This window comes from Stegodyphus dumicola, chromosome X1, assembly GCF_044657685.1.
Source record: "Stegodyphus dumicola isolate Sdum_Otavi_A_Nest chromosome X1, ASM4465768v1".
In the NCBI taxonomy this organism is placed as follows: Eukaryota; Metazoa; Arthropoda; class Arachnida; order Araneae; family Eresidae; genus Stegodyphus; species Stegodyphus dumicola.
Window position 1 is genome coordinate 58,616,759 of NC_140780.1, and position 144,179 is coordinate 58,760,937.

General features: G+C 31.7%; 1 protein-coding gene across 2 annotated transcripts; it reads left to right on the forward strand.

Moving 5' to 3' along the window:
- The first annotated feature begins 3,256 nt into the window (after positions 1 to 3,256).
- On the forward strand, positions 3,257 to 118,090 carry LOC118195124 (uncharacterized). Of its 2 annotated transcripts, none has more exons than XM_035366372.2 (4): positions 3,257 to 4,042; positions 63,306 to 64,881; positions 91,886 to 91,945; positions 113,629 to 118,090. In XM_035366372.2, exons 1-4 carry the CDS (start codon positions 3,908 to 3,910, stop codon positions 113,838 to 113,840), a joined length of 1,983 nt encoding a protein of 660 aa, XP_035222263.1. In that variant the 5' UTR covers positions 3,257 to 3,907; the 3' UTR covers positions 113,841 to 118,090. The 2 variants fall into 2 exon arrangements, with proteins under 2 accessions (XP_035222263.1, XP_085664856.1); XM_085808730.1 differs by lacking the exon at positions 3,257 to 4,042 and adding an exon at positions 31,477 to 31,680.
- The last annotated feature ends 26,089 nt before the right edge of the window (positions 118,091 to 144,179 follow it).

A 144,179-nucleotide genomic window follows, 5' to 3' on the forward strand; every position in this document is an offset into this window, starting at 1 on the left:
GGATCTTATTTGAAGTGTTCATGCTTGCATACACAAATTAATTCTTATAATGCCCATATATGAATAAAAGAAATTAGTCCCTCATTATAGATGAATCCGAATTAAGCCTTTTTTGAGATTGATTATACATATTTGTGTTTCTCCTTACGTGTGTTTAAAATGCCATTTCGGTTAGCCTTGAAATATCATAGGTAAATACTTATTTAATTAAGGCAAATTATAGATTTGGGTCTGAGTTTATTAACATTAAACAATTATTTTCCGGAACTAAATATTAAATGTTTCTTTTGAGCTACAATGTATCCGTTAGTAACTCGTCAAAAGCCCACCTTACCAGATACTATTTGATATTTTAGCTTTCACTGCAAATACTTGTTTTCTGGAAATACTGTATCAAGTTTTATCAGACTCAAAGAATTTGCCGAAAATTCCAGATTCATAACGTATCGACTAGTCAAGTTTACTGGTCATCGACTAGTCAAGTTTACTGTTCATCGACTAGTCAAGTGTACTGATCATCGACTAGTCAAGTTTACTGGTCATCGACTAGTCAAGTTCTTTCAATCTATGGCTTTTAAATTATAAAATGAAGGTGACAGTTACAGGTTACAAATAAAATTTTCTTTTGCGTACATTAAATTTTTCTATTACATATGCCGTTTCTTTCATCGTTGAGGAGGTGTATTGCGTTGGTAGAGTAATTTTACAAGCATTTGCTTTTAAGAAAATCATTCATCTTTAGTAAAGATGGAGAAAAAAGAAGTAAAAATTTTGAAGTTTTCACATTTAATTAAACTATATTAATAATAAGACACTCTGTATGACCAGGGGGAGGAAAATCTGTGAGCATTCGTACTAGTGTTTCAAATCAGTTTCAGTTCAGGACAAAACAGGCTGTCTGTACTCATAATTTCGTTGTACTGCGTTAAACAAAACGCAAACCAGTTTTTTTTTTTAGAAAGTCTTCCATGAAGTGAGCTGTTCTGAGGCATACAGTCTTTTAATAACTGGCCGTTAATTAATTAAGTCGATGTATCATTAATATTCATTAAAATTTATTTTATGCATTTTCCTCTGATGCATAAGCTTTGGATTGTCTTTCAAAAGTTTCAAAGTAAGATTAATAATGATTAGAAAATATACATACTATTAATGCTAAATATACATCGATTTTAAGTATTGTCTCAGATTTTGAAATTTAAGGATATGATAAAACTTTGAGACTTTTAACCAAATTGTAGGTAACTTCTATATCGTTTAATATATTTTTATGTTTTAAAGTCTTAATACTATAAGTAATTATTATAGCTCAGCCATATGTTTAGAAAGTCGTATACCCTTCAATAAAACAGTATAGATAATTCAGAAAAAATATTTATTTCTGTATCTATGAATATAACAATGAACTCGCCACTTTATGTATCTCAGCATCACCACGCTTGCAAATTTCAGAATCTGCTTTTTGGAGAATTATAAATAGCTTCTAAAATTGTTATTAAGAAATCAAAGCCATTATAGAATACAATCTCTTTTAGTTTCTTTTTTAAGACATGTTAGGAGAGAACTGTAGAGAGAAAAGAAAATGCCCAATATATGCAGTAATAATAAATTTAAAATAAAGAAGACAGTTATCTAAGAATTGTTCTGAAGTTACATCAACAAAAACTGCCGAAGAAATATTTGCTTTCATTCATCGTCTTTCGTAAAAACGTACCATAATAACTAAGTTCTACTTTCTGTTTGGTTTTATTTGAATTTCTAAACCAAGCATTTAGAAATTTTAATTTTAATCAATTGTGATTATGACTTAACATGATTTTTATTAACGTGATATTTTTAAAAGTGTACTCAAACGTAATCATACATACGTTGAATAAGTAGAGTGTAATAAAATTGTACGAAACTGCTCATTGCAGTTAGCAACTATCTTACTGCATGTTAAATAATATGCTTAGTAAAAGAGTATTTTATTGTAAAAGGGTAAAGTATTGATTATTTTAAACAAAATTTTTTGAAATGCTTGTAGAAGCATCCCAAAAATATGTACTTTTAAAATGTTTAAAACTAATTATCATACATATGATTTATAGGAAAATAACTTTAATTATTATATTATAGGTAAGATGTTATTAACCAACTCTGTTATAAATTAGTATGCAACTAACACATTTTTGCAGTCAGTATAAAATTGCATGGTAGTTTAAAACACAGACTTTCAGAGGAATTAAAAAGAAAATATTACATAAATTGACTTGTTATTTCCAGTGTTATTGGAAAGATATTAAAAATGGATTCGGTTTCTCTTGAACGACATTAGTACGCTCATTTACACATAATTTGCTATTAACTATTAGTTACAACTGATTTAAGTAGCAGATTGGTTGATTGATATCAGTCATTTTAATCTCTATATAGCAATTATTTTAAAGAACTGTCGACCACTTCCTTTATCTTTCATTTTCTTTTTGAAAGAACCAAATCCGGGAATTATGCTTTGCTGATACATTTATCATAGTTCAGTTTTTTCTGTTTAATTAGTGAATAAAAATAAGTCAATTCTTTTCTGAGAAATTCTAAATTTTTAGAGTAAGCCTCCATTTAATGTTATTGTAGAATGAAGATCTTCTAATTTGGTGTTTGTATGCTATATATTATTATCAATTCAGACTTTTTTATTACATTCACAAGCTTTTTTTTTTTTTTTTGAATAATGGTTTATTTTAGAATGCGAGTTTTGCGATTTTTCCAGTGTAAAAATATGTGTAATACAATAACTATTGCAATATAATATCATGTGAAATATATCGAAAGATGTATTAAAATTATTATTTCTCTTTTGTTGTTTTCTGCTCTTGAGTTCAAAACATAAATGGAAACTTTCAATGCACTTTAGAATTTTTTAAATTCTAAATTTCGAAACCCTCCAGTAGCCCGTTTTAAGCTATTAAAAGGAAATAAAAGGATGCATTGTTTCCGTACTCCAGAACATCACCCCCTACAAGAAACCGCTTATCGCTTTATCTTACCTTTAAAATGTGGTGACTACAAGTAGTAGGTCGCTCGAAATACATATGCCCAACATAATAGGAGACATCGAATGGCAATGATAGATCGCCAAGGCTAGCGAAACGCTGCCAACTGAAAATCCCCAGGCTAATTGTGCTAACCCCAAATCAAAACTTTCCGTATCTCATCCAATGACGAATAGTACGGAGGGAACGTCACTTTCTGCGTCACAAACTCCCCACCCATCCATACCACGATTCGATCCTCAAATCAGCCGCAGATGAACGCGCCTCTGAGGAAAGTTGTAAAACGATTTTTTTCTCTCCAAAAAATATCGTCTTCGATAGTCGCGATGCGCGCCATTAGAAAGTTTGAAAAGCCCCAAATAGCCTAGTTCAGTATATGTTCCCCGAGGGCGAACATACCATTCGCCCATGCCGTACCGCCGCGAAGCGCCGTCCGAAGCACTCATCTCGGCCTTCCGAAGTTGATTCCGGCTTAGGCTTAGGAGGAAGTTGACGGAGTTTTTGAACATTGCCGGCGAGCCGTCAGTGCTTACGCCGGTTGAAAATCAACCCACATTTTGCACGTAATTGTTTACGGGGTGAACAAGGAATTGTTGGCTGCAGTTTCTCAACAACTTTAGGCAAATAATACGTCTGCAGAAAAAAAGTTGGTAAATTGGATTGTATACATTGTGATATTAAAAAAAAAAAAGATTTATCAACAGTTCTGTAGAAGATTTAGAAAGTGCCGTCACGTGTTACTGGTGTCACGAAATTAAAGAAACAAAACTTTAACTTTTTTTTTTTTTGCAATTGTGACAAATGCAGTCGACTGGCAACGTTGATTTCGGCCCTGCTAGCGGGCCGCATTATTACTTACGGTAGGGCATCCAACAATGGATGCTAGTTTTTACTTTGTGCATCCAGATGACAGCAGTCAAGAATTAGGTGATCAAATTGTGCCAAGTTCAAAATTAACTTTATCCCGACAAGCTCAAGATGTGTCTCATCTTAGTGCCCCTGTGGTAAACGTAAGTATTCATATGCTTATTATAATTTTTATTTTTATAAGAAATTGATTTAGAGGAGTGGGACAAACTTAGTAAAGACCTGTACTTGTGTAACATTAAATTTTATTGCAAATCATCAGTGCTTTTGATGCCTATTTTCTGACCAATTCTTTTCTTTTTTACTGTATTAATGAAGTTTAAGCTTAATAATCTTTGTTTAAGTCTGGTTACTTTTACAAAATATGCATATATCCATGAACTATTTTAAATGCAAGAACACGCTTTAAAAAGAAATCTACAAGGCTTCTTTTCTGCTGTCACAGTTGCAGATAAAATCTTCTAATTCGGCGGATATCAAAACCTAATTAAAAAAAAATTTTTTTTTGGTGGGGTTTGTTTAATAACTTGTTATTTCAAATGACTGCATTTCAGAGTTTTCATCCCCCATGTGGACTGCTGAGAGTTATTTTTAGTGAGCTAGATTAAAAAATATTAACTTCTAGCACAGAATGGCATTGAAGAGGATGAGTGCATTTGCAGCTGCATAAAAATCTGCAAAATTTTAGAAATGAAGACCCAAAAATTCAAGAAAAAATAACCGAGTTCTTTTTTCTTTCATAAAGTTATATTCTGTTTATCTCTTTTCATTTTTCTATTTGGTAGTAAAGACCCAACAATTGAAATAAAAAAATGTATAGTTTATTTTTATCCATGAGTTCTTAAAAATATATTTAGTGGAAGGCACTGCATTTTTTAGATGATTAAAGACACATTTTTTATTGTTCTCTGAGATCGGATTATTTTTCGCATAATTAAGTTTCAAGGGGCAGAAGTAATTAAAAAATAAATAGCTAAATATATTTATGTGAAATTCTCATCAGAGAAAATATAATTGAGACAATCATTATTAAGTAATGCTTGTAATCCTTTTTAATGGTGCTTAGATTCTTGATAGAAACTTTTATATCTATAATATATAAAGTTTTTGTCTTTGATCATAACGTTCTTTGAAACACAAAACTATATTTTTAAAACTTCCTTACAGCAACTTCAATTCCAGCATATGCAATGAAACTTTCGTAAGACTTCACTTTGCTCATAAATTAGTACGTCATGAAAGTTTCCTGAAATTAAAAAATTCCATTTCTTAATGAATAATGAGATAAAACTGCCTGCATAAATTATGTTGGTACTTAAAAAAAAAAGCATTTACATACTCGAGCAACTGTAAATGTAGTGAGAAGAGAAATCATTTTCTTGAGAAGCAAGATTTCACGGCAGGTGTTCCCGAGTTAAATTTAAGAATCCGTTCCAGCTATTTAAATGTCGAACTTCCCTGAGGAGAAAGCCCCACTGAGGAAAAGTTAAATGCTTTTCGTTTAACATATAATAAAAATTAAATCCAAATTAGATACGGAATATAGTTTGTTATTTAGTTAAGAACTGAGAGTTTCGCATGACTGGTTTTTCTTCGAGAGATTCTTCTGTACCTCCAATTAATTCTTAAATGTACATTTTAGTACATTATTAAATTTCTTAAATGTCTCTTTATGAATGATCACTTTCCTATCAGAAAGCATACACATTATCTTTTCAATTGTGTAAAAAGTGCGCGTATTAAGAAAAGTTCGTCGTTTGAATGATGTGCGCATGAATCAAGATTTGTGGTTTCTGCGCAAATTCCCCCCCCCTCTCTGTTTTCTGCGTATTCTTTCCAGGAAATATTTTAAATACATTTTAAATACAAATGTCACTTACTTTGAAAGAATTGCCTTATATTTCATAGCTCTAAATCTTGGTAAATGCACGTATTAAAAAATATGTACTCAAACTTCATTCTCAAGATTAAATACTAAGCAATTTTAAAAAAATGAAATTTTTAATTTTTAATACTTAATGTTTGATCGAAGTTCTGTCATCTGATTTATGACAAGAATTTTTTTTTTTTCTTTTTTTAAGAAATGGAAAATTTTCATCTCAAATGCCCCTGTTTAACTTTTAGGTATGCTTTTAACTATCACCAGAAAATGCATTATGAGCCTCAGCCATCGTGTAACATTTTTTCAGGAGGAAAAAAAGAAGCACGTGAGCTCTTTTCTTTAAACTCCGCTCTATTGTATCTATGTTTCTACCCTCTATGCTCTAGGTGACGGATGGAACAAAGGTACAATTTATTGCCATTTGAAACTGACATTTGTTGTACGTAGTGTGAGTTTCTCTCTTTAGGCGAATGCCTTTCAGGTGAATCCAGTTTTGTCTGCTTATTTGGAAGTCCAGTTTGGCCCCTACTATACGAATCACCTTTTACTTGAATTTGCTTTAAAAAGGCTTGCAGAAATAAATTCACGATCCACTCCTTACTTTTGTGACCAGAAACAGTTATTTCAGTTCATTATTTTTAAGCCGCAGCTTTCCTTTTTATTTATGTATAAATGAAATCATATTATTAGGCTGTAAGTATAGACATAAGTCCTACGCGGTTTCAGGGCCGGATTTGCAAAATTGTACGCCCGGGGCAAAACCTGTTTACGAAGGCTCCTCCGCCCCTCTAGTTTTTTTGAGCGTAGTAGATGTCGCTGATGTAAGTTATATTTCTTGTGAAATATATTTAATATAAAATATTTAGTGTAATAATCTATGATTCAGTATTTTTCATTCAAAGCTATTGAAAAACTATACATTTCATCTTTTTGTGCGTTTTGTTTTCATGGTTTCAATTTAATATGTGCTGTATAAAATATAAACTTGCATCTTTTAACCCAGGATTTCGTTTTTCTAAAAGAAACTGGGAAGAAAAATGGGAGGGACAAAAGAAAACTGAATTGAAGCACTTAGATTCTTTATCATCTAGAATTAAAAAGATCAGTTTCTTTGAAACATGGAAAGATTATTACTTTTCATGTATATTACATGGCATTTATGCATTACCTTAAAAATAATTTTGAAATTGTTTAAAATATCATGTCATACCCGTTCATTATAAATCATACTTTAATAATCTCTAAACTGAAAGTGTAATTCTGTGTTTCTGTCAAAGTGTAATTAATATTGCATTTGTCAGTAATTTCAAAGACCTAGTTTGACTTTTTTAAAGAACGGAACAAAACATACGGTATGAAGTTTAGCGTTTTATTCTTACTCCCACTTTTATATTTTAAAAACTTAGGGTTAATAAAATAGTTGTTTCATATACTATAGGAGGATTTGGAGACTCGCTTAAAAATGGAGCCCCGGGGCTTGTGTCCCATTTACCTCTGTGAAAATAAAATAATCTCGACGTTTATTTTGCCACTCCACTTTTGCTTTCCTTTCCGCTTAAACTCTAGCGGACAAATTATTGTTTATTTATCTTACCAAAAATGCTAACTGCAATTGATTGAAAAATTTTTAAATATGTGGAACCTTTTCTTTGGCCCCAATATGGATGTCAGTTTGCAATTTATAGTGAAAACCATTGCGAATAAAGTTAAATCTTATTGACACGTGTGACGCTACTTTCTGCAGGACCTTGTGATGTAATAAAAAGTGAAAGCAATGTGTTTGAATCTGAAATATGCGTATTAAATACTCGTTTCATTAACGAAGCTCTTAATCTCCGCACTCCAAGAACATTAATATTTCCGCATATCTATTAGTTATTTACCATTTAACAGAGGTTTCCATATACTCTTCAGATTTCAACAAGATTATGGTTAAAGGGCCTAAACAGGGAGTTATTACTCTTAGTCGTCTTTGAATTGTAGACCGGAATCCTGATTAAAATTTTGTTTAGATAAGCATATCTGATTCAGCTTTCAGGTTATATTATAAATATTGCTATTTTTAATTTTTTTTTAGTTCTAGTGATAAACTCTGACAGAAAACCGTCAGAGATGATAAACTAAGAATTTAATTTGCAAAAGGTACCTTCAGATACACATCTCAACGACTTACCAACCCTACCATACTACATATTTCTACACAGTAGACATTTTATTGCAGACTACACATTTTAATGCGCAAATGCAACTAGCTATATCAAACTAAATAACTTATACCTGTAAGCTTCGACTTTTGCCCCCGTCAAGACATCAGGTATATATATATATGTCTTTCTGAATTCAAATTTCAATATAAATATTTTTAGCTAAGTGTGCATTATGTTATAATGAAGTGCATTTCTTACGTACTTCTGAAGATAAAATGTATATTTTCGAAGCTCTGAATAAAAGAAGAAACTTGAATATATTTCACTTTTCAGGTAATGATAACGCAATTTGAAAAGTGTAATATTTTACAGTTTTACTTATCATCCAAAACTCTACTCTGTAATATTTTGCAAAACAACAACTGCTTAGGATGAACAGTTAGAAAGAATGGATGTAAGAGCTTAGAAGAGGAAAATTGAAATACTTTATGCACGATTTTCAAGAAGCTTGCAACGCCTTTGTCCTCATTGCTACCTTCAGAAAACCAAATGTAATATCGAAGAATTTTCAAAGTATCTTTGTCTGGCTAAAGGAAGCTTTATATGGTCAGTAATAACTACAAGCGACCTCATGGAAAGTAGACCGATGTAGGTAGGTTAAACGCCATTCGAACTGATGAGTCTTCAAAATCTTTTGATAAAGGTAGTCATCAAAACAAGAAATGCAGTGTACGAGTTTCTTATCTTTATCAGAGAACTAACTTTGAAGCTTATGACAAGAGTATCTGCAAAGTTGATCATTGTGTTGTTGGAACTTTAAGATGAGTCAGCCGTATTTCTACTAATCTCATTTTTTATCACTCACACGCAGCTTTCTTTGAGCATCGTGAGGTTAATTTTAAAAGGAGCATTTTAGAATAATAGTATTAAATGCTTGCTCGGTTTCAAGACCATTTCAATTTTAATTAAAATTGACTGGCCGAATCTGCGGAACGCGTGTTTTGAAAAGATTAATAGCTCAAAATCTAGCTTCCAGTGTGTATTCAATATATTTCACTAAGCTTTAATAATGACTAGGGACGTATTTCTTAATAATAGAAATTTGAAAACTGTAGTATAGAGCTATAAAGGGTGAGCGGTAGCAATACTTACATGGAAAACATAAAACTATGTAACGTAATGGAAAATTTCTAGAAACTATAGTTGAGGGTTTAGATATTATTAAGCTTAGGAAAACGAATCGAAGAACATGTTAAATGTCTTTATTTATGGTAACTTAAAGAAAGAAAAAGAAAAATCACCTTCCTTAGATTAACAAAGACAAACGCTTTACGCGCAGAATTTGTTGTCTGTATTTTACATACAAAATTATTTTTCGAGACCACAGCTTTCAAAGTTGTATAGCTAATAAAAATAAGCCTCATTACCACTGTTTTATTCTGTGGTTACCCTAGTTTGTTAAGTTAGTAATCAAAATATTTTTGCTGAAAATTTGTTGCGAACTCTATCGTAATAATTTTAAAAGTGCTTTACCTATTTTGTCACAGAAATTTTCTTAATAATATAACGAACGGTTAAAGTGATAATTCGAGATAACTTTTCTGTAAATCTGTATATTAGCTCTAAAAGCAAAATTAAAAACATTTTAGCTCGAAGTCTGCCAGTTAAATAACATGTAAACGGTTCAAGGCAATGTATTTTGTTGATGGTGAATGTTATGTCTAAAAGTCGTACCGTGAGTCATTGGTCTCGGGCGTGTCGAAAACGGTTATCTGGTAATCATTTTATTTCGATTGATATACAAAAGATACTTTGTAACCCTGGGTGTGGTGTTCGAGAAATATTCATTGAATTAAAAAGACCACGAGGGTATTGAATTAGAACTTTCAACTTTAATGTTCAGCTGTCATTAGCATGCTTCATCTTTAATTTGATGAATGTCACAAGAATTTGTGTGGGATTGTAATTTTTTACGTTGTTGAAGTGAGATTTTTATATCGTGTGATATTGCAAATATACGCAGATTATAAAATGACGATTTTGGATAATCAAATTTCTATAGAGAATCTTTAGCAAAATAACTATCTTTGTTTGAGGAGATCTATAAAGCGCCTCCAACTTATCAGTGTCTGTCGATAAATTCAAGTATACTATAAATTTCTGTCAAAAAGTAGGCAATGTAAAGGTAATCTGTTGGATTTTCGATCATGTTTTTGATGAGCTATGAACAAATTACGCAGCCTCAAGGGAGTAATATAATGAAATTATACTTGTAATAGCAGGGTAAGAAGCAAGTAAGTTTTTACAGAGTAAGATTTGATAAGAGTATTTATTGCTACATAATTCTAACCATTTAATGCATCTCTAATTTTGTACTGCTAAGGTCTCAAGTAAAGCTGTTAGACCGGGGGTATCTATTATTTTGAGCCCAGATATTATGTTTTACGTTTTATTCATATATGTATATGTATTAAATTTATATTTGGTAGTGAACCTCAAAATTTAAATTATTTTTTAAGCTAAGTAAATTTTTTAACACATGAGTTCATAGTGGGTAAATTGTATAGTCATAGATTTTTATTTAAGATCATTATCTTTATTACTCGCAAAAAGCATTCATTTTTATTTTCGAAATAAATTATAATTTATAACTTTTACGGTAATAATGTTGTGACATGTCATCAGAATAAGGAAATACATATTTTTGTTTTAATTTTTTAGCGTTCTTTTTTTTCTTTTAAAGACTGAAAGCAAAAAATATAAATGTCTCATTATCATAAAATCTAAAAACCAGACCGTTATGAGGTATTTTAATTATATCATTTTGACATAAATTATGCGTGTAATATTTAAAAATTTGTATGATGTTACGACCCATAAGGAAATGAAAGCATATTAATTAGCTTTTTTACTTGTAAAATTTGATAATTACTTTTTTATTGGTGAATTAATGCGTCTTTCAAATCGAAAGTAAGCTGAAAATTATCGAAAAGTAACTTGTGAATTATTTACCATCTGAAACACATTCACTAATACTGCTATGTTATCTTATTATTACGCTAAAAGGATAAATTAATTTAAGTTTTTATTTCATTGTAATATCGAGAGGCCCCAGCTTGTCAGCAACTGTGGTAATGACCGCTACTAAGTGTGAATTTACACAGAAACGTAAGAAGGGTTTAAAGCCCTTTTTATTCAACTTTTAAAATAACAGATGCGTCCACTTGACGTTCACAAACTACGCCGACCCGGCAGTTTAACTGAAACAGAACGTAGAACTGAAAAATAATGACTGGATGAATAAATAGCGAGATCATTATCCACGAGGCTCTGAGATCTTAAACTAACCTAACCACGTTCTAAATTACCGCTGAGATTCAGCGAGCTTACTAATTAAGCAGTTGAGAGATCTAGCAAAATCTGCCGAGATAGGCACACAGGCCGACACGCGCGGTTCTAAATTTCTACCGAGCAACATTCACATTCGCGATTCAAGAAGCACACCTAGAATCTCGTTTCCTTCTATTTAAACTCAACTTACTTCTGCTAAAATTTGAATATACTGCACGCTCTACTACAATTTACATACTCTAGCATTGGCAATTCTAGGGCAAAGTAAAGGCTAGACAGGAAAGATAACTTAAATGCTAGTTAAAAAAATTTATAAACCCTACATCATTAAAAAAGTCATCATCAGTATAGCCTGTAACTTATCAATTTGCCAATGGCTTAATATGCAGACTTGAAGTTTTTAAATAAATGCAGAACAATCATGCCCAAAATTTGTATATATGCGCTCCTGTTTGAAACAAACGAGTAATAAAAATTTGGCGTCTTGTCTTTCTGCTGTTCGAAATAATAATATGCCAATCAGTCTTCAAGAGTTCAAACAGGAAACTTTCCCCCTGCCTGAAAATCTATGTTTTCTTTTACAGGATGAGATCATCGCTTTTTGCTTTTCTTATTATATTGTAAAGATGCTGAGTAATTTAATTCTTATTATATCTAAGAGTGATTGGAACTATTAGAACAGATAGTATTAATCAGAATTATTAAGTAATATAATGGATGATGATTTTGTTTTCTGTAGTGTAACACTTTATCGATGAAAGATTTTTGAAAGAAAATATGTGATATTTAGGAAATTCCGAATATAAATAAATAGTCTGAAATTAATGCTAAGCTAAAAGAGCACAGCTGCATCTTTCCTTCACCTTCCCTTCACATAATACTATTCAAGACTTGATCAAATTACAGTTTAAGGTTGGAGTAATTGAAGTTTGAAGCCATAATTAATTTTATCTTGAGAATTTGCTCAGTGATAACAAAGCATGGAAAGGAATTTCGAATAATTATTAATAAAAGTAAACTTGAATGAGCATTAATTCTGAAAAATCCTAATTTGTCATTGTGTTTTGGATGAATAAAAAGGTAATTTTAGTATGAAAGGTTATCATTTAGGTGAAGCGAGCAATTTTAAATGGAGAAAAATTGCAAATTCTTTTGTTGTAATTAAAATTTATTTTTCGTTTGTAGTGTCGCTATTTCTGGCGCTTAAACTTCGATTAATCTCTATTTCAATGGGATTCTATATCTCTAGAAAAAATAAAATGAAAAAGAAATTAAATTAAAATAAATAAATAAAAAAGCCTTGCTTTAACATATTATTTGGATATGCCTTTCGTTTTCATCTGAGGGTGGATACATTCTGTCCATTCTTCAGTTTGAGTTTTAGAAGGTTTCCTAGAGGTTTAATTCCCGACCAAAGTCTTTCTCCTTGTTTAAATTTTCCAAGTTTCCCAGATTTAGATTAGCTGCCACCAATTTCATTCTCAATTGAAATCGACGCCTTCCTTGTTACGGGGCGTTCTGCTCTGCAATTACTAAACCGCAGAAACAGTAATTTTCATTTCAGTTCACTATTTAAACACAAAACAGCCATAAACCTTGCTGTTAGATTTAGCATCTAGATCTAGAGCCATGCATATTACTTCAGTGTGATGGATATTTACGGCGATTAAACGGATCAAAATGATTTGTATGGTATGCTTATGCAAGTCCGTAAAACATGCGATGATTTTTTAATAAATTTTTATGATTATTTATTTGAGTGTTTAGAATTTGTGATCATTACTAAATTATTTAATGTCATGAAGAGTGAAAGGTGGTGGTGTATTTAATTACGGCAAAGCACACTAGGGCTATCTGCCAAAGGGGAGGGATGCCTTTCGTGGAGGACTTTCTAAGGGAAACTGGCTCGTATACACGTTACACATGGGGAAAACCACGAAAACACCCATGCAGCCAGCCCGTTCGCGGGATTCGAACCTCGGACCGAACTACCAGTGTTCAGCGACTTTACCGCTCGGCCGCTGGTGGGCCCTGAAGAGTGAAAGAGTGCGCTATTTAGAATTTTTTTTATTTTTTTTTTATTTATAAACAAAATTCATAAACGTTTTCGTAAGAAATATTAATGGAGCAGAAGTGCTCTTTGTAAAAAGCATTAAATGTAATTACTTATTTAATTTGAATACTTATTTAAGGGCTTATATGTTTTTGAGAAAGAAGTAGCAGATTTATAAATACGAAAGCTTGCTATTTGCACTCATCTTACAGAAATTTCACAATGCTTGTGGAGTAATGATGAAATTGCTGTTACTTTTGAATTCGCTTTACTTTAAATACGTTATTTGATTGTAACAAAATGTCCTGTTGCGTCTTTGTAATAGAGTTTTATCGTATGCGATATTTAAATCACAACAACAAGCTTTACAGCAAGTTTGATTTATATACAATTGCATAAACTAACAATGAATGTTTCTTAATATACTCTGTGTCAAATTTGAATAGTTCCCTAGAGCTATTCAACCTTATCTTGCATAATACAACATTCATTACACACACAACATTCATTACATTTTTATTCTGAATTATGATGACTATCATTTATACCTTATCTTAAATTTCCATAAGACCCCATTAAAGCCTCACGGAATGTAAGGTTAGCTAAAAATCATTATAATTCATAAAAAGTGCTGAAAAATCTAATAAAAGAATCGAAGAGCTAAAAATTTCCCTTACTAATTTATTTATTCTCAAGCAATTCATACAAAATCGCATGGATGAAATTAGAAACTAAAACTTTGGAATTCTGTACGCGTAAATTACGAATATGGTCCAGATGAAAGGAAAAAAATGTATCCTTTTTAACTCAATTTAGCAAAATTAAAAAAAAAAAAAAGTACTATATGAGCGTTCTTTTAAATAGTAAAAAAAAATAAAAATAAAGTCTCAATAGACGCGAAAAATTTACCCCGAAAATTTATAAATAAAAGCAAAATATCTAAGTATTTTTAGTAATTCATGTAGGAAAAGAAATTTCACCGAGCAGAATCATTCTTCTAGGAAAAATATGCAGAAATATTTAAAAGGAGGTTTTGATGTGCACGTGTCTTCTCAACATTCTAATTGGTGTCTAATTATAGCCATATAAATTCTCGCTGTATTTTTAAAGCTCGCTATATACTTCCAGAATTAACCAATATTTTACATTAATCTTCAAATCTGTTAAAGGAAGATTTTTAAAGTTATGTTATAATACACGTAACTTTTATTTGCACGAATCAATCGGATTTGTAATTATAAAAGTAAATATCCTACAACTTTACGCTCATTATTTTGTGAAGTGAAAATTAGTTTTTTTTATTTGTATGGATTAAATGATGCAATTTAATGCAAGTAATTGAATCTATTTTCACATTCATAAAATATGTTTATTAAATTTTGAGACAAATGACGCACTCGGTATCAAATGTGTTTTCTAACTGTTATCAAATATTTCGAATATAAAATTTTACAAAAATATAGAAGTTTTCAATAAGCCTGAGCATACCATTATGACCATTATTCAAGATTTTTATCTATGTGAGATATACAGGGAATGTAAATCTACACAACTGTATCCCAATTTGCATTGTGATTTCTGACAAATATTAAATTTTGGATAAAATTCTGAACCTAAATTATATAAATTTTTGTAAAGAATCTAATAATTTTTATGAAGTTTTATGTCTAAAATATAGTAGTATACGTACATGAAACTTTGTATTTCATATTACAACGTGATATGAAATTAAAGCACTGAATTTTTTTTTTTTTTCTTTTTTTTTTTTTTTACAAGTGAAATAAAAGAGTAGGAGAATCCAGTTTCATTTTACTTCATTGTTTGTTGAGCCTGAGCGTCTAACTCTATTTGTTTCGCTTTGCTTTTTTCACTTGTATGCATTCAAAGACACTTAATTTTAAAAAACTGCCAATCACAGGTACTAGAAGCATAGGAGAAAAAGCAGAGTGTCGGAAAATATGTTTTCAGTATCTTAGTACTGTTTCCCTACACAGCCACACGCACTAACTTGAGCAGCTGCAAATTTACTATACGATGCTGTTACGATTTTGTCTTTTCGTGATTGTTGAAGGTGGAATCAGCATGTCATCGTATGCTGTCATCATGAGCTTTTTGCAGTGCTACGTGCCATCAGATCCACAAAAATCCTATCACTGTTCTAGTATATTGAAATTCCTACAAACTGGGATCTAAACTCCGTTCGATAAACAACTCGAACACCGAGGTCAGCTCGAGCGGCTTTCAGGATTTTAATATTGTATTTTCTAATTCTTGTACCTTTGCTTCGGTTAAATATACATCGTTAGGATACTGTACTTTTGTACTTCATTTCAAAACTGTTTATAACATATATAATCAAAACACTGCATTTTAAAAATACATTATCGAAATATTATAAATACCAGTACAAGAGCATTATTGAAAAGACAGCAATTTTCATCATCAGGGCAAGAATTACGATAAATGACAGAGTATTTTCTGCTACGTTTTTGCTTAAGTTGCTCTTCTGGAGTTTCTGAACTCTCTCTAAGAAATCTGGACTCTCATTCATTCATATTTGTTTGATAAATGTTGAAATCTGCTAAACTGTCTTTTCAGAAATGTATTATGGTATAATAGCCAAAAGGTTAAAATAATGAAATCTGTCAGTTTCTTTCGCGGTTCAATTCGCAGTAGAACAGACTGATTGGAGGGAAGTTTTCAGGATTTTCACTATGTATATTATAAATGCGATCCAGCTTCTCTTATAAAAGTCATCTTTGATGGCGTGTGCCCGAAGGTAAGTAGTTCTCTTGTGGCTTACCATAATCATTTAACAGTATATATACTATATAAACGGAATCATTATCGGGTTAACGATTAATGGAATATACAGGGGTTCAAATAATGAAAAAGAAATGATAGCTTTCTCTGTATTTTTAAACTGAAAAAGAAAATTTCAGACAAGAAAACTGATTCTACCGTCCTGTATAATGTGAATACAAGTCTTTTTGCTCAAGAACAGCAAACCCCAAAACAAACAGTGAAAAAAACCATGAAATATGAGGGAAAAGAAAGCATTTTTTGGGGACATAATTGCAAAAAAATAAAATATTTTCATATTTTTAAAGTTGCTATTAGCCAGAATCAGTCCCTATTAATGAGATCAACTTGATTTTGATATTTTAACCTTTGATATTCTTCGTTTTCTGCTTTGCGAGGTAACTAGAAATTTGATACCACTAGTGGCCGAATGGAAAAGACTCCTGAAGCATAGTAGTTCCTTCTAGAATTTCTAATCCTTCTGAATGGGCTGCCTGTTTGGAGTATCGTGGATTTCTTAATGTAACGTAAATGTAATCTAACTCCATTTAGAAAGTCTTGCAGGACTCCGTGCCTCAGGACTTCCCTCCTGAGGCATGGAACCTTTGCCATAATCATTTCGCGAAACAACCAGTCGAAACGTGGTTGTCTTGAACTTAATCATTTTGAAATTTTCAGTATTCTGTTATTGTTCAAGATGTTAGTTGAGCTGAATATTTTACGAAGTTGCAATATTTATATTATCTATACGATTGTGTAAAGGAATAGACATAGTATTTGTATGGACATTTGCACTCTTTGCATACTCAAACTAGAAGCTTCATAATGCAAATGCATTAACTTTCGACACGTTTTTTGAGTTTTCAGAGTAATTCATTAAAATATTATTTTTACATCGAATAGTTTATTAATAAGACTATATTAGTATTTTTAAATTTTTGAGAAGAATTTTTTTATGTTAAAACTAAGAGAAAAACTTTTCTATTTTCATTTTATTTTTTAAGGAAATCTAAAAGTTATTAGTAGGAAAAAAATTTACCTCTGCTGACAACCGAATTTCCTACTAATTTTGAAATAAACTTTCTCTTAATAATAATAATGATAATAATAATAATAATAACAGCAATAACTGTAACAAAACAAGTGTAAAATTAAAAATCAAATTCAAATTTAGCCTTGGACTGTACAAATATCACTGACTGATTTATATTAAATAGTTAAACTTCTTCCTATAACTTCATTAAAAAACTAAAAGCTTGCTGAAAGTTTTTTAAAAGCATTTAAAATCACTAAAATTAAGGTAGGTCTTTGAATTTAATACTATTATTACCCTGAATAGTTCCAAAAATAATTTAGCATTACGACTATATAACTTGGCACACAAAGACTGCATTTAAGTATTATGAAGTTTTGGGTTATAATTTTAAAACTGATTTTATGCATTATTGTAGAAGAATATTTTTAAAAGGTAAATACGACAAAGGTTTTCAATTCAACCTTCCTGAGTTAAAATCTAAAACACTGATTATATTTTACCGCAAAAGAAGCCAATATTTAGGCAAAGTATACTGATTCTGTTTTCCATTTGCGAGGATTGCAAATACCAACATCACGTGTGTTTATTATTATGAATGAAGCAGAGAAAGCGTATTTGCGCAATACATTTTTTTTGATAAAAGATAAAATATGACCTGTCGGCAGATATGACTTGATATTCGTGAATGAATCGCCTTGTATTTTTCTTTTTTTTTGCTTACTTTTATCACTCAGCGATATCAACTTTATTCCTAGTTTTTTCTTAGTTTCGATACTACAAAGGGACCGGTCTATTGTTACTGCTCTATGATATTACGGGTATAAAGTTTAAGCATATTTATTCCATAGAAATGAAACCTTTTAACTTAAAAGATTATGAGCACTGTTAAGAGGCAGATTTAAATTTTGGAACACTTAACAGTGCTTACACTAAAATGCTGCAACAATGTTCGTATATCTCATGATAAGTATTGCATATCTGTTAAATATTTGATCTGATGTCCTAAGAAAACGTTCTTCGATTTTTCAAACGGTTTAGGGCCGCAAAAAGGTCAAGGCTGGTGAATATTGCATTACTTTAAGAAACTATTTTTTTTTTAATTGAAGAAATATTCTCCTGCTGGACTAAAATAGCTTCGAATAATTACAACATATACGTCTAAATTGCGTCTAAATTTGCACTTTTTCCATGTCTTATTATGTCTTGACATATTTGATTTAGCATTTTGAACTCTGATTTAAAAAAAGAAATCAATGTTTTTATTTACCTATATTAAAGTAAAACACTGAATTTACTGACAAGTAGTGAAACATCAAAAGCTTTAACTTACAAAAATTAGCTTCACGATAAAAAAATATACTAAAAGCATTTTTTACAAAAATTAATAAGCATGTATGCCTCATTTGCCTAATTTACGAGATCCCATCAACGTTTGAGCGGTAAGATCGCTGAATATTGGTAGTTTGACCGGGCCATAAATCCTGGCGAACGGATTGGCTAAAAGAGTCTTTTCTTGTTTTTTCCTATATTTCACGTGAATATGAGACAATTTTCCTTAAGAAGTCATTCACGAAAATCATTCTTTCCCTTAAGCAGATAATCTTCGTGAATGTTGCCATAATTCAAATAATAAATAATCCTTCTAATTCGCTGGAATTCATATTTTATGATTAAAAAACTAATATACTCCCACAAGCATATATTTCTTCTGCTATTAACGCAGTGAGCTCCGAATGTAATCCTCGAAACTGGAAGATCGCTGCACTAGCTTTGAAAAGAATTTTCTGTCTCCTTACAGTGCGCCTTCGTGCTGTAATTGGAAAGCTTGTCTGGCCTATCAACCCTAAGGCCATGAGTTCGAATCGCGGCAAAGGCATTGCAGATTTTTCATGTCTCCTGCTCTGGAATAAAATGCATGATGGTTTCTAAAGTGGGGTGATAATTCGTCACTTCCAATATATGGCGAGTGGTTTTCCTTTCCATTGCCTTTAAATGGCGAATAATGTAAGATTTCTCTCCCTCCTTACCTCTCGCCTCCGTGATGTAATTGGAAAGCACACCGGGCTAGCATTCGGAAAAATTTGGGATTCAAATTCCTTTCGAGAGGACTACACATTATTCACGTCTTCTGCTTCGAAATGCCTACTGAATGTTCAGCTTGCGTCTCTGATTCGATTCCTTACCATTTATCGATTTAGCTGAATGGGGGTTTCGTGGTTTTTCCTAGGGGTAACTTAAATACTAGCTACAGCCAGCTAATATTCTTAAATACTTCTCTAAGACTTGTTATAGGCTACCATTTTATTTCTAAGCTAATAAAAAGGACATTTTATAAGTAGTCTTCCAAATTTCTTTCTTACTTTTAACGTAAATATACATCAGATTTTAGCAACTTGATATGAGTTTGAATCCCGAACAAGACACTTTATGCGTTATCTTTGAGGTATAAGAATACAAAATATGCTTTTGTCGAAAGTTGGCAGGATGCTTAAGAAGGTAACTCTCGCTTTTTTGTTTACCTAAATTAAAAAATTCAATCTGTAACCAAGTCCTTCCACAGAAATGCTCATTTCTAGAATGCGTAATTAACCAGGATTTTGTAACTGCTGTAAGGAGATTTTGTAACTTTGTAAGAACATATTTATATGTTCTTCGTTTTAGATGATATTCACTAAAATTACAGATCTGCAGAATCCGTAAGAACGATTTTCTCGCTCGAAATGTTTTTCGTTTCAGCAGTGCTGCTGCCAGTTTTGTTCCTCTACTTCCTTTCATTTTGTAACGTTTTCAGTTGGGTATTAACTTATCACTGTCAAGTCACAAAATTTTTATATTACAGTTCTTATAATTAATTTTCTTTTATACTTCTAATACAAACTGGAAGTTCATGTGGTAAGTTTCCTAAAATCAAGTCACATTGTAAAACAAAAGTTATTGTTATTTGAAGTAAAGGAAATCAAAATTATATGAATCAATTGAATGTAAAATTTTGACCGAAAAAATGTAAATTATCTAAAGATGAATGTTCAGGCAATTTAGATGCAAAAATTGTCAAATTTTTCTAGGCATATAACAAGCATAAAAGCTTCATAAAGAAGTAATGGTTATCAAAGGCACTTTTCGTCTCTAAAAGCTATATATATTTTGATTATATTGAGGGGGATTTAGTTAAAAAAGGATAAGATCAAGTCAATAAATCAAGTATTCATTTACAATTTATGAGCAGTTTTTATATTCGTTTATTTTTTTAATGTATTTTTTGTATCATTCATTAGAAACACGTAAAATTCTTTATATAATTTAACTGTTTATATTATGTATTTCACATTTCATTCCAAACTCTTAGTAATGCATTATCATTTAACTGTTTATACTGTGTATTTCACATTTCATTCCAAACTCTTAGTAACACTTTTTTTAATTACGTGTTTTCTCGTTGTGAACTTCGATTCGCTTCATTATGACATAGTAACTTCAAAAATATATATATTTTATTTTTTAAATAAGCATTGCCCAATTACGCGTATAAATTTCTCTGCTTAATTTTAAACTCTGATTGTATGCTCTCTCTTCTTGTAAACTTCAGGCTTCTGTAGTTTCAGAATAGAGTTTTATGTGAATTTTCTTTTCTTTTCTTTTTCTGAAGGGAAAGCAAAATTTAGAAGACTCAAGAAAAGTTCGCAGATAATATGTATGTCCTTTGCTCGAATTTCGTTTTAATTAAAACATTCCTTTGGCTCACTGAAATAGAAACATGACATTTTCAGGAATAAAGACGATTTCTAGCTATTTTATAAGATTTATTCTTGAAAAAATGTACACTATCCTACATCATGCCTTGGGAGAATACCACAACGTTTCTTTTCACTGCTTATTTCCTTACGCCTTAGTGTATCAATTAAAAGTAGCGTTGCGACAATCGTAAACCTTTCCATGTCTTAGGAAAAAAAATTACATATAAAACCTACAGCTGAGTAGAAGCTGTTCATAATTCGAAAGTTTTTTTTACAACAAAGCGTACGAATTACATGTTCAATAGTTCTTGTAGTATTGCTTGGAAATTCATAATATAAAATAATCTATAGGGTTATATACATTTCAGAAGCGAACTCGTATTTCTGTCAAGACCACCATACGCAGAGGGCGCCATGTTTTATGTTTCATATGGACATTAAAGTCAGCACTGTAGGGGGCACCTTTGGCACTGCGGGGTACTTGTACTTCAAATGAAGGACTGCTATCCTACTGGGAGGAACTAGTTTTCGTGAAATATTAATAAGAAGAATATGGGGACCCTAAAAGGTTTTATTTTTATTTCTTTCAGTTATTCGTTCACACCACTTTTTGCTTCTTTTAAATATACTACTGTAAAGAATTTTGGAAGAAAAACTAATATTGTCAAGTATTAGCAAGTATGTTTCAAACGCTTTATGCTAATAATGGGTGTAATTTCTGAAGTTTCGTGCTTTTTGACTTCTTTTATAAATAATTTATTAAGCACTAAAATAGTGATGTTTACAAACGCAATTTTATTTCAAAATGAATTTTTCTTACTGCTAAGGCAGAGATTCACTTGAGAAGGCCTAGCTCTGTTAAACACGACTCGTTTGCTTTTGTGAATCTTTTTTTTAGGGGCAGAGGAATTGTTTTCAGTTAAAGACATTGCCAAAATTACATACTGCACATTACTATCATTGAATAAATAAACTATGTACTGAATTGTTTTAACCCCCCTCCCACTTTATGGTTCAAAATTGGTAAAAGAGAATGACATTTTTCGAAATCCTAGTTTTTGATTTTTATGGAAAATAAATCTACATAATTAATGAATGAAAATTTTAAAAAATATGTTTTGTTAATTATACAAACAGACCAGCAAAATTCATGAATCGATCTGTGATAGTATAAATAATCCGAGTTCCTCGAGTACATTTTGTATAAGATAAGAAATGTAGTGTTAATTTCCTTTATACTATCGTAAATTTCATATTTTTACTGTAAACTCTATGCAATTGTACTTGGGATTTTTTTTTTCTTATCTTTGAAGGGATTTATTTAGATAAGTAAATTCTAATCTAAAATAAGTTACCTTGTATTTGCGAAATTACTCAGATAAAGTACACTTTACTTCATATGTTCAGTTTTTACATTTATTCAAAAATTTCAGCTCCGTTAAAATCAACGAATTTGATTCCTCTATAGAGAAATCAAATTAGTTCATTTTAAACCAGTTAAGAGTAATCAATGGTCCAGACTCAAGTTCCGTTCAGTGTCTTTCCTTCAAATATAATGAATCTTTTTTGAACTCTAAAGCTTATTTCTTAATTTTTAAATGTAGAGTCGTAAACTTTCAAGTTTCTCGTTCGCTTCTCTTTCATTAGAACATTCTATAAGCGAGCTTTATTTTTGCGTTTACAATTTAATTTTTTAAACAATTTTTCTAGCTCTTGAAATTTCATTTTTCCATTCTCTGGCCTTGAGTGAAGTAAAGTCGAAATTACTATTGTTTTTATCAATGTGTAAAAGAAATGCGTCATATTTCGTATTTATAATGAATTTTATTTGCATTTAATATTTATCCTTAAAATAAAGTTAGCAGGGATCAGATTAGGAGCAATAAAATAAGCAAAATAACAAGTAAGCAAAAATAAATATATATTGAAAGAGTATTTTCTGTGCTTTTGTAAATTTCTTCCAAGAGTGCCTCAATAAATTTGCAACACAAGAAACAAGATGATTGCTTTGTATACGAAAAGCACAAAATGTATGTAATTCCGCATCCCATCGTCCTTATTTTTATGAAATATTCTAGTTAGTGCATTTAAATAAAAAGGGGTGGTAAAGTTTTAAAACGTAAATTCCCATACGTTTTAGTTCTGATGTCTCCCTTATGAGCTGAAACCTATAATCCGCCTAACCTTTTGATTTTTCTATTCATTAACCGCCTATTTTCTAGCTCTTTTATCTTAATTCTGTATATAGTACTTTTTTTCTTTCTATAATTAATTGGATGCTCCTTTTATTTCACATTTAATCCTCAACAACACCGCTCAGTTTGTTTTCCTATTTTTGATAACTTATATTTTACTATGATGTTATCATGAACCTATTTTTTTTATTTTTATTAATAATTATGGATAAAAGTATCTGAAATTGTTAACAAAATTCACTAATTAAATAAATGCTTTAAATTAAGAAGCTTTTATAGTAATTAGTTAATTCACCATGGTATCACAGGGCTTATGTCTTTACACTCAGTTTTCTTCCATAATAAATAAATTCAGTTATATAGGTGAATATTCCTATTAAATTAATTATATATATGAATTAAAAACTTTAAGTGTAAATAATTCTTCAGCTTTTTATGTCACCTATATTAACCTTAAAAATTTTTGCTCCGCTCTGATTGGTTAGGGACGCTGGTTGCTGTATCATTGGATACGAGTTCGAATTGCGGAAAAAGCTTGGATGTTTCTAATTAGGTTATCACATTTAACGACGCATGTCACTATGAGAAATTTTTCCAAGAAACGCTTTTCTCTTAGCACTAGTTTGAACGGGAGGTTTCTAATCGAAACAGTAGCTGTCGACGATCTGTTGGAAGTACGTACTCGGTACTTATGCGAGGCTGGGGAGAGCGCTTTGCTTACAGCTCTATCTCGCGTAGGTTTTCGAATAAGTCAACCAATCAGATATCCTAGAAGCGAAGATTCCTGGAAATGTTTCATTTGACGCTCAGTTGAGAGTAGCTAATAGGTTGATAGCACTTTAAATATTTAGTGTCTAAGCAGCATGGGGCACTTCAAATACACGGAGAGTCAAAAGATGTTTAGTGGCACGGAAAGAGTAGTGAAATAGCCTTAGGTCTTATGCGAGGCTATCCCGCACAGCTCACTGTAAGACAAACATGATAAGTCACAAAAGATTCTTGCGGGAGAATCACAAAATAATATCGTAAAATATATATTGAGAAGGATTATACTCTACAATGCATTTCCTTTCGTTTTGCAAAATTAAAGTGCTGCCATGAAACCTTTCATGAGCCGAAATGGCGTTAAGGCAAGGAAGCAATTACCATTAATTTAGATAGGAAAAATCTTTGAGCGTTCTCACGCTTTCAAAGAAGAGTACCAAATCACATCAAACAACTGTTAAAATCTAAATGTTAAAAGAAATAATGATGCAATAAAGACACGATCCATATAAATAGAAACAACATATGGCCAATATAGTTTCAACTTCCAAAACAGAAAAGAGAGTGAACGCTGGTAAACTTTAAGACGGAGGCAGTGGAGGATGAAACGTTAATTCGTCGAATAAACGGTACCGGATGATACAGTTGCAGAAACGAGAAGACGTAGGTTATCTATTAATATCTTTCTGACATTTTTGTCCATCAGGCCACAGTATCTTCAGTTAGTATTCCTAAAAACTAAAAAAACTAAACTAAACTAAACTCAGTGGCGCAACAGCCGTAGTGGGCCACGGCCTGCAGTGCCCTTTTTCTGCTTTCTTGACCTTTGGGCCCCGGAGTGCATCAGCATATGTTGTTGTCTTGTTCATATCACATGCCTACTCCGAAGAGAGGCTGGACTTCTATTTTCCACCCCCAATTTTGAGGGAGAGCACCCCGGGAGTCTCCCACCCCTCTCCACTCCTACCAATCCACGCGAGAGGGGTTTCGGCTCTCCGCATATTTAGAGTGCCTCCATGCCGCACCGACACTATGCATTTACAAACATCCATGTCTTCTCCGAGATTCGAACCCGGGTTCTTTGGTACCCCCTAACTACTATACCGTCTGGACGACGCATCAGCATATACCCTTGACAAGTGGTCAGCTTGTCGCAGGACCCTCGGTGTTTAGTCCCCCAAGCGAACTTTGTAATCATTTTATCCACCCGCTTAAGGGATGAAAGACTAAGTCAACCTTGCCCAGCCCGGGGATCGATCCCAGGACCTGTGGTGCACTTCACGACCGGGCGGTCAGTTGGTATTCCTACCTAGCTCAAAATCGAAAGTCGTGATCTTTGCTCTGGCTTAAGTGTCGAAAGTCGTGTCGCTTGTGCTGCCTTATACGAAAAATTGAAGTAAAAGATTATGCTTGACTTAATTGCCACGATTGACACATCCTCCGTTGTCGGATACAATTCTGGACAGGCAATTGTTAAAAGTGTTAACTATTTCATAAACAAAATCATACTCTTCTGAGATCAGGGCGTAAAGCAATTGTTGAGCAGTGTTTTCGCTTTTCTTTTAAAAGAGAAAATTTTGTTCAGATTTCTTTCGCTAATCGAAAGAATTATGAATTTAATTAATTCGTAAAAGTAAAATGACGTAAAGCAGAAGATGCTTCCTAGTGTTTATATGTATTTTAATCTTAAGAGAGTTCGTCTTTTATATGTGTTTGAATCTTTCCTGAATTTTGATGATATTTTCTTTCTGTCTTGACGAATTAAGGAAAGAATTTATCTGTAAATTTATATATACGTATATATATATAAAAATTCAATATGACCACAGAAATCTGTTTCATTTTAATATAGCTTATGAGACACAAATTGATTTACTGATTTACAGGATATCTTGAAACTTGTTTCAACGGAAAGTGAATGGTTCTCGCTTCGAATCACAATGACCGTTTCTATTTCTTCGCATTCAATTCAGGTATAGCCATTATTTCACTTCGTGTACAAAGTTGCGTTAGTTCTTAATCCATTGTTTAATGCAGAATCATTCAAACATTCCCCAATGTCAGTTGCCCTCGTAACTCCCTGATTTACAAGCTATTGAAAGCTTACCTTTCATTAATTTAATTCAGACGGTAGTTCATAAAATCCAGGGATTCGAAGTTAAACTAATCTTGTGTAATGTGTAAACCTTCTCTTTATAAGAAATTTTAAGCTAGGTTTCCTTGTGTTTTGCATGGGATTTGATTAAATATTTATTCATTGAAGGAAAAATCACATATTTTTCGCCTTTAGAATATATGACGATTTTCACACTGCTTTCTGTCAGGCAGATATCTCCCTAAAGCATTAGTTAACAACCTCTCATTTTTGTCTAGGGTAAGATTGATTGAAATTTTTGTCGTATCTGCAAAGTGTACTGGGGAGATCTTTAAAAATAAGCTAAAATACTGATTATTTCATCATACCGATGTTGATTTAAACGATGAAAAGCTTTTATTTTTGAAGAAATTTAATTAAAATCGCAATGCGATACAATTGTAATGTGGGTTAAATATATGGGAAGCTTAAAAAACACTTATTTAGTGTTCCCATGCCTAAAAAGAAACTTTTGTGAAACACATTTAAGAATATTAAGAATAAATTTTCAACACAAGTCTTGAAATGAAATCAACCAAGAAAATGTTTTGTATTGTTTCTCATTCTCAAAATTATATTAGAACGAATGAACTAAAATTAATTACGTCGAAGACCTAACAGATTATCTGCCTAACTGGAGAAATGCCTTCGTGGAGGACTTTTCTAGAGAAACTAGCTTATATTTACGTTACAATATGAGGAAAATCAAGCAGTTTGCTTTCAAAGTACACTAGATTAAATTAAGTACACTAGATTAGACTTAAATATTGAACAAATAAGGGCTATTTATTTCATAAGGGGTGCCTTTATATTAGTAAGAGGAAAATTTCTTAGGTGTTTCAGTTTGTCGCTCACTCGAATCAAAAATAAAAAAAAGTACCGTGAAAAAAAGGATATTTTAATATTATCCCTAAAAAAAGATGTTACAAAAATTTAATTGCTTCTCTATTTCATACTTTTCTTTGATACTTTTGTCACTCATTTTATTTTTATATATTAATGCTAAAAATTCACTTGAAACATTTTTGTTAAGTAATCTTACTCTTTCCTTATTTGCTTTGTTTTATTTCCGTGCTTGTTTTTGCTTGCGAAATTAGCAACCGTATCCTCAATAATAATAAGAGCGCATTACAGGCGCTATGACCGTTGGAACATCAAAGGTAAGTTAAGCATGATATTTTTGGTTATTCTTAGCAAACAAAAGTCGAAATTTCAACTCGGCATTCAAAACTAATTTTGCAATAGAAGGTAAGAATAATAAGACATTGGAAACATTAAGCCATCTAATTCGCATGCTCAACCATTATTAAATAATTTGTTCTTAGATTTTATAACTTTAAAATTTTTTTCACTTTTTTGTTTATTTGGAGTTTTTAAGGTGGTGGAATGTTTTTTTCTTTGGTTCATTGCATAGAATGAATTGAATATTTACTTCTCATTTCAAAATTTCTGTCGCAAAGCATTCCGTATAGCAACTTTGCATTTTTCTAAATGTTTATATATTTATTTGCTCATCAAAATTTTATTATACTCTTTAACAAATTCAGTTCTAGTTTTTCTTTTTGTTCAAGACAAATAACCTTTTAATACTATCACGGGATGAAGGAGCGAAAAAAATTATAATCTAATTACATCTGCAACTTTCGTCAACGGTTAAAACTAGAGTGTGGAAGACATTTGCGGTTGCATCACATAGAGCTGATCGACTTTTTTCTTCTAACCTCAAATATTCTGCACACAGCATTCTATACATCATCTTTTCTTTTACATAGCTGTAAACAAATTATCTGAGTATGACGATAATGATGCATAGGTCTTTTTAAAGAGTATGGGATAAACTAATTTTTTTTTTCTTTTTTTTACTGTTTTATTTTTCCCACCGAGATTTGTAAATTTTTGTTCACCTCTCGAACGGCTAACCAAGGTATATTACTAGAACCGTTCGAAAATTCTGAAACATGTAATGCGGGTAAACAAACTCATTAATTTACGGTTGCAATTTTTGTAAGCAAGTTGTATACCGCAAAAATTTTATATACTTAGATTCATTACATAATTTATATATATAGAAGATTACATTCTTGAAATATTGCTAAACACTTTTTTCTGCTTTGAACTCTGGTAATTTAGAAGGGATATTCTATAAGCTTTAAAAAATCACTCCTAGTAAAATAAAATTTATATATTCAACGCCATATCATACAACATATGTGTAAAAGAGGCTTTATAATATGGAAAACTCATTACAGAAAAGCAGTCAAAGGTTATCTTAGTTGGAGAAATAAATTCAAGTTCACGTTATATTACACGGGGGAAAAAAACAACGAAGTATCATGAAGCCTGCCCGGCGATTAGGGTGTGAGAATTGAATCCAGCCCCCCCCCATTTAACTGTATTATTCACTCGGCCGTTCGTGGCGTTTTATATTGTTATCCGAGTACGATATAATAAAAATTCATAATTTAATAAATTTTGCTGTTGTGTAAGTACTGAGTTTTCAAAATTTCAAAAGCTTAATATACAATAAAATTTTGCGCAACATTAATGAAAATTAGAATAATATAATTATGTTGTGTTAATGACGAACCTGAAAGTACAGGCTTTACAAAATTTGTAAGTTTTATCGATGCAGAAACGTGAAAAATATGTAGTGTTCTCGGGATTCGAACATCGGACCTCATGTTGCTAGTCGGACTCCTATCCAGTTACATCACCCCGAAGGTACGGGGAAGGGAGGGGAGAAAATACCTCATATATTCCCCACTTTGATTGGAAACCAATAATGAGGAAATTTAATAGCCAAATCTCGGTGATGACGAATTATCATCCACCATGAAAAATGTGAAATGCCGTCATCAGGATTCCAACAACGGACCTCCTTTTTGCTAGTCGGAAGTGCAATTACGTCATGAAGGCACGCGGAAAGAAGGGAGAAAATACCTGATATATATTTATGTTTTCAGAGAGATGCAAACAATTAGAGAGAAACAAAGAGAGGAGAATTCTATGAAACGTTCTCGTAACGATCATACTGAAACTTTAAAGAAAGAATCCGCTAAAATAATATCTTTGCGCTTGAAAGGTGACTTAAACGGTCAGCAGTCTATGTTTTCAACATTATTATGGGAGGGGTTATAAAGCCGTACCTTGCAATGACGGAAAAAGGTAGGAAAGAAGGGATTTCATACAGAACTGTACAATTCACGTTCGAAGATAGCTTCTCTTTGCTCCTATTTTCCTCCTTCGTTGTGTCAGTCCTCTTATCTGTTCGAGTGGCTTTATTTCCATATGCCTTCACTTTTGGAGAAAAGTAAAGTAAACATTAAGATCTCCCCCCACCTTCCCTGGGATGATACTTTTATCTGTCCTATCCGAAATTCTGTTAGCTTTTAAGGACCTCAAGAAGCCGAATAGAACTAGAAGATGCATTCGTCTCTAAATAACTGGAATCGTGTTCTGAAACAAGTAAGGACATAACTGTTTTTACTTTTTCATTTAGCTCTTTTGCAACACTTATTCTAATCATCATTGCCTTTATATCTGGGTAAACATTGTGCGTTAAGTAAGAATGTATTTAAGCTCATATCGCATAAACAGTTATTAATATAAATCATGTCTATGATTCAGTGTCTTGGGGAGAGAGCTAGGCAGTTGTTGTAGGAGAGAGCTAGGCAGTTTTAATGGTATTTTGAGTTATTAGTCGTTAAATGGAGGAAAATTAGAGGAACCTTTTTTTTACTTGGGTTTCTGAGATAAATTACTTTCGTCAAAAATGCCGAATATGACTCAAATGTAATAGTTGTTGTGGAGTAAATATTTTTTAAACACAGCATATTTTGAGCTTTGTTTCTGCGTCTGTGTATTGTAGTGGTTAAGATACAAGTGAATACGGATCGTACGTTTCCAACACTTAGAGTAGATAAAAGTTCAGCGACTAAAGCACGCTGATAGCCCCCCCCCAGGCTCTTTTCCCAGAGACTGAACGGGTTGGCTGCATGAGGTTTTCCTGATCTGTTACACAAATAAGGGTAATTTTCCTTTAAAAGTCCTCCGCGAAGGTAACCTTCCGCATAGCCATATACGTTTAGTGTGCTTTGTTTATAATCAAATGATCCAGAATACAGTAGCTAGTTTAGAAATATTAGATTACAGTAGCTAGTATTATTTGCATTTAATTATACACAAATTTTATAAATCAATACAATTTATACGTGTATTTGAGACAATCGTCTTAATAATAAATAATCTAAATAACTTTTCAGCATTTTCATGGATCACGTGCATCTTAATTTTAAATGTAGGTCTTAAGGGGGAAAAATGTTTGCATTTAAGTAAAGTTAATCATAGATTAATCTCTCATTCAAAATTAATTATAGCTGAATTTTTTCCTAGAAGTTTTAGCTTCTCTTCTCTAAAAATATCGTAAATAGTTAAGATACAATTGTGTATATTAAACTCAGTTTTCAAATCATGTAAACAAAACGCATAACATGTAAAAAGCTAAGTTGTTTTGACTTTTTACAATTTTTGCCTTTTTTTTTTTCTGTTTTATACATTTAAGCCCTGGCGAACAAATAAAAGTAAACAATGAAGTAAAATCGTTTTACAATGAAGTAAAATCGTAAAATCGTTTTACAATGAAGTAAAATCGTAAAAGCTTGTTTTTGAGTTCGTGCAAAGGAGTTCCTAGCAATGTTGTAGCGAAATTAACATTTTGTATATTTTAATGGTTGTGATAAATTACTATATTTTAGAGCGAAATAGACTTAAATAGAAAAAATAGTCTGAAGGAGGAAAGCAATTGGAGCTGATGATTAGAAAGGTATGTATTAGTTTCATTTATTTTCATTTAAATTTAACATTGCATGCTTGCTTGGGATATGGCAACTAACTTGATAAATAAATGAAACAAGTCTTGAGGTACAATAAATGTAAAGCTATGTTTTTTCATGATTATAATATTAGTGATCAAAGTAATACCCAGGAAAAAAATATTTTGTTTCTCTTTCTTCATATTTATCTAAATTAGTATGACAATGTAAGCTGTAAAAGCGAAAAAGTATATTGCATTCTTTTATAATTTTTCATAATATTTATTAAAACTTTGTGTTTTAAGATGATCATGCATGAGTTAATTTTCGTAATATCTCATTCTCTTATAAATTTTCATAATATTTGTTTAAACTTTGCGTTTTAAAGTAATCAAGCACGAGTTAGTTTTCGCAATCTGTAATTTATTTTCATTTATAAATTTGTCGTATATATTTAACTGTGTTAATTAAAGGAGAAAACAATAATTTCTTTGTTTTTTTCAGGCATTTTTTAAGAATAGAAATGAAGAAGAGAAGAATGAGTTCATTTTGTATTTTCTGTTATGCACAGTACTGCTGCAGCAGAACAGGAAGGAGCATGTCGTATTTTTATCGTACGTCCGAGAATGGTTGAAATGCAAATGCAGGAGAAAGCTCTGTTTTATTATTTAGCATCCAAAACAAAGAAATTAAGGAAAGCTGTAAAAATTTCTTATATTGCTTATATACCACGAAGGAGGACTACTTAAAAATTCCTCAAGGAAATAAAAGTAACCGTCTACAGTTCCTGCAGGGAAGATACAGAAGATACCAAGAAGGATAGAAGTATTACTATGGAAATATTAAATTTTCAGTGTGTTCCAAATAAATGGTAATTTGGTTGATAAAAGAAAAATACAGTAGAAATTAGTAAAAATACTTATAATCAATATTTTTAATTATATAATGCTTTTAAATCAAGTAATATGACTGGAATTGCAAGTAATATGACTGTTGTTGCTATTTTCGAAACAACTGTGGGAGAAAGAAGATAAGTAATTTATCAGGCATTATTTGAAGTTTTTGAATAAACTTAATTTTTTAAGAGAGTAAATCTCTAGATGGGTATTCTTGTATAATAGAGAAGGGAGCAACGCTAAAAAGGTTTTGGGAAGTGTATGCCAAAACTTTCAACGTTTATATTCAAGAAATTTTGAGGTCTTCCTGATTTTTAAGCTGAGGCTTAAAGCATATTATGTATGTACATTTCTAACTTGTCTATGTTGCTTACGCATATTATACATCCTCTAAATGCCGATCTTCTTAAATTATTATTTAAACAAAATTCAGACTTGATAACCGAGGTAACTGTCATAAAAGCATATAAAGGAAGTAGCTCAATGAAACATCGGAATGATAACCTCCTCAACCCTTCGAATGATACTATTAAATGCTTACTTAAAATTCAAAAAGCACGTTTTAAATTTAAATTTGCAATTTTGAGATTAAAATGTTAATAATCCGATTTGTGCATGATTAAAATGTTAATAATCAGATTTGTGCATGATTAAAAAATAACTACAACTCCAGCAAGAGATAAGATGCGTTGTTGGTCAAATTCAAACGATTATTCTGTACTGAGTTTCTTAAAAAAGTACCTTAAAAATCTTTTTATTAATTACATTAATGGTGCAAATATTTTAAAATCATCAATTATGCATATTATAAATAACAAAATTATAAATTAAATCAGTTAGATATTATTAAAGCAAGGATATAAATTGTTAAGAAGTATGTATATTTCTTTTAAGTATTTCATGCAATGAAGCAATGCATAGTTTTAAATATAAATGGAAAATATTATGCTACATCGATTGGCATCACCTGAGAATTGCAAGTTCTCCAGGCTGCATGGATGATATATCTAATGGTTCAGGAAATGGCAACGCTTGCCAGCTCGCATCGGTAATAAACGTGCTGATTGAGCAGCGTAGCCAAAGTAATAAAAAAAATAGATCCTTGACTATACATGTTTGTAACATCAAAACTTGGGGAGGAGGGCGTATTTTCGTCTTTTTGTTACATTCGCTTTTGGTCTGCTTTAATTTACGTGTAAATCGAAATGTGGCGGTAAAGTGTTTTAGTTCATTTTAAATCCTTTAATTAGGCTAATAGAAGGTATATGCATGGCCAATCAATTGTAATCACTTCGATTTATAGCAACGAACAGTTTTTTTTTTTTTTTTTGCTTCCCAACTCGTTGAAGAACATATCATTTTGTAAATAGTCCCTCCCCTCTTAATCATTAATTTCAGACATAAGGCACATAATAGTTTTTATTCTGATAATAGTAAAATGTATTTTCAAAAATAATATGAAATGACCAAAGGGCATTTTATATCATTTTTGAATACCATTTTTTCACCTTTGGTCATTTCATTTTTGAATGAAATGCCAAAAGGCACATATTTAAAAGCAATGAAATCCTTTGCTTTTAGATATAATTACTTTTGATCAAAAGGTAACTATTACTATAAAAATGAGCATGTATGTTCTGCGATGAAAATTAAACCATCCATAAATGTATTTTTATTCCATTTTTTTGAAGCAGGGGCCTGGAAAGCTGGAGATACTTGAATTTTCCTAGTTCTGTGTTATATTTTTAAGATTCATTTTTTAATTGGTAATTAAATGTTAGCAATAATGAAAATTTAAAATCTAAAATATTCATTCCAGTTTATATAGCAAAATAGAAGAAGTATAAAGAAGTTAACTTTAGCATCTTAATTATAAATCTTTGAATAATTTTAAAACAAATACTGTTATCTGTTTGACTAATTTCATTAGACGCTACAAATGCCAGCTCAAAGAAACCACATATTTTGTTATTTTTTCGCAAAATATTTTGTGTAAAATACAGTTTGAAATGTCAGAAGTTTTAATACGCATATGGCAAATAATTTGAATGAGCAGTTGTGTTATTTGAGGCTAATTTCTGTGTAGCATTCATTTTAGAGGCTCGATATTAGTAATGTACAGCTGCTTCTTTTGTTGCAACATCGATGATGTTCATCGACGAATGTTAAAAGGTTCTTCGTCTGAATGTTAGTGAATGTCGCTACCACATTTAAAGGAAAAATAAAACGACATGTAATCCATTTCTTTCAGAATAATCCTTTCATTTCAAGTAAATGAGAAATACAGATATTTTGAAAAACTTTTATGCAATGTTTTAAATAATTTCGTTTAGAAATATTTTTATACATATCTGAGTAAAAATAACACGGCGAATTGCGATTATCGGAGTTGCTAAAGAAACAAGAATCAACGTAATATTTATAAATTTCTAACTCGGACCTAATGAACTCCAAATAAGCGCTTAGCTTTTTTTTTTCCTCCACTGTCTTCCACGTGGTGTGCTCGTCATTTCGCGCCTGCGTTTTTTTCCGGTATGCCTTCCCTTTTTTGTTAAATTAATAAATATTATGCTAATTCTTGTTGCCTTAGCACATTCAATAATTTTCTATATTTGAAATTATTTTCAATGCTTTATACAGTAAATCTCGATCACTTTTGCTGTAATTTTTATCCATATAAAAATGAAGAATTCTGATGACTATACTTAAAATGCAGAGTAAAGGAGGTTGTTGTAGTAAAGGAGCTAGAGTTTAAAAGTAAAATGTGCACAATCTAACACGCAATGCGGCCTCAAATAAGCTATAACAACTAACTACTTAATGAATTACGCCGAGTAGCAATAATTCATCCAATTTTATTTCAGGGAAATGGGTTTTCTTTAAGTACCCAGCTGAATAGTTATTCTGCAGAATATTTTTTTTTTTAATGCAGATACAGGAAGCAATTTTCTATTGACATATTTGAATAGGAGATCATCACCGCTTGTTTTTATTTGTTTAGAAGATATTGTTAAAAAATGTTACACGATCGGCAACTTCGAAAGACTTTGTTTCAACAAGAGATCAAAGTAACATGTTTGGACTTGTCGGCGCCTTGGGGTTGGTTTACCAACTGAGATACGAAGATCGCTGGCATTTTTTTCTTCTATTTCTTATTACTTACATCGTACCAGATAGTTTTTCTAATACAGGTAATATTTTAAAATCCCCATTTTTGAATCTGTGCAAGTCTTGGCTTATCACAGGGCTTATTTCTTTACACTCAGTTCTCTTTCATAATAAATAAATTCAGTTATATAGGTGAATATTCCTATTAAATTCATTATATATGTGAATTAAAAATTTTAAGTGTAAATAATACCATTTTTTCACCTTTGGTCATTTCATTTTTGAATGAAAGGCTAAAAGGCACATATTTAAAAGCAATGAAATTCTTTGCTTTTAGATATAATTACTTTTGATCAAAAGGTAACTATTACTATAAAAATGATACCTTTGTACTTTGTATGTACTGTAAAATGAAACTTCAGAAATTACACCCATTATTAGCATAAAGCGTTTGAAACATAAACATCTTGTAGAAATAAAACTAACAGTCCTTAATTTTTATCTCCTATTTTAAAGATGCTTATTCTTTCTAATAAAAGCAGTTCATATATACTTTCCAAATGAATCTTTGACACCAATACGCCGTTCATTTCGGTGCCATTGCTCGAACCATAATTGCTCTGAAAAAGATGTAAGACAATTTCCTGACTAGTATAGAATGCGTTATTTTAAATTTACTTAAAAAGAGATTTTAAAATCGCATCTAGTAGTCGTTCTAACAAATGCTTAAATTTTAATACCAACAGAGGGAATATTTATAGTGATTGAGAACTAACCAACTAGGGCATACACGATTCGTCGACTAAACGACACTATGCGGCCAGTCCCAGGGGCTTTAACCCCTGTCCTCGCCCCTTGGACTAGATTGACGCCATCGCCACTTGGCAACACTGGTCGTCAGATAGGCCACTCCCAGTCACACGGGCTGCCTTTCGCCTGGGGGGCCAACATTTACCCAGCAAACCCGGGGCGCTACCCCCCAGGCACCTACCCGGACGCCACCCCGGGTTACTAGAACCTTAAGCTCTAGGACCTGCCAGAACAACAGGCCGACCGATAAGCGATCTTTCCGGGGCCTTTAGAACCACCAGGTTCATTATTTGTATACCCCCGTGGCCGAGACTACCTAGGTACAGATCCTAGCTTTGCAGAGTTCTCTATGTACGACGATCAGAAAGACGGGGAGGGGATGAATAAGGAAACTAAATATATTAATACGTATTGTATAGAGTAGGGTGTTTTTAATTTTTCCTTTCATTTGCATTCTCTTTATGTATATAAACAGAATGTGTTACCACACCCCGACATAAAATATTTTTAGTTTGCACTAAGCAGTTTGTAGTTATTCCTCAAAGCTTAAAATATTAATTTTTTCTTTCAAGGACTAACCATGCTTGTTATTGTAAAAATTTCGAAAGGTAGGATGCTAAAAAATGAATATTGACCTAAGCGAGTAAGACTTACGATAACTTTAGATCTTATTTGCGAAAGAATAACATATTATTTAAAATCGAAGAATTCGTCTTTTGAATTTCAAAGAGGGATCAGTAGGATCCTCAGTAGGATCAATTTCTTGCTTTTTCTTGATCAAGCTTTGTACAGCCACAGTGACCGAATATTGAATACTGAAAAATCGCTTCGACTTCAACGGGATGGCTGTTTGGATGCTTTCGTAGCTTTTCCCTTGTATGAGGTGAATAGGACTGGATTGTTTAAAGCAAAGCACAGGAGAATTAACTGCTTAATGGAAGAGGTGCCTTCGTGGAGGACTTTTTATGGAAAACTGACTTGCATTTGTATTACACCTAAGGAAAATCACGAAAACTCTCGTATAGTCATCCCGTTCATTTCTGTTTGCATATGAACAACCGTATTTATTATCTTATAGGCACAGTGAATATCTGTTAATGTGAAGTAACAATGAAGGGTCTGTTTAATGTGCCTGTACTTCTGAGTGTTAAGAAATTCAGAGGTCCATCAGCGAGTTTAATTTTTAAAAATATTTAAAATTACGTATATACAAAGTTGTCAAAGCATTTCTGCATATCTCATCAATTTAACTACCAGGCTAAAGGTAATGCGAAGACAAAATAAGTACATATTTATGTTAAAGGCAGAAAAAAATGTGTTTACTGAATAATGTTGTCTCTGAAAACTAATAGGAATAATAAATGTATATTTATTGCTTAATTTGTGTGGGGTATTGTGTATTTTAAGTATTGTGAAAAACCAGTCAATAATTGTAATGTGAGCTATGTGAAATCTGTGTGAGTGGACGTTTGTTGTTACCGCAAACGTCCAAGTTATTATAACAGCAGTCGTTACAATGCCCGTTCCATTACAAAGAATAATCTACGGTCGTTATAGCTTCCGTAGAATCTAGCTTCTCCATTTGAGAAGAGTGTATTTAGCTAGTTTTTGTTATAATAATCTATTGTTATAATGTTTTTCTTTAAGACGCGAGGCTTCGTCATAACGACTCCACGCGTCAACTTGTAATATCGAAACACTACCATTCGGTCAGCTTGCTTGTGTACTAATAAACAACAACCGCCGAACATCTGCTTTTGCCTCTATGTTCTGTGTCCATCGTCTTCTCCCATAAACACTTTTCTATCCGCTCATCCTGTCAACTGGGTTAACAAAAGTCTTTTCAGTAGCTCTTACGAGCTTCTTCACATCTGCACTGGATGATCAGGTGGTGACGTAACAGTGTTATACCTGGTGCTCTCCGTCATGTATTAACGGCGAAAGGTAACCCCGGATGTTTTTCTGCCTTCCCCCAATACATTATGAACAATAGTGATTCCAAGTTAGGATCGCATCTTTATTTCAGGCCTGAAGATTTTGACGATCTCTTTCGTGCAACCGAAAATCATACCTTAGTAAATTTGAATTTTAGATAAATGTTTATTTGTTAAGAGGAACTTTATCGAAGTCATTGATTCCATTAAAAGAAAACCTACTTTCAAGTAGGTTTTCTAATTTTGACAATTGCTTTTTATTAATACCGTATTAAAAACACAAATTTCTTGTATTTAAAACTAATTCCGCATGAGCTTTACTCTAGAAATGTAATTGGAAACTGCGTTCATGAAATCTGGAATGAAAATGAATAGTGATAAGAAAATTAAAAACTTTACATTTTGTATAGACACCCAGATAGTCGTGACCTGAAAAAGGTTGATTTCAATAGCTCAGCAGCCAGAATATAGGATTATCCTGACATCAAGTGTAAATGATTTTAACCAGAGATCGTGATTTTGAGCAAAGGCATTTTTTAATCGCGTACTAAAATCAAAACTCTGAATGGTAGGAAATAGCATTTTATACTGCTGATTAATGAAAGAAGGGAAAAAAAGCAGTTTTTTCAAGAAAAGTAACAGACACCGAGTTATGAAAAGTGTTACTCAGATGTGCATCTCGATCGCCATCATTCAGTTATACAGAGTAGAGATGATGCAGTAGAATAGTGGCAATCCATAGCTGCATTAAGAGTTACAGGATAAGGATTGGATTATTTGGATTACCGTAAAGGAAATAAGGGCTACCTGCCTAATGGAAGGAGTGCCTTCGTGAAGGACATTTTTAAGAGAAATTAGCCAGTGTTTACTTTGCAAGTAGGAAAGCTGCGAAAACTCATGCAGCCACCCCGTTCGCTGGGATTTGAACCCAGGTCAAAATTAATAGGATTCAGCGACCGGTTTGCCGCTGGTTAGCAAAAGAGTGCACTGGAGTAAAAGAACTAAATGTTATGGGAATAGTTACATCTTAGGCAAAATCTTTTGGTATTCAAACATAATTTACAATTTTTTTAGAACATTTCTTTGGTCTGATAAGCACTAAATTAGGAAAGAAGTTTTAGTTAAATCTCGTATTTATCAAATTCAAGTGACTATTTTTTTTTTTATGGCGGGCACTTGCCTGTGCCGGCATCGGCCACTCCTTAGGCCAGATCGGTGGTCTCTTTATTATGAAGGCACATAATAGAATAGAAGAATACTAATAGAAGAATACTATTAGTATTAGTATTAATAGATATATTAGTATTAATAGGTGGGCCACCATTGCCTCCTATGAAGAGACAGACAATTTTTACATCCATGCCTTCTCCGGGATTCGGACCCGGGCTCTTCGGTATCGCAGTCAGGCTCTCCTAACCACTATTCCGTCTGGGCGGCTCCAAGTAACTAAATTGGTGTGCGCATAATTAGATTCTGCTATGTGGAATAATAGCCTGGAATAAAATAACATAAATACGTACATAGGTTTCCAACTTACTCCTTAATCAACATTCTCCTCAATCAACTTTATCTCCTCAATCAACAATAATTTCGTTTTCCAACTTACTCCTTAAACATTTTCAGTGTTAGCCATCAGCAAAGGCTGAGTACATTTTTAAATGTGGTATTAGACATAGCATTATGGCATAACATGTCGTAGTAATGGATTAATATAAATACGAGCCGCTACACTAGTTGGTAGTGTTGACTTTAGCTATAAAGTTTTATGAGTGACTTACTTCTAAAACTTAAAAGATTTTAAAAATATAGTTTAAATTAGAAAAAATTCACTTTATCTACAATTTTATTATGTGGAGCGAATCGTTGTTTTCGTATACCTTGATTAGACAGTCTGTACACTTCCTAATTTGATTTCTGGTTTAAATAAAGATGTGGTAGACTTCCTACTTTAATCGGGTCTATAACTCAACGGATGTTTAAAATGAGTGCTTCAACTATTGTATTCTCTTGGACTTTCTTCAATGGAACCAAAATCGGATACTGCAATCTCTGCGATGATTTTAATGATGATAATCTATTTTTCGGGAATGTTTCAATGCATTTATCAGGTAATCCGGTCTTTCGTTTGTTTTTGTGAATCTCTTCAGTTCTGGCTACTGAAAAGTCATTTTCTTCTTTCTTTATTATTTGCATTTAATATATATTGTTTTAGGCGTACTGACCGTTTGCGTTGCTTGTGATAGGAATTTTCTGATAAAAGTCTGACATCATTTGTATGCCCGGCGTCGATGAAACTCCGCTAAAAAAGTCCGGTTCTGTGTTACGAATATAAGCAATATGCGTCTTTGTGCAGCTTTCTATAGATCTTTGGTCTTCAAACTGCAATACGCTTTATCCTAAAAGGCAACTTTGAGATGTTACGTGAGCAGCTGTCAGGAAAAGATGTACTGTTGGCTATCTCATTAATTTTATCTCATTAAGTCACCTTTTCCAACTGTGTAAGAATGATTAATGAAATAAAATATACGGGTTACGAGGTACATGTATAAAAAAGTTGCGTTAAGACACGGAGGAATATCTCGCGGAAAAACTTAAAAGCGTTCATATACCCATTAGAATCCAGGTAGGGTTAAAATTTGAGCCTAGGGAAAAAAAAAAAAAAAAAAAAAAAAAAAAAAAAGATAGCTTTCTGATTTATTTTTTACTCTTTATTTTCAAAGAGTTAATAAAAGAATTGTGAAAAACCTTTCGACGGGAATTTTACAACAGAATTATACTTATTTTATGACATTAACTGATTATAATAATCTTCAGTAAATGTTAATGTTAAAGATTTTAAAAGCTTCGAGATATTTTTAGTATAACGTCATACGTTTTCAGTAGATTTTATGCATACTTCCTCATAACCTTGCTAAGTAGTTAAAATTCCTTTTTAAACATTTCTTGGCAAACTTAAGAGTAAATTATAGTCATGAACAAGGGATTCAATCTTCGAAATATTTGATAACCACTCTTTTATTTGATTTTTCTCAGCTAATTGAAGTACATTTAAATACTTCGAAGATTTATTTATTCGAATATATTTCTACTCATTTGCATTTTGAGAGGTACTTTGGACGGCTTCTTTATTTGAATCGAGTGAAAGGGCGATTGAAGTTCTGTGCCATAACGTAGGGAATTTAAGAATAAAAAAAAATTAGTTAATGCCAAGGACGTTAAAGATCCTACTTTAGTTTGTCAGACAACTGAAAGGTGTTAGGTAGGTGTGTATTATGAATTTTTCAATTCTTGAATGTGGGGGTTATTTTTCGGTCAAAACTGCATTTGGACTTATAAACTGAACCTCGTATGCTTTGCTTCAATTAAATAATCCATCCCTTTAGATTCTTGAAAAGAAAATAAAGCTTAACTTCGAGAAAGGTAATTTGACTTCAATCATCTTTTCTCTTTAAAAGAACTGTTACCTGAGAACCATTTTTGGTTTTAAATAGGGAAGAAAGTAAGTTCTTCCATATTCTGTACCTTATTTGCCTCGATTAGTAACAAAAATTCCGTAATAAGTGTTTTAGGTCTTTTTTGGATAAGGTAAAATGAGTCTTTTACGAGCACTTCCACCTACATTATTTATTAGACTTGATTCGCTTTAACCTGAAGCTGAAGCACACAAGAAATTTGAATAATAAATTGAAGAGAACAAAAAATCTTTTCAAAAACCTTTCAAAATAATTCACGAATATTTATATCTCAAACGCAAGACCTTATTGAACTCTATACAATTTAATAAAATCCGTAAGCCGCAAATAAAAGCATGCTTTTGTCAAGAAGAATTAAACAAGAATTAATCAAGAAATGGTTGAATCATGCTTCTTTAAGTGAAAATGTATCTTTAACCTCTTTTCTTGTCGGCTAGAAAAAGAAGTTGGGAAACTTTCATTCAGCTTAATGTAAACTGAAAATAAGTGTCTTTGATGTTTTAAAATACTCAGGTATTGCCTACTTTACAAAGAATATCTTCGAGAAGAAATTGCTGAAGAAAACTTTTATGTCATACAAGCAAAATCATGAAAAAGACACGCAACCAGTCTGCTAGGTCACAGTGAGTTCAATAAATCGAACTAAAACGGCATAAAAAATTTTTAGCTTACCAATTTATCAGAAGTTTAGTTTCCCTTCTTAAGTTCATAATTACTTTAGCACATTTGTTACAGTTTAAATTACGATGAGAAAATTGTTGCAGTGTAAAAGTTACTTAAATTTGGGAAAATTGTTGCAGTGTAAAAGTTGGGAAACTTTCATTCAGCTTAATGTAAACTGAAAATAAGTGTCTTTGATGTTTTAAAATACTCAGGTATTGCCTACTTTACAAAGAATATCTTCGAGAAGAAAGCTACTTAAATTTAGCAATGAATATATATATAGAGAGAGAGCCTAAAAAGTATTTTTAAACATATTTTTTAAAAAAGCAAAGAGATGAAACTGCGCACATGTTGCTCTTGTGGTTGCGAATGCATGGAAGGAAAAGACCTAAACATTTGAGAACCGCTAAAATGTTTTAAATTGAAGATTTGATTCTAATAAAGCGGTTTTAAGTCTCAGATGATTCAGAGGAACGAAACATGTATTCAGAACTCATTAATCAACTTGGTTTAAGATTTCACTTTTCCCTTGACAAGTTCTGTTTGAAGCGTTAAACAGAGGAGAATAATAAGTGTTTTCTTTATTTTGTATTATTTTCAGTTTTGTTTACGTATTTAAAAATTCATTAAATTTAAATGTACTCCATTTGGTTATTCCTTTCTTGGAGAAGAAATTGGTTAAGGCCTTCACAAAGAAGAAAAAATAATTTTTCAAATTAGTTCATTTCCTTTTTAATATATGTATATATATATTACATTTAAGAAACTTAATGAGGTTAATGCCTTGTGTCTGAGTTCTGAGGAGGAGGATTTATTCGGAATAAAAAATATAGCACAGCAACTGCCAGTGTTGGTATATAACACGTTATATTTTTAGCAGATATAAATTTTTATATTGCTGTTTTTCTTATCTTTGTGACATGTTGTGATGTTTCTTGAAGCTCAAAATTTGGATCCGCTCACGTTTGTACATTCTAGTACAATTGTATAAACCAGTTACAGAGGTGTAAATTCTTTAGATTTCTGTATGGGGTAAACCGTCATAGGCAAACTTATGCCAGCAAACAACAATCCGAATCTTGATTCATGGTCAAAAAACATTTGAGGTTATATATGAAAATTTAAATCTCTCCCTTTATATATATGCAGACTCAAGAGAGTATAAAAATAAACTAATTTAAAGTAAACTAAAGTGAAATGGCAAGGTCATTAAAATTTTTTTATAATATTTTAAGATCACTGCAGGATGCTAATGAAGGTTAAGATTAAATTTTTTTTAAATTAATCATCAAGATATAATATGCTCCGAATAATTGAACAATACATAATTAAAGTTTTTGAAGTTAAGAAATTAGGAAACAATTAAATTAATAAGAGAATCCAAGAAATGTGTTATAAAAAATTGTAAAACTGCTGTAGAATAAAGTCAAAATTTCAGGAATGGAAACAAAATAATTTTAAAAGGTAATTTTCCTAAAAGTAAAACAAATCAAAATCGTTTAAGTTCAATTTTACATAAATTAAAAAAAAAAAAATAAATAAAATTGAAGAAATAGTGGAAAATGCGAAATAAAGAACGGAAGGCAATAAGCCTAAATTTGGTATATGGTAATAAAATAAAATATAATTAAGATATATAATCCAATAGGCTATTTATTGATATTGATTGATTGAATTTATTGATACAAGCCGAAATTGAGCATAAATCAAAAATATAAAAAGCAACTAACTAAGAAGGACATGAAATAACCAGTATTTAATTCACCTTTCCGAAAGTGAAACGGTAGCTTATCGTAGAGACTGCAAAGAAATACATATGGTGGGAGAATCGAGCTGAGTTTGTAGGAATGTAGTCTGTTGAAATAAGAAAACTGGAACAGAGTTGTACAAGAAACGAATTGAGCTGGGTAACTACTGCCTACAAAAGTGAAAAATGAAACTAGTGGAGAGTGTAACTGCAATGATTAAAATCTTTTTAACATTAAGTTATTTAAAAATGTGGACAAATTTTAAAAGAATTAAAAATTAAATATTAAATTAAATTAAAAATATTATAGAACTTTGAAATAAAAAAAAGGTTTTGTATGATTATTTGTAATTTTTAAAAACAAAATTTTGAAATAAAAAAAAGGTTTTGTATGATTATTTGTAATTTTTAAGAATAAAATTTTAAATGGTGTAGATAAGGAAGAGAAAAAATTGTATTTTTAATTTTTAATATGAGTAGTACTGAATTTTTATAACTTTAAAAAGAGTAGTTTTTTTTTTTGTATACAATGTGGAGAAGGAAAAAATTGTGAAAAGAAAACTAAGTAAGATGTTTTCACCTGTTTAGCGCATAATAGGATTAGAAAGAAATGGCTGTTTGGCTGTCTGTTAGCAACAGAGATAGAGGGACTAATTGCATATTTACATGGGTATACATCTAGTTTTTACGCATCTAATAAGTACCCTTAAATTTGGTTTAAGTGTTTCCTATCATAAGTAACTAGAAAAATTAAAACTACTTAATTTGAAATCTTTGAGTAGTAGATTAATAAAATTAAGAGTAATTATATTGTTAATAAGTGTAATTAATTTTGAGATCGTGAATTTCTTGAAGGAGATATTCAATATCAGTGGGAATATTTTCATTTCTTAGAATTTTATTGATTACAGTGTTGGCAATTACTTTTTTAGATATATTTGAGTTCCGCTGTATTAGTTTATTCATACTGAAGTTAAAACGCTTCCTTCATCCAAAAGTTAATTTTTTTTACAGTTGAGAATTTTTTAGGTCAATTTAATCAATTTCTTTGTTATTAGTATTTTATTTATTAAGTTCTAAACATTTAGGGTAAATATTAGCAGTTTCAACTAACCCAGAAGTACTCAAGGTGATAAGGTCATCTATGCATTTTATCTATCTGAAGATTAAATCTTCAGTTTGTTCTCAGCTTTGCATGATATTGAATTCTTGTACAAAAAGAAAATGATTACAAATTGAAGTGGAATAATTTGTATCCATAAGTATTCCATTAATCGGTTCGAAAATGTTAAAGTTTGATAATATTATGAAATTAAATGAATATTTGAGGTATACAACATAATTTTTGAAGTTAAGGAGGTTACTGAGTTCTAGAAAAATTTCGTAAAGTTAAATAAGACTATAATTGATTTCTTGTAAGCGAACAGAGGTATACGGGTTTTCATAACTGTTAATGTCATTAATGCTGTTATTTTTAATGATTTTTGTAGTTAAATGTTTTTTAATAATCCATTAACTATTATGAGGTACACCAGTATTGATGGCTATGCGATTACAAACCCTTTTTAGTATTTTTTAAAGGTAAAGTCAATGATCTTTTTGTAATTTTTAGTACCAATGACAATAAATAGGAACTTAACTGCTGTTTTATGAAATTTTAGAATGACATAAAATTGAGAAATTTGCTATAAGATTTATTAGAAATTAAAATTTTTTCTGGAATGCAGTTTATTTTTTACAATGGTTTTTCCATTGCATTTGGAAGCTTTATAGGTTATTTCAGTATTTAGTTCTTTTTCATTGATTTAATAACAGAAGGAAGCTCAAATGATGCTGAAATTATTATTCGCTTAATCTATGGAGGTAATTATAAACTGACTTTCTTATTATTTAGATGTACTTCAAGTTCTGGATATTTATTATAAATATTTATTATTAATAATTTAAATAATGCTGTTTTCCATTCTAAAAAGGTTTTTACAGGGAGGCCGAACTTATTACTTGTTTGAACAATATTTTGTTTAATATTGCATGTAAGTGATAAACACATTTTTTAATATTGATTTTGGGAGCAAGACAGAATTTGTTACCTCGTTTTTAAGTTTAGAATTTTCAGTAGTTTCTATATAACCTGAAATAACGTGATTATGATAGTTGTCAACATTTTTTTAAAATTTCGTTACTTGACTGAATCAGATGCTATTGTCATATGCTTGGTTATGGTTTTTAATCATGGAAGTTAAGGTTTTAGCGCAGTGGAAGCAAATTCTAGTATTAACTTCGGAAAAAGGAAATAGGATTTTATTAAAATTAACTTGATCAAAAAGTGGGTGTAAGTAATCAAATATGCAGTAGTGATCAGTTTCAGTTTTTGAGGGTAATTTATATTTTAAAAAATCAACAATAATAGCTTGGATAATAGAAAATTTTGGAGTGTAGTGGCAAAGTTGTTTGTCTAGAATTTTAAGTGTTTTATTCTTTAGTAAGAAAAGGAATTTTTTAGTATTTTGAGTAAATTTTTTTGGTTGAAGAAATTTTCTATTGAATTAATAATACTGCAATAGAGAGGTGGATTATAATTAATGTTTTTACTTTTCTAATGCGAGTGGCTCTTTTATCTTTCTTTTGATAGACCTTGAAAATTTCGATAAATTATTGTTTTGATCTTTTATATGTTGTTTGTAGGTAACAGAATCAAATGGGCAGCGTGTTTTGACTTTAAGAATGTAAAGAGATTCTTATGACAGTCTTTTTTTCTTTTTTCCCCTTTTTGGATGAGTAACAACGTCTAATATTTCAATGTTAATATTTTAAAAAATAATTAATAATCTTAATTTTTAAATTTCTAAACTCTTGATTTCATATTAATTTGTTTTTGTGATTTATATATAAGTCCTTAGCCAATATCCAGTTATGCGCTGCAGACTGCTGTAACTGATGATAATTATTGCATTTGTTGCAGTTTTATATATATATATATATATATATATATTGCCAGCTTCTTACTCCAGGTTGAATATGTACTAGGTTTAAATATTTTTGAATTTTCAATACTTACAAAATATATAATAATGTATATATATAGAGCGAGACAGGTACTGCGTAAAGAAAAATCTTTCACATATAAAAAGAAGAGGTTATTATGTAGAGTCATTAGGTTATTTTGAAGCAGGAGACGTGAAAAAGGAGCAATGCCCTCGCCAGGACTCGAACCTGGACCTCTCGAATACGCGCCGAGTGTACTATGATGCACCACGAAGGCATGCTGCAAGGAGGGAGAAAGTATATCATATACTCCCCTTTTAAAAGGGCGACTGGGGAAGAGGAGACCTAATCGCCAAAGCCTGGTGGTTACGAATTATCGTCTACCACCTTTTAGTTTGGGCGCTATCGTAGAGTCATTAGGTTATTTTGAAGCATGAGACATGAAAAATGAGCAATGTCCTCGCCTAGACTCGAGCCTGGACCTCCCGAATACATGCCGAGTGTGCTACCACTACACCACGAAGACATGGTGGAAGGAGGGAGAAAATACATAATAATTAAACTTATTGAAAGGTACAAAATATATTTGGGAAGGTTCTGAAACATTTTTTTTTCAAGTGTTTTCTTAATTCTAGAAGGCTTTCGATATATTATACAAGAGAGTTAATGATATGTCCGAATTACTATTTATTATTAGGCTCATACTGCAGGATTTTCTTAGCACAATGCTCTATTCCAAATGATTCCTTTATTTCGTCTCAGTAGATAAAGAGTTTTTGTTTTATCTGAGTTTTTATAATTTTTCACTTCATGCTATTGCTATTAATATCAGTGGATGTGTTTTGGGACATAAGTCTCTACCAGTGAAGTTAGCTGGAATTTAAGTTATACAAGCCCTGCTCTCATAAAGTAATCATCGTCAAAGCTAACGGTTGACAGAGGCATGGTTGTTACGTTTAACTCTGTATTATTTAGGGACATAACTCTGTTTAACTCTGTATTACTTAGGGACATAACTCTGTTTAACTCTGTATTACTTATTTGAAAAACTAAGCAATTACAAAGTTTAGAAAGATTATCTTTGATTCAATTGGGGGGGGGGTAAATTTGAAATTAAAATCCTTAATACATTTCGAAAAGAGCGATACTTCTTTTGGAAGTGCATGGAGAATTTTTCTTAAATCAACATCAGATGAAGGCTTCATCTTTTCCGTCAATTTATGCAATTCATATCTCTTAGCTTTCCTGGATTTTCAGAAGCCTTCCAATAACTATGAATATGTTCATTTCTTCTTCTGCAAATATAATCTGTCTCTTCGACATATGATAAAATTAAACTGAGCGTTACGTTATTATATCAATTTCAACTGACTTCTTTTTAAATAAAATTAGCACGAGGGTTGTCTCTATTTAGTGTATTCAATTCTTTTTTTTATTATCCATTTGGTAGTTATATTAAAAGAAATGTATTTCTTTTAATAGTCTTAACTTACTGCCAGCTAACAAACAAGGTAGCAAAGAAGAATCCAAATAGCTCTGTAATGCACTTTTATTTCTTATAGTAATGGGATTTGAAGTAACAGTGTATGTTTTCGACTCCGTTGAAATTTCTGTGCCAGCATCGTTTACAGAATCATAAAAATCACTGTATTACCCAAGCATTTGAAATTGTTTTAAAAATATAAGAAGCAGTCACTTAAATCTAGAATATTCTTGAAAACTTTACAGCACTGATATTTTTTTACACGATTTATAATGAAAGTATTCTAGCTTTCTTTATTTATATTTATCTTGCTGAATAGCATTTCTTTGTTTTCTTTCCTCTTTCTTTTTGTCTGCATAAATAAACGAAGATCGAAATTTATACTCTAGGTTGAACTTAAATTAACCTAAATTAACCTCTCCATGTGCATGCCTGAGTTTGTAACAAATAAAGAAGTAATTCTCTGCGAACTTGAATTTAAATATTAGGAAAATTACCCCAAGGTTAATCTTCAAGCTTTTTATTTCTTCAAACTGTCAAGTATGTGTAAATGTTATGTCATAGTCTTAACTATTACTTTCATAATAAACACAGTACGCATTATAATAACTATTACTGTCATGATACAATTTTAATTTTCTTCTAATACCTGGAATTTTAGATTTTTACTCATAAGAACTGCTTGCAACAATTAAACGTTATTAAAAAATGTAGGGTTTGAGATAGTATTTAAAGCATGAAGCTAAGTGGAACAAATTTTATATTTCTCAGTATTCTAAATTTAAGAAGAAGGGAAAAAAAAGAAAACTCTAATAAATTCGTAAAAATCCTTTTGCCCAAGAAATGTGAAGTTGGCTTATGTAATGCGTATTTAAAGAATAAAATCAATTAGGCACAATATTTTGAATAATTTGATAATTTGCAGACAATGCTGTGCCAAAAGGTAACACATATTACCCAAAACTTGGTACTAATCACACACACGTATAGATATATATATATATCTAAAGATTGCGTTTATTACAGAATTTTATTGTTCTTGATTTAGAAAGTTCTTGAATTTTATTGTTCTTGATTTAGAAAGTTCTTGAATTTTATTGTTCTTGATTTAGTTTATTGTTCTTGATTTAGAAAGATACTGAAGCTAAAAAATAGATATCTTTAATAGTTCACCTTGACTCAAGCACCTGTCGAAGTTGCTTGAAATCTGAACCTGCCCAAACTATTTATAAATAGATAAAAAAGTAAATAAATAAAACCTTATTCCCCCTATCCACCCCCTGAAATCTTAACACCTGAACTTGAATCCAGGTTTTAAAGCGCCCTTGTCCAAATCTGCTGTAACGTTTTGCCGTATTATTTTTGCAAAAAAAGAGATCTAACAGAGAAATAGAATGAAAAAAATACCCCTCCCCTGTTGCGCTTCCTTTGAGGGGATCTTTAGCCTCCCGCTGCGCCCCCCCTGACAACAAAACGCCCCCCAAATTACAATTGTGAGGCTTTAACTGTATGAGGGCAAAGAGCAATTGAACCCATAGAAAAGATCTGAAAAATACGTAGAGATTGAAAGGTTGATTCAAAAATAATATTAAAAAAGTAAAAAAAAGAAAACAGCCCATTGCTGAAAGTCTCTTTACTGGGTTACCACTCCAAAACGTAATCGCTATTTCAGTTGGCGACTGTCCTTCGTTGTAGCCAATTTAATCCGTTCAGGTAACATACATAACGTAATATTTATTTATTTATTATAATTATTTATTTATTTTTTTTTTTTTCATGCAGTGCTATTCCTGTAATTTCAAACGTTTTAATTTTTTTTTCAATCAGCTATTTCAACTAAGAAATTCAGAATGTTTTTAAAATTCTTTTATATACGGAAAAGCAAAGCTTGGTAAAAATTAATTTTTTTTTAGTTTTAATAGGTTGACAGCAAAGAAGAAATTCACTACTTAGAGTAAACAAAACTTCATTAATTCTATGAAAAACCCACAAAGTAAACATTATCCCGTTGGTGTAAGTAAAACCTGGAATGAAATTACTAGTGTTTGCTTAGTTAGCCACTGGTGAGCCATAAGGTTTCGGTATTTTCAGATGTAAAAGTAGCATGCAAAAATGGGAAAAGCGTCAATTTAACGCAAGGATACTACAATAATATCCTCAGAATTACTAATTATAATAATGGTTAGGGAAGACGAGATAATAAGGATATTATATTAATATATTCTCATTAGTTTAGATATTTTTAAATTCATTAAATTAATTAAATAATTAAAGATAAATTAACGTCTATCAAAATATTCTTTAAGATAAATTGATGTCCTTTTTCTGTTAGCTTGTAAACCTATATAATAAGAGTGGTAACAAGCGTCGGTATTGTGTGAATAGCAACGAAGTTTATAAAATGAAATACTAATCTTATATGCATATGGGGTACAAATAGGTTATAAAAAACTTCATAAACCGCTAGTTGCCTATCCGCTCAACCAATCGAAATGAAATTTCAGGTATTGTTATCTCAAGGTATGCGCTCAAGATTGTAAGGATTTTAATCAATAGAGTTTTCACGGTTACGATCACAGTGAAACACTTCCAAATTTTTGGATGGCAACACTTCTTTCCTAAGCAAACTGATCAACGCATTGAAAAACCATAAATGGTGTTGTAACGATACACGTATGACGAATACCACCGGCTTAAAACATTTGCAAAGAAGAGCATTGTAAAGGACCAATGACAACACGAGGAGAGAGGAAAAAAACTTTTATTTTGAATTACAAGTTTTCAACGTGCCAACATTCGCGCACGATAACGCATTGGATACGCGAGATTGTTGACAACCATGACGAACGTTACATCACAGGAGGAATATGTATAACTTCACGTTTTAATGCATCTTTCAATTCTACTGACAAATCTCTTGGATTTGATAAGTGCATCTTAAATTTCAGATAACCCCCAGAACCAGAAATCCATCGTAGTGACGTCATGGGGGGGAGGGATCGCGGTGTTCACAAAACTGAAGAGTAACGGGAGATCACTCTATTTTGAAACTCTGTTTACACTTTGAAAACTTGTAATTCTAATGGATTTTTTCCTCCCTCTCCTCTCTTGTATTGTCATTGGTTTTTTTGCAAATGTTTTACTCCGGCAACTTTCGTCATACCTGTACCTTTCCAACGCCATTTATGGTGCTTCAGTACGCTGATCAATTTGCGCAGGAGAAAAGTGGGTGTTACAGTTCAAAAATTTCGAAATGTTTTCACAGTAACCTCAAAGATGAAGAACTGTATTGATTTAAATCATCACAGTCTCGAGCGCATACTTTCAAATAACAATATCTGAAATTTCATTTTTATTGTTTGAATTTATAGGCCGCTAAGGATTCATGTATCTGGGAAGTTTTTTTTTTTTTTTTTTTTTTATGACTACCCTGTGTAAAGTTGTTATAGATGAGAGATTAATGACATTTATTTTGGTTCATTGTAAAAATGATTTTTGAAAAAGTGTCCTGTTACATCAATGGCCAAACGGAATAAGCTATATAGTTTTTGTCTGTCCTGGGTTCTTTGGCTGGCATCGCAAATAGCTGAGTGTATGAGCTTTTTATCATGATTTTACATAGATGTAACGTAAATATGCTCTAGTTCCTTTTAACAACTTCATGAAAGTATTGTTTTCAGGTTCCCACTAGTTACCTAGTGGTTTTTGGTTTGAGTGATTATGACGGAGCATGCGAGAATGGGCAGTTTAGCAAAGACGCATTCCGGAGGATTTAAGAGAAGCCATCTAGTATTCACATTATATGTAGAGAAAACCGGAAGAGCCGCATACCGGAAGAACTCTTTCCTAAAACAGAACCCAGAACTGACTACAAATGCTCAGCTGTCTTATCTATTTGGTAACTGGTTGACATGGTCAAGTGTTAAAGCTCACTGAACACTTGGCAGTTCAGTTACATGCACCTCTTGGATGCAAGGGTTTTTCACGATGCATAGGAGTCAGTTTTCCTTCAAAATTTTTCCATGACAGACTCGATCCAAAGGCCCATAGCTTTCGAATACTTTCTCGTAATAAACAACCTAATTTACTTTTCCGTAAGTAGATAGCTTTGTAAGTCTCTGAGAAAAATTAATGAAGCAGTCCTGCTAAGTTTATTTAGTTTTGTCCCTCACACTACTTCATATTTTTCGTATTATGTTGTATAAATATGCATAATTTTTGCATATTTCATATTTGTATTGTGTTAGGAAAGTGTTCAGAAATCTACTTTAAAGTACTTAAAAATATCGTAACTCTAAATTTATGTAAAAAAATTATACAATGAATGAATTATTAATTTGTATAAAAATTATAAAGTAAATGAATTATTACTTAAAATAGTAAGCATTATAAAATATTTCTTAAGCATTTATTTTCAGGCACGTATATTGTTCATGAATATTAGTAGCGTGTAAATCGAGATCTGTGTTTATTTCTCTCGCCAAGGGTCGTAAAACGTAAATCCTTCGATCAGACTACCGGCAACCCTCAACAGCTTTACGATCTCTGGCGGTGAATTAGATTTTTCTGGGGATCTTTACGTAATGTCCGCTATGAGTATAGAACGGGAGGGGGATGCTGTTAGAAAGTGGGGGGAGGGTATCGGAAGAAAATCTTCGATCAGAGTTCATGACCTTGGTTCCTGACCTCAGAAATTCAGGAAGCTTAAAAGGTTGAATGTTTTTTCCCTTTCATTTCTTTCTATTCTTCATAATACAATCCCATAGTTTTAAATTTAAGTAAATGAAGTAAATATATTCAACTCATAGGCACGAATTTGCACACAAAATCGCCAAAGACAGTATTTAAATAAAGCAGAACGTTCTCTAATAAAGATGCAATTTCAGTTTCACTATCATAACTCACTGCAATGCATAACATAAGTCTCGAAAGCTATAAAAGCCTAAATATATTCAACTCATAGGCACGAATTTGCACACAAAATCGCCAAAGACAGTATTTAAATAAAGCAGAACGTTCTCTAAAAAAATGCAATTTCAGTTTCACGATCATAACTCACTGCAATGCATAACATAAGTCTCGAAAGCTATAAAAGCCTAAATCAAACAAGTGACTCTTAATTTAACTGAATAAGGCACATGAGAGTTAGTATCTGCCTAAAGGTAGTGATCTTTTTGCGGAGGATATAATAAGCAATCGATTGTAATGTTTATTCCTAAAACTTCAGTTTATACTCATTTTCAAATATTTCTAGACTATGGGGAAGATACTAATAACTCTTTAAATATTATTCTCAGAAAACCCTGTATAATTTTCACATTCCCAAAACATTGGAAATAGTCTGTTAATGTGTTAAATCAAAAACGGTACAATAAAATGACAATTAAAAAATTTAAAGAACTGTTAGTTTAAAAACTTGTATGAGAGTACTTTGCGGTATTTATTAGTTTTTATATTTTCCTTAAGCAAACAAAAGTTTTAATTGTTATTTTATTATTCTTTTGCATACAATGCTGTATTCTCTTAACAAATTGTGTGAAAAAACCAACTATCACGTATAACTTAAGGTTATCCCGTGCGGGATATTAGGAATTAGTGCTGGAAAGGAATCAGAGAAACGGGTGCTTAGTGATTTTTTGCGGTGAATTGCTTCATAAGGGTTTTTAATTATCGGAGAAGTTTATTTGAAGAGGACAAGAAAACGAAATTTTTACCTTAATTATCTATTCGAGATTAGATTATGATATTTTAAAGCATACTGACGTTAGAAATGTCCTTAGAAGAGTATTTCCATAATATTTGGGTCGTTACGTTACGCTATCCGTATACTAACCCATCGTCTTAAGAAGTGTTGCCGTTAAGCTAAAGTAAGTTTTTTGAATTATCTTCACATGGAATCCTCATAAATAGTTCTCAAGGTGCTGCCATTCGGTCAAACGCAAGATGTTTATTTTATCTCTCGAATTTTACTACATAAAGGCATATTTTAAAAATTTAAACCTTTATTTTTTAATAATACGTCTAACTAATATAAATTAAAATATATGTGTTATTCTAATTAGTAAAAGATACTTTCTACTCCGTATATTACGTACAAAGAGTTTGATTTTAGAAAAAAATCTACATTTCTCTGTTTACAGTTTTATACGGACGCACGCACACACACACATGCATGTGTGCATATAAGTTACAAAATATATAAAATAAAGTCCTAACTTCAATTTTTAATAGTCTGTAATTTAATTTGGTTATTTCCCTTTCCAATCCTAAAAGCAATAACGTGTTTATAATAAATATCTGTAAACTTTGTCATCTTAAAATAAATCCTAGTAATATGATTCTTGTATAATGCTAATGATGCATGTACTTCCACAATACTTCAGCCAGTAATAATACTAAAATTTTCGTATAAGCCAGTAGGAATAAAATCAAACCCAAACCCTATCATTCATTGCCAAATCTTCATTCTGGAATCTTTGCATTTCTTTTCGACTTGCTGCTGCTAATATGCTTCGCCTCATCTTTCTTTAAATATATTTTTATAAAATAGTTAAAAAGGCAAAAACATAATTGATCAATAACGGGATCGAGATTGCTCCGATTTAGCTGTATCAGCTTCAAAAATGTTATGTCAGCAATAAGAGATAAGTATTCAATCGACCACGACGAATCTTACCATCTTTATGCACCAAGCTCCATAACATTGCGTCTACTTCATCCATCATCGAAAATATATTTCTCTACGAATATCATTTTTAGAACATCTCTCACCCTCAAAATTTAATTATTAGATACCCAAAGCATTCATTTTCGTTACTCAATGTTTAACTTTTTATGAGGAGACGCATTGTTTTTTTATAAATGTTTCTACGAAAACTAGAAATGCAGCTAACTAAATATTATTAGGTTTTAAGGCACTAAATGTTATTGTTCATTAATTTTGGAAATATTTTTCAAGTCTCCTTTTATTTCCGCAGATATGGTTTTAGTCTGTTTTACTTTATCACCATATTTTCATTAGAAGTTGATCCTCACTGCATTTAGTTTCTATATGTGCTCTTATTTAATAATATGCACATCAGGTCAGAGCTCTCAAACTCATTTTTAACGCCAACTTATTCCGTTAAGTTATCTGTTGATTCGCAGCTCAACAAATATGGATTAATGATGAGAACTTTCATTGAAAATAGTAAATTTTATGGGCGAGGCGAAACAGTGTCCTTGAGTTTTAAAATAAGGAGGAAAATATAAATTAATTTTCCTGTTGTTTTTTCAAGGCAAAATCGCCGTGAAGGCGGGAACAAAGGATTTATTGTAATAATGAAAAATGGCAAACAAACCATCATATAATAAAATGAATCAAAATTTTAACTTCCTATTTGTTAAACAGTTTATTCGTACATGTGAGAGAAGGTTTGTATCTACTAGGAAAAACTAAGTTGTAGTAAAAAATTGAAGATAATCTGTTGTATGGAGGGTTGGATATTGTTGACTTCTGATGGAGGCATAATTATGCTATTAATTGCCTTTAAATACGGACAAGTACCTTTCATCTGTGAATCCATCTTTAGATAATATATAATATGCCTCTCTCATATATAATATGCCTCTTTTGTTAAAATGCCTTTTTTGTTAAAATCGTAAGGAGGGAAAATCAATAGTGGCTTAGAAGCCAGAGCAGCTTTTTAAATAGCTCGTAATCGACATTCTTTGAAAAGCTGCATCTGCGTAAAAAAGTAAAATTAAGTTAAGACGCAGCTTTGAATCATTTATTCATCCACTTGGATATTAATTACCTACCTGATTTTTCGTATTCGTGAAGTACGTTCACGCAGCGTTGCCTTTAGCGCCGACCTTTCGCAGATTGTCCATTTATCTGGACACCATGTCATGATGTTACTTATGATGTCGCTATGTCAAAATAACGCCTGGATCTCATGCGATGAATTAGTTTGCATTCATCTATTGTAAAGCATCATTATTTCTTTCTTTTGGCGCTTTACGTAAAACTTAGAGCTGCTGTTTTCTCTTGATTTTACTGAACGCATTTAATTATTGAAGGCGTTGTTATAATTATGCTTCGTCTAGGATAAGGAAATTAAGACTTTATTAGTCATAATGATTTAATTGTGTCTGTCGATATTACTTGTCTCAATAGCGGCTTTCATTCATTTGTAAATCTCGCATAAAATTCGTTGTTTTACCTGCCTTTTGCTTTCTTTTTTAATGAATGAGTAAAAAGTTTTGAATTAAGCTTTCCAAAGGATTAGCAGATGAAAGAATTGGTGATGAAGCAAGAACTTCAGGTTGATATAATTATTATATTAGTCATAGCAATACTTATTTCATAATTTTGTGTAAAGGGCTCAAGTTTGATTAAACTGTAATACTGTTTACTCTGAAAATTGAAACTGGAGTTCTGTGAGAAATCATAAGTAGCGGGATATGTTTATACGGCTCTAGAGAAGTCGCTGATTATCTTGATTTACGATACTTACTTTAACTGCATCGTAAATCTCTTTAACGTTTTCGACCTCGTTAATTTTGCGGGATTTTTTTTTCTCTGAATGGGAAAGCTTTATTGAAATAAAACGACGCTTTTGATGCCTGTGATGCTGGTTCGTGTTTCAAAGCGTCAGCGCCCAATTAATTTAGCACCTAAGCACCTTTAATTCAAATTCTGAGCGAGCCAAAAATTAGTAAATATTTCTAAAAGGGTTTTATGTAAATTAAACTGATTATTATATTTAAATCTATCATCATAGATGCCTGATTAATGGTTGATAAACCAATTTAAAAGGCTATGGAAATGAATCGTAGCTTTGTTTAGTTAGTTGTTTTATTTTCCACTGAGGAGTCAAACCACACCCTAAGCTGCTATAAAAATTTGGGTTTATTTTTCGTATGTATATGTTGTTACAACATTTCTCGTATTTATTAGTATGTATATGTTTAAATAATATTGGATCTATGTGCATAACTCGTATATGTCATGGTGTGTATATATCGGAGCGCATCTGTTTTTCCAATATTTATCCAATTTTATGTATATGTTGATTAACCTGATATATGTAAATGCTAATGTAAGTGCTATGATATGTACATGTTATGGTATGTATTAAGTATATGTTTATGTCTGAGCAATTGTGGTGTACGCTGTGGAACGTAAAACCAGTGCTTAACTGGACAGTTGTGGATACCGGACGATACCCGATTTGTCATAAAAAGCCGTCCGGGTGTCCTGCCCTGCATTCACCTCTAAAAATTTGGGTAATATCTACCGTATAAATTTTTAAATATAGAAAAAGTTTCTGAATTAAAAACCTGAATAATGAAACCGCGATATAAATCATAAATATCTTTTAGCTCTGAATTTCGAACAGTAGATGTGTATTCACTTAATGCGCATTTAATTAAAAATATTTTTTGGCAATTTTCTGAACAATAATATTAGAAATGCTAGTTGATAGTTTTATTTAACAGCTCTGAAAAGTAGGGAAGGGGAGTAGAATTAGAAACAATAAAGAATTTTGTTAATTTTTCTAATTTACTGTAAGGATCAGCGTATCAATGCTAATTACAGTACGGAAAATTTAACCATAGCCAGGAAGAAAAGTCGGGCAGTTATTTGCTTCATATGTAAATCTAGCCGTAAATTGATTAAAATTATCATCAATGAAAATCGTGGAAGGTCATGAAAAATAATCAACTTAGTTAGACTAGAAGAGAAACACTCTGTGACAATCAAAATAGTAAAAACAACCTTGTATTCAGCGTAAGTATATTAAAACACTCAATCGATTTCGAGGCTTTCGAAGTTCAGATTTTGAGCGTGAAGGCGCAGTTGCCCCTCGCTCCCTATTTTTAACTTCGCTAATTTTTCTTGTCCTTTGTGTTACATGTTTGATCAGATAGCCTGGCTGAGTAAAAGTAGGTGGCCAGTGTAACTTTGATTAAAAATACGGTTATAACCACGTGCAGTGCTGACAAGGACCACGTGTTTCTGAGACTCCTTCCCCTTTATTTTTCTTCTTACTATGTATTTCTTTCTTCTGATGAGGAGGGATCTTTAACTGCCCTCGAAATCGATTGAGTGTTTCAATATACTTACGCTAAATACAAGGTTGTTTTTACGATTTTGATAATCAACTTAGTTGTCTTTTTAGACCATAGGAATAGAACCATGAAAACTATTTCCACGAATACTCTTTCTCCTAATTGGGCCATGAAAACTATTTCTCCTAAACCTAAATGGACCAACTTCTGTAGACTATGAAAACTATTTCTCTTAAATTGATCAAACTCCAGCATTCTGTTTTCTGACTATATATCACCTAAAACGTCGCTACTTTTCCAGGAAATTTCGGCGTCCCAACCTTTTTCGTATCTTATGTAAAATTTCTTTAGAATTTTATTGGTTTTAAAATACTTTTTAGTCATTCTAAAGTTTTTTTTTTATTATATATTGCACTATTGTGTACACTGCTATTATATATTGTATTTACGGCGTAAAAAAAGGAAAAGCATTATTAAGGATGACAGTAAAAAGCAATGTGTTCAAGCTTAAACTATTAATCTTAATTTAAGTGAATAGACAATTTCATTATTATTCTAAATTACTGTATTTTATTGTTTTGTTATCAAATTTGATAGCTAAACATCAACTTCTATCATTCATTTAAAAGGATAGAATGGCAATTAATTACGACAAAAAACGCGAAATCTATTTTGGGAAAAGAGCTTCATTTTGCTTTTGTAAAGGGATGTATAAGAGGATTTTCTCCATATCTAGGGTTTCGTAACGAAAATCATTTACTTAAAGTGGAAATGTTCATATAAACAGCGTGCTGTGTCTGTTATGTAGAGTAGTTGTACTAAATAGGAAAAGTAAAAACTAACGGAAACTTTAATGACAAAAACTCTAGTTAACACTATAAAGCGTAGTTGCAAAGGAGAAATAGAATTCAATGCATACGCAAATCGTATAGCAGTTTTCACTGTAAAGATTTATTGCTTGGTAAAGAGTAGAAATACCGAATAAAATATTACGCTTTTTCATCAAGTGAAGAATATAGTAACTCCTTTTATTTTTCTGATATACTAAAATTCAAGTCGTCGAAAGTGTTTAAAAATGTGTTTGCATAGATATTATTTTTTTCATTTATGAGAATTGCTATCATAATGATCTTAGTAAAATACTTAAGCTATTTATGAATTATGAATTTATGATAGTAATAACAAAATTTGCATATAAATACATATTGATTGCTAATTATAAGAGATTTTATACATTCGATAAATTTTTATTATAAGTTTAAAATTAAAAGTATATAAATTTCAGATAAGCTTTTAGAAAATTTACCTCTTTCATTGTGCAAGTTCTTTAGATCTATCTCAGTATTGTTGCGTGCGTACGGGTTTGGGTTTGTAATAGATTGAATGCACAAGTCCGATAAAAGGTTAATAAAATTTATTTTTATCAAAAGACATCTAACAGAACGCTGGAATTATTCTCATAATTGTTTATACAAGTGTTCACAATATCACGCAGTAATAAACAGTAGTTATCCTTCAAACTATTAATACGTTAAACAGGACGCAATCCACAGCTCAGAGAAAGCTAATCCTGTCAACAATAACAACAGCAGTTGACTAAACAAGTGAGCTGAGATGTCTCTCTCCTGTTTTTTAAAGCTCTCAGTCGGTCGCGAGAGAGTTCTAGCAATTTCTTTGTTTCTAGAGATTTCTGCAAACCAACAAGAGGATGGAATTACGGTTGCAGATAGCACAGTAGTCAATTACATTTATTCAACTTCAATACAAATAAAAGAGATATCCATTTATTCAATATTAAGTGAACGTGCTCTTATATTTTTACTTTTTCGGCGTAGCCTTCTCTTAAAATTTATCACGCGCTGCATTGGATGGGGAAACAAAACAATTTTAATTGTAATTCTAATAAAATTAGCTATCTAAATACAAAATTCGTAGCAATATCATAGCTCAAGAGATGCGAACATAATGGCCATAACAGTACGTTTCTAAATGAAGTTTGAAAATTTCAGAACAGGCATTTCTAGCAGCTTAGTTAAGGAATTTGCTCTTTCATTGTGCAAGTATAGGAAATAATATGTTAAATAAAGATTGTAAAATTTTTTCTTACACATACTTTGAAGTTATAATACCTTCTTTCTCATTTCATTTTCTCTATAATTTAAAGAGAAGCATATTTATTAAAATCCCCTGCAAGGAAAAAATAAAAAAATATGTGTTATGTGGTAATAGTATAAATTGCAGAACACTTGTGGTTTGCATCTTTTCAGCATTGCTTTGAATAAGACTTTGCCGCAGTGACCGAATTAGGCTAAGTCACACTTATGAAAAAGTGTTTGCTAACTAAAGTGTTCTTTACTTCCAAAAATTTATTACCTTTTTATTAAAAAAAGTTATTACTTTTTTACTTAAAAAAATTGTTACTTTTTTTAACTTCTAAAAATTTCTTATTTCCTTTAGAATTACTTCACTTTACTTCTGTCTTATTTAGGATTGATCTCATCGAAAATCTATCACGCTTTGAAGGAAATTTTCGATGCTGTGAATCCTGTTATAGTAATAGTTTAACATACCAATACATCGATTTCGGAACTCAGGAGAGCGCGAAGAAGACAATGACAGAATTAAATATTAAAGGTAGCCACTATGGGGACCCTTGAAGGTGTAGACAGACTGTTAAGCTATTATGTGTGAATAAATGTTAAATTATAATGATATAGCTTTGAATTGCGTATGTTATTGTTTGAAAGAAAGCCAACATGGGCGTCCCCACCTCCAAAAAGTGGATATAATAGGACTTGTCTGGAGAGGAAGCTAAATTTGATTTGTTTCTGGGGTTGAAAGTCTATATGAATTTTATTAATATTATCAAATTCGATTTTAAAAACTGCACTATTACTAATTTAGAATAGTATTTGGGTTTCATTGAAATCTGAAGAGTTAATTTTCACCTTTCCCAAGCATCACTAACAATTTTACTTGGTCACTTTTTGGAATACATGTGTTTTCCGATTATCCTTCCATTAAATAACAGTGATAATCAGGTATCACTGTCTTTAAAATATTTTTTTTATTCTTATATGCCGCTTTGTCTTAAAAAGAAATGTTTGTTATGAAGTTTTGTTTAGGAATTACCAAGCAGGTATAAAGTCTTCTTTGCTACAAACCACTTCATAGCATTATTCTAAGACTCTGGTATACAATGGATATCTATTCAAAATCCAAATACGATTGAAATGCCCAAAATCGTCTTAGTTCCTTGCACCCTGTTTTAAAAAACATTCCGTATGATTGTGAGGATTCTCTTTCTCTCCCCGTGAACCACCACCCCATTTCTGCGCTGACGATTGTCCATCTTGTTGGGATGTCAAGCTTCCTTCCGGTTTCTCTTATCCACCCAAACTTCCGGTCTCATCTCCAATGCTTCCGCTTTCTGTCGTTCTTACTGCTGGTGCCTTTTTTCCCCTTGAGGCTTTTTATACCCGTATAAAGTTCCGACAAGTAGTGCTTTGTGGTTACGGTTTTCGGTTTATTATTAGTTAAGCATTTTCCCCCGAAGAATCTTTTAGTTGGTGTGGGGCTGTCTTTTCTATCATTTTTCTTCTCTAAGAATTGTTCTGTTATGAAGCAATATGGAAGTCCTTTTCCGGGTATAATTGGTTTTGGTGCTCATTTTTCCGGTGTATTAATGTACGGCCGATGCCCCTCTTCTACCTGCTGCTATTCCTTAGGCTCGGGACAGAGACTTTGATACTTGACTTCCCCCAAGCAATAAAAATAATGATGACTGATCTCAATTTTCAACGAATAAAGATAATTCAGTAAATCATTTAAATGCACTTCGTTAATTCTCGGTTAGTGAAAGTTAAGACGCTTAAAAGCTAAATATGTCACAGTTATTTGAAATTTAATACTTTTATTCCACCAATCAAACGAGGTTACTTTAAGCTGTGGAGTTTGCTTTACATAATTTAGGCCCGTTGTAATTTAAATTTAAGAAAAAAGGGGGAGATTAACACATTCTGAAAAACATTTCCACATCTTGGTAAAATTTACATGTCTTTTTTATTCTCGGTGTAATCACCCAAAGAGTTATGATATAGCTCATTTAATTTGTTACTGCATAAACTTAAGTAACATCAGCGAATGCAACACACATGGCGTATAAAATTTATTACATATTATTAAAGGAGTATTAGTTAACATTTTTGGATAAATATTTAGTGGCAGTAGGGTTCTCAGTGATAGGATGAACGAAACGTATATTCATCATTCACCGATTATCCAGGTGTAATGTTTTAAATATTTAACCCTTTGAAAAGTTGTATTTGAAGCATTAAGTAAGGGATAATTAATAGTTTTTATTTGTTTATCCTATTGTATTTTTGACTCCTTAATTATTTTTCCATTTCCTTTTTAAAAATCGAATTTGCTAAATATTTTTGAACTTTAATAATACAAATAATATCAAATATTTACGCGTTCTCCCTCCTAATTGCTTAGTAGCATTTTTAATTCTATACATTATTTTTTCAAGGATAGGATAATCTTAAAAAAATTTATAATTGTTTTATATGCATAGAAAGCTAGCGAAATTAATACTTGTAAACGATTCATTTTATCATGTAATACATCATCTTTTCATGTTCTGATTTTATTATCAGGTTGTTTGACAGAGGCTTGAAACTCAGAATTTTCATATGGTTAATATCTCTTAATGAAGGAAAGCTTACATAATTAGACAATTAATAACAAATTTTAAATTTTGCAATAAATATAATATTGTTACTTAGAAAAATTTTATTAACTTTAACAAAAGCATAAAAATGAAGGAAATATTTAAACGAGTAAATCTAACATAGTGTCAGCTTAAATAAATTACTTGAGTTTTAAGTTTAAATGGATTCAGTTTGTGCTTAGCCGAGGTGTGCCAAAAGAGCAGTTTTTTAGTAACATTTATATTAATTATACAGACATTAAATACTTGGAGATTAAAACCAGTCCACTTGAATTACAAGTAGCCGAGTTGTCAAAGTAGGAAAACGCTGGTAATCCTCATTGCTTTCTTATTACCTTTAAAAGCTAGCTGCATGGTTTTTCTCATGTGTAATACGAATTTGAGCAGTTCCCAATATAAAGTCCTCTATGAAATCATTCTTCTCCTAGCAGACCTTAGTATGTTTTGCTCTAATTAAACAAACCAATATAATACTAAAAAGTTTCTTTAATTAGCAAAAGCAATTTACAGGAAATAATTTATACCCGCTCTAACTCTAAGATATTTCTATGCATTTCAGTTAGAAAAGTATTATTATGCAGCAACTAACTTTTTCATTCCTTTCAGGTGAGTGAGAAGAACACTGCATCATGTTTTGGTAATCTAGTCCTGGAAGCGATCTCAAAATCACCTAACCACATCAGAAATAGCAGGCAGGAATCTTTTACTGCCGATTCTCAAAGAACGGGACATGAAATTTCCAAAGAGCAGAGCGTAGAAAATGCCAGTGGAGATGAGTGTGTGAGTGATTTCATAAAAACATTTGAAAGTTACCGCAAGAGTGTTTGCAACGTTTATTTAAATGCTGAAAACTACGGCTTTACTGAAGATTGTTATAACAGTACTAGAGAAGGTATTTCCAATAGTTTAGAGGCAGTAGTAAGTGAATCTAATCAGGATCTGAGTAGAAACTCATGGTATTCAGAAAGTAATCCGAACTGGCATTTAGATAGCAAGAAAACTTTAAATCAAGAGGTGAATTTTCATTTTAGAAGTGATAAAAGCGAAAAATTAACAACACCCGCTACAATGTTTATGGCACAGAGCAGAGTGAATAATGGACCACATGAAGGAATGATAGGGGGTGGTTTGAACAATGGTTATACACAATCTGGTCATTTTGGGAATCCAGCGTACTTCATGAGCCAAACGTCTGGTACCCAGTCGATGTACAGTTACCCTGACACTTCCTGCAGAATGGCCGTTTCCGCTTCAGAGCTCAGCCAGAACTTTAACAGAACAGCTATAGCTTATCAAAATGATCTCAGACTGAATTATCATAGTCCGAATGCAGAGTACGGTCCAAATTTCGGCAATAATGGAAGTAGTTCTTGTTACAATAACCATTGTAATACTGACATGAGAATGAGTTACAATAACTCTAATGGCAACTCTATTGGAGAAATTAATTCGATTAATTACTCTGGTGTAAATTCCAGTTATCATCAAGGAGGAAGTCATTTGAATAATGTATTGTATCATCATTCTCATCAGAATGCCAAGGCTGATTGTTCGACCGATATCTTCGTTAAACCTGCTGCCTTTGGTGAACATTGTCCTAGTGTACGTCACAAATTAGATAGTGCTGCATCTGTGTTGCCTTCCAGCCAAGAAGCTGTATCTGTAAAGACAGAAATTGTTCGTAATCATTGCCCATATACGGTCAGTGGTACAAATAATAATGGGTACAATGCTCCAGATCAGGAGATGTTTATGGGAAGCGTCCCATCTCCAGTAGCCAAAGATGATTGTTTCAGGCCTCGAATTCCATCTACCGCTGTCACCGCCTACCCGAACTCACCATCCATCCCATCATCAGCACCAGGTCTGCAGCATGCACCACATGGTCATCAACAGTTCACCGATTCCCCTAGACAACCATGCTATAGAATGGGAAGTAATGGTTCAGCAACGAACGTTATTCCAAATAGTAACGGTACATATGAGCCACTGACTCCGCCTCCTTCAGAACCTAACACGAGTCCTCCTCTTGATGGCTTACCCAGAAAAACACCACCACCTCCATATCCGACTCCATTTTCTGGGTCGAAAAATGTCGGTGAGATTCCTTCGCAGCCAAAGTATAACAGAAGGAATAATCCAGAATTGGAAAAACGTCGGACTCACTTTTGCAACTTCCCTGGTATGTAATTAATTTATCAAATTTTTTTATACCTTTCTAAATATATAAGTATCATTATTTATAAAGTAGTCGTATTTCTTTGCATGAGAGGCATTAAAAGTTTGCAACAAAAGTTACTTCTGTGACTAAATAGCAGTCCTACAAGTTTTGTGAAAATGGGCAGGAAAAATTCACTTGGTTTTAACATTTTTAGGTAACATTAGAAAATTTACTGACTATTAATTTATGAAATGATGTATGCATGTTAAGAGACAGAGATTAGTTCCTACCAAAAAAATTGAAGATCCCTGATAACCGTATTATTAAACTAACATGGAATAAGGAAAAAATTCCATCCAAAGTTTGGGAAGTTTCGATGAAAAAACTAAAACTTCCACATAATCTGCAGTGTGATATGCTAGCAGTCAGTTCGTAAATCTGATTATATGAAACGATTATGATGACATTCATGAATGATGTTTATTTTTTAAGCAATATGTCTTGCTATGGGGCTTGAAGTATATTACAAATATTTACTTTTGCAGTTAATACTTTTTAAAAATAATGAGTTACACTTAAAAATCTGCACTGGCATTTATAAGATGGTATAGAGTTTCCTTTAGTTTTACTAACCAGTTATTTTAATTTTGGTATGTTTTCCAAATTCTCTTATTTCCTCGCCAGGATGCAGATTAAGTAGGTGAACGAGAGTTTTTAAACGGTTGAAACAAAAAGGTTAGACAGAGCGTGATTTCGCTATTGAAGCCCACCTCTGCTATTTTGTCGTCCAGTTGTTAATCTTAGTAGCGGCTACGCATTCTGGCCGTCTAGCTAGTATATCGCCAGCGGAGGTTTTTGAGTCAGCCTGCTAGATTACATTAAATTATGTAGTCTAGCACTACATCTTTACTTTTTGAATTTACTGTTAAATTGTTTTTAAATTCTCGCCGCAAGAAGTTGGTGCTGTTATATATCCGTGCCTTTCTGTTAAGGAGTTGTGCTTAATTAAATGGGCTTGTATACCCTTTCCCTGTTGTGTTCATCTTCACGCCTGCCCGAGAAGTCGCCAAGTTTTGACAATGAGATCTAATTACATCGCATGAAAGCAAAGGATAGGTACTTCCTATAAATAGATAGGTAGACCGGATAGGTACTTCTTCGGAAAATCATTTGAACCAAATCATGTTCGTAACATATAAATATTTTATTCGAATAAAAGAAAAATGTATCAGTTTATAAGGTATTTCTCTCGCCTTTCTAGCGTTCCTTCGTGGTGTAGTGATTCTGCACGCCGGGCCGGTATTCCAGAGGTCCGTGGTTCGATTCTCGGCGATGGTGATTGCTCATTTTCCGTCTTGCCTGCTTTCAAAAGTCCTAATGTCTCTGCAGTGGCGCCCGAACTAAAAGAGTTGTGGATGATGACTCTCCACACCCAGGATTTGGCGACTGGGTCCCATAAAAACCCCAGTCGCTCTTTAAAAGTTGGAGTATATAAGGTATTTTTCCCGCCTTCCTAGCGTGCCTTCGTGGTGTAGTGATTCTGCACGCTGGGTCGGTATTCCAGAGGTCCGTGGTTCGATTCCCGCCGAAGGTGATTGCTCATTTTTCATCTTACCTGCTTTCAAAAATTTTAAGTAAAATAATCCGCTGCGTAGAAATGTAAATAACAGTATAAGAAACATAAATCTACAAACTTTATTACAGTATATAGCATTGCCCATATTGTTTAGGTTTAGTGTCGTTTCATCCTTTCCCGTTTCATTTCCAGATTGAAGTAGCGCCGTTTCGTATGCTGCCTTTCCTTACCCGATTCTGTTTCCAGTTTCATCCGCTGCTCGAAAAGTCACTTTACGGTAAAGCGAACACCCATTTTCGTGAATTATAACGGTTTAGAGGGATGACCCTCATTACTTTGAGACTTAGCTTTTTTCTAATATTTGTGAAATATTTCCCTTTGACAAATAATTATGAAAAGAATAATAAATTTCAGGCACGTTCAAAACGTGTGTGTCTAAATCCAGTTACTTTTTTGTTATATTGTGTTCCCTTTTTTTTTTTTTTTATTTTCGCATATTTCTAAAGCAATGGAACCACGATTCTGCTGCTTTGAAAGAAAATAGAAATGCGACAGTTGCTTAATGAAGATTAATACGTACATGCTTTATTAAAAGTGCATTGAACCCACTTCAAATGCGACCATACACGGTTTTAGAGGATTTCGGAGCTCTGTGAATGTGGTGGTCTTAGAAAGGTGCTGTTCACTGGCAGGTATTGGCTTTTATTCTAAAAAATACAGGTCTCTTTCAGAAAGCGAATTAGATGAGATGTCGCCACTACAGTATTCACTATAATTATTTTCTAATAGGTAATATAATTATTTAAACCTGATCAATTAAAAAAAAAAGCTCTCTTTTTACCGAGAGAGATTTAAGAGCTATGCAACTCTGATTTTTCTTTCACAATTAGCTGTTATATAAGTTTAACTACCTTCTGTATATTTTTCCTTGTATACAACTGATATATTAAAGTTACTTCTGTGGCTAAATAGCAGTCCTACAAGTTTTATGCAAATGGGCAGGAAAAATTCACTTGGTTTAACATTTTTAGGTAAATTGAACAAATATGCAACAAATGCAAGACAAATTATTAAAAATATAAAGTTTGAAATATTGATAATTTTTTGTATTATGCATAATATATTATCAGTGAATTATGAATTTATATAATGTAATATACACTTAGAATAAAAAAACAACGAAATTTGAATTTTACGACTATATATATTGATATAATTGCAGAAGGTTATTAGAAGTCAGTTACATGTGTAGTTATATGTAACCTTTAACAACTGTAATAACATCGGGCATGTTTATCACTATATTCCATCATAAACCAAAAAATTATGTTTTACTTTCTTACAAATGAGATAGATTTTTTTATTGTTTTTATTTTTGTACAATTCTGTTGTTCACTTCTTCCGCTTGGGAAGCGCTAGAATTGGAATATTTCGTTGACAATTTCCTGCAGGACTAAAATAAAAAGAGGGGGATTTTGGAAGCATTATAGAACATATGCTTAGCAAAACAGTAGAAACAGTTGCTATCTCTACCTTACATCGGAAAGATATTCACGTAAAGCTCTGTATAAAACAAACGGTACGGTCATTCAGGTTTCTTTTTCCGAAGTTTTAGCACAGAAAAACTCTTTTAAATGTTTGACTTTCAATAATTACGATATACTTGTCTTAAATCTTTAATTTTCAGCGCATAGAAACAGAGTGAAAATTTCAGTTTTGTGCCTACACACTGAACTGAAGTAGCTTAAGGAAATGAAGACGAACTCTTTATATTCGAAGAAATTCTTCATACTCTGACTTGATGAAAATATTTTTCTGAACTTAAATGTAGAAGTTTAATCAGTATTAATGATTTAGTATTTTGGACATTAATAAGATGTCAGTTTAAAGTCCCTTAACTGTACTTATTAGATTTCGAAAGTATGATCGTGGTGAATTTATACCTAAAACTTTTCTCATAATAAAAATGGCTAAGAACTTCTAAATTGATAAATGCTAGTAAAAATTAACAAAATGATTTATAAAATTTATAATAAAACTCTCATTTTTACTTATAATGTTAAATGTACGTAGTCCCTTCATAGAATTCAGCATAGAATGTTTTAATGCGGAAATGGCTAATTGTACATGGATTGTGATTAGAAGTGTATTCGGGTGGGTAGGAAACTAAGGACAATTTCCGCAATGATTTTGTACTTAAAAAGACGCTCCTCCGAAACCAGTTGCATGACTAATGCTCGTTAAAAACTTTCGAGTATTGCGGAAAAATCGATTGAAAATGCATGCCTGCCCAACGGCTTATTATGAAGGCTATAATTATGGTCTAGAAATTATCCTTAATTTCACGTATAAATTCATCGAAATCATACTGAAACTAAGCATATATAAAGCAGATTAACTATCCTGGAATTCATATTTAAAAAGAAAAACCGCAAGGTAAACAAAAAAGCAATCGCGATTTAAATTAAAAGCTCTATTTACTTTGCTCATTTCTTACCTATCTTCTTAAGAAAATCTGAATATGATCTATCAACATCTTGACGCATATCTTTCCTGCGTAAAATAAAGAATTAAGATTTAGGCTCTGTTGCCCTTTGGCTATCAGTAAGCGCACTGTAGTGGCTACAGAAGGCTAGTTTGAATAGAGCAACTTCGAGAAATAATAATAGATGATTAATTATTTGTGTACTTAAAGATACGACGGTTTACTGCTAGGAATGCGATTATATGCAAAATTTTTGAAGTCAGTATTAAAAAGTGTATTGCTGGAAAGCTGCCAAGTTAAAATACAGTGTAAAACGACGCAATAATGAGTCAATAGTGGTGTTTAAAAAATGTTTGATTTTACGACTTAACGAAAACGGTCTCTCCTGAACCTTTTAAAACGTATGATATATTTTGAATTAAATGACTTCGTCGCATTTATATGCAAGTAGTAAAAATAAAAAATATGCACTTACACATTTTGTTATAACGAATCTTGCCCATATTTTAATATCTCGGTTATTCAAATGATTTTAACAAGTGGATTTTTCTGACATAAAATTCTTAACTGTTCATTAGGCTTGGTATTCAAGTGGATCAGGCTCATACATAATATAGATAATGCATAAATGTTGCTAACAATTGAAAAGATAATAAGGGCTTATTACCTTTTTAGTTATTAGTTTTTATTTTTATTCTGACGTATTATTATTGTATACATTCCGGCGTATAACGCGCACCTATAATTTCAATCTATTATATTTATTAATTTTTAGGTATATTCGCCATGTAACGCGCACCCTTTTCTTTACGAAGAAAAATAAATGATGTTTATGCAATGAATTTATCTTTTGAAGTGATTCATTTGAAGATTTTTCCTAGACGTTCGGACAATGGCATATTGAATTGAAAAGCGATAAGGTAAACAATACGTGTGTGTGGAGAAATGTTTGAGGGAGTAAATAATTCTGCAAAGCGAGTGGGTTGTATTCAGGGCAGTTGTGCACAAGAAAGTTATTCTATGGTTTCAAGAAAAGGGAGATAGAATTTGGAGTAAGACTACCCTTCCGATGAATTTGCTGAATTAGGAGTCAAATATTTTCTCTTTCTGTAGTCATCTGAGGCTGTAATTTTGAAGGTTTTAGTAAATCGTATCCGCTTTAGTTGAAATATAGTTAACCTAGTGTCTCTTTTAATAGTAAATATGACTCCTGGCGAAATCATAGTGATTGGCATATATATTGTCTGACTGGCGAAACCATAAGCTAAGACGAGACCCATGTTCCGTAAAAACTGTGCTTGATTTTGGTAAAAAAATTTTAAGAAACTGGATGCGCATGTGTTAAACCACGGTCCGAAGGACTCTGTAAACCTGTTGAAGCTGTTGCGGAAGTGCGTAATGTGATAACTGCGGGTCCATTGCATACTGGAAGAAGTGTAGCCCGCAATTTGGATGTACCGAAAAACCACAGTCCTCAAGCTTCTGTGCTCTCTTTTACGGATGTTTCTTTATCGATTCCAACTGGTCCAGATGTTGCAACCTGGAGACGAACAACAGCGTGTCGACTTTGCGAATTTTTTCCTTATTAAATTTAATGTCTCCCTCATCAAATTAAATATATCGTAGGTAAAAGGTGGCCGCTGGGGATATAATGAACGGATAAGGCGCATTTCTGCTTAACTGGGAACTTATATTCCAAGAACTGCGTTCTATGAGGTGACGAAAACCTCACAATATGCCACCAGCGCCTTTACTCGAAGCAAAAGTGACTGTGTAGTGTGGCAACGAAAGCTTGTTCGTTCGCGGTAGTACTTCTTCGAAGAGTTCACTTCTACAGGTATGAAAACAATAGAAAAATGTTGCAGAATTACGTAATTCCAGAATTGCGGCAACGAAATGTCGTTAATAGCATTGTATGGATGCAAGATGGTGCTCCTCCAGATGTTACCATTTATTTTCGGCAAGTGCTGCAACAGTATTTTGGAGGCAGTCATTTCCATAATTTTGCAATTTCTTGGCCACCCAGAGTCTCGGGCCTCACTGCGATGGATTTCTGCTTCTGGGTTTATCTGAAAGCTAAGGTATATACATCAAATCCACGAAATTCGTAAGAGTTGAAAGGAGCTATAAAAAGTGAAGTTATGCAGATTCCTTCTGCGACGTTACTTTCGTCATTGTTGGCATCAATCTCCGCATCTATTGGGTTTTTGTTGGTTCGTTATAATATTGCTCACTGCGTTTTACAACGGCAATTTTCGTCATACTTGTATCGTTTTAACGTGTTTAAAAAAGTGGGTGCTACTGTTCGAAAATTTCGAAATGTTTTGACTGTAACCGTAACCCTGAAAGCTCTATTGTTTTAAATGATCACAATCTGGAACGCATCCTTCAAATAACAATATCTGAAATTTCATTTATATTGCTTGACTGGATAGGCCGGTAGGGGTTCATATATACCGAAATTTTTTATGACCACCCGTTATATATATATTTAAATTTTGTAGTCAGAAATGTTTAGCTGTGTGAAGAATATTATTAAACAATATTGCATAAAATTACGTCAGTTAGGGTAAATGTACGCGTGTTAATAGTCTTCGTATTTGCTTTTGAAGTAGAGACCAATTTGAAACTTTAATAACTACCTGAGTTAGCAAAGAAGATACATTCCAATCTTTTTTCTTTTTCTTTTTTTAATAGACATATTTTACGAAGCACTTCGTAAAGCAAAATACGTAATTTTCTTTGTAAAACATTTAAATAATATTTTCAAATACATTAAGGAATCTTTTTTTTTTTTTGGGTTAAAGTAGAGGAGTTATACGTATTAACGCAATGTTATTCCACTACTTTCATTCTTCTAATGTGTATGTTTGTAGCATATTTATTGGTAACTCTGATTAATCATAAATTTTATGCTAGTGAAGAACCGCTAGTGAACCGCTAGTGAAGAACCGCTAGTGAAGAATGAAACGTTTATTAAAAATAATGATTTTTGGAAGTAAGAAGTGCTGTTTAATTGTGATAGTATAAGAATTAGAACTCTATTTAATTTTTTTGTTGGATTTTCCCTTTGCAGAATGCGAGGAAAATATTTCTGAAAATGCAGTATATCCAAATCAAACATATGTTTTAAATATTCATACATGAATTTTAAACTTGTTAACAAGCATTATTTTTTTCAATAAAAAATTAGAACTAGTATTGTTTTATGTGATGAGGACAACAGCGTTTGCATAAAAAGTATTTTGCCTCCTTTTATTATTTCGTACGCTTTTAAATGAAGTATGTATGAGTTCGTTCTTTTATAGACATTATATTAGTGACAGCAGTTTCCACAAAGAAAATTCTCGTCACGAAAATATTGTTGATCTTCTGATCTTCATTAGCTTTATTTAAGAGCCACAAAATTCTTTCACTAAAAACTTTAACACATCCAAATGATTCTTCGAAGTGTTATGTTTCGAGGAAAATTAGAAATAGTATTGTTTTATGTGATGAGGACAACAGCGTTTGCATTTGAATATTTAACTGTTTTTGAGATGTTGTGCAGCTAAAATGTTGAATATTTTAATTTAAGACCATAATAAAACACTTTTTAAAAAGTAAAATTAAAAAGATTGGTTTATTTATATCAAAATATAAACGCCTAAATACGATTTACAGTTTTTTTTTTTTTTTTGTAAATCACACAGCTGATTTATGAGCTGAATTTAATTTTAATTCTATACTAGTCCTGTCTATTCATAAAAGTAAATTTCAAGAGATTGTAGAGATATTAGGTATTTTTTTGGAGGCCAGGCAAGATGAAAAATTAGCATCCCTTCGCCGAGAATCGAACTGCGGACCTCTGGAATACCGGCCCAGCGTGCAAACCACTACACCACGAAGGCACGCTAGGAAGGCGAGAGAAATATCTTATATACTCCCCCTTTTAAAGGACGACTGGGGATTTTAGGGGACCCAATCGCCAAAACCTGGGTGATGAGAATCATCTTCCAACACCCTTTTAGTTCGGGCGCCACTGTAGAGACATTGGGTATTTTTTTGGAGGCCAGGCAAGATGAAAAATTAGCATCTCTTCACCGGGAATCGAATCGCGGACCTCTGGACTACCGGCCCAGCGTGCAGACCACTACACCACGAAGGCACGCTAGGAAGGCGGGAGAAATACCTTATAAAATCTCAAGTTTTTCTCGAAAAGGTGTAAATAAATATTTATTACATTTTTTTATTAGTCATCTTCTTTAGCTCAGAGCTGTTGATTTAAAAAAAAAAAAAAAAAAAAAAAAAAAAAAAAAAAAACTAGAGGTCATAAAATATTAGAAAGTTATTAAAACAATTTCGATTCATGAAACATGAAAATTCTAAATTACCATAATGACATCGATTATGGAAATGATACGTAAACGCGGTCACCTTTCAAAGCCCTATCGACTATTATTGAGAATAAAGGTGCAGAGAAGTCTTGAATTATACATTTCGAAAGAAGCATTTTTGGACCGACAAAACATGGAATTTCAATTACACATTGCTGAAATGAGAACTAGATGTTCCTGATTAGAGAATACCAAATTTAATTACACACTTTTTTACCTTTCAGCCCACATAAATATTAACTCTTTTATTAGTTTTTTTTATTGGTTTCTCTTAATGATATGTTGGAATGTAATATACGTCCTTTAAATATTTATCTGCCTTTGTTATCTTTGCCCGGATTTCCTTTTTAATGTAACTTATTAGGCTATTATCATACGAAGACAGCAATTTGTTATCTTCGAAGGCAGCCTTTCGATTCACGTTAAGGAACTAGATTTATGAGCTAAATTACATATGAAGTAATAATTCTGATACTATTAGTATATATTTAATATATTTTGTTGTAGTTTCTTTAATTATTTGCTACAATATGCTTTTCGTTTCAGCTCTCCATTTTAATAATGCTTAATTCTTCTTAAATTAAAAAGACAATTTTTATTTTATCGGTCTCAACTTCCAGCAATTATTTCTACAAGGCGAGATTAGCTCCGTTCCTCCCCCCCAAAAAAATCATTAACACAAAGATTTATCTAGCAGATCAGAAATGTTAAAATGCATAAAGATCAGAAAAGTTCCTTAGATATTTTCACAAAGAAATTTAGCATTATCTTTTTTATTATTATGCAATAAGAACTTCCAACTTGAGTTGTAGTTTTTTACAGTTATTGGAGTTCAAACTTTTCATCTTGCCATGATTTTTTACTTGCCGGATTTTCTCCAAATTGTATAAAACTCGTAACCTAGATAAAATTTAACAGAAATTGATCTTAAGTGTTGCGAATTTTTAAAAAATTCGGTAAAAGTTTACAATTGGGTGCCCCTTGTTTATTGGCGATTCTTTTTCGACGCCAAGATCGGCGCTAGGAAGTCACAATTTCAAGATGGCCGCTACACAAAACCAAAATAAGAAGTCGAAGAATTGCATAAGATCTGTGTCCATGTACACATCGATCTGTTTTTACTTAAAAAAACATCCTAGAATTGCACAAACTAGACACTGCGCACTGCCTTAAATATGTCCATGTACACATCAGTCTATTTTCATTTAAATAAAATCGGAAAGCTAAAACAATCGTGGTAACCAGAAGTGAGGTTTCATCACCAAAATTTTTTTAAAAATGTCGCCAATCGAAGGGGCATCTAATTCTACACTAAAGCCAAAAATTCATTAAAAATACTAAATGTTGTTCCAATGAATTATTGTTTCCTTATTAACCCAAATCAGACTTATGCGCTCATTATATATCTTTCTAAAAAGTTATATATTTTTATAGTTCGTTCAAAAATTTATTTGTGAATTTGGAATGCATTATCCCTCAAAAGTAAATATGGAAGATGAAAATGGACCTAGAAGTAAACGTTAGGCTCCGCTAGAAACATCTACTTTGCTACGTTTATACTGAAAATGTGTCTGAAAGGTTCAGTACTAATCAAAATGTCTATTCACGAAAAATGTTATTTGAAGATGAAAAACACGTAACTTCCCTTCCCTCCCCACAAAAAGTCTAGAATAGGGATTTGTGTTAGAGAAGTGAGTAATCAGGAATAATCGCGCTTTTTTTCATCATATGTACAGAAGAATAACATTCATCCTGCATTCATAAACTGGGCAAGTAGCAGCAACTATTCTGCTATTTTGCAAGCCACTGGCCGTCAGTAATGGTTAGTATGTATCTACTTTTCTTAGTTTATTTGTTTATGGCAAAGCACACGAAGGCTATTTGCCTAAAAAAGGGGCATGGAGTACTTTCTAAAAATACATACATATCCATAACGAAGTATTAAATGTTATATTATCTACGAATTTATACTAGCGGAGTTTGTAAGGGAACTGGATTATCCATGGATATACACTTGCTCACTCATACAGGCTCCTTACTAACCACTTTGAAAGCTTAAAAACTAAATTTAGAGGAAGAAAAGGGTTACTCTAAATTGCTGATCTAGAGCCGATAAAGTTTGTTCTTTGGATGAAATAGCTAAAAGTAGCTGCATTTAATTCTACGAAAATATTTCGAGAATTACAAATTCATTTCGTAGATGTTTAAATGATGAGAAATAAAAGTGAAATTAATTATCTTAATATAGAGCAATCTTATTAAATTTTAAGCTTCGAACTATGCTATTTATAGGTGAAGGGCATACATTTCTTATGGTCTTGTTTAAATACTTGTTTTCGAAAATAATTTCCCAGATCTAACACTATTTCTTCCTAGAAAGGGACTTAGTCCTATTTCTTAATTTCCTTATTGCTCGTTTAAAAAAATATATTGGTTAGTGCTAAGATAAAATAGGCTTTTCGCCCAATTTTCCTTCTCCCTTATCACCTGCGGAGGAGCGTCTTTTCCCCAATTTTCCCCACTGTCCTCTTAATTCCAGTCCCGCGTTCCAGATAGGCAAAATACATATATCACCTAATTTTCGTGCAGTTATCATTAAAAATAATATACTGAGCTTAAGAAAATGCTCTTTACTTGTACATTTATCTGTTTTTCTCTCTACAGTGTGTTTCATAAAGCTTGTACCATTAATAATTTCTAGCTAGGTATCACGCAAATGATTATTCTGTGCCACGGTACGTAATACATAGCGTTAGAAACATCTTTTATTAATTAAATTATGTACATTAAGAAAAAATGGCACAGATATTCTAAATGAAAAAATATTATAAATGAAGCATACTTTTATTTCTACGTTTTAATTATTATCGTTTGCACAAATATCTGGATTCACTTCTTAAATGATGGAGCTAGAACTAATAATCGTTTTGAAGGGTAACATTTCAAGTTTAATTAAAAAAAAAAAAAACTGCCGGTCCCCATTCAAACGTATATTCATTGATTCAACTTATAAAGTAGTTTCTCCTTCCTTAACTTGTGCCTTCGTAGCGTAAACGGATGGCACGACCGACTAGCAATCGAGAGGTTCGATACTGGAATCCCGGCGAAGGCACTGCACATTTTTTACGTTTCCTCCTTCGATGTAACCTAATGGTCTCCACAAACCTCTATAACAAAATCAAGCAGAAAATGAATAAGTCATCCTGATGTTAAGTTATGGCAATAAACTCTGGAAATCTCGGTTGAAATAAGATAATTAAAGGCAAAATTTAAAAAAAATTAAACGAAAAGTTATTAATCAATGAAATTTTATTTAGAAGAAATTTTAGAAATTTATTTAGAAATTTTATTTTATAAGCAATGAAATTTTATTAGAAAATTCTATCTATATTGAGTTACTACATTTATTTAGAAGCTTTGAAATGTTAAAATAAGCACTTTTTTGTTTAATATATGTTACATGTCTTATGTCATATTGTTGCATATGCATGGAACGGAACAATTTTAATCTTAATTTAGATATTTTTTTATATACACTGTATACACAATTTTAGGACATAAACAGTAATAAAAAAGCCGGTTAACTCTTTATGATAATAGTTAAATAACAGTAATAACAACATTAGTTCCACAAATTAAACTTCCGCATGCATAAAATAAAGTTTACTTTCATGTAGTAATAAGACATTATTTTTCACTCGCATCATTCCTCTTTTTGGACAGCCCACCAGCGGTCGAGCGGTAAAGTCGCTGAATACTGGTAGTTCGGTCCGAGGTTTGAATCCCGCGAACGGGCCGGCTGCATGGGTGTTTTCGTGGTTTTCCCCATGTGTAACGTGTATACGAGCCAGTTTCCCTTAGAAAGTCCTCCACGAAGGCATCCCTTCCCCTTAGGCAGATAGCCCTAGTGTGCTTTGCCATAATTAAATACACCACACCTCTTTTTGGTGTCACTGGGAATTATTACAGACTAAAATTTCAAGAATGAATATTTTAAATACTAACTGAAGGGGGAAATGAACTATTTGCTTATTAAAAATTAAAAATTTTTTGAATGTCTCGATTTAGTTGCTTATTAAAAATTCTTTTTACCAGACGAGTTCTGTGATGTTCTTTATGACTGTTGGTGATAAATTAGGACGCTAAATATTTTTGAGTTAAGAGTTATAATATCTTGGAAATCCTTGCCTTAGAAGAATTTACATCTATTCCTGCAAAGTAACTTCTTGATGAAAAACTCACTTCTCGGAATTTTCCATATATATAACGTGAAGACGAGTCAGTTTCCGTCAAAAAATATTTCATAAATGCAATTTAGCTAGGCTCTATCAATTTCCCAAGCTGATAGTTTTCGTGACTCAGCAATTAATCAAAAGCCAGGCTGCCTCAATGGTAGACAGCCTAACCAAAAATATTGTACTTTAATTGAAATTCAGTTTTAAATTAGATAATATCAAATTAAATCCGTATTTATCTTCTCAGTTATTATGATATTATTTCTTTATCCCTGAAATATGTAGATTAAATTTTGTCTGTTCAGACTATGTTAAGTAATATGTTGAATAGTGGTTTCCAACCTTTAACTTGACGCGAGACAATTTAAAAATCAAAAATTTTTGGCAAGCCACAATTGTATATTGCTATTAATACTTCAATTATAAACATATACAATACACAGACTAAAAAAATATGTGGTATATGTTGAAGAAAGATTGTAATTATATAATGTTTATGCTACTATTTATTAAAAATTCAGTAAGATACAAATTAAATACAGGAAAAGTATATTTGAATGTGAAACCTGACAATGTACGTCTTCTGCGAGTATCTTGTACTCTGGTACATACGGTGTTATGGCTAAATTCATGCACGCATTCTAATGTTTGTTTATTATCCTGGATCTGAGCTTTTATTTTATCAAATTCATTGTTGAGAAACCACTTTCGCTATGATAAGTAGGTCTAAAGCAAGAATTTAACCTTTGAAAAATTTCTTTCAAGAGTGGGTATTTTTTCTCATCAACGAGTATCCAAAATTCTGTTTGTGGTATTCTTGTTTTTAATTGTAGATCTATCTGAAAATCAGTTATTTTTCTTTCTAGATCAGAATTTTTATTTAAGATATTTTCAGTCTCTTAGATGTTTCGAGAATATTAATATCAACATTTGAATTTGAAATGAATGAACCGATGGGCTGAATTATACGAAAGAAAAATCTAAATTCGAAATTATTTTTAAGCTCGACGAGATTTTCAGACTATTTATCTGTTTTAATTTTCATATATTTCTTGATGTGTAAGGCGATTTCTGATTTATAAGGTGACAGACGTTACACTCCGTTCATGTATAATGGATATATGTAATGTGCAATATTTTCCCCAAATTTAATTTTGATTTAAATGCTTTTATACTTCGTATTAACTCAATAATAGGCTTTTCTTTGCCCTGAAGTTTAAAATTTCTTTTGGGATATTACACCTGTAAGAAAGGTTAAATCACATAACCAGCGATTACTCAATTCTTCAAAAGTTTCGTTTCTGGATTCCAAAACTTATTTTATTTCTGGAAGAAGCCCTAAAAATCATTGTAGGAATTTTAGAACAGAATCACAATTCAGCATTTAATTTTAGAATATAATTTTAGAGTTCCATACTTAGCATCAAGCTCATCAGTCAGTACTTCGGATTTTGTAACCTTCGGATAATTCTGATGTGGTTATGGCACGAATAGAATTTACAATTTTTAGAACAACTTTCATCACGTTTTCATAATGTAAAACTTTTGTGTATAATGCCTACTGATGACGATGTTAGTGGTAGATAAAAACGTTAGGAAAAGCGTCATCATTCTTACACAATGTGATGAAACCAACAGCAGAACCGGCTTTGGCAGCTGCATCGTCTGTTGTTATGGACACAAATTTTTGAAGCGGAAGATTAATTTTAATTATATAGTTTCGGCCCACTAGCAGCTGAGAGGTAAAATCACTGATCACTGGTAGTTCTGATCCGGGCTTCATTCCAATTGAACGTGCTGTCTGCATGGGCGTTTTGTGGTTTTCCCTATATGTAACGTGCATATGAGTAAGTTCCCTTAGAAAGTCCTCCTCAAAAGCATCCCTTCCGTTAGGAAGATAGCGCTAGTGTGCTTTGCCACATAATCAACTAAACCAAAACAAACCTTTCCTGAGCAATCGTTACATACCATCCTTATAAAAATATTTAGTTGAGCTACACTGCAGATATCTGTTGATACATCACACTTCAAACTTAAGAAAACGCATCTTTTAAATCATCTACCTGTCCTCTGCCATTTTCAAGCATAGCTTCTATTCTACGAGTGACGGAATTTTTAGACCATTGGACATGGTTACAGCCGAAAACATCGCGGACGAAAACGTCACAGAAAAAACAACGCAAGGCGAAAACGTCGTGATACAAAACATCGTGGGAGAAAACATCGCAGTTCCAAAACTTCGTGATATAAAATATCGTCGTCCAAAATAAAGCGGTTCAAAAATTTCGCAGTTTAAAAACATAGTCGTCGAAAATATCGTGGTAAAAATAAAGTATCTACAAATCATCCCATGACGATAACATCGCAGACATCCTTTTTTCAGGCTTTAATAATTGTAAATGGAGATTTCCATAATGATTTGTGAGCGCAAGATGGAAAGAAGGATAATCTTTACTTTCATATTTTTTATTAACTATAATAATTTTTTGCTGAAAAAGTAAGAAGGAAATAATCATAGAAATAATAAGCATAGAAAATTAAGGCAACTTGATAGCACTTAATAGAATTCTCATTAATATATAATTTTTATGAAGTTTTTACTGATAATTTTTCATTAAAAGTATAATCTAAAAAAGTTTAGAAAAAGGAAGCTACGTAACTGCATGACCTTATCTATACAAAATTGCTAATTGTGAGATTATTTTCTTCACTTTTGTCAATCTAATACTCTTATAATGAAAATAATTTCTTGTTCTGCTTCAGTTTATTCTTAAGTTTCCTTCTTACTTTTTCAGCAAAAATATATTAGTTAATAAAAAATATGAAAGTAAAAATTATCTTTCTTTCCATCTCGCGCTCACAAATCATTATGGGAATTTCCATTTACAATTATTAAAGCCTGAAAAAAGCAGGTCTGCGATGTTATTGTCCTGCGATAATTTGTCGATACTTTATTTTTTACCGCGATATTTTCGACGGCGATATTTTTAAACTGCGAAGTTTTTGAACCGCTTTATTTTCGACGACGATATTTTGTTCCACGATGTTTTAGAATTGCGATGTTTTCTCTTTGCGATGTTTTCTCCTACGATGTTTTGTAGCACGACGTTTTCGCCTTGCGTTGTTTTCTCCGCGACGTTTTCGCCCGCGATGATTTTGCCGCGATGTTATCGGCGGACACCATTGGACATATTGCATAGCTGACATATTTTCGCTTCTTGAAATAAAATTTCTGATACAGTAAGCATTGCTTCTTTAATTACATTGCCATTTTCAAAGGGTTTCTTGTGAACTGCAATATGTGCAGCCTTAAATGATGTAATCGTAGCAACCTTCATTTTATTTGCGGACTCGGTAATTATTGATTGCTGAGCAACGAATGTGCCTTTCGGTTTTCACTATTAAATTTACTTAGATTGCTTTTAGTATCATATTTTTTATGAATTGTCGTAAAATGTAGACTATATTGCTTTTCCCCTCCCCAACAGGAAATGTTGAAACTTAAAAATCCAGCTAACGTATTTGTTGTTAAATTTAATGAAAAAATATTTCTCTTTTCGTTTATCATTAAAATTTTAATGCAGGTGCGTTTTTTCGGCTTTTGTGACGACACGCTTAGATGATGACAAAATGCAAAATTGTTAATATCTATTAAAACTATTGACTAGCACTACTTTGAAAATTCGTTCTCTGTTCGCTAGCGTGTGTTTCATGCATGCTTACGTCAAGAGGTTGTAAAGAACTAGACGTTGCGCGGCAAACGTGCTCATAAGGACCAGCAAATGAAAACACACATTAAATTGTATCTGAAGCAACCCACAATGACGTCAGTGATGACACTCAGAGTACTGAGAGCAATTTTGCAGTGCAACGTCTAGTTTAAAATACCGTGTTTACTCAAAACCCTCAGAAGATCTATCTTCAGAGCTTACTGCACTTTGGAATGTAGGCGTAATTGGAATTTATCTTGGCATTTGACTTCGCAAGACTGAGAAGGGCTGAGACGCGCAATACCGGCCACGGGTTAGGCATCCTGATCTAGAACAAGGATCGCCAAAATTTCGATCGTATACTACCAGTAGGTCACTAAAGGGTTTGTGTGAGCTCATGTAAAAATACTTCCCTTTTAAGCTAATAATAAACACAAGTGTAATAAATATATGGTTATCTAAAGTTGAGATGAAAGTTTGCGGGTTACATGACAAATAACGCTGTAGGATTAAATTGCCTTGAAACTGAAACCATTCAGCTGCATCCAGAATTATCCAGAACTGAATTGAAAAACTATCATTTATCTGTATTATGGAATATTCATCAGAATGACAAGTGGATTGTCTCTAAGACTACGGTTTAAACTGCGAAAATTTGAATTTTTGCCTCAATAGAAAATGACATTAATTTACAAGTCAACAAAAATTACATTTTTGACATTTTTAAAGTGTTCGTCATTATAACAGAATACGTAAATTATAGTAACAAACGAGTTAAACAAGCATCGTATAATGCTAAATTACTTCATCAGATCCTCAAAATGCTTTAAATAACTGGGTAGTTATCAAATAAATTAAAATTTTAGAATATTCCACATATTTATATAGTTTAGTAAACATTGCATAAATACATAATAATATGATGTAAAATACTGTTATTTATGCTGTATTGCTATTCAGAATATTTTATGCAAATAAGTTGCAGGAAAATTCTAAGCCGAGAGCTTCTTAAACAATCAGATACAGAACAATATTGGCTTTTTTTGGGGGGGGGAAGAGAAAAACGAGTATTATCGGAAATATTCCTCCTCCGCCTTGGGGGAGGGGTAGAAGGGATTTCGGCGAAAGATTATCAGAGAGGGAGACAGAACCGTCAAAGGAAGATCGAATTATTAGCTATCGATGGAGGAAGGCATTTCCGAGCGAGGTGTCAAAAATTTTGTCAGGAAAGTGTATACACTACTGAACACTGGTAATTCGTCTTGGGTCGCATTTCCGACGAACAGGCTAACTGCATGGCAATTAGGTGGCCCCCTCACTTCTACATAACATAACATAACATAACTGCATGGCAGTTTTAATAGTTTTCTACTTGTGTAACATGACTTTGAGTCAGATTTTGCTCTCCCCGAAGGCATTCCTCACTTTCGGCAGAAAGCCCTGGTGTGCATAGCCATAATCCAAAACATTCAGTCAAGTAAGTATATAGAGTATCTAAACGATAGTTAACTTCTTTAAATAAATCATTTAAGCCCAGATAATTAAATAAATAAACATTACTAAAGCATTCGTGAAACATCAGAATGATCAAACACAGTTAATTACGTTTTTATAGCCATTCAAACGGTCCTTCGAAGGAAATCCTCTATAACTGCCATAAGAGAAAATAAGTAATAAGAATCTTGCAAGTGATTAATAAGAAATTCAGAGGGAGAGCTGAAATGGAGTAATATCGACATGCATTTATTAGCTGCGTGAATGAGAAAAGCGGTTCATTAACTATTACCAGTAACAACAGATCAGTATAACAATAGAAATCCAAATACTATTTTACTTTTACATGAATTTATCCACTTGTAAGTAATTTAAGTATCGCCAAAAGTGATCTTAATTTTTTTTGAAGAATATATCCAACAATAATTTATCTAAAAGTGAAAGCAAGGTAATGTATTTTTGATCATGATTGATGATCGTGTACAAAAGCCTATATTCTGGCATGTTTTGGTGAGCAAAGTATTGTTATAAATAATACTTAATTACAGGTACAAATCTTGGCAAAGCTCGAGGGTTATGAGAAATACTCTTCTAGATTTCCTGCTTCTTCAAGCTTGAATAACGAGCCAATTTGAGGGAATAATTTACCTCGATGATCCCAATGTGTACTAAATAAGTACCATCCAGATTATGGTTACGACTTTCACCATCTGCAGGTAACCGTAAGAGCTTAACACATACAGCTGTGCCGTTTTCTTAAAGTAGGTTGCTCGTAGTTGAGTTAAAGGAGTTAACCTTTTTTAATGGTTTTAGGGTCGCATAATGATTTCATCAACGGAACTTGAGACATGCAACACAGGAACTCCACGCTGAGAATATCAGCGGGTTGGTTTGGTTTTTACGAGGGCATTCAACGTTCATCATTCTTTTGGTGTTTAACACGCAGCTAACGCTATACTTCATGCTGCCAGTTTCAGAGCTTTCTATGCAGGGTCTTTAATGTTATGATCTGCCTAGTCATAAAGCCGTTTCCCGACTTAAGGGTCTTTAAGTAAGGTGTATTCTCAAGTTAGCTTTCAAATTACTTTTGATGGTCTAATTGAAATTTCTCTAATGAGCATTACTTTTGATACACTGCAACAGTGGTGTACAAATTTTTGACAAAGGCGACCCCAGTGAAGAACTATTTTATTTTCGGGACTCCACTATGTCAAGTAAAGAAACTTTAAAAAATAAATAAATAAATAAATAAAATGAATTAAAAGTGTATTTTGAAAGGGACGCTTATTTTACAATCATTAATATTATTTCCATTTATCCCTTAAAAAAAGTCAGTAGTTTTATCGAGCCAAAAATGCTATGTAGAGTGTAATGAAATAAAAAATTAAAGAGGGAAAATTGGACATCGTTTAAAAAAATTTAGTTTCCCTTAGAAAACGCCCATTGCTCCAGACTTGAGTACCACAGCTTTGCTGAATTTAAGCAAGGCCCTAATTGGGACTAAATATTTCTTTGTTAAATGATTATTGCTTCATCAATCGAAAACATATTTTCACGGCTTAGTTTTAAGATGCAAGATGATTTAAGTTTTTCTTTTAATATCATTCATTACATTCGCAAGAATTTTGTTTTCAGTAGCGCTGGAGGGATATTTCAGATGCGTAGTGTTGTGACTTAGCTCACTTGTCTGACAGTAAAACAAGCCCACGAAATTTATCGTGGCAAGGAGAGCAAGATTGCGCCTATTGTCAGCAAAAGCTTTGAGCACCATACAGCTGACAGTAAGACTTCGCTTCGTTCCGCCTCAAATTTTGATGGAGAGCACCTTGTGGAGACGTATCCAAGGGTCTCCCACTCCTCTTCTCCTACCATCAACCTTTCGACAGGACGTTCGGCTCGCCATATATTTAGAGTACCTTCACACCGCAAAGAAACTACATTTACAAACATCCTTTTCCGGGATTCGAACCCGGGCCCGTCTTTTCCCCTAACTATTCTATCATTTGGGTGCATATTTAAGATGTAGTTATTATTAAACATTTTTAGAATTAAAAGACCTGGAAACGTAAAATGAAATGTGATTAACCTGCTTGCTGCTAAAAGTTATCATTTCTTGAACTGATCGGCTGGATCGTTGCAAATTTTCTATATTATATGCACTAACGTTTTTTAAGAGCTACATAATTTTTTTTCATTTCTTTTACACATACATTTTTCTTTATAGTCAGCTGTAGTTTGCTTAAAATGTTAAACAAAGATAAATGTATTTTCTTTTTAAAATGCTTTTGCTAAACAGTGTGCTGGAGAAGATGTAATCTATATATTCTCATTCATTATTATTTTATTTTTCCTCATTTTTTCTGAACATATGCCTCGAACTCGTTGCCTCAGATTGCTGGGCATATAAAATTTTTTGTTAAATTCGAAAGTTTTTCTATGAAAAACTAAAACTATTTCTACGTAATTTGCAAAAATATCAGTTTTCGCGGTTTTAAGAGTTTTAATATTTCGATTTTTACCCTGGTTAGTTCGGATCTATCCGATAAAAACTGATAATCTCTTATAATTGTTAAAAAAAGAGTTTATTTTTTATATTGGCAGGAGGAAGTTAGGTATAATTGGAACTAATAACTATAATAACGAATTCCAAAAGTGATTTCAATGAATTATTTCAAAAATTAAGTATCTTTCATCCAACACCATTCAAGCAATACATTTTTCTGAATAGTTAATGTTGATCTTAGATTTGATTAATCTTCTTAGAACTTTAAAGGAGAAAAGTTTGTCACAGAGTCCAACAATAAAGAATGAAAGTGAAGAGCGGTTTTCTTTCTATGCTATTCAGGACACGGTATTCAAGAAATATCGGATGTTTTTTCTCTGTAAATCTGTGCGATGTAAGAACGAGTTTTCTTCGGACAGTCTTTTTCAAAATGCTGTTTCTCCAAGATAGATAGCCCTTTTGTATTTTGCTATCAAGCAGATTATTGCAGATATGAAAGAATACACTGAAGAATCAAGACAACGAACGTACTTTAAAATTCAACTTAGAATGTGTGTATCATTTGTGAATTTTCTGTTTTTATGGGGGCTACATTGAATTGCTATGACAGCCAATGTGTCGGACAAAATATTTAATCAAATGAGGATTACGGATAATAATTTTCCAACGTTTTCTGGTTCATCACTTCCTTTTCGAAGCGTACCTTTGCTCAGAGCCCCTTGTCCTTGCAACAATAATGAAATGCATTCTAAACATGACTTGAGACCAGTAATTGAAAATGCTTAAGAATTTGTAGGTATCTACTGCAGTTGCTTTTTATCAAATTGTTAATTTAGAACAAAATTGCCTAAGAATAGAAAAATGAACTTGCACACATCTTGGACTAAAAATTGTTAATTGACTAACGTGATTTGTTATGATTCTTGTAAAGATATCTGACTGTAATATTTGCGTAATCAAATGAATATTTCAATTTTTGTTTCAAAACCGTTTAGGCAACCAAATTTTTCCAAATGTACTCTTATTTGTTTTCCACTACCCCCTTACTTTCTGTCGGACAGTAATACCCATCTAGATTTCCTCGGCTCTCTTGCTGGGATAAGAGTCAGAAAGGTTATCTTTTAAAACATTATCTTTTTAAAATTAGTGAGAAGGCTTTCTTTTTGTGTTTGAAAACTCTCAGCTCTTACTGTACTAATTGCTATTATTAAGCACGTTTTTGATACTCTTTCACTCCAAATATTACGTTATCACGTTAATTACTTTTGTTTTTAAGTATTTCTGAACACCATTTTTATAAATTTAGAGACGAGAAGAATTTGAATATTTCTTTCATCTGCTTTTTCTTGTCTTCGTTTTTAGACTATTCGAAGAAAAAAGAATTCCACCTTTTAAAATGTTCTGAAAAATCTTCTTTAAAAAAAAATTGCTTTTTTAGTTTTATATAGTGAAGACAAGCCAAGAGTGGACTAAGGCAGGGGGGGAGTGCTACAAAAATATTAATTTTGTTTCAGTTAATTGTTAGTCATTGAATATTGTCATAAATATATAAAATAATAAAGATATGCTTACGTGATTTAATATATATTAGACGTATATTATATCTTGTCGTTAATTGAGTACCTAAGTCTGTTAGCATCCCACAATTTAACATATATCCTTATTCATCCGCACGTACACATTGGGAGGGAGAGATCAGTGTAACCGAAAATGATCTAAAGCTATTATAACGTAAGTAATTTTTAGCTTAACTAGGAAAGGGAAGAAGTTATAATTTGTTTTATTTTTAAAATGAATCTTTTCTCTGTTTTCTGAAAATAAAGAACATTGTAAAAAGAGAAGTTAAAAAAAATGTGTATTACGACTGCAATAAAAGTGAAAAAATTAAGAATTTTTAAATGTAAAACATTTATTTAGAGACTTGCATGTTTTTAAAAGACCTACACTAAAATCGATCTTAAGAGTGCCTTATGTGTTAATGAGATATAGATTATTAACTGGTAATTGAATTTATAATATCTTTTTCATTTGCTATCAATTACTGATTTCTAATCATTTACGAGTTTGTTATCTAGCATTATAATCATGGCTACCTGTTAACAACATCACCGGAAATTATTTTCAATGATAACTCAAACACAGCTATTTCATGTATTGCGCAATGCGTGACAAAAAAATTCGCAAATAAAATCACTTACAAATTCTATCAATCACTATCTAAAGTGACACAAACTTGACATCTTGATACATCATTAATGTCAATGTTCAAAACTGGCTTTGACAAAAGAGGCAACCACTGGTGTGGAAAAGCGTTTCTCTACTTAATATACAACAAGCGACACAATTATGGTCGCATATCTTGGCGACATGTCGTGGGTCGCCTAATACGCATACTGATGTACAGTTAGATAGATATAGCAAGTGTGGACAACAAACAGTGGCATCCTTTTTTTCTTTTCTCTTTCGTGTTTTATTGGTAAAAAAAGAAATTTTCCTTTTTAAATGATTGTAAAAGAATCTTCCTTATATTTATTTTGAAGTTAAATATTTTAGTGTTTCGAAACTTTTTTCAGTTCGAGGCTAATTGAGCAGCAGGAAAAGAATGTTTAGTTTACATCTTAATACGTTTACACGTAATACGTAATAATGTTTAGTTTACACCTTAGCTATGGACATTAATAATTAAAATTCGAGACTTTAAAGAAGGGATCCAGAAAATAATACTCGCGTCCTTCAAATATCTCAAGTAATAGCAATGAATATTGCTTAACACTCATTGAGGTATCTTGGGGCACTCGAAAAACTAAATGAATGGGCTTCGCGTTCGTTCAAAATGATTCATAATGTGAATTAGTATGACACTTGGCTGCGCTTCAAAACTTCTGATACTTCAGGCACTTGTTAAGATGATCCGTGAAAAATACGTGGTTGCTGTGGCAAAAGTGTTATTTGGGAAAATTTTATCTCGAATAGTGTTTTATAAGAAATGTGCTCTTTCAACGAAATTGAAGCTATAATTAATTAAAAATTTTTTTTTATATATTCCTGCTTCTGATAATTAATCTGCTGAGGAAGAACCTGTGAACTTTTTCAAAAGCAAGAATGAAATCTTTTGTTAATGAATTTGATAAATAATGTAATTAATAGAAATTAGTATATCTTTTTTTGTTACAATGACGAGGTATTTAATTATGGGCTCAACTCATTTTTAAACTTCCATTATTAGATCCATATTTTAATATTTTTGCATAACGTTTTCAATGTAATATAATTTACTATTTAAAAATTGCCTATAGCATAATATTTGCTACCTTTTTAAAAAAAATCAAAACACTGAATTTGAAATGCATGAGTGCGTAAAAGGAAAGAAAAAATGAAGAGGGAAAATAAATTCAAATAAAAAATGTAAATAAAAATAAATAAATAAACTAACTACAAAATAAATTAGTCTTATACAGCATTGAATAAATGGAGAGAACAGAACTAGTGAAATGTTTTCAAGGTTTAATAAAAAAAGCAAAATGTTAAATCACAAAAAAGATTTAAAAATTAACTGTAAAATTTCGATATTTGTTAGAACAAACTTAGTAATATTCAGCCGAAATATTTATTAGTTAAAAGATGTGTATTTTCTACTTATCTTTTGCTTACTTTACAAGAGTAGGGGATGAATGCACCAAAACTTTCTGTAAAAAAAAGTTTCTGTAAGAAAAAAAAGAAAGAAATGATGGTGTAAAGAGATCACCAATGTGATTAAGTGATAAAGCAATACTCAGAAAGACGATGAATCTGAGTTGAATTTATTAATGCAGTGGTTTTTCAAAATGTATTTCGCGAGTATGACGAATCCGAGTTGAATTTATTACTGCATTGATTTTCAAACTGTATTCCGCGGAACCTCGGTTTTCCGCTAGTTAAATTCCATGGTTCCGAGAGTCAAAATTAAGTTCGGAAAGAAAATTATAACGCATTTACAGTAGTTTATTAGTGTTTATTAACTAAAAAATATAAAGATGTATTTAGTTACAGATTAGTTTTAAACCTTAGCATGTGGTCAGTGTATGCCAGAGACAGGGACGTGATATGTTTTTCAAAATTAAATAGTTTTCGAATCGAAAATGAATTTAGACAAAAATGCTAAAAATTATGCAATGCATCAAAAATTAAGTATAACTGGATAAAAGATTCCTTTCGATTGCCTCGATAAATCTGAACATTTGCAATGGAAGAAAAGGAATAGCTTATCCACATGTGAAAAGGTTCGCAGCTAAAATTTAAATTTAAGTAAGAACAGCTTCTAAATTTTTGGTTTTATTTTCTTGCAAGACACCTAGAAGTTTCTCAGGCAGATATAAACATTTTAATGCCATTCGCAACGACTTATTTAAATGAGAAATCTTCCTTAACTTTCTGTGGCAACAGAAACAAAATAAAGAAATAAATCAAATCAAGAAAATGAAATGCAACTGAATATAAGATGAATAGAGCTGGAATTAGACAGTTAATACACACATGCAAGCACACCCATGTCACTAAATATAGTGTATGTGTAGGTCATACCTGTCTCGCCAGTTAATGTTATTAATGAGTAAATTGCATTAATTTTACGTAAAAATGAAAACAAAAATACAATATTTTTTAATTGTCTTTTACGTACCTGTTTTTAAATTGTTTTACTTACCTTTACGTACATATAACATATTGATCTACTTTAAGTATCATTTTAAGATAAATTTTTCTAAAGATGAATGGGATTCCTTGAAAAAAACCTTATAATTCTAAGTGTTCCATGACTCGATAAAGTTTGAAGACCACTGTATTATTGTGAAAGAAAATTTTGTTATAATAAATACTCTTGATACAGGACTACCAGCCAATTTCTTTATACATTGTGTGGAACATAATTTAAATTTAGTGTAGCAGAATTTTGGAGTCGCGGGAGCCTGCAACGCGTGGGAAAAGTCTAACGCCGGCGCTGTTGATATGTGAAAATAATGAACGACGAAACAAGATAACCTGCGGAATTAAAAATTTTTGAAGTTTTTATGCCTTTTTGTGAAAATAAAATGTCAGGCCTTGAAGGAAAGTCATGATGCTACTGCTGGAGAAAGATTTGGATTTGATAAAATATCGTGGGCAAGGACATGAAGGTGCAGCTGTAATTAGTGGAGCACATAATGACTGCAGCAATTTGTAATAGAAAAAAACCCGACATGCTTTCTTTATACATTGTGTGGAACATAATTTAAATTTAGTTTTAAAATATGCTGTTGAAAGAAACTTAAAAATTTAACAATTTTATGAAACAGTACAAAATGTATATGATTATTCTGGTCATAGCGTGGTCCGTTGGGAAGAATTGGAACAATGTACCAGAGTGAATCATGTAAAAAGAAAATGAGACTTAAAGTTCTAAACCCAACTCTCTGTACTAGCACATATGAAGCACATTATGTACTAAATAACAGGTCTTGTGATGCTATGAACTGCCTCCACCACATGATTCTGAGTAACCAAAAAGGAAAGGAAAGAAATAAAGCGATACAACTTATAATAAATATATAAATTGGAAATATTTGACTTTGTCCTACTGTTAGCTGACGCCTCCTAAAACTCTACAATGCAAAGTTTTTGGATGCCTAAGCATTACTTTAAAGTCTTTGTTCAAGTCAAAATTTTGGTTCGTCTTTGTTCGTGTAATTTCTTTTTACTTTGATATAAAATTAATTGTTTAGAGGAAGTATAATATAATAGTGTATAAGTACTAATAAAAATACTTAAATTCAGAATTAGAGTAGCAGAATGCCACCTCTAAAATGCATACGTACATTGAAATTATTACCGAGAGCAGAAAAATAGTGTCCTTTGTTGTGGATCAATTTTGTAATTACATCTAACAGCATGCAGACAATATCTTACTGAAATGTGTCCGCTATTACCATGTGCATTCTAGTCATGACAAACCTTATATACCTTTTTGAGTGAAAAGCTCCTGTCAAAAGCAACTGTTTTTAAACAATTTAGTTCTTGATCAAGAGTTAATTTGGAGGAGCAAACTTGACGTTTGCATTTTCAAGTTTACACCTTTTTGATTCTGCGATAGATTTCTTAACTTTGAATCTCAAAGGTATTTTTCCCTTTGCAAGAAACAAAGAAGTTTTTTTGTTTTTCAAACATGTTTGTCAAGCTCTGGCACTTTCACGTGTTCTGCAAGCATGGTTCTTAGGTTTTCCATTATTCGTTATTTTCAACGTTATTTATTTATTTCGTATACTATTCAAAAAATAAAACATCGCTATATTATTTTTGTTTTAACTTCTGCGAAAGAATTTTTTAAGTATTGAATTTTACATAATAAATTAGTTGCCCAAAAAAAGGAGGAAATTGTCACATGATATATATAAATGTCACATTTAAGCTCTTGTTGGTAGTATAGTTAAGACAAAGAGAAAAAAAAGAGTTACTAACTGGTAGCTTTTCAAGAAGTTTCGGAGAGCAGAGTTAGTCTGGTAGTTAAGGAGATGTGGGAAACTGTAATCTAAATTTGATGCAACCAACGATTATAATTTATAATTGTAATAACAATGTTTATTCTATGGCAAATATGTTAAAAATATTAATTAGATTGCAATTCTTTTTGTTTTAGGTTGCAACAAAGTATATACCAAAAGTTCCCATTTGAAAGCCCATCAGAGGATCCATACAGGTAAATATATTTATATCTCTCTGTTTTTTCCTTCCCCCCCCCACGCAATGTTTAAAGTAAAAGGAAGCTTTTGCGTTCCAAACTGTTTTACGTTTTTAAAGAGTAGTGTTAACATTGCCTTAAAATTATTTTTGAAATAACTTTGGTTTTTCTGAACATAAACATATCTGGCTTGTAACAAATATTTTACATGTTAATGAATTACTTTGTGATGTATTTCACGAGTTTTGAAAATGCACTTATTCAGTTTTTTTTTCAATAAGATTACTGTAACTGCACAAACTTGCAGAACTAAACAAGTGATTGAAAGTGAGATATATATTTGATATATTCTCAGCTATAAGTGATGAAACCCGTAGTTATTTTTAAACAATTAATGAAGGACAACAGTGCAAAAGAACAAATAACGAATTCTGGGTCTGAAACTAACAAAATACGTCTCATGGATTTGCTCTAATGATAGATTAGTATCTGATGTAACTGAGATCTATCAATAAATAAGATAATACGTCATAAATAAGAAATTTTTCCATGCTTTCTGCTCTTAAAATAAAAAAGTTAATTATAGCATATCATTTTCGTCTTGGAAAAAAATCTCACAATGTTCTCTCTTCATACAAAGTAAAGATTTTTTTGAGTAAATAAATAGAATGTAAATTCATAAATACCAGAGAAGTCTAGTAATTCAAAAAGCTAATTTTACTCCTGTAAATGCTGGGGAATTTTGAACTGTTATTTAGAATATACCAATCATGCTTCATTTTCAACAATGTTCCTAGAACAGATGCTTCAAATTTAGGATAGCTTACAAAAGCGGGGGAGAGAAAGAGAGAAATAAATATGATAGTTTTAGAGAACGTGAAAATCAATGTTTATTTTATATTAAAAGAAAACTGCGAATGCTGTTCTTTGATGCCTAATAATTTGCAGTTAGATTACTATTTATAACTTAAAATTTTATTAGAGTAATTCTGTGTATCGCAGAAAAAAAGCAATGTTACAGTATTTGAACTTTTTAATGAAAGATCACTTTAATTTCTACAGATATTTTAATCATATATGAGGACTTTAAAGAAATATTTCCCCTAGTTTTAAAGGCCTGCAATTTAATTTAATTTTAATGAATGTATCATCAATAATATTATTATAGTGCCATTTTTATTTCATATCATAATATGTCTAATATGGAATATAATGTAAAAGGGCAGTGCCCCTTTTCCATATGATGATATTTATGGTTTTAATGTTTCTAGCATGAAAACCAGAGTTCGAACACTGACCGTTTTAATCGTTGTCCCAAGGTAAAACATTAATAAGTTAATTTCATAGAAATGAAGCAGAAGTATTGCACTGTTTGCATGTAGCATTCTTAGGGAATATCTAACGAATGATTTTTATTTACTCATATTTTACTCGTGTGATAAATATATTTGTTAAAATACGAATATCGACATGCATTTGTGAAGACACCTCGAAAGACCACATTTATTTCACAGGCAAAAGAAATTGTAATAGAAGAATAATTAATGCAAGAGGTTTAAATTTGCTTATTAAGTTTTTTATATGTTTACTCTTATTGCTTTCTTACCCTAGGCAATTTCTTTAAGCTGCCTCATTTTATTTTGAATATAAATTCGATTAACTGTGCCATCATTGACATTTTAGATATTATCGATTATTATAGATCTAGATAGATATTATCGGGATTGCATTCCCTATTACCTTTCTTTTCACACCGAAAAGGTTGTTTTGACTACCTCTGTGTTCAAGATTTACACGATGCTATGAAAGAGTTGATGAATGATAAAGTTATGGAAAATTCTTACAACTACTGTAGACTTATGAGCTTTTTTGTAAGTGTAATTTCCGGATAGTCTGGGGAAGAAAAATTGGAAGCCAGAATAATTTATTTTACTATCGTTGAAGGAACCGTGTGAAAACTTATAATTCATTCATGTTCTTAAATAGTTCTTGTACTTTCTTTCATGAAGCATGTTATGCCGAGTAGTTGAGAAAAAACTCCACTTTTCAAGGCTTATTGATGAAAGCTAAGTTTAGACTACTAGCTTGAAAAAAAAATTGCTTTTATTACACAAATCAGCGTTATGCTTATATAAAAAGCGTGTCACTTTAAATAAATGCACTACAAGCACTTTACAATAAACACCACTGTACATGGATTTTTTTTTTAACACATGAGGCTACAGAATCACAAAGCGAAAACATAGGTGTGTTAGTTACGCCTTAAAAACCGTGACAAACAGTTATCTTTTCAGCTCATTCTTTACGAGCCTTTTGAATACTATTTTTCAACACATTTTGAACTCATCTTGGTACTATAATGCGAACAATAACATAATGACCCGCGAAAAAAAGGAAAGGTAAAAGAGATTAACAGAGGCAGCGACTTTTAATCCTTTTGTTACTATATGAGGGTGAAAGAAATTATGTTTTCATATCTCTAAACCGCTCGCAGCGTCTTTTGTAGATCCCTAAAATTGCCGCAAAATAGGACTTAGCGGGGATTACACTAATCCCTGTGGAAATTCGCGTGCCGGAGGTTTTTTAGAGTTTTTTTTAACCTGCATCCATTTTTTGCATTCTGATTGAAAGAAGGATAGGGGATATATTTACATATTTACGTAAGAATGCATCTACATCTATATGGGTAGATATGCTTATGCATAAAAATATACACATACATATGTATATATATATATACACACACACATATTTGTGGCTATCTGGCTATATCTATTTATCTATCTATGGGCATATAATATTCTTGTCTGCCCAACAGTCTCACGCCTTGATTTCTGGGCTCTTTGTATTCCGTTTTTCTTTCCGTTCTTTTTTTTTTTTTTCTTTTTATATCTCTCTCGCTTCCACCCCCCTTCCTAGGAAGGAGATGATAAGATGTCGTTCTACTTCCGAGTTGTCTAAGTCCTTTAAAGATTTCCTTGAAAATGGGACTTTCTGACTTTAAGGGAGCTGTGAATAAATTATGAGAGCAGTTTTAAGAGGTCTCAATAAATGATATTCTGTGTAGAAAAAACATTTAAAAACACTTTTGCATTTAATTTGTTAGTAAATATTAGTATACTTGATATTTAAAGTGTTATTTTGTCGGCGACTAGATCAAAGCAGTTAAGATTCCGGAAAAGGCATCGTTTGTTATGGAGAAAACTTTTTATGACGATGGTTGATTTATATAGGGGACAAATGTGGTTTAAGTTGCAATTTGATGGTTAAGAAGGATGTTTAGGAATTTTTCATGAAAGCAAAAATGTAGCAGAATTCAGATAAATCATGATATCGAACGCAAGACTGCTTGAAATAAAATTATCTTAAACGTTATCTTAGTTCAGATAAAAGTCGATGTTTGTGCTTTCGGGTGGAGAAACTTATTCAAGGATTGGTGATTACGATGAAAGCATTTGTGACAATATTTAATATTTGGAAATTTCATAGTTAGATTAAATTTTATTTCATGTAACATCAATAATATTTCTTCTAGAATTTATAATTTCTAGCGAGAGGGGGGGGAGGAACAAAAGCTTGTTTATAAATGCACTGAGAAACGACCTCATTTTTTGGTAGTGTATTGTTTCCTGATGATGATATCATTAGGTATATGAAAGTATATGAAAAAATATAACGTAACTATTTCTCCACCAGGTCAGAAATGTTTCAATTTCATTGAAAATATGTGTTGCTTACTTGATAAATTTATTTATGTCTTAAGCAGATAAGAAAGTGCATTTTATACTGATATGCTATCTATCGAAAATACTCGTGATTATGCAATAAAACGAACAGCATGACTCCTCGAAGAATCACGCAATCATCATGAAAACACAAAGGTTTTTTTTTTTCTCTCTAAGCCCGTATCTGTCATTTATCATTTGCTCATGTCTAGGCTTAGAAAAATAAAGCTTTTTATAACATTAGAAACTAGTTTTCCATGTCTTTAAAGATAGCTGTATAATTTATATCAATAGTAAAATCTCCATGTTCTGAAGTTCAAGAGACAGGAAAGATTATTTTGTGTATTCAAAATTTGTAAGAAAATAATATTTTTTTCTCTTTAATGATTAATGAATATTATTTGTTTTCACAAATGTGAAATGGGTTTTATAAATTCTAGTTCTTATAATAAGAAATGAAATTATCTTTAATATGTATACTTAATTCCAACACACAATGGTACATAATCTGTCATAATTGATATATCTTGAAGATTTAATGATATATTTTGAAGAAAGATAAAGCATTTAAACTGATAATTATTTCAGCATAACGAAAAGTAGTAGAATGTTGACTTATTCAGTTATTAATTAATAATCATTACCTAATCACATGCTTTCAGTTAGAGAATTTTTTTCCTTATTACTAGCTTCTGCATCAATACTTAGTTCACCATAATCATGTCTTCAAACACGTTCAAGCGTCTTCCTTAATTTTTCCAACCCTTTAAATACAAACTTTTTTTAATTAAATAACTTTTAAACTTTCTCTTAACTATCAAAATCGTAAAAACAACCTTGTATTTAGCGTAGGTATAATGAAACACTCAATCGATTTCGAGGGCAGCTATAGGTCCCTCCTCATCAGGAGAAAGAAATACTTAGAAAGAAGAAAATAAAGGAGTCACAGAAACAAATTGTTTCTCTTAACTATTTTTCAGATACAAAGAAAGCACAAAATGTACCAAAAAGGTGACGACAAAGGACGTTCTTATATGAGAAGAACAGCATCTGTAAAACATTGAGACTAGAAAAATGTGTAGTCCTGAACGATTTCTCTAACAATTTTCATAATAAAATTTAGCGCATTAGGAATATAGATTGGTTCTAATGATTGAAGAAAAGGTGCGGGCTACATAGGTCTTTCATTCTTAAACTCAAAGCTATATAATTAAGCCTTACGATAATTTTAAAAGCTTCGTAAGTTTCTTTGTTTAGTCGGTTCTGAAAAAGCATAAATTGGCTAACTGCCGAAAGAAAGTAACGTTTCAGTGCAAAGCTTTCTAAAAGAAATTGGCCCGGGTTCATTTCATTATCTTCATTCTTACTGAAGAACAGAGGCCTCAAGCGTCAAAATTAAATAGAGTTAAAATTCTAGTTTATTATTATTATTTTTCCCCTGTTGATTATTACAAATCAAAACTTCAAAACGTTTAGGGTGAACGTCCACTTATGGGCGATTCGGGATAGCCGGGATGGGCGATTCGGGATAGCTATACTGAAAGATTATTGCATGCGTTTCTGCTATCTTATCCACCGATTATGTTTGTTTAATTCAAAATTCACCTATAAAAAAAAGGAAATGGAGCTATATGTAATTTGTGTTGTGAATTAAGACTCGTGTTAACCCACCTTCCACTTGTGAAAAAGATAACCTAAGAATTTTAGTGTGAATTTGCAAAATGCATCTACATGAGAATTATGAGGCATACACAAAGTCAATTTAATTCTCACTTTTGTTAGACATTTACAATTTTCCTATCTGCCGCCTTTTCTATTTCTTTAGACTAACACTTTCAGAGCCCAATAAAGAAACGTCTCCGCTAATCAAAAAATTTATACTAAAAGATATTATGATATATTTACCTAATTTTTAATATTTGTAAAAGCGAGATTACTTTTTTAAAAAACTTTTTTTGTCTTAAATGCCTTAGTACAGTTCATGAACATCAATAGTGTAACGAAGCCTGGTGCAGTAAAGTGTTATTGAGTTTGGAATGCACATTATTGCTACGTTACACGGGAATTCATACATATTGATATTTATTCTGCTAATGACAAAATCGCTATCACTACAACCGAATGTAATAACTGACTTGGGCCGACAGAATAATACTCTTCTGCAAGAGATATCAACACATTATTTGAGATAATGTAACAATTATGATGTTATGTATAATAAACAGAGGCATCTTATTTTGACAGAGCAAATACTAATCTTTTTTTTTTTTTTTTTTTTTTTTTTGTAATAAACAAAGACATCATATTTGTTGCTCTCTTATCAGAATGAAAACACCTAAAAATCTATTAGAAACTTTAAAGAAAAAAGGCAAGAAATATACAACATTTTGCATGAATGAAGCTTTTTACGGTATTTAAATTATTTGAAAGCATTAATATCTTTGTTTTACTTTATTTGTCAATACAAGTAGAAGCTATCTATCTGATTTCTTAGCAGATAATTTATTTCAATTTCAAGAGGTTCTATACAAACGCTGCTGCAGTGATTTTGTTAAAAAGCGAAAATTCCAAATGTTAAATTTTTATTGATTGAGGTTAAAGAAATAATGTATTTTCACATACAAATACATTGTAAGCGTTGACGGGGCTTGCATTCATTCCTTTGTGCATCGTTTGCCATAGAAAGTAAGATTTCTCTTATGGCAAATTAAATAAGCTGAATTTATATGAGTAGGTATTCTTATCTGAACAACTTCTTATCAGTTATGCATTCAATTCTTTCAAGAAAACTTGAATTATTACCTTTTTATATTCTTTTTTACAGAACATGCATATTCGTATTCATCGCACTAGTCACTCAGTGTTGTGAATTTTAACATATTTTTAGTTTTGGGAGAAAGAAGATATCTGTAGAATTTTAAGTAAAGATCTTTCCGCCTACATGCTTGATATAATAGAATGAATACACAGAACCAAATTTTGAGATAGAATCAGAAATTTTGGAGTATAGAACAAGATAAAATGATAAAGGTAATATTGGTTATTTTAATTTTTACGTTTCGATTGGCTGGATGGCTGCAGATGCTGCGAGCTATGGACGGATTTGTTGTGTTATGCGACTTTCAGCAAAGATAAAGTAATTTGGTTTTTATCTAGTCTAGAACGTGTGCAGGAGCTTTACTTTTGTTTAAATTCATATTTAGTGCTTTGGGTATATGAAATTTAAAAAAAATATTTTGATATTTTTTCCAGTTATTGCCTCTTGTGTTTCATATGAAAATATTTTAATGAAGCGGAAAAGGAATTAATTGCATTACAAAATGACAACAAATTATCACATAAATCATAACATCACTTTTGTGACAAGATAAGGCACATTATTCGGGAGCGTTCTGTGTTACTATGACTTTTAGAACATTTTAGAAAAAGCTTAGCAAAGAAGACAAAATTTACTGTCATAAATTAAACAGCGTGTACTTAAAGAAAGAACTAATAGAGAACCTAGACAGCAGGTTAAAAACTACTAAGAAATTTTGCTTAGCAACAAAGCAAATAAGTAAAAAAAGGTCTGTCATTTGAAAAAAGGCAGAAGAAGAGTTGGAGAGGGAGAGCAAATAAATAGGCAGAACGCCACAATATCGAGCATTTACAGCATTTTAGAACCTTTCAGTTTCCATGCGATCACAATCTAACGCCCTTCAGACCTCAGGGACGTTAGGCATTGAAAGGGTGTATAGTTCTTGACATTTTTGGAGCAAGCACGTTTTAGTATAAGTTGCTCAACAACAACAACAACAACAACAACAAAAAAAAAAAAAAGTATCTATTAGGTTAATGCCTGAATTCTTCATCACTGTCTTAGAAGGAATATACATTAAATTATAATGTCTTATTTTCAGCCTTAATTCATACATTAATGCAGTGGTTTATCCCACGAAGATTATTTATGCAATTAACATATCGAAATTCAGTTCGGAACTGGGAATTATCTTGGTCTTATATAATTATTATCTTGGTCACATACAAATTTAATACGTGTATTAAATTTGTATGTAAACGTATTAAATTTGTATTTGTTTGTACGTAAGTTTTACTCTGGAATCATTTCAGAATGCAAAATCGAAACAGCATTCATAAAATAATATTACATGAAGCAAACACGCCTGCTTAAACAAATACTATATGATCTAACGTGAAATATATTAATTTTTCTCTTACTAGATTCTACAGCTTATCTTTCTTTACAGCATTCTAATGCACTTCCTTAGTGTAACTTCTAATGCACTTCCTTAGTGTTCCTTAGTAATGATATGCACTTCCTTAATGTAATATCACATGCCTGCTCAATTATAACGAGCAAAATCTACGCAACATATTCTCTCGTATTAAACAAATTCCGATTACAATTTGCTTGTTACTCTTTATGCGCATAGTTAGAGTGGGATCGATGATGCAATTTAAACGTTAATTAATAAATAATCTAATCTCTTCAAAACCTATCGCCTTTCTATGTGCATTTAAGCCAACCTAAAATTTTGGTCACTTTTAGAATTTTTAATTCCAATGATTCTTCTGAAATTCTTAAATTGTGTTAACAATAATAATACATTTATTTCAAGTGTTTACTAAGAGTCGCCTCCTCTAAATAAAAACAATGTGTAACTGAGATCTTTTCATTAAAATCAACACATAGCCAAAGTAATATATGAAAAATGTAGTATGGTACAATACACGAGGAAACTTGTTCGAATTAAAAACATGTATCGTATCTGTGAATGTCAATATTTTTGGTGTAGTTTTAACTATTCACATGATTTAACCCGATGACTATAAAACTCATTCAGGCCCTAAGCATCTTTTTGTGCTGCCCCCTTTCCTTGATGTTCTAAGCACGTGCTTATTTTGCTTAGAGGTTAACCCAGCCCTGATCTCATTTGCTTAAAGAAGTGCAAAATGTAACTACATAAATGACCCTCTAAAACGTAAACAGGTTTCCGATTTCAAGCAGATGCAGTCTTATCACTATAAAAACACTATACTTGGTTATCGAGAAGAGATATATTTTGTAGTCGTAACTTTATAGCTATCAAGTAGCTTACTCAAAATAAATAAATTGATTAAAAACTTAAATCTCCTCTAATATATCAAGAATTTAATATCTATAAAAAATCTGAAAGGTTTCAGATTTTAAATTACGTCCAAAGGGGCGTTTTTTTTACATTTTGTGTGTTACATTTATTTATTAAATATCACGTTCTTCGCACTTAAACCATAAAATTCAGTTCAAGAGCAATATCACAAAATAGTTTTAAAATGAGCATATCTTTAGAATTTCCGATACAGAGACTCACGCGCTGGAGATAAAAATGTTTTTTTTTTTCTGTACAACGTTGCCATGGCTCACTTTGAATGAGTTTGTTAATAAAAAATTCGTTAAAGTTTTACAAAATATGAAATCGATAATAAACAAATTCCAAATTTCAAAGTTGGTCTTCCATATGCCCATATTCGTAGGAGGATTACGTCATTCAAACGTCGATGGTTCTATGTTCCGTTGTTTTATCACAATGCGAGAAATATACTTGTACATACATTTATGCAGATTTTTCATCATTTAATATCTTCAAATATAATGCAGGACTCTAACATTTGGTGGCAACAGCTCGAAAAGTGAAACGGACATTTATTGTGATTTGATTGCAAAATCGCAAAACGAAAACAATAGTCCTTTAGGGACAAAGCCCCTTTGGACTAAAAAACGCAAAGGGAGTCTGATGGCACTTTATTATTTAACATATAACCATAAAAGGCCCCCCTTCCCTCTGTTGTAAGCTTTAATTGTTGTAGTTATACGACGTTCTGTATAACTTTACTGGTACTGTTATTTTTAAGATGCTTTCGGTAAATAAATTGAGGATTACTAGTTTGAAGGAATAAATTTTATGGTAATATTCTTATGTATAGAAGAACTTCGTTGCTCTACTAAAGGAGTCATCAGATTTCATTTATAACCATAACTTGCGTATCCATTATCAGTTAAGTATAAATGGGAACAAGTAGAAATTAAAATCATAATGGCTGTTTGCTTATCACAGTCATGATTCGTTATATCCGTGCTTATTTAACCGAGTTTGAACCTTTTATGGTACAGTGAAAGGATCCAAAAAATTTCAATATGATGATTAATCGAAATTAACATGTTGATGTTAACTTTACGTACTGTGATCCGTCATAATCAATAATAATAATAATAAAGGAAATTGCATGAAAAATAGTTCACTTAGATTTTGCAATAGTGAAATTTTGCTACTGAATGCAAGGCCTGCCTATTATAATGGTGTTTAACTGTGGTAGTATATGTAATTCAGTCAATGAATTCTTTCCAATTTAATTTTCTTTCTTCAGCGGCTTCGCTAATTTGTTTTTCTCATTTCTTTGAGGAAGGAGAGAATTTTTCATAAATTTTGTTTTAAGGTTAATTCGTAGGACATAAAGTATCCTGATCCGGAACTCGAATTTGAATTTTTACTTTATTCCATTGTTCGCTTTTGGGGTCAATCTCTTCATTTTATTTTGTTTAGAAATTTCGTGATTTTATCAGTTTTCTTTCTGATGAACGCGTTTGTTTGAATTCCTCTCACCTTAGTCTCTATTATCTGATTTTATCGCCCACTGTTTGTTTAACCATATTTTTTTCCTCTTGCAGAATTCAGCTTTCAAAAATAAATAAACAATATATTTAGTAAATACTTATCATAACGTTAAGATTCTCGTAGAGATCTAAATTGGTTAAATAATTGCTGATCATGTCAAACCCTCGAAGGCTATTTGCCTAGGGAAAGATGTCTTCCTGGAAGGCTGTTTCTGAGAATAATTAATTTATATTTACATCATACACACAAACAAAGCCATATGAATGTTTATTTAGTTAGCCCACCCTACTAGCGCATAGAAAGCGGCAGTGTTCCACAGGCTTAAGCCAATTTGTCACTGTGAATTGTGGTCTGTAGAACTCATCAGTATACACTCTATTTCATACGTAAATTTTTCTTTGGGTATGTATTGCACCACTTTTTTTTCTAAAATGTATTTTCATATGTATTACAACTGAATTATAGGAATATAAAAAACTTATGTGTACTGAGCTATCAAATTTAAATACCTAAATTGGTAGTTTTTCATTATTTCGATTTCCTTTTACTCTAGTGGCATTCCTTTTAAGTAATACTGATAACTAGGAATAAAATTACTTCTTTTTAAGTTAAATGAACGCTAATTTACATACAGTTAAAGAAATACACATTTTTCCATAGGGAAACAAAGGTACACTTGTTGTTTAAAACTTATTGAAGAATTTGCATTTTAAATAAAACTAATCCTTTTATAGACTCTTTATGGTGTATCTTTCTTTTAGTGTATCTTAGATAATCATTTCAGATTACGATAATTTTGTCGTTCTATGGATAGCATTTGCGTTTCGCTTGCTGCATCTATGTTTAATATATGCAATTTTTTCCTAATTGCTTATTTCCATCTTACTGAGTATATAATATTTTCACTAAACTAGACAAAAATGAGTAAAGAAAATGTGTGCTATTGAATTTTCTCCAGGATTAAGTTGTTAAACATTGTGTAGGACTTCAATGGTCCTTCAGTACTTTTTGCTTTGCTGAATAAATTGCTTGCCATGTAAAAACTAACTTGCCAGCATTGTTGTTTACATATTTTAAAATTAACATTCATCTATAATTACTATATAGTGTATGCAACTGTTGATTAATTGGATATTTTAACGAAATTTTTTCTTTAAGACAGCATTATAAATTCGTTGCTATTTGTTTAATAGTAAAGCTATTTACGGTAATGTACTATTAAGTGTTTGTGGAGTTTGAAGTTATTATTAGTAATATTTTATTTAGTTTTGTTTATGGCGAAAAAATAATCTTAATGATGACAAATTAGCGATTCAGAGATGAAGACAGCTGCTTCCTTATTCCAGTAACTCTTTATTTAATCAAAAATTTTTCTAAAAACGAGCCGAGTTCTTGAGATATTCTTTATATATACGCAGCAGCACGAAAGTAATAATTGTAACTGCATTTCTGCTTTAAAGGAAAGGGGGTTTTATTACTTTGATAAAATCGCTTTAAAGTTTATGAATTGTTTTTTCTCTCCTTTCTTGTACATAAAGTGTATTCTACGGTAAAATTTGAATTCGCGTCAAACAAATATCTCAAATTGAAGCTGTCGATTTTCTGTTCTGTCACAAATGGATTAGGCGTGTTCCTTTAAAATTTCAGTATCTTTAGCTATTTTTTGTTTCTGTATCCTAGATATAAGTGTATTTAAGTACATGTCGATGCATTAAAAGCTTAATGAAAATTGCATAAGCGTTAATACCGGTAAAAGACATTGCTTTTTTCTTGGTGGTGAAGCAAAAATCCGGAAATAAGCTGCAACTGTTTTCAACTAATGTACGGCCCCTTATCAACATTGGAAGGCTCATTTCCTTTTCTTAAGTGACACTTATGGGAATCTCGAATACAAATGATCGGATATATTGTGACCACCACTTTTACGGAGGAGATACTAAAAGCCGGAGAACGGAAAAATGAAAAGAAAATTCAACAAATTTCTCGGGAACCAAATTCTACATTGGGAACTTAGGGGAGAGGGGGTAGACTAAAAGTACTCGCGCCCATGCCTCAAGCCCCCAACTTCCCTTCTATATATAAGAGCATCTTTCCTTATACATATCCCTCCCCTCATAAGCAATCAATTGTCCATTAATCTCGTGGCATAAAGCAGAGCACGTCGCCTTTTAGGACAAATAAGAGGGGAGGAAAGCAGAAGGGGGTCGAAGAGAAAACGATTAATCAGTGGACTCAGGGGTGTCGAGTGAATCTTGTTTTTAGGGATACCCTCAGGATTTTTTCTAACTTTTTTTGCCTGTTCCCCAGGGGGTGAGCGAAACTTTGGGTTACCTCCTTTATAGTGGCGGAAGTTGTCCGAATTAGAAATCGCCAAATGTCTCAATTTTTTAAATTTAGGTGTTTAGTTTACTGACAGATACCACCTTTCTTGTCATTTCGATACCCGAAAGAAATACAGAAAATATTCCTAAAACAACAGCGGAAAATACAGCGGAAAAGTACAGCGAAAAATAATATTTTTTGGCAGTAAAAAGGCAATGAAGAAATTTTAAATTAAATAAAATTAGCTAAGAGGAAAAGATGTGTTGCATTATCCTCTGCATAAAGAGCTCTTAATAGTCACTAGGGTAACAAACATTAAAATGTTAACTTAAAGGAGAACGTGGAATACTGTAGTCGTTTACTCCCTATAGATCAAATAGTATTTCGTTACATCTTTTAAACTATTTATTTACTTTCAGCAAATTTTAAGTTTTGCGGAAACTAAAATATTCAAGTGGTGTATGTGTTAAATGCTTAGAAAATTTCCATATTTGAGTTAGATTTAGTAAAATAATTGAACGTCGCAGTCCTTGAATAGTGGAATGTTTTCGGAAGAAAATTGTGAAGTGTTTAAGGGTCATGCATTTAAAATATATATTCAAAGAAAATTAATGATTTCTCCCTGAAAATGAATACATTTAAAATTTTCGCTTGTTATATTTATTTTATTATAGTTTTATGTTAAAAATCTAGACGTAAGTGAGAAGTTACTAAAGCTTCATCGTATATTTTCTTAAGTTTAACAAAATTTGGAAAATGAGCAGTTTCTCCCAAATAAAGTGCATTAGAATGTTATTACTTGAAATCAAATACCTGGGTAATTAGAAAATTGTATTATAATGCATTACTATATAAACTGAAACTTGCTGTTATCAAAGTTAATTACACATAATTAATGCTGCATGTCATTAATACTGATCTTGTATACTTCGCTGTTTCTGTGATGATGTAAGAGTAATTTATGGAAATACTTTTATATTTACTAAAAGCTGAAAATCATTCTACATTCTTTTGTAGTACTTCAGAAATTCAGAATGCTTTTTTGATAAAGTTTCTATCTCTAAAAAAATACAGTTGTTAATTCTTGCATAAGGCATTGAAAATTAAGTAGTTAATTTTAATGCAAGCAATAAGGAAAATATACTTTTGTAACATTTCTTAACCAGTATCCTAAGAGAACATTAGTCCTTTATATCTACTGAGATAATAAGCATGCAAAAGTGAATTCTGGGAAAAATATTATAGTATAGTTATTATTTAGTAGTATATTATTACGTAAAAGCGTTAAAATTCGTATTATGAACTGAACTGCACAGTCTGGATATGTACAGCGACTTCGTTAACTACTTTTAAAGGGGTAGTAGGTATTTGTACGATTATATCAGTGGTGGGATTAAAAAATTCGTAAGTCGGCTCATAATATAAATAAGCAATAAAATAGATACTATGTAGGAATAATTTGACTAAATATTAAAATTTAATTTTAACAGATGATTTTTCTGAATTAAAAGCATTTTAAGAACCGGTTAAAATCCCACCACTGGATCAGATGCTTTGCGACAAGTGTCTCTTTGGAATGGCATGCCAAATTTCGCCAAATATGGACACCCAGCTTGCAAGTACGCCAAATAAGAAACTTTCCGACCTTTAAGCTAAAATCAGCCCCTTTACTATCTTCCCCTGCCGTACCCCAGAAATCCTAAAGTTTGCTTCGCTTCCTGCCTGTTAGCCTCAAAATATTATCGAAGGTAAATTCCCAAAGTTTGTTTGGAAATTTGCTTTTCGATATGAATGAGACTTTTTAAAGAAAAAGAGAAAGGGGGAGGGCATTTTTAGAAGGGGGAGGGAAGTTGGCGTAAGAGATTTACTGTCAATCTCATAGTCGCTTTGGGGGTCTCTTCCGGTGAGATAAAATTGTCTTTCTGCTATGACTGTTTCTAGCCTTGGTTCCCATACTGCAAAGCAGATGGAGAGCGTTCAAGAAGCAAGATTTTTATCCAATTCAGAGTCATATAGCTGCAAAATGAAATCCACTTGACTGTGCATTAAATCACACATGCATCATTCCCCTCTTTTACATGGATAAAAATTTATGAATTTAAAATGCAACACTAAAAATGGGTTCCTGTTAGTCAGCTTTTAATCAACATTTGCAAATGAAATTGATAATAAAAAATATATATATCTGCATAGCGTCGTTACACACTTGATCACACAAGGCGCTGTGTAATTAGCGTGGATAATATTTTCGTAAAATACTAGCTTAGTTACAAATAATATATTGAGTTATCGAAAGCATATGCGATACAATAATTTTTTGGTACAGGAAAAAGTTAAAAAGGAGGTCGTCAAAATTTGAATTACATGATGCTAGGCCTTAACATGAATTTTTAAATATTTTTTTTTTATTAAAGAAGAGAAAATCTCTTAATGTAATCTATAAAAATTTATTTAATATGACCTTACTAATTTTTATGATGCAGAGAGCTCATTGACATGATTTGTTCGATGGTTTATGTAATGAAATTTGTTAAACACTATTATGCAAATATATAATTACTGTTACTCATTCCAAAAATTTTCTAATAGCGTGGATGTTTCCCTTATGTTCAAGATCATTCATTTCTTACTAAAATCTCATGAGTTTCGTACAATCCGCCGTCTGAACAACATATTGGTCTGATGTTATAGTTAACAAGCAGTAATAAGTATAAATATCATATGCACTTTGCTTTAGACCGAAAGAGAAATTTACTTTCTCTGTGCTCTATATCAATTTTCGATAGATAATTTGTGTTGCTAATGAGAATGCCGCTGTCCTACGAATGAAATAAATTCTTGTATAAAATGTCATTCAAAAGTTCAAAAAGCGTTTTGATCACTTTTTAATGTTGAAACACTGTTTCTCTCTTTTTTTCGCAACAGAAAGACATCTTAAGTGTAGGTTATGTAATAGCGTCTTTCCATGATTATTGAATCCCAAAGGTTAGCGAGAATAAATGCAATAATGATTGCACGATAAATGAGTTTCTTTTTCAAAAAATTAAGTCCTCTCTCTTTCTTAATATCCTTATGTTTGATTAAGCATTAATATCCTTATGTTTGATCTTAGCACATAATATATGTGCTAAGATGACTCTAAAATTAATTAATAGTCAAGAATTATCAAATTAGAAGAGAAACACACCAATGCAAAATTTTAAATTTGGTAAAACAACAAGCTTGGTTTGATATAGGTTTGAAATAAAATTCTATCAATATTGATGGTCATCAGACGTAGCTTTCACTTCTTCAGCAGCAGTTTTTTTCTTCTAAATTTGATCTAAGTAAGGAGTAAAAAAAATTTAGCAAAAAATTAAACTAGCAAATTTATCAAAAAAAAGAAAAAGTTCTTCTTTTTTAGGAGAAAAATTTAAAAAAAAAAAAAAAAAATGCTCCTGAAAAAGAGGGACCTGGATCCAAACTTCCCCGAAATCGATAGTTTTATTCAAAATCTATGCCAAACTAAGTTTTTTTACTTTGATTAATTTTAAAGAACTTGTGTTTTAAAAACGTAGTGATTGTTTAATAACTCAGTATCCGACAGCTTCGCCGATTCCAGATGTAACCGGCAACTTTATCAGTGATAAGCAGCATTTAATCTACGATTTACTGATTCGGAAAAAAAAAAAAAAAAAAAAAAAAAAAAAAACATTTCGTAAGGCATTCTATACACAATTGTAAAAGAGCTGCAAAATTATTTACTTTAATAAAAAAAAGTAATGCATGAACACATCCCTCCACCCCGAAAAAAAGAACTTTTAACTAAGAAGAATGATTATTTAAAAAAAAAAAAAAAAAAAAGTAATCCCCAGTTGTTGTGTTGAAAAGTAATTTTCATTTTTTTCGCAGAAATTAATGCCTGTTTGTCTATTCTTTAGAAACTGATCACTTGTAAACTGTTCATCTTGTAGAGTCATTAGGCTATCTTGAAGCAGGAGATGTGAAATATAGTTAAATATAGACCTTCATTCCACTCTTTTACTTTATGCTTTTTTAACATATTCTTAATAGAAATGGGATGATCGTTTAGAGGTATTCTTGATTCGACTCTCAAATGACCTCATAGAATTTACTTCAGTGGCTGATGAGGAGTTTTGATAGGTTCCATGCATAGTATAAGAACCCTTCCTTTCTTTTCTTAAAATAACACTGCGGATCATTGTCCTGTTAAAAAATTAAATTGCTTTCCATTCCCAGTTTCAAAGCTCTAGACATTAGGCTCTTTTTTAATACGTTGATATAATAATATCGGTCCATTTTTACCCCCTCCTCCCGATAAAGGGAAAGTTTCCGACACCTGAGCCTTATTCCACTAAACTTGATTCATCCTAGCGCAGTTACAAAGCAGCCTGGCTACTTTTGATTTGGTTATAGGTGGTCTCTTATAAACTAATTTCAGAAATGAACTCAAATCCTTTTCTCATCAAATTGTATTGAAAATATCAAATTTACGCTTACAACTGTGAATCGTGTTCTAAAACTTTAAAGCAAAATAACAAACTGTTACCCCAGTTCTTTTTTTCTCTTCATCTCTCATCCATAACTTAAAATCCATTCCTTAGAAATTTTGTCATCCTTTACAATAACTACCCTTAATATGCAATACCTAAGCCTTTTCATACATTCTTATGGCGCCTTCCACAGTAGAAAGAAGGATGATGTGGCACTTGGCGCAGATAGCATTTTCCACACAAGGGACTTTCGCGCAAATCATCCTTGCGGAGCCATGAAATATTTTAACATGTGAATGGACAACAAGTGACACTTCCGCACAGCTTGTCAGAAAAAAACAATCAGACTTATGACTTACTGACAGAACTTTTTTTTAAATAGTTTATTTTTCCTTTTCCTTTTCTGATAGTACATATTTCATATAATCTTCTTGCTCGAGTGCACGATTTCTCCGAAACCACTGGTCAGAAGTTCGGAAAAATTTGACCAACTGTGTAAACCCTAACTGACTTTAAAATGCGCTACTATGCCTCTCGCCTGAAAATTTTAGAAATTATCATTAATTTTGTAGAAAAAAATCGATTATGAAGAAGTAATGAAAATAAAAAAGTGTTATTTCATAAGAAAATATAATTATATTTATTTTCAAGGTCATATTTTACCTGTGCATTATTTTTCGATTGGGGAGAAGAAGAGAGAAAAAAAGAAAAAGAAGGAAAGAAAGAACAACTAAAAACACTGATTTTTTTATATAATGCAGCGCGCAGCACATATTACAGTATTATGTGGATGTCAAAAGATGTATTTTATTTAAAGCATTTTAACATTTAGAATATAAAAAAGTATCAGCTACATTATTAAAGATATCGAAATAAGGATACAAATTTCACAACTCTAAACTGTTATACTGAGCTTCAAAATGTTTTGTAGTTCAAGGATATTTTGATATTTTAAAGGTATCTAACTCCTTAAGGTATTTACTATTCTTTGAACGTTAGCACATGCATAATACAAAAAATTAAAAAAAAAAAAAAAAAAAAAAAAAAAAAGTTTAAAATCTATATTTGTGCAGCTCAGTAGTTTCAAATTTTGTAAAGCAAATTTATAATTTAAGTTGCTCTTCCATGTTATCGAAAGATAATCAAGACGTGGTTTTGTGCACAGCTGCTACTAAACTATACTAACTGCTTTTACCCTTCCAGCAATGATGTTAACTGTGCGCAAATGTTTCTGCTTTTCAATTTGTGTGTAAGTACCACTAAACGGAAAAAAAATTTTCCTCTCTCGTTTGCAATTTTTCGATGTAAACTTCCCTTTTTGAGCAATAGCATAAAGAAAAAAAATAACGTATTTGTTTTGTGAAATTTCGTCTTTTATCGTCTATCTCTCTTAAAAGTTTTTTTTCGTCTATCTCTCTTAAAAGTTTAGGAGGATTATAAATTTAAAATGCTGTTTAAATGAAATTTTAGTAATACGCGTTAATTTTACTTCTTATATTTCTTTCTATTAATGGATATTTTTAAGCGCTGCGTTTTGATTAGGTGAGTTTTTGAAAATTTATTATGTAGTTGACTGCTTGCATTCTGCCCCAAATTTCGTAATATATAAATAAAGTATCTTCAAAGGCAGTTTCCTTTCGAAAGTCGTCCACGAAGGCATCCCTCCCCTTAGACAGAGAGCCTTAGAATGCTTTGATGTAATCAAATAAACCAAATCAAACCAGATGACGATCAGATTTCTATTATTCCGAGGTTACTTCCCTCTTTACTGAGACGACAATCAGATATGCCTGTAAAAGAAAGAAAGAAAGAAAAAAAAAAATAGATAATAAGACGTATTCCATGGAACGACGTCGTCTGAAACTGTCTAGAGGGGTATGGCGAAGGAATTTTCTCTGCAGTAAGAAGAGATAAATTAAATAAGTAAATAAATAAATGCACAACAATAGTAGAATTTAGAGTTGGAGCTTAAGTGCACATATTAATTGTTTTGTTTATTTTCTCATTTTATAATAATGTTTTGTATTAGTAAAAGCTTCAAAACACAAAAAAATAAAATAAAATAAAGGAGGTAAATTTTCTCTTTATTATTTATTAATCTTTTCTTTCATACACTGTGCTTAGTGCTGAAGGGCTTAAAGGTTTTCTTCAACAAAAAAGTTTAGAAATAGTAATAAAAAATTAACAGCAATTTTTATATATAATAATTTGCTATAAACTTAGTTATATATAATAATTTGCTATTAACTTAGTTAACTATGTATTGAAGAATAAATATCTTTCCGTTGCAGTATATTGAGAAATCGAAAATTTACAGTTTTAATTTTATTCAAAAACGAAAAACTGTCAGCAGCTACAAAATATATTGCTATTATGCATTTGAATGCTGTGTTGCTAGTTACAGAAATGTAAGTATAGTTAATTTCGTTGTAAAATGCTGGGAGATTGAAAATTTTCAGCCTTATTCAACAGAGAAAAGTGCCCATTAACAGAGAAGCTGTAAAACAGATGAACACTATTTATTTCATCGGATTCAATTTTTTATATTTTTTTTGGGGGGGGGGATAGCCTTCCCTTATTAAGAGGAAGAGAATAAAATTATGAGCTTTGTTCATCAGCCTTATGCAACTGATATACAGATATGACTTCTTAATTTAAAATCGTGCAGTTGGTAGACACTTAAAAAATTAACTGTGCTTCCTTCGAAATTCGAGCACTCATCAGCGGCTAACCGATAACACAGCTGAGCACTGGTAGTTCGACCCGATCTCAGATCCTGGCAAATGACCTAGCTGTTTGGGAATTTTTTTTGTTTTTTCTCATGGGTAACTTGATTATAAGCCATTTTCCCTTAAAATGACTTCAACGAAGGCATCATCTTATTTAGACAGATGATATTCGAATGCTTTTCCATAATTAAACAATTCAATGAATGGCGAAGAAATCTTTGAATTCATTACAGACCGATAAAATTATGCAACTATATGCGCTGTTTTTATCCGAAATTTCTTACGTTGGTTAAAAATCACTTTATTTAAGTTTCAAAGCCTCTAATAGTCAGCCTCCTTTATTATTGTGGTCACAAAATAAAATTCCTTCTAGTAAATTTAATGAACCATTCAAACATTTCGTCAAATAAGGGGAGCAAATGGAGCATTATTTTGTTTTACTTGACGTTACTTCTTTCAAATATCAAAGAACTTGCTTGGGGTCAATGCTTGGGGAAAACTGAGTGAGAACTACATATTCTTAAACAGTATGCATACCTGTTGTTATGGATATTAAGCCTTTATTATCTTTGTCAATAAACTCTAAGCTGATTTTTCATTCGCAGTTTTCATGAAATCAGCAAATTTAAAAACGGGAAAGATTTTATTGGGTAATACATATTTCATTATACAGTGTAAATGAAATGCTGATTTCTGTGCTATAGAATCATATTCCAAAACAACAACAATTTTTTAATGAATATCAGCATCTTAATATTGCAAAAAAACAAACTTCGTACTTTTAACTTAAAATTTCTTCGGTTGTAACATAAAAGATAATAAAGTGAAAGCGATTCCAGAAAATAAGTATTAACGTTGTTGTTATTACAGTCAGAAACACGAACATTACAGAAACTTTATTCTTACTGCAAAAGATTCTTGTAGAAAGATACTAATTCATAGATTTCTTGTGAAACGTTTTCCTGTATTTATATAAATTTAATGCATTAAACACTGAAGTAATGGAGGGAATGTAAATTTTATGCTTTAAAATGTTACTAAAAAGGCCTACTAAAATGCCTATAGTAGTAGTAGCCTACTAGTCTAGGCTAATAGTAGTAGCCTTTTTCTCTTGGGGACTAAACACCGGGGGTCTTGCGACAGGATGACCACTTGTCCAGACAAAGATGCACAAGCACACCGGAGCCCACGGTCTAGAAAGCAGATAACAGAGCACTGACAGCCATGGCTGTCTATGGGAAATTTAGGCCGTCGAGTTTATTTTAGTTTAGTAGCCTACTACTACCACTACTATTACTTAAAAAAAAAAAAAGCGAGATAATAGCAAATTCTGATCCTTAACAAAATGATCTAGAATTTTATTTTAATATAAAACTCCTATTTTGGTGTTTGAGTTCAGTTTTTGAACAGTTTAAAACCGTGAAATCCAAAATACTGTAATTTTATTTTTAAAGAAAAATAATTCAAGTTTTTTAGCTGACATTCAAGTTCCTATTAAAATTATTTTGATTCCATATTCTTATTTCAAGACATTTCTTCTTGAACTGAAAAGATTACACGGAGCTGTATTTATGAAAAAGATACATACATTTATTCAGATATAAAAAATGGACAGTATAAAAAATACAGCCACAATTATAAAACTCATTTGAAGCATTTCGTATATCGTGTTTCACTTTTTACCAATATTTAGTTAATTATCTTGAGATGATATCTCATTGTCATGTAAAGCAATTACAGTTTAGCATCTCTTAACTCGACTTCTCTTTTCTTTTTTAGGTGAGAAGCCTTACAAATGTCAGTGGAGCGAATGTGACTGGAGATTCGCGAGATCAGATGAACTGACCCGCCACACGCGGAAGCACACCGGTGACAAGCCCTTCAAATGTCGGGTGTGCGAACGGGCTTTTGCCCGGTCGGATCATCTCGCGCTACATATGAAGCGACACCAGCCTAAACTGAACCGGCCGTCCGCCGTCTCAACCGCCTGATCAACCGTCAGCGGATTCCGTCCACGAACTGAAGACGTCGAACCGAAACCTAGTTTCTGCCAAAATGAGTATCAAGTCAACAACCGTATGGTGTGACGCATGAAGCGGTCTTGCTTTCAGATTTTACACGGTTTAGCTTTTATAGAGGCAAGCTCTCCAATGACTCGTTTACCTACAAGAAAAGAGCTAATCATAAGCTAGGGAACAGCTGTGTTTAATATAAATGTGAACTCTTTATGGTTCTTACCGCAGCATCTTTTTTAGCACTAATTTTTGGTGCTTGAAGCTGGACTGTGAAAAATAAATCACTGCTTTCACATTATCATATATTGCAGAACTGAAAGTGTGTTTCAACAGGTTGAATTCTTTAATTATGTTCGAATAAGACATTAAAGGCGAAACAACGAGCATCCTAAATGCTTTCATTAATTGTCGATTGTCTCAGTTATGTAAAATGGACAGAAAACGGAGTACTTAATGTGTTAAGTAATACATAGTAATGTGTTAAGTAATACAAGCTTCGAAACTCTTCTTAATTATTTTATCCAATTTCATTTGCCAACGTAACTGACATTTTATTTAAAAAATGTCAGTTACGATAGCAGTTTGGTTGTTTTTAAGTCATTTACAATAGTTAATACTTAAAAAATATATTACTAACTTAAAATTTCAAAAGAGAATACTCCATGTTTGTAGCAATTAATTTTTCATTTAACTTTATTATTTATTTAAAATTTAATTGTCTTCATAAACCATCTTAATAAAATTATTTTACAAAATATTATCATATAAATGCGATACATATTTAAAAATATAACTGATAGCTTAAAATTGAAAAATCTGTTTTAAAAAAGCACTAAAATAATAAAATAAACTTTCGCACCTACCCATATTCTATACATGTATTTCAAGCACTCACACTGAGCATTACATAAGCACATGTAATATTTACTTTTATAAGACAGTTTAATTACTTTAATGTGATTGTACAAAAACTGCGTCTTTCTACGTCATTATTTTAACTTGCAAATATTTTGCAAGATAATTTTGAATTATTTCTAGTATTACTGAATTACTTTGAAGTGTAAATTTACGTAGCGATTACTGCTCAGTAAAGAAAATGTAAAACTGAGATTTAGCTATATGTCACGTGAAATGATGTTTTTAAAGAATTTAGTAACATGTCGACCAACCAAGAAATGTTTAATTTTTCCAGTTTCTTTGAAGTTGTCAGTTAAAGCATTTTTTATTATATTCATTCATGTTGATTGTATAGTTCGTTGTTCTGAATTGATGTAAATTAAGATATTACTAATGCAAAATACGGCTTGAATTTGCGGGGAAAGGGAGGATGCGCAATCATGTGACTTTCAAACCCTTCTGTATGTTTTTTATCTGCTCAAAGCATTTATTAAAAGTGATAATCGGTGTTTAAGAGTTAAATTTTAAATAAATTTGCTAGTATTTTGTATAAAAAGGACAAAACATTTTAATTATTCTGTTCTGCTTGGCGTTTTTCATAGGCATACGGCAAGTAATCAAAATTCTTATAAATAAATTTTAACATACTGCATTTTATTAATTTTAATTCAGTCTTTGAGAGCTAACGTTGTAGAAAATACTCTTGCTACTGCACATCGGAGCTTCTAGCATTTGTAGCTCATTATAAAATGTTGCATTTAACATTACCTGTGACTGCAAAATTTTAAAAAATGCCTAATTTTCGAAGGACTTATTTTATACTTCGTTTAAACTTCTATTCTTCTTAACTCAATGTTTTTAATTACTGTGCTTTAACTGTATATTTTGTATTATGTATATTGTAAAATATGTAATCTATATCTTGCATCCGCGACATCAGAATTTATCTAAAACACAAATTTGCGAATATAACGTTATAAAAATTAGCATACGATTCATTTAAGTAATAGATTAATTTTCCATGACTCTGATATCCATCCAGCAAATCAGCAACCAAGCTACAGAAAACCGTTTATCCTTGTTTTATTTTTCCTTAGAAAGCTGGTTGTTTTTAAAGAATAGGCAACTTCAATTTATCAAAATAATAATGGTAATAATAATAACTGTGATTTTTGATGAAAGGTTAGGTAAAATCAATAGAATTGGCTATTTAAGACATTTAAATAGATACATAAACTCATTTTCCTTATTTTTTATCTATGCCTAACCTCTTTGTTTAAGCAATTCATCTCTGCTTTGAAATTCTTGTAATCATTCAGTGAGGCAATTCTCCTCATATTTTTAAGTAAATCATGTTTTTAAGCATTAATAAATACTTTTTAAGATATAAATCTTTTAACTTTTGAAGTTCAAATTTAAATTTAGTTTCAATATGAAAATAAAGACTTTGAAAAATACGAAGTTTTAATATAAATTTTTTTCATTTGTGATAATATTAAATAAATTGCATAGTAACTAATAAATAATACTAAACTAAACGAGTGGTCTTCAGACTTTGTCAACTCATGGAAGCCCTAGAACTGTGAGGTTTTCTAGAAAAATACATCTTAAAATCATAATTAAAGTAGATCAATATGTTATAGGTACTTTACTTAGACAGAATTAAAGTACTGCATTTTTATTAAAAAAATTTTATGTCAAATTCGTATAAGTTGCATTTAATAACATTAATTCGTGCCCCAGGTTTCACCTACCTTTGCATTATATTTAGTGCATTATATTTTGCATTATATTATATTATACATATATACTTTATTTTACACTATCGAAAATATTGCATTTTTTTTAACATAAACTCTTAAAGTCTTGCTAGGTTGATGTTATCTGCAGTCATATTTCATATTCTGCATTTAATTTGTTTCTGTGTTTTGTTTTTGTTGCCATGCATGTTAAGAAAGTTTTGTAACTTAAATACATTGTTCCAAATGACATTAAAATGTTACAGCTGCATGAGAAACTTCTAGGTATTCTACATGAATCTGCAATCAAAATTTTAGGAGCTGCCCTTTGTTAAATTTAGATTTTAACGTGGAATCTGTTGATGTGTGGGTAAATTTTACCCTATCCTTCATTGACAAGCCTTCTGATTTATCGTAGTACTTGAACGTACTTTTTTTGTTTTTCAGTCACACTAGTATTCTCTTCTGTGAAATATTTTCTCGCAGCTTTCTTCAACTGGAAAAGGTGCTCCGTTAAATAAATTTTAACATTGCTGTCTCTAAATATCGTCTAAATTTACTGTCTTCTAAATTTCGTCTAAATTTACTGTCATCTAAATTTCGTCTATATCCGCTGTCGTCTAAATTTTGTCTAAATTCATTTTCCATTAGAAAACTGTTTAGCTTTGCAACACATTGCATGTCATTTTCTTTGATATATGCCATATGTCGAATTTTTATTTTGACCCTCAGAACCCCGGAATTTAACTCACGAATCCTTTTGCCTCCGTTGACCACAGCTTGAAGACCACTGCTCTAAACTAGAACACATTTAAAAAGAAAAAAAAAGAAAAAGGAATGGGTGGTTTTGGAAGTTTTCAAATAAAATTCCAGTTTTCAAACAACAATAAAAGGTATTTTATTAAAATACAAAATTAGAGAGCTTTTATTAACTTAAAATTACTTCATAGTGAATGATTATTTTACATTTTTTTAAAACATTGATTTGATTAAAATAATAGGTAGAAAAACATCATAAATGGTAAGTTTCAATATCTCTCTTCTATACGAAGTAGCAATATTGATATTTAAGGATGCAAAAATAGACAGCAGCCTAAAACAAATTTTTCCAAATCAACAAAAGAAGTTGGTATACTATGCCTATACCTTATATAATAGAATGTTTAATTTTCACTGAAGAGATTTCAGTTTGATGAATTGATACATTTTGTTTCAAATTATATATGAATTTTCTCGAAGTGCAAGAAGGAGTGATTTTGTGAATTGCGTTAGCAATTAACTTTCCATTCCGTGTTTAGTTATTTGGTAATTTTGTTTAGCAGTAATAATTTTGGACTGCACTAAAGATGTCTTTCACAACTTATATAATTTGTATTGTGCCTTATTTTTTATATCCAATCGTAATCTTTCATTAATAGTGCCTTATATATACATACATACATACATGAGTGTTTTGGTTGTGAAATTTATAATGCGGTTATATCGAGAATTGAGTTGTGTTTTTATATAGAAAAGAAAATCTTTTGAAGCACAAATGCTGCATTGTTATGATTTTTCTGAAGTGCCATTAAACATGTTTTATTAACACTTTATGAGAGTCTGTGTTCTATTTTAAAAAATAAGCACCGATAAAAAAAAATTCAGTCGTCTCAAATTTACATATCTGTTGCTAAACAGCATTTTTATTAAAAATTATTTTTGATTAATTATTTTTATTCTGATATCAATATACTGTATATTAGCTTTATAAAACTTCTCCATAGGATACTGCTGAAGATTTTATCGAATTATTTTACAGAAAACGTGTGTTCTAAAATGTTAATATGCTGACATGCAAATAGATTAGCATGCAAGATAACAGCCCTTGGAAGAAAGTTGTTCAGAATTCAAACTCTTAGGAAAAAGGGAAAGGTAAAAGAAAGTCCTAATTCTCATAGTTTTCCAATCATTTCCCTTTATTGAGATAAACTTCGCCTATAAAGGGAAGCGGGGTGAAAAATATGGGTAATGTTCTTTAGTTTGTGCAGTTAGATAGATAACACAGATAAGATTACCACAGATAAGACCCTATCTTAATTAAAAATCGTGCAGTTGGTAGACAAACACAAAAATAAAGTGTGCTTTTCTCGGAATTGGCAACCCTGTCCAGTAACCGGGTTGGAAAGGCCGCCGAACGCTGGTAGTTCGACCCCGAGATCAAGTCCCGCCGAACGGAGTGGCTGCATGGGAGTTTTTATGACTTTTCGCATGCGTAGCGTGAATGCGAGCCAGTTCCCTTAAAATGTCCTCGCAGACAGACATTCCATGCTTTTCCATAATCCAGCAGACAAAAATCCCAAAAACCTAAAATCTGAACAACAGAGGTTTTAATTGCTAGCTGGACGTGCTAAACGCTTATACTACGAGAGCGAACACGGGAGAATGTGATAATTATTTATCCTCCATTTAAAGGACGAATGGAGAAAGATACGTGGCCTAGTCGAATAAATCCCAGTAGTGAAGAATTCGGCCACAGTTTAGTTGAAATCCGTCTTCTGGGCCAAAAAAAAACTTTAAAAATCATCAATCCTTCACCAGGTTTCGTATTATGATTTACCACTTGTTGTCGGGCGAGAGTAAACAGACAGAAATGCAATTATTTCTTTACATAGTTACATAGTTTCTTACATAATTATTTCTTACTATGATACCAGTAGCATAAAGAAAGGAACTGAATTATATATCAATCAAGACCTAAAAAAACCACTGTTCTTACGTGAACCAGAAGAGATACGAGTACATAAAAAAACTGATTTTAAGAATTTGTTAATATTTTTTTCAAGGGGAGAAGGAAAAAATTCAGCAATAATGATATTAAAAAATAGCGTCGCGAGTTTGAGTTCAGAGTTTTATTTGCAAGCAATGGCCTTCCTTTAAACCATTAGTGCAAAGGAAAATTTTATTGTTCCAGATAGCCTAGTTTAATTTTGAAAATTATTCATTACACTGTTGGCATTGCTTTTAATTACATCATACATACCGAAAATATTTCCTAGTATGTGTGAGTGAACATGACCATTAACAAAAAGAACAATGATAAACAATAATTAATTACTATCTTTCAAAGGGTATATTGAGTAAGTTGCAAAAGAAATGGACAGACTGTAAGCAAACAGGTCCAGCGTAATTAGGAAAATGCACAATGAATGCAATCATTTGGCCAGGCAACATTTTGGAGGTATCTCTTATCATCAAGAGAGTAATTATTCCAAATACTAGAACTCAGCTATTTAAATAAATTCCTGGAAGGAAGTTAGTGTATTTTAGAGCAGGGCTTCCCAACATTTTTTACATCAGGTCACATTTCACAAGCATAAATAATTTCATGATATACTACGAAGGAGCAGTTTCAATTAACACGATTAATTTATTTTTCATGTTACAGATTTAATTAAGATCTTTCCTTCAAATATTTTTTTGCATTATGTATAAAAATTCCAGCTAGATATTCGTTTCAGATTAGTCTTCTAACATAATCATATAAGGACGAAATAAACAAATTAAATAAAAATATCCAACTCACACATCCTCCCTGATTGATATTTGAAATAAATTGTCAGATTTGACTGAGTGAGACAGTGATTACAGATTTTATTTAATTAAGATCCTCTCTTCAAATATTTTTTTGCATTATGTATAAACATTCCAGCTAGATATTCGTTTCAGATAAGTCTTCTAACATAATCATATAAGGACGAAATAAACAAATTAAATAAAAATATCCAACTCACACATCCTCCCTGATTGATATTTGAAATAAATTGTTAGATTTGACTGAGTGAGACAGTGATTAAATTTTTAAAACGCTTATTTTATAAAAATTATGGTGTGTGTGTGTATATACGAGTATGTAAAAGGTAAAATTAATTTCCCACAAAAGAATTATTGACTATATATGAATAAATACACTAAAGTATAGTATATGCACTATAAAAAGAAAAAAATAATTCTTTAGAAGAAAAGTTGAAAACATTAATATAAAGACGAGAAAATTATATAAACAATAGCGTGGAATATAAATCGATTTATTTCTAGCGGTACGATAGTGAACGATAAATTCTGTTTTGCTGAAGGCATGAATGGGATGATAACATTGAAGTGTACAACCAATTACCAACAACAGGGCTAGGCCTGATTTCAGACAGGGAGAAACTGTGCTCTTACTGGATCGAGTATCTGATACAGAAGCGTCTTTATGCAAAACGAGAAAAGGGGACATAACGGACCTGGATAATGCATTTAAAGCTATTGCTGGATGAAGTACCAAAGTCCAGGGTGAGGTAGCAAGTGCAGATACTGCCGCATGAAGTAAAAAGAGTGTGATTACACAAAGCCTCCTGTAGACTACTAAAAAAATCAAGCAATATATGTTTGTGAGATGCCACTCATAGCATTGTCAAGATGACTCCAATTACCCTCAAACTTCAACATCGAAAAGGGCTAGAAATTACCAAAGAGCAGTATTGCTCTTCATAATCATCCATCACCAGTGCCGATTCTCCCACTACAAAGCGAAATTAGATATGACGAGAGTTCTTTCTTTATTTGGAAAGTGTAATTACTGTTCAGTTTTTCAGATTTTTATAGTTTATATCGGATTAAATATGCTGCTTGATATTTCATTTATGAAATAATACTACGTAAATAATATATATATATATATCATAATAGCAATATATACATAATATTGAAGTTGCTTACAAAGTTATACTTACGCAATTATTTACACAAGATAAACTTATGTAAAATTCAAATTACGTAAAGGTTTACGGAATTTACTTAAATGCGCTCCGTAAACTGCATTTTGAAATGTCTCAAAAAAGGTTCATATTTTTAACTATGGGTGAATTTTTCTTTAAAAAACTAATAACTGTCAAGTATACCACTTACCGAATGAACTGTTGCTTAATGAAGGATCTTAACGATTAACTGAAGATGAATCTCTAGCAAACGTGTCAAAATATATTTTCAATTATAGCGCAAAACTATGGTCAAAAACAATTTTCATGAGTCATTTCCAATTTATCACAATTATAGTCTTTTAAAATACCTCTTTGTAACAGTAATATTACTAGTATCAAATCAGAGGTCACGCAATAGAGAGCTGATTGATAATATTTATGATAATCTTAGCAATGTACTTAAATGTAGTGAGAATTCTGATAGACATTGAGCTACTGAATTTTACCTTAATAAAACTTAATCGTAATATTCATTTGGTTTGCTTTCTAAAAATTTCTGTGCTAAAACATTAAAAATTGTAAATATTGAACCTACAGCCAACAATGCAAGGGTAATAAGCATTCTGAAAGTGATAAATATATTAAAAATGTAAAAGATGATATCATAATTAACATCATAAATGTCGTGAAATTTGACTTTCATAATGGATTCAAGTAGATTAAACAAGATTAACTACACAGATTTACACGTCGGCGGCATTCGATATAGGTTTCTAAGTGTTTTAAATACGACATATTAAAAATTTGTATTTGCCAAATATCCAATTCAAAATTGTGTACTAAATTATGTGTTGTAGGAAAGCACATCAGCTGTTTTCTCAAGCACTGTCGAAACCTTCTGGAAGAGGATTTTTTTGTTGGGAAGCATATGCAGTAAACATCTACCTATGGCTGCATTTTTTAGTAAATTTCTTGCGGCATCGTCATACTAGCATAGTACTTTGCATCTTCTTACTGTTCAGAAAAATAATTACAAAACGTACAATAAACGCCTTGCAACAAATACAAAATACAATCATTTGTTTAACCATTTATTACAATCGATTTCATAGCCCAGCTACAAGAATTTGAATACTCTTAACTCTGTATCAGCTGTTTATAAAAAGAAAAATAGCGTCAAGACTGGTATCTTTTAATCCAGTCTTTATTCTTCGGGGAAAAAATACAGGTGTAATCATATTTCATACATATTACAAATAATTTAATTCAGCTATTTTATTTTTTTCAACAATACCTTTACTATCGTAAAGTAGAAATGAAACAGCTATATTAAATCAGATGATTTCAGACTTTTCCTTCATTAATTGCCATTAAAGGGAGAGAAAGCAACTTTTAGTTGAAATTAAACCATTCTTTTTCTTGTTTCATACGAACGAGCAAGAGTAATTTCAAAGTTATTTTGTTTCAAATTTGTATAAGGGAGTATAGATACGCTGGGGATAATGCAAAATTAAATCATCATTTTTCTGAAGAGTGGCTTTTCTGTGTGATATAGCTTCACCGCATGCTTTCACGGTATAATTAAAAGTACATCCAGGTAGCAATTGGAAAGTCTGGAATTTAAATCCAGGCGAGGGTATAGCTGTTTCTCTCATGTTCCTTCTTCCCTAAAACTCTAAAAGCTCTACAAATAGCGCCCGAACTAAAAATGTGGTGGAGGATAATTCATTACACCAGGATTTTACGACTGCTTCCCCTGTTCCACAGCCGCTCTTCAAGTGCTGGAGAATGTAAGGAATATTCTTCCTCCTTGCCATTCATGGTGTAACTAGACGCACAACCGACTAGCGATCGGGAGGCCCGGAAAGCACATCTTGCGAGAGCATTGCTGAGTTTTCATACTTCCTTATCTAATAAAAATAACTCTACATACTTTCATCTACTTCTTTTCTTACTTCTTCATTTTTATCAGTGAGGTACAGGGTACGTAGCAATATGCGTGAAATTATATGTGTTTTACAGAACCTTTAAAATTACAAGACTCTGAAATTTTCCTTATTTATTCACTAAAAGCTAACTAGTCGAAATGTCTGAAAGTGATATTAGTAAAATAACAATTAAACAAAAGGCGTAGATGCGGATAGTACATATATAGAGCATATACATTTTATTTCTTTCACTCTGTTTCAAAATTTGGCAGAAAAAAACACTCTGTGAAAGCAAGTCAGAAGGAATAGTATAATAATTAATATTATTATTTTAATTTCAATGCTATGACGTTCAGCGGTAATCGTTATTTTCAGTAAACCATATATAAAAGTTCACTGAATATCAGTGATCAATGAATGTGAATGGTTTTCTTTACAGGAGCGGCATCTACAATTTTCAACAATTAATTAATTAATTTTTATTTAGTTCCGTTTCAGAATAATAGACGTTAGCTCGTTTCTTTATTTTATTCAGAAATAAAAATTTTTTAAAGTTTTTGTTCATTCTGTTTAACTTTCCAATTGCAAACCTTTAATTAAATAGTGATATTTTATGATAAAATACTTTTCTTTAAAGAAAAGCAATTCCATTTAACAGCAGACTCTAAGATACGTTAATTTAAATGAAACAATCAGTACAGTAATTTTGTCAGCACCTCACGTGGTTAAAATACAATAGTCATCTCCTTAGCTCAAAGTTTTGAGGAATGATAAAATTAAGCGAAACGTTCTTGGCCAGCCTCAATTTTGTTTTAAGTTTTGTTGACTGTACCTATTATTCGACTTATACTGAAGTTCTGTTTTTCAACTATTTATATAGCACGAATTTCGTATAAATCGGAAAAGACCAATTACTTGAGCTATTGCGTGAGTGAGCTACTTATTATACATGATATCTAGAAAATAACACATTTGGCTTAACAAAGGGAAATTTTTGTTGTCGTGTTGCTAGAAATATTAAACATTACAAGGAAAAGTAGCTTAAATAGATATAGGAGGGGCGGGGAATAAGATTTCGTTACAGCTGAATATGTGCATACATACTTAACTGAGTTTTTCATTATCTACATTGCATTTTTTAGTGAAAGGTGCTGCGTTTATATTGCGTGAGATACCACAGAGTGATTGCAATTATTCACCGCCCTTAATTGTAGTAACTTTTCCGTTCAAAATAAATCACACGTCAGTTTTTAGCACTATGGCCTTCTTTAAATGATCTTTCATGACATGATTTCTTTATGAGTTATTTAAATTTTTCAGAGAGAAAGATTTGCGCTCGAGCAGGAAATTAAAGACATAGCATCAAGCTTAAATGTCGTCAAGCTTCTCTTATTAGTTGCTTCATCCGCGCATAACGCACTGCAGCGTGAAAGGAAGGAGTTCATTACGGAATTTTGTGTAAGATTTTAACTCGTTTCTAACTTACATGTGCACGCCACAAGTTGGCGTGCAAACATAAAAGAAATGCTTGCAGTTTATCAATATATATTTTAATTTTATTTCAAAGATACCGACACTTTAAATTTAACATTCAGCCAAATATTAGTTCTTGCTGCTTTTAAGTTCTTGTTGCTGGACAGTTGCTTTTAATATTTCAGTAAATGGAAAAATTTTAGAGCATAAAGGAATCATCTTTCTATTAACGTCCTGAAATAAAATGCTTCATTAGGAAACTATTTGAGTGCGCGAAATGAAATTGCTTGCTTGAAATGAAATGATGCCACGTAGAGTCGGTTACGCGTAGAGTTAACAATTCTACAGTTCATACAGTTTTCAACAAACGAGCGCTATGAGATATTCTTCCAGTTAACTTCAGTTCCTTCAGTGGGTAATAAAGCTAAAGATGTTTTTCTGAAAACATATCAGGGAAAACTAAACTTTTCTTTTAAGGCAAAATAGTATATTATGCAGATTTTTGGCAGTGTACTAAAGAGATTTCTTGCTCAGCGAGATTCATGTACTGGAATTTTTTATAACAGAAGCTAATTCTAGAAAGAAAAAGCTGGTATCAAAACCACACTTTAGAGACTGCTCGTGTTAAAACTTGGTAATCTAGGGAACATGAGAAACCATATAAGCACGATTATCAAGAGAAAAAATTATAAGGTTAAAGATTTATTTAAAACATGAAAACATTCGCAGCAAAGTACGACCAGCAAACAATAATTTTGCTGCTGCAAGTAAGCAAGTGAATATCGTAGCTTTATATCGAAATATCTCGGGATACATTTTATTATTATAGCTTAAGATATTGGCGATTTCCGAAAACCATTATCTTTATGTTTTGGGGCACTTATAGAAAACTCACAGGGTATTTCACCACAGATAATAAATTTTACTGGATTTCCTTATATGTACCCAGATTACTTATTAGGAAGAAAAAAAAGATTTTTCCCAAATACCTAATTTTTTTACAACTAGCCAGATTCTGAAAATTAAAGGAAAATTATGAAATATATACTCTAATTTTTTTAATTTAATTTTTCAGTAGATTTTGACTCATAATTTTACATTTTGCCAGTACAAGATATTTTTTATTACAAAATACTGTTATGATACCAATATGTTTAAACCATGATATCATCTAGAACATTACGTATAGTTTAGAGTAAAGTGCGTGCATTTTGTAGTCGAGCTATGAATTACACAATATATTTAAAATGTTTCATTTTCTTGCTTTACATAAGCGAAGATTCTTGCACTTTTAAGCGAAATAAATATATAAGAATTCTACATGAATAAGCACAAATACGAGCTTTATCCTTTCGGGCTTGAATGAGACCCAAAAGACGACGAGACATCGGTCAACCATACATAGATTAACCGCGGCACCCGCGACCATGAGTATAAACAGGTATGCGCCATTCAGACCAATTAATTCACAAAGTAGAGTGGATGGACATCAATCATATATGAGAGATTTTTTATTCCATTCTTCTTTTTTTCTCTGTTTATTTCACTGTGTTCAAAGAGCACAGATAGAAAATTGCTGTTAGGTAATCTAAGATAATATGTTGATCACCAGTTTTAATTAACTGTTTCTGAGTTTAATTTGTACATGTATTTATATAGCTGCTCATATTGTTACGTGCTTACGGATTCGTAATAGATTGAACGCACAAAGGGTTAATAAAAAGTTAAATAAAAGGTTAATAAAATTTATTCTTATCAAAAGAAATACAACAGAACGCTGCAGTTTTCCTCAGAGATATTCGTGCAAGTTTTCACAATATCAAGCAGTAATAATCAGTAGTTATACTTCAAACTACTAAAAACAATAAATAGAACGCAATGCACAGCACATTTAAAGAGAAAGCTAATCCGATCTCACGCTGAACTCGCAGCCAGCAGCTAGCTAAATAACTGAGCTGAGATGTCTCTTTCTTCGGCATTAAATAGTTTTTAACCAGCTGCGCGATATCTTTCTAGTAAATTTGATTCTCGAGACTGGAAAGCAAAAATGAGGATGTAATTACGGTTACAGCTAACATAGGATTCAATCGCATTTACTCAATTTAAATATAAATTAAATAGATACCTATTTGTTAAATATTAAATGTACGTGCTCCTGTATTTTTACTTTTCCGGCATAGCTTTCTTTTAAAATTTGTTTCGCGCTGCATTGCACGAGAAAACAAAACAATTTTAATAATAATTCTACTAAAATTAGCTAATGCAAAAGTTGTAACTCTATAATGGTAAAAAAATTAGTGTTTTCAAAACTTAATTTTACTATATATACATAATTTTGTGATAGAAATGCAATAAATAACTATTGTTGTGTAATGATTGTTTTTGCCATAATTTAATTATCATATTTTATTGCACAATTTATATTATTATATTATCGTTACAAAGAATCCTAATATAGCAATAATTATAATTACTTAACGACAAGGAATAATCATTAAAATTATATAATAATTAATAATTATTATATTTTTAATCTTTGACTTAAAATAAAATATATGTAAATTAACAGACACTAAAAATTGTCTTATTAGTTTTATAATGTTTATACGATAATAAATTAATAGTATGATTATTTAATCATTCTAATAAATATAGTTACTGTACTTCTTTTTGATTTTTGCGCTTAAATCTATGTACATATATATTTTTTTTTCAATGGCAGATTGTGAATAATTATAAACGTAACCCAGTCCGTTAATCTGTCTCCTTTCCTATGAAAGGACGGACAGTTACAACCATGCCTTCTCCGGGACTCGAACCCAGGCCCTTCGGCATCGCAGTCAGCTTCCCTGGGGCGGCATACCGACTGTATATTTTTATACATATTTTAAATGTGAGGAGAAGGAGGAAAGGGAAAAAAGGAAAATTTATTTTAGGAAACAGAAGGGAAAAAAAAATCCTTGTACAAAAGATCAGAATATTAGCAAATGTCATGTTAAATCAACTACTATCAGGGGAGATTCCGCTCAAATGGGTGTCAACCTGTGAACCTTTTTTTTTTTTTTTTTTTTTTTTTAGACTACCAAATTATACTTCCGCTAAAAGTAGAGTTCCATTATTTTTAGTGATCTTATTTTGAAAAGCAAACAATGAAATATGCACTATTCACGTTAAATTCATATATTATGAAAGAACCTTTTCAGTATATTTATTTCTAGAGTTGCAAGTGAAAGGGAATTTTCGCATTTATTTCTGCGAACATGAAACAAAGGCTCGAAAGACAGCTGAAGACAGGATCGCCCAGTGACGCAGACTTTTCCTCGTTCGAAAGTAAATTCTCTCTTTCTAGTGAAAAGCAAACCCTCGTATGATTCCCCTATAATTAACATCCTCTTGGACATTTCTAAGCGTTTTGGCAGAATGCCAACCAAGGTTGCGTTTGCCACGGCCGAAATACACTGGAGGTTTATTGATCAGACTGCAAAGCACGTGTGCTGCAAAGCTGTCCTAAAGTCCGTCGTAGAACGTATGTTCCGGGTACACTGATAGTATATTTCGCTTCGTAATATCATACAGAGATTGAGTAAGCTTTGAATCCAGTCACCTAAGGGCTACTAGATGATTTCCTCAAACCAGTACGCTCAGTAGGGCGCGAGAATCACAGTGGACGTGAAAGCAAGTAAGTGACCACTGGATACTGGATGTTCAGGAAAAAAATATCTATTTTTTTTTTCATTTTAGGGGGATTTCACTGCTTTCAATACCAATTGTGGCTTTTTAGGTGCATCTTTAATTACTTTGTTTCAGTTATTTTAGACAAAACTGTTTTCATTCTTTTGTACTTATTTATTAGCATTCATTGGTAAAAGTGTGACTATATAACCACCTATGCTTTTGTTTTTAAGCACTGTCGAATACGGTAATACTGATGCATGTGATACAATTTGAACTGATTTCTCAATAGAAGTGCATAAGTACTAGCCTCCGCGAATGGGATTCGGTGGAATATGTGACTCTACTGCAATCCGTGGAAAATGCAAGGAATGTGTGTTTTCTTTATATATTCGGTGTTAATGAAGTTGTTCTTAGATAAGAGGTCAGAAATTAAAGCTTTCAGTTCGCTTACATTTATGGTGCCTAAAGTACAAACTGATGAGAATAATAAGTTAAATGATTTAGTTACAGAATTTGGATCGATTTTTCTCAACGGATAAAAGTGACTTTTTCAACAAATTTTGAGAAAACTTATAGTGTATCACTTAAAAACATTTAACTATAAATTTGCCAAATCAAGGTGTGCAGAAGTTAAGCTAGTGAATCGTTTTAGCTAGTATTGAATCATCATCTATAAGTTCTAAGATATCCGAATTTTCAAGTAACCCATGTAAAGTGTTTCTTAAAGCTACTATCTATTTATGAAAGGTCGAAAGTAAAAGTCTTCAGCAATTTTCCCTCAAAATTGTATGAAAAGAAACAATCCTTATGAAACGGCCTTGCTTAAAAATCGTATTGAGGTTTTAAGAAGTTGGAGTTTAAGAGGTTTGAGAAGTTGGAGTGAAAAAATAGTGATATGGCTAAATCGATGAATTGACAGAAAAATTCGTTGCTTAACATCATTGTCCTTTATGATACCACGCTTCTAAAATTTGTTATCGACAGAACAAAATCTGATAAAATAAAACCCAATTGTTCCCCATCTTATTAATTTCAATACATTTTTTAAAATTTTCAAAAAAGTCAGTAAAGGTCCTTAAAAGAATTTCCCGGACAGATTCGCTGCAAATCATACAAAATGTTTACAGTCATTTAAACTCCATTTCTGGTGAAACAGGTAAAATTTTCCGACAGAAGATCAGAAAATTACCTTATCAAATCAGGATTTTGAAAGCAAATGCGGCGTTCCAAGCAAGACCTGTTATGCAAACTGATGAAGAAACGCCGTTTTCATAGTTCAAATATACTATTTTATCTGATAAACGCTATGGTTGTGAATGTGAAAATATAGGATACATTTAGTAGTAATATGTATTGGAAGTAGTGTTAATTATGATTTATGCATATTTTTGCGTTTTTTACATGATTATATTTGCATATTCATTAATCATATTATTTAGATTTTTTTATGGATTTTTCCTGTTTATAAGTGTTTATTTTAGCAATTTTAAAATCTAAATATCTAGGCACATTCTTGTACCAAACAGCATTTAAACACTGTTATATGGTCATATATGTAACAGACTTAATGCGTCATATGTAATGTAAAAGTTTCTTATTCCACTGAAGGGACTTGGCAGAAGGTTTTTCATGCCTCATGCTATTAAAACGTCAGATTCATCTTCTTCGGTCAAAGCCGTGCAGAAGGAAGCATAGCTCATTTGAGCGTATTTAAAATGCAATTTCAGATGTTCAGTTTTGATATTCTTGGCACTAAGGAAGAGGGAATTTTCAGTATGGTATATTAAGCAATGGCGCACGGTTAAAACTTTCACGGGATCTATTATATTGAGCTTGGATATAAAAGCGAAATCAGTTCGCTCTCTGGACTTCATCGATAATACTTTAGATCTTAATGCGGTTTCCCTGAGATATTTTGGGCCCACCAGCGGCCGAGCGGTAAAGTCGCTGAACACTGGTAGTTCGGTCCGAGGTTCGACTCCCGCGAACGGGCAGGCTGCATGAACGTTTCCGTGGTTTTTCCCATGTGTAACGTGTATACGAGCCAGTTTCCCTTAGAAAGTCTTCCACGAAGGCATCCCTCCCTTTAGGCATTATAGCCTTCGAGGCTTTACCATAATCACACACCCTCAGATATTTTGACTTCGGAAATGGATTGACCAATCTATTTTGCGCCGGCAATGCATCCACAATCAGGCTTTTAAAGTCGCTCCATTTACATATTTTCGTTTATTAAAATACACTTATAAGAAGTCCAGATGCCTGCCTGTTCATAATTCGTGATTTTCTTTGTTGCATTTCACTCAAACTACCACTCTTGCTATCACTATTGTTTCTAATGTTAAATTTAAATATTAATATAAAAGCCGTATTACTCTTTGAGTATCCCTCATGAAAACTGCAATATTCAAAATTTAGAATATATTCTTCTAAGATTTCATTTTCTAGTTTTCTGTAGAAGTAAATAAAGCACATGTATTCCATGTGATCCATAAATGCAAGGTTTAATGAGGTCATAGATTGTTCATTAATGTGGAGGAGGAAATCGGAAAGAACCCTTTGACAGACAACATAGCATTTAAGAATTTCACGGGAGTAGTAAGACATTATAAAACATATTGTAGAGTCATTAGGTTATTTTCGATGTCAAGAAGCTGAAAAATATGCAATGCACTTGCCGGGACTCGAACCTCGACTTCTCGAATACGCTCCGAATGTCCTGACCGTTACACCACGAAGGCATGCTGGAAAAAGTGAGAAAATATAAGCTATTGTATATATCGTGGTAAAAGAAATAATAATACATTAATCTTCAACCCAAGGCAAAGTTTCCTGTCTCTTTTATGAAAATTACAAAGCAGAGAATGAAGATAATACAAGGTATTTCTCCCGCCTTCCCAAGATGCCTTCGTGGTGTGGTGGTCTGCATGCTGGGCGTTTATTCCAGAGGTCCACGGTTTGATTCCCGGCGAAGGCGTTGCTCATTTTTCATTTTCTTGCTTGCTTCCAAAAATACCTAATGTCTCTACAACTGTACTAATTATTCAAGGTATTAGTTTCTACTTAATAATGATTAAAATACTTCTTTTTCCAGCACCAGATATTATTGATATTCAGTTGAAATATACACCATTTGCAGTAGCATAACACATATAACCTAAGGATATATTGTCAACTCTTAGAGTTTCACAATAGTCAAGCATCCTCTGACATGAATATGAAACGTGGGATGGTTGCATAACAGAAACTGAGACCAGAAACTGAGACCTATGAAATTTGCTTTAGGCAGTCTCGTATAGCACTCCAATCCTACAATATGGTTTCCTTCTAACACGGATCAAGAAATGGGAAAAAATCCCTTTATAACACAATATTCCCTTGCAAAACTGCTTCGCTCTAACATGGTTGAATCGAGACTGCAGGTACCTCTTGTCACCGTGTACCTACGACAGAATTTTCAGTAACTCATCAACATGCCATATTAAAATGCAATATATTTAAGAACAATTATAGTCATGACAACATAAAAAGACTACAAAATGAAATAGAAAGAAATATTTGATTGCGCTGTATTTAGTAGAGTATATAGAATCATGCAAGGCATTCGCAAATCAAAGTATTACCAGGTCCAATTTCAGTACAACAACATTTTTATTAATGCATAGATCACATAGATGCAGTCGAAATGTACTGTATTGCTTCCCGTGTAAACAATACCACAAAAGATGGAGTTCCTCTAATTTTATCAGCACAAATCAAATTAGCATGCTTTTCGATTTAGTTTGTTTATGCTTTTGCTTAGGCCTCTCTCTGTTTTCAAATTGAATATCCTTCCATTAAAAGGGGCGCAGAATTTAAGAGCGAATTTAAATCTATGCTTAGCTTCATGTGTCGAAATTTTTAAAGAGACTAAAAGCGAACAGCAAAAAAGTAACAGTTTTTTAAGGAAAATTGTAGCATAGGTGTCAATATTCTGCTGAAGAAAGCTAAGGTGGTGAAGTTGTTTTGTCAAAAAGAAAATTCCTTCGTGAAAATGATAATGAAAAAAAATCCTTATATTCATATTTATTATTTTTGAGCAGTTATTGTTTTAACTAATATACTTCTATTAGTTACAGAATGAAAGTACTGTTGTAGAGACATTATGCATTTTTTGGGGGGCAGGAAAAATGAAAAATATGCAATGCCTTCACCGGGAATCGAACGACGGACCTCCGGAATACGCGCCCAGCGTGCAGACCACCACACCACGAAGACATGCCAAGAAGGCGGGAGAAATACCTTATACTGCAAATTATTTTTGAGAGGGAAGAGGATTGCTTTCACTGTTAGGCCTTTGATTTGCATAACACGACTTGTTTAGGTATGGAACGACCGTGTTATAAGCATACTGCGTATATTTAATAAAGCACTGCGGCTTAATACAAAAATGTTAATTCTATAATTCCAATCAAAACCTTTGTTTAAACTTGCATGAATACGTTACTTGTAAATAAAAGTAGTAACACATGATGTGTAAGAGCATACTTACCATCAGTTTATGTCTAAATAATAGATGTACAGGAATTCATTGATGACAGAAGGAAGTTTCTATCTTCTTTTGACTGTCATAAATTTCAAAGGATAACTTAATGCAGGGTTCATCCATTTCTTCTTAGCCACTAAGGAATCATTACTATCAATTGAAGATCCCCTTTGGACCTACACTGATCTTCATTGAACATTAGCTTGAAATTCTTCCTATTTTTTTTTCTCTTCGCACAGATTTCCTGTGCACCACAAATGTACAGCAGGATGCTGAATAGAGAAAAATGGAATGTTTTCAATGCTCAGATTTTCATCTTCAGAAAGGCTAAATAGAGATCTCATTTTCTTATATGTGCAATTGCAAACACGGTAAAAAAAAATAGATTTCTGTTCAGCTTATTCCTTAATTTTTTTAATACTACAGATACTTCTTGACACGGAGTACCACATTTTATTATTACACTTTAATAACAAAATTTCTACCGAAATTTCATGATTAAAGCATTTTTTATTTTAATATTTGTTTATTCAGTAACAAAGGTGAAAACAATTTCAGTTGTTTGATTTTGTTGTAAAATTCTGCATTTTTCAATTCCTGATAAACACCTTAGAGTCAGTTTATATTAATTTTTTAAAAAAGAGCCTGAAAGTTGTTTTAGAATTTAAAGGTTGCCCAAAAGAGTTTGTTAAGTTTATTTACGCCCCCTTTGAGCTCGCAGTCTACCACTCTCTTGTTACACTTACTCCTACTAACCCATTTTTTTTTGTCTTTTTAGCTTTATTATTAAACATCATTTTCTTCACATTTACACCATATACAATTCAACAGCAAAATTATAAAAACTTAAAAAGCAGAATATGTTAATTCCAGATGCAGTATCAAGTGTTGGCATGCATTTTTATATTTTTTTCAGTCTTTTCTGAGTTCATCGTACCAATAATCAGTTTTCTCAGCATGATGGCTAATAATGTTTTTTTTTCGTTTTATTAACAAACTTTTATGTATTAACTTTATGCATTTAATAACAGGCTCTTCGGACTTACGCCACATAAAATTCAACAGCAAAATCACAAAGTATATAAAAATAGCATATCTTTAGAATTTCTGGGAGACAGTCTTGCTCGCTGGAGATAAAAATGTTTTATTTCGTATAGGTTGCCATTGCTCGCTTTCCAAATCATTGAGTCTGATAATCAAAAATTCCTTAAAGTTTTCCAAAATATGAAATAAGTAACGAAAAAATAGGCAACTTCATTCTGTGATAATGCTGAATATTTTTAATTAGATAGATCATGAATCAAGTGCACTTTTGTTATTTAAATAAATCCAATTTAAATGTAAGAAACGAAATTCAAATGTGAGAAAGAATATTCTTTAGAACTGCGTCTGTTGCTTTCAATCAGCTTAATTTGTTAATTCAAATGTAAGAAAGAATATTCTTAAGAACTGCGTCTGTTGCTTTCAATCAGCTTAATTTGTTAATTCAAATGTAAGAAAGAATATTCTTAAGAACTGCGTTGTTGCTTTCAATCAGCTTAATTTGTTAATTCAAATGTAAGAAAGAATATTCTTAAGAACTGCGTTGTTGCTTTCAATCAGCTTAATTTGTTAATTCAAATGTAAGAAAGGATATTCTTAAGAACTGCGTCTGTTGCTTTCAATCAGCTTAATTTGTTAATTCAAATGTAAGAAAGAATAATATTCTTAAGAACTACGTCTGTTGCTTTCAAGCAGCTTAATTTGTTAATTCACAACAGACAGATTCTACAGACTAATTTAAGTATACATTAAGTTGCGAAAAATATGAAATACATACATTCCAAATAACTGGACTTACACACAAATACATTCTCTCACGAACTATAGCATTTTTTTCTGCATTTTTTCTATTCATTAACTTAATTAAAAAAAATTAAAGCTGTTTAACTAGCCCAAGAAATGAATATTTAGATAAATAAAAAAAAGAAATTTGTTGATTTTTGTAAAACAAGATTAAAAAAATGGTTTTGTAATTATATTAGTGTAGTTTTATATGGATGATTTTAGAGCAAAAGTAGGTATTTTTAAAATCTTAGTTAGTTAAAAAAAACTCAACCGTTTATTGTAAGTAAACGTAAGTTCTAATAGTATTTTGCTTAATTACGAATGTTTTTAAAAATTAAATTCCCATCGAAACCGTAAAAAAGTTACATTTTGAAACTTATCAGATTATTAGATTAAAGTATACATGTAAAATGAGTTTTATTATTTCTTCTGAATTGTTTAATTCTGGTGAAGAAGTACATGTAAAAACAGAACCGGGTGAAATAATTAATCTAACAAAAATTAGATAATATAAAGAAGCCGGATCCCTTATATTTTTCCTTATTACTGTAAATTTATATTTTTATTTGTTTTAGAAGCAAAATGACACATTAAAATAATTTTCTAGCAAATACTATGTGCTAGCAAAGAAAATTCACGTAATGCTTTTCAGCAAATATAATAAAAAGCTCATACTTAGCTATCGGTTCGAATCTTTACCAAAATCCGCTTTAATTACATGCTACTGAATTATTTTTACATTTCGAATACTTTTGTGTTTGCACTAAAAATGTTTATTATTTCATTTCATCCAGCCTTTCTGAACAGTTACCGTAGATTAAACTTTCAGATAGCCACAAATTTATGTTTATAAGCTTGACAGATATGACATAAGTATGGCTGAGTGTTACTTACAAAAATTTTGCAAATAACTGGACTGCTTTAAAATAAATGCACATCATGTGGAACATACATACATATATATATATAGAAAGAGAGGATAAAGCGTAGATCCATATAGAAGAGGTAGACTTCTGTTTGAGTAGAATACTAAAATATTGAATTTGTAATAACTGAGAAACTTGGCAGTCGAGGCGGATTAAATCAATTTCATTTAAATTGAAATTTGTGTCCACATTTCACTTGACATTCTAATGGTGCCTATTTCCAGATCATTTACATTTTTGATACTAACTGTATAAGGTATTTCTCCCACTTCCCTAGCCTGCCTTCGTGGTGTAGTGGTTCTGCACGCTGGGCCGGTATTCCAGAGGTCCGTTGTTCGATTCCTTGCGAAGGCGGTTGCTAATTTTTCATCTTGCCTGCTTCCAGAAAATTCTAATGTCTCTATAGTGGCGCCCAAACTAAAAAGGTGTTGAATGAGGATTCTCCAGACCCAGGATTTGGAGATTGGATCCCCTAAAAACCCCAGTTGCCCTTTAAAAGGGGGAGTATATAGGGTATTTCTCCTGTCTTCCTAGCATACCTTCGTGGTGTAGTGGTCAGCACACTGAGCCTGTATTTCATAGGTCCGTGGTTCGATTCCCGTCGAAGGCGATTGCTAATTTTTCATCTTGCCTGCTTTCAAAAATACCTAATGTCTCTACAGTGGCCCCCGAACTAAAAGGGAACTAAAAGGGTGAACTATAAGGGTAAAGGGACCTGTACCTGTCTCTATAGTGGCGCCTTAACTAAAAGGGTGTTGGAAGATGATTCTTCACACCCAGGATTCGGCGACTAGGTCCCCTAAAAACCCCTTTTAAAAGGAGAGTATGTAAGATATTTCTCCCACTTTCCTAGAGTGTCTTCGTGGTGTAGTGGTTTTGTACGCTGGGCCGGTATCCAGAGGTCCGTGGTTCGATTCCCGGCGAAGGTGGTTGCTAATTTTTCATCTCTCCGGCCTCAAAATTACCTAATGTCTCTACAACTATTGCGACAGGAAGCGGGCATAGTTGAAACAGCGTCGAAATCGCAGCAGAGTAGAAGCTGAAGTGCTCAATTATCCAGTATGGAAGCTCACCAGCAGAAAGTTTTGGTTTTGGTTAGAAAGCTTTCAGTTCTCAAAATTTTGATTTGCTACGTCATAAGCGTTACGCAAGCCAGGTGACATACTAGATTAATCTAGATGTGGCGCAGTTCAATAACGTTGTTACTAGTTTTAGAATATATAGAGGAAATAGCCAAATTAAAAATGAGGAATGAAGAAGCTATTATTAAATAACTAACTATCAAGCTGATTTATATATTTTTACGTTACATATATCCATGTGTATAGTATATATATATACGTTACATATATCCATGTGTATAGTATATATATATACGTTACATATATCCATGTGTATAGTATATATATATACGTTACATATATTCATGTGTATAGTATATATATTCACATTAAGTCCAGTCATAAGTATATGAGATACTAGTTTTTATACCCAAGAACAAATTTCAAAAACAGAACTAAATTGTTGCCAAATCACTTGCTAGTATAGGCATAGCACAGTGTAAAGCTGTTCATTTTACAATATCCATAATGGAAACAATCTTTCTTTTAAATATATAATGTTATGTATTTTCACATTAATGAAACTAAGCGAACTGCACAAAAACAAGCTAGCAAATCAAGTTTTTCAGAGTAATTAATCCAAAAATTTGTCGGTGTGAACTAGTAAGCAGATAAAATGATTGATTAATTTCCTTTCAAACTGAATTTTTAGAATTATTCATTTATATTAAAGGCTTACTGGTGGCCGATGGAGAAGTTCACTGAACATTGATAGCTCATTTCTAATTCGCTTCCTCGTCAATGAATGACTGCATGAGGATTTTTGGTTTCCTTGGTATGCAAAGGTTTGTTTCTCTTCGAAAATTCCTTATGAAGGCATCACTCGTAAGGCAGGCCTTGAATGTTTACTGTAATCCGTAATCCGTAACCTAAATTTTTAAAGTACTTTTTAAGGGCGAACATAAATGAAAATATTATCTCGTGAAGTATCATTCATAAGTAAAAAGGAATAGAGTTATTTTATAGCGTGAATGTGCTTTAAAATAAGTTGAATAAAATAAACTATGGAAATGGAATTCACGTTGATGTTAATTCATAGCAAATAATCTAGAATCTTTGACATTCATACATATTTTGTGGTGATGCTTTCAGTATGAGTTCAAGAATTATGACGTTGTATGACATAACTGCTAAAATGTATTGACTCAGTGAGAACATATCATTTAAGCAAGTTTGTAAATGTTAAGTGGGAACAGAAAGAACAAGAACATTATAACGCAGTCTGGTCATAAAAAGCTCTCCCTATTTATGTAGCTCAGCTGTTTCATTCTTCATTAAAAAACATTTGCACTTATATTATGCATTACTTCTATTTAATGACAATAATCTTCAACATTTATGTCGGTCAAATTAATTTCTTAATGTCAGCAATAATGTCGTTTGCAAGAAATTAAGAAGTAAATAGAAAATGAGTTCCTTCTCTTGTATATCATATGCCATATAATTAAATAAGCTATCGTTTAAACAAGTTTCTTCGTATACTTTTTTTTTAGGCAAGTCAAACAGAGAAAACTTCCGTACTCGTGCAGTTTGATTTGTCTTCAATCTTTAGTGGACTGGGCTGGCAGCACAAAAGTTCTTGTGGTGTTCTTTCACATGCCTGCAGTAAAATACGTGATAAAATGTTTCCTTGGAAGTCGCCAAGGGAACTTTCTGAAACAGACAGACTTCACCTAGTTGAACTTATATTTTAATCCAGATTTCAACTACTGAATCCTTTTTTCGGGGCGCATATTCATTACATAAAAAATGAAACACTTTTTGATCGTGTTTTACTATTTAAGACGTTAAATATTTTGTTTTTGAAATGCTCTGCAATTTATTTTAAGCTATTCAGTAAAAATAAACCTTTGCAATAACTACAATAAGCAATAACTACAATAACAGAGTTTCGTGCCTCGCATACATACACGATTATTTAATAAACACGCATACGTACACTGCGAAAAAAAAGGGGGGACAGTTCTATATGTCCCCTTCTACTGGGCCGATTGACGAAATTCAAATTGCGTTTTTCATATCTCGAAAGCGCGACTTAGGATATATATTAGATTTATATATAGTCTTGTTTTAACATAGGTATTTTGACACAAAATAAGACTTTTTCTGAAATAACATACTAATATTTTTCCATAATTCGATTCTACGACCCAAATTATGCTTAGATATTAACTTTTGTAAAATTTGGTGCGAAATTTACAGAGAAATTAAAAATTTATCTTGGCGCAATTTTTTCATTTTAATTCACTTGACGAACTTCATAATATATGGCAACTAATTTTCCTTTCCCTTCCATTACGCCGGAGTGAAAAGAAAGGCACCTCGTTCCTACCTTTTTACATTGTGCATGAGCGGGAAAAAAGTCACATCATTCCTACTTTCAAATAACTTTAGCAAAGTGTCTAAACCACATTTCATGTTTATCACTTTCAACAAATATGCCAAATTTCTAAGAGCGCCAATATATAAATTTCCGTTTATCTTATCTTCGGAAATTTTGAATAAAAAACTGTAATTTTTTGCAGGTATGTTTAGAAATAGGTCTACTTTAAGATGATGGTAAAAATGTTATAGGTTATAATTTAAAATATTTTTGGAAAAATTTATAAAAATTATTTAAAAATACAAATTTTTAAAATAAATCATAAAAAATGGGTGAATTTTATTTGGAATGAATATGAAGTTTGAAATGTGAAAGAAAGAATCATATAAGTTTAATAAAAAAAGAGAGATTAATAAACATATACCAAACTCAATTAATATTGAGGAGCTAAAATTTTGAGAGCTAATTTTTTAAAAACTACTCATGCGATTTTTACAAAACTTGGTATATTGGCGAAATTTGAGCAGCAGAATTGAAATATGGAAAAAAAATTGGTATGTTATTTCAGAAAAAGTCCGATTTTGCGTCAAAATACCTATATTAGAACAATGCTATGTATAAATCTAATACATATCCTAAGTTGCGCTTTCGAGACATAAAAAACGCAAGTTGAATTTTGTCAATCGGTGCAGTAGAACGAGAGATATAGACCTGTCCCCCCTTTTTTTAGCGCAGTGTACATACAGTCATATATATATATGTATATAAACATACATACATTACATAATTTTGTTTCAGGATTTAACAGTTTATTTGCAATTTGAGCTTTGAAATTCATTCAGATGAAATTTACAATGACAGCTCTGTTTATAAAGACCAAAAGAATTATTATGTCAATTGAATTTTTAAATAGGATTTAACTGGTTTTTATTTTCAAGATTAATTTCCTATATTTGCCTAGGAAGAGGATATATACCAGGATTAATTTTCTATACCTCACAAACACAGCTCCGTTAATGAAGAGCAAAAGAATTATCGTCTGAAATGATTTTTTACGTTTGATTTAATTGTATTGTTTTCCAGATTAATTTCCTATATTTGCTGTTTGTTTACATTTGACATGTCAGATAGCGTTCCATCATTGAGTTGATGAAAATTAAAATTTTCTGATTTATTTATGCATGTAAATGAAGAAAACATTCTCTATTTTATTTATACATGTACATGATGAGTAATTTTTCCTATTTTCAAAGTAACTCTGAATAAATTCTACAAAATTGCCTAATTGGGTCACTTAATATCAATGTTTAACAGATCAATATTTTCTTTCCTTCTGTTATAGATTGGCTGTGTAGAAAAACATCTGCGTAAGGTATATGTATATGCACGATATGTTATTTGGATCATCATGAATGTTTTGTACGTTGGTGTTTTGCAATCGATAATTCACAGGGAAAAAAAGTAGCAGTGCAATTTTTAAAAACTCGGTGTGCTCTTGATCACACTAATAGCTGAAGGGGGTGGATTAAAATATATGGATTATGGCCAAACACGCGAAAATTATCTGCATAAGGGAGAGATAACTTCGGGGAAGGCTTTTTAAAGAAAATTGGTTCTTATTCAAGTTACACCTGGGAAAAACTATGAAAGCTCGTCAGTTCTCCTGAATTTGAATTCGGATCAAACTATCAGCATTTAGCGATTTTCCCGCTTGGCTGCGGCCAATTTGAGAGGGAGCGTTGAACTGGATTATTGAAAAAGAATTTGATTAAGCTTAAAATGGAATTATCATGGATCTGTTGTATTTCCGAAAGATAATTTGAACGAAGTTTGCAGGTTGGTTCGATTTTGTAAGATTAAATCCGAGGAAGAAAACAGCCCCTGAATTTACTCATGTACGTGTTAAACATAAATGACATATATATTCATTTATGCCTTATATTTAAAAGGGTACATTCAGAGCATATATATATATATATATAATGTTGTATGAACTTAAATCCATTTAGTGCGAATACAAGTTATTATTACTTGCGCAATTGCTGCAAAGTTAGTTAATAATAATTTATTTCCTAAACAGTATTGATTAATTGATTATATTATCTCCTAAGTTTAATTAAAGTAGAATTATTTTAAAAGTGTGCATCCATACTGGTAAGTTATATTTTGAAAGATGTTTTGAAGTAATTTGAAAGCAAAATGTTAATAATGTTTTAACGGGGACTGGAGTTAAATCATCACGAAGAACTCGAGTTATAAGTTAAAGCCAAACCGGCAATTCTAGTCAGGCCAAATATTTCCGCGAATAGTAGGAACTATGAACCAATGCTGATACTCAAAGAACTTATTCTCATGAAGCATTTTAGTCAATTCAATTTGGAGTAAAAATCAATTACTGTAGAGAAATCCTGTAAAACTCGAGTAACCGTCCCCGACACTTTCATCTTTATGCATTTGAGTACTATATTATTTGTAGAAATTAAACATTGGAAATTGTCATTATGAAATCGAATTCAAAGTAAAGTTGAAATAAACATAGAAGATTATAAAAAAGATAAATAATGCAAACTTTGTAAAAACAAATCAAAGAAAGTATAAAAATAATATAAAAATAATATAGAAAATAATATAAATAAGATCAGTGAATGTACATGAAGATATAAAGGCCAGAAAGATATTAAGTAACTTACATTCTTTCTAGTGGGGGAGTTGGCAAAGTGTTCTCTTCGTGTCTGACTCAGAAGTGTAGGGTGTCCGAAAATTCTTAGCGGCAGTAGGGGCTTTGAATAATATCAGTCGGTAAGACTTGGGTGAAGTAATTTATGGTAGTGGATGGGACTTGGAATTCTTGAGGGATGTATTTTGTGGAGTTCTTATCTGAGAGAGACCGTCTGTTAAGATTTTTTTGAAAATACTAGTGAATGGAAATTAATTAATTTCTGGCTAATTGTCGTGTCGCAATGATTAAGAATTTAAGAAAGGAAAAAGGCATTTTCGCTGTCCAAGAGCTAATAGACAGTCTAAAGGCAGGAAATAGGCCCATTTTTTTAGTAACAGTATAGTAACAGTATATGTCTGAAGACAATTAGCTTTTTACAATATATACAATTGAGTAATTATACTATATACAAATCTTTCAACTGACAATCATCCAACTTATACCGCCTTCTCAGGTTTAGGAATAAATTATCATATCCCTATCAGTTAAATGATTTAGAGTGAGTATTTAACGCCTGCTCTTTTAAGGCAATGGTTGATAAATTGAAAGGGAATTAGATTATTTTTGAGAATTTTGATAAGGATCAAAATTTCGCGTTGTAAATCTATTGTATCTGTGCATATAGTTTTAATTCGTTGTATTTGATTAATTATAGTATTGTTAATTACTTTTTGGATATGTTGGAGTTCCAATTTATTAATTTGTTAGTATTGAAATTGAAGTTTCTTGTTTTGTCAAAAAGTAAAATTTTTTTGTAGTTAATGATTTGAAGATCTAGAAAGTCTATGCTATTTTATGAATTATTAGTTTTATTAAGTTTAAGACAATTCGGATAAATGTCGGAGTTTTCAATTTTACAAAAATTATTAATAAGGTCATCAATATATCTGTAGGTGTGTTTGTAGTAATTTAACTCTTGTGGTTGTAGATTTTTTTGGAAGTTAAATTCTTTGACAAATAAAAAGATATTACAGATCGAGGTGCTGGAATGTAAGCCCATTGGCAATCCTCTGACTTGTTTAAAAAGTTGATTTTGAAACTTGATGTAGTTATGAAAAAGTGTGCATTTTAGGTAGATTTTCCACTTGTCAAGAGTCATGATATTGAGTATATTAGGGAAAAGTTTTGGTAGATCAAGTAGACTGGTATAGATTTCTTCTAGAGGAAGTGAGGTATATAAGTTTTCAAAATCATAGCAGTTAATGTTTTGGATGTTAATGGTATGAATGGTATTAATGACAGGAGTGTTATTATGAATGATCCAGCAATAGTTATGATTAGTGTTACAATCATTGAAAATAAATTTACAGATTTTATTAAGTTGAATTGAAAAATAATAGTCTATATTTTTCTGTAATTATTAGTTCCATTAGCTATAAATCTAAATTTTAATGGTGTTTTATGGAATTTGGGAATCGCATAAAGATTAGTAAATCTGTTGTAGTTTGCATTGAAAGTAATATTGAGTTTCTTATGAAAAGTTTTAATCCTGTTTATTATAGATGTTTCTGTGAGGTTGGCTAATTGATAAGTAGTTGTGTTGAGAAGTTCTTTATGAATAATTTCAGTGTAGAATTGTTTTCATATAATGCTAAAGTTATTAGTTGCTTTATCTATTTTTGTAATAGTAAAAAGCTGTTTTAATTTATTAATATCTGATGTAAGTTGCGACCAATTCAGTGTACTTTTAAATTTGAGGTGACTGATTTCTGTGGATATGCGTTGAAGAATTTTAGCTTTCCATTTTAAGAAGGTATCTATGGGTAAATTCAGTTGATAGCTTGCTTTAACTATAAATTCGTTGATGTTGTTTTCGAAAGTCTTGTAACAGTAATTTGTAGTCATGTTTCTGACTGGTCTAAATTTTGTACCATAACTCATTAGTGTTTTTAGTTGATGGTTGTGTATGATATTCAGGTTGCCAGTAATTATGTGCTGGTGATGAGAATCTACGTAATTGCTGTAAATTGGTGTCTTACAATGTTATTCTGCATTTTCATCTATTTCATGGTGGTTAGTAAGCAAGTTGCTTAAGGTCCTTTGATATTTAAATGCAATCATTGGTATTGTGTCAACTGCGGGGAAGTAATCTTTACAATCTCTGATGATTCTTGAGAAATGAATATTGTCAAACTGCGGATGCAGAAAATTGACTTTAAAATAAATTTTGCGTTGAGTGAGACTATTAGAGAGTCTGAAAAGACTAAAATCAAGAATCATGTCTTTAATGATTTGTATGTCGTCGTAGCTTTCTTGAATGAATTTTTTTAGTTTGATAAGGAATTTATTAGTACAGGAGTGTAACCAGTTGAGAAGTTTCTTGGGAAAGCAGTCTGAGTCAAAAAAACATTTCAATTGTTTTTTCAATGCAAGTGTATCCAAAGTGGATAAAAATCTCGCATTATTTTTTATTTTGCTTCCTCTTTTTCCTTTCTGCGTTT

Excerpts from the sequence above, each read along its gene's own strand:
- LOC118195124 (XM_035366372.2), top strand. The coding sequence starts at position 3,908 with ATGGATGCTAGTTTTTACTTTGTGCATCCAGATGACAGCAGTCAAGAA. Across the intron at positions 4,043-63,305 it reads TTAGTGCCCCTGTGGTAAAC|GTGAGTGAGAAGAACACTGC; the intron begins GTAAGTATTCAT and ends CATTCCTTTCAG. Across the intron at positions 64,882-91,885 it reads TCACTTTTGCAACTTCCCTG|GTTGCAACAAAGTATATACC; the intron begins GTATGTAATTAA and ends TTTTTGTTTTAG.